The sequence below is a fragment of the Anopheles stephensi genome, chromosome 2 (genome assembly GCF_013141755.1).
Source record: "Anopheles stephensi strain Indian chromosome 2, UCI_ANSTEP_V1.0, whole genome shotgun sequence".
NCBI classification, from domain to species: Eukaryota; Metazoa; Arthropoda; class Insecta; order Diptera; family Culicidae; genus Anopheles; species Anopheles stephensi.
This window is the reverse complement of record NC_050202.1, coordinates 30165319-30305660: the sequence shown is the minus strand read 5'-3', so window position 1 is coordinate 30305660 and position 140342 is coordinate 30165319. Positions and strand designations below refer to the sequence as shown.

At 45.2% G+C, this 140342-nt stretch overlaps 12 protein-coding genes across 20 annotated transcripts; 8 read left to right on the top strand and 4 right to left on the bottom strand.

Moving 5' to 3' along the window:
- Positions 1-82909: 82909 nt before the first annotated feature.
- Positions 82910-90466, bottom strand: LOC118503448 (phospholipase D2). Of its 3 annotated transcripts, none has more exons than XM_036036715.1 (9): positions 90085-90466; positions 88222-88711; positions 87958-88147; positions 87716-87898; positions 86866-87645; positions 85841-86795; positions 84190-84760; positions 83876-84116; positions 82910-83802 (listed from the first exon to the last, which is right to left on the bottom strand). In XM_036036715.1, exons 1-9 carry the CDS (start codon positions 90146-90148, stop codon positions 83362-83364), a joined length of 3915 nt encoding a protein of 1304 aa, XP_035892608.1. In that variant the 5' UTR covers positions 90149-90466; the 3' UTR covers positions 82910-83361. The 3 variants fall into 3 exon arrangements, with proteins under 3 accessions (XP_035892608.1, XP_035892609.1, XP_035892610.1); XM_036036716.1 differs by having other exon boundaries at positions 88222-88706; XM_036036717.1 differs by having other exon boundaries at positions 85883-86795; positions 90085-90464.
- Positions 90467-95748: 5282 nt separating this feature from the next.
- On the top strand, positions 95749-108522 carry LOC118503447. 3 transcript variants are annotated; one of them, XM_036036712.1, is made up of 8 exons: positions 96420-97019; positions 97121-97653; positions 98894-101828; positions 102396-102651; positions 102853-107474; positions 107556-107679; positions 107759-107938; positions 108013-108522. In XM_036036712.1, exons 2-8 carry the CDS (start codon positions 97398-97400, stop codon positions 108220-108222), a joined length of 8583 nt encoding a protein of 2860 aa, XP_035892605.1. In that variant the 5' UTR covers positions 96420-97019; positions 97121-97397; the 3' UTR covers positions 108223-108522. The 3 variants fall into 3 exon arrangements, with proteins under 3 accessions (XP_035892607.1, XP_035892605.1, XP_035892606.1); XM_036036714.1 differs by lacking the exons at positions 96420-97019; positions 97121-97653 and adding an exon at positions 95749-96138; XM_036036713.1 differs by lacking the exon at positions 97121-97653 and having other exon boundaries at positions 96421-97019.
- A 495-nt stretch (positions 108523-109017) lies between these two features.
- On the top strand, positions 109018-110812 carry LOC118503440 (aladin). The gene is made up of 3 exons (XM_036036704.1): positions 109018-109287; positions 109353-110304; positions 110380-110812. The coding sequence occupies exons 1-3, from the start codon at positions 109225-109227 to the stop codon at positions 110718-110720; spliced, it is 1356 nt and encodes a 451-aa protein (XP_035892597.1). The 5' UTR covers positions 109018-109224; the 3' UTR covers positions 110721-110812.
- Positions 110647-114737, top strand: LOC118503439 (zinc finger protein 37). 3 transcript variants are annotated; one of them, XM_036036703.1, is made up of 4 exons: positions 110647-110762; positions 111933-112190; positions 112338-112487; positions 112558-114737. In XM_036036703.1, the coding sequence occupies exons 2-4, from the start codon at positions 111984-111986 to the stop codon at positions 113542-113544; spliced, it is 1344 nt and encodes a 447-aa protein (XP_035892596.1). In that variant the 5' UTR covers positions 110647-110762; positions 111933-111983; the 3' UTR covers positions 113545-114737. The 3 variants fall into 3 exon arrangements, with proteins under 3 accessions (XP_035892596.1, XP_035892595.1, XP_035892593.1); XM_036036702.1 differs by having other exon boundaries at positions 112260-112487; XM_036036700.1 differs by having other exon boundaries at positions 112257-112487.
- A 43-nt stretch (positions 114738-114780) lies between these two features.
- Positions 114781-116080, top strand: LOC118503443 (troponin C-akin-1 protein-like). Its single transcript, XM_036036707.1, has one exon. The coding sequence runs from the start codon at positions 115296-115298 to the stop codon at positions 115773-115775; it is 480 nt and encodes a 159-aa protein (XP_035892600.1). The 5' UTR covers positions 114781-115295; the 3' UTR covers positions 115776-116080.
- LOC118503444 (putative gamma-glutamylcyclotransferase CG2811) lies at positions 115432-116937 on the top strand. Its single transcript, XM_036036708.1, has one exon. The coding sequence runs from the start codon at positions 116289-116291 to the stop codon at positions 116736-116738; it is 450 nt and encodes a 149-aa protein (XP_035892601.1). The 5' UTR covers positions 115432-116288; the 3' UTR covers positions 116739-116937.
- Positions 116938-117398: 461 nt separating this feature from the next.
- LOC118503442 (7-methylguanosine phosphate-specific 5'-nucleotidase) lies at positions 117399-120194 on the top strand. The gene is made up of 4 exons (XM_036036706.1): positions 117399-118538; positions 119010-119202; positions 119305-119538; positions 119599-120194. Exons 1-4 carry the CDS (start codon positions 118174-118176, stop codon positions 119713-119715), a joined length of 909 nt encoding a protein of 302 aa, XP_035892599.1. The 5' UTR covers positions 117399-118173; the 3' UTR covers positions 119716-120194.
- A 623-nt stretch (positions 120195-120817) lies between these two features.
- Positions 120818-124267, top strand: LOC118503437 (nuclear exosome regulator NRDE2). 2 transcript variants are annotated; one of them, XM_036036698.1, is made up of 2 exons: positions 120818-120976; positions 121058-124267. In XM_036036698.1, the coding sequence occupies exons 1-2, from the start codon at positions 120925-120927 to the stop codon at positions 124027-124029; spliced, it is 3024 nt and encodes a 1007-aa protein (XP_035892591.1). In that variant the 5' UTR covers positions 120818-120924; the 3' UTR covers positions 124030-124267. The 2 variants fall into 2 exon arrangements, with proteins under 2 accessions (XP_035892591.1, XP_035892590.1); XM_036036697.1 differs by having other exon boundaries at positions 121055-124267.
- LOC118503445 (mitochondrial import inner membrane translocase subunit Tim10) lies at positions 124041-125255 on the bottom strand. The gene is made up of 3 exons (XM_036036710.1): positions 125081-125255; positions 124538-124991; positions 124041-124466 (listed from the first exon to the last, which is right to left on the bottom strand). Exons 2-3 carry the CDS (start codon positions 124686-124688, stop codon positions 124339-124341), a joined length of 279 nt encoding a protein of 92 aa, XP_035892603.1. The 5' UTR covers positions 124689-124991; positions 125081-125255; the 3' UTR covers positions 124041-124338.
- On the bottom strand, positions 124044-125222 carry LOC118503446. The gene is made up of 3 exons (XM_036036711.1): positions 125081-125222; positions 124538-124991; positions 124044-124466 (listed from the first exon to the last, which is right to left on the bottom strand). The coding sequence occupies exons 1-2, from the start codon at positions 125116-125118 to the stop codon at positions 124838-124840; spliced, it is 192 nt and encodes a 63-aa protein (XP_035892604.1). The 5' UTR covers positions 125119-125222; the 3' UTR covers positions 124044-124466; positions 124538-124837.
- A 434-nt stretch (positions 125256-125689) lies between the features above and the next one.
- Positions 125690-128098, top strand: LOC118503441 (uncharacterized protein DDB_G0271670). The gene is made up of 3 exons (XM_036036705.1): positions 125690-126144; positions 126285-126357; positions 126474-128098. Exons 1-3 carry the CDS (start codon positions 126103-126105, stop codon positions 127589-127591), a joined length of 1233 nt encoding a protein of 410 aa, XP_035892598.1. The 5' UTR covers positions 125690-126102; the 3' UTR covers positions 127592-128098.
- A 168-nt stretch (positions 128099-128266) lies between these two features.
- On the bottom strand, positions 128267-136776 carry LOC118503438 (ankyrin repeat domain-containing protein 13D). Of its 2 annotated transcripts, XR_004905184.1 has the most exons (6): positions 136324-136422; positions 135877-136009; positions 134716-135804; positions 134288-134633; positions 133580-133807; positions 129842-129974 (listed from the first exon to the last, which is right to left on the bottom strand). XR_004905184.1 is itself a non-coding variant. In XM_036036699.1 (5 exons), the coding sequence occupies exons 1-5, from the start codon at positions 136420-136422 to the stop codon at positions 129713-129715; spliced, it is 1929 nt and encodes a 642-aa protein (XP_035892592.1). In that variant the 5' UTR covers positions 136423-136776; the 3' UTR covers positions 128267-129712. The 2 variants fall into 2 exon arrangements, 1 of the variants encoding a protein (XP_035892592.1); XM_036036699.1 differs by lacking the exon at positions 133580-133807 and having other exon boundaries at positions 128267-129974; positions 136324-136776.
- Between the last annotated feature and the right edge of the window lie 3566 nt (positions 136777-140342).

Sequence of the window (140342 nt, the reverse complement as noted above, 5' to 3'; positions counted from 1 at the left end):
CATCTACTACTCCTTCAAATGGCCCATCTTAGATACAGGGATTATCATAGGGCAAACTTGTTCGTTCCTTCACCTCGACGAGACGAGATACACTTAATTTACTTCAGCCTGAAAAGCATCTCGCAGAATGAAAATTGAATCAACTTTTCTCATTCCATTCCCACAAAACCTACCGTGCGCGAAATGGTGCACACAATTTTCCGCCAAACGAACGCAGCGTTTTTTTCTTCGTTCTATCTCGTTGCGTAAGATTTTGCATCCATTTTTAGGAGTTGGAAAAATTCGGGGGATGGTTAAAGTGTTTTTGTGAAAGTTTATTGAACGGAAAGGAAAGTGATGGAGATTTAATAAAACTAATATGAAAAATTCATATCGGCGAGGGAAGAATGTTCATTAGCGTTGAATAAAGTGCGTAAATGAATCATAGAGAATACGGTAATTTTATTAATAAAATAAATTATGTTAAATTTTTTTGCAGACAAGGGTATTCTTCTTTTTCTTCTTTGGCACTACAACAACTCGAGAGGTCTCGGCCTGCCATTTTTGGATTTCTGTGACTTGATTTTACACGTAGCAAAGTAGTCAGCCTTACGTCCGGTCTAGATGGGATTTGAACCCCGGTCCTGCTGTGTGAAGACTGGCGCCGTTATCTCCTCGGTCACCGGACCGCCCCAAGAGTTTTACAAATCCATTTATGTTTTTTTTATAAAAATATGCATTTGATTTTCTGCCTATGTACTTAATCCAACCCTGGCAAACTTTACAGGGTTTCTAATCATAAAATGGCACCGTTGAATTATTCGGAACTTTGTTTCAACTGATTAATTGTGGAATCATACAATGAATGTTCCATTTAGTTAGTAAAAATTTGCGACTGAACTAAATACTTTATCCCACTCTGTCAAACTGAATATTTGTAAAAGGCTTTATGGATTGTTTGATTAAAGTATCTCGCCTTAACATTCACAGTTGAACGACTTTTGACGTGAAAAATAAGCCGGAAATGTTTTATTTGGTACTTCCTTATCCACAGAAAATTTCCTTACAACAGTTTGCAAGATTCCATTGTATGTTTGTAAAATTCCACAGTGCACTTAAATAACCTACTATTTATTTGAAAATCTCCCCTCAATTTCCCCTGAAAAATAGGTAATGGAATTTTAACCCTGTAAAAAACCCTGTAGAATTCAAATAAGTTAAAATTATTTATCTTTGAGTTTGAGTGTTTATTTAATTTTATTTTTTTATTAATTTAATATTTTTATATTTCATAAAATTTGTCTTCTCAGCATATTTGTGCTTTTCGGGATTTTCTTCTTTTTTTCTGAATTTATTTTTATATATTTCCTTTATCTTTTATCCTTTGCTATTGGTTTGCATTTTCTGTTTATATGAATTCTGTTACTATTTTATTGAGATATAAAGAAAAGCTATCTAAATTAAAAATATTTTCAGAGAGAGTTATAGAAAACATTAAATTACGTTTGATGCTATAAATAAACAATTGTTTCTGAATGTCTTTATTTACATTTAATTTACAGGGGGTTATGGTTGATAAGGCAATAGCATCCATTTTCATGGTAGGCTACTTAGATGAAATGGCAAACAAAGCTAGTTGATATGGAAACGGCTTCAGATGACATTTCAGCGCTCGGGTAAGTGCGTGCAAATTCAAAGGCTACTTTGACAATATCATCTGAGGACATTACAATAAAAGGTATTTGATTTCCGTATCACCTGCAGCCGTTTCCATATCAACTAGCTTTGTTTGCCATTTCATCTAAGGAGCCTGTCGTAAAAATGGATGCTATTGCCTTATCAACTGAAGAACCCTGTATTTATTTGCGTTCTTCCAATTCTAATTTCCAAGTTATGAACTTTACATTATGTGCTTTAGTTATTTTCGAAATTTTAACTAAATTTTTCTTGCTTTTTTATTAGTCACAACCTTAAATTGCCCCTACTAAGGTCACGTTAAGGCTTAACAAACTTCCTAATACCATGCAGGGACGGTTCGATGGTAAATGCGACATACGTCAGGGACCGAGGCTCAAATCCCATCTGAGCCGGCAAGAGGTCTCGGTCTGCCACCATTTCTGGCTTTCTGTGACTTAATTTTACGCGAAGTAAAGAAGCCAGTCCTACGTACGGGGTGGCGGATAGGATGGGATTATAGAACCCCGATCCTTCCTTGTGAAAAACGGCACTGTTGTCGTCTCAAGTACCGGGGACCGCTCTATCAGTAAGTCTAGGAAGCCAGGAAAAGCAGGCATGCCCCTAAAGTGGTGGGTTAGGGCAAGAAGAAGGAGAACGCCTCGCTCTGTCTGCACTAGAAAGGTAAAGTCCGGATGAGATTTGAACTCCGGTCCTGCCGTGTGAAGACCGGCGCCGCAATTGCCACTACCACCATTGCCTCTTTTATTATTGAATAGGTCATAACGCGTTACATGAAACAGTTTAAATCATTTCGTTAAAGGAAAATAGCCTTTATTGGCTGGAGAAAATCCTCAAAAACGAACAACCATTCCCTGCTTTGGTCAAGTGACAGCCAAATGTCAGACAATTTCCGCACCCTAACACACAACTCACAACTGTTACATTATTCTAATTCTATCTGTCGCCTGATTGCGAGTAAAAGTATTCCCCTTCCAGGACTCACAGCTTAAGTAAAAAACAAGGGGAACGAACGAAACCATTCCAGGAGGGTTTATCGATTCAAAGGGAACGCTTAGAATTGCGTGTCCGTGCGGTTACTTCCGACACTAAACAAACTCGCTTATCAGTCGTGATTTAATCGCTTCCGGAGATTTCGCTTTCGATTGTAGCTCTAAAAATAGCTTGATAAACGAGTCCTTTTTTAATTGGAGTTTATTTTTAATAGATTTATTGTCCGCTCGATAAAAACCGCTTTATGAATAATTTATTCTACCCCTCATAAGCGGAGTTTTGAAACAGGTAACAGGCACGTAAATATCATTTTTGATATGCATTCTTCCAACAGTGAAATCGACGCAAAGAAACGATCCTGAAGATCAAATTAATTTACACTTTTAAACACTATCAAACCTGTTCGCCTGAGAACTCGCCTTATCGGCGGCTTATTTGGGCGTGTCGGCCCAACGCCAACTTCCTACAAACAAAATGCACCGTAAGACACGCATTAGCGTTTTAATGATGGTAAGCGTAAAATTGAAAGTGAAAATGTAAAACTTCCATGTGCTCCAAAACGCTGATGAAGTCAGGACGTTCTTGCCTGTGGCCGAATCATCCTGCACACGGAACACGGAAGGATGTTCCGGATAGCCGGCCGGGTCGATAAAAGCAAGCAGGCAAGCGGCAGGGAATGGGATGCGAGCCGGGGGTAATTAAGTTTCCTTTAAAACTTTTTCACGCCCCGCAGCAAATAACCAAATTTAAGCGAGTACCAGCGGCGAAATGGCTGTCGTTCGTTCGTAGACACCGAGCGGGAACTGTGGCTTGCGCTGTAGCAACGGATAAAGGTAAGAGTTTAGTGATGGGGAGAGAGAGTGCGTCTGTGTGTGTGTACGTGACTTGTAGATGTCGAGTTTACTGGTGGAAAAGATTGTGCAAATTTGAAACTTAATTAGTCTAGCAGTCACAGCAGAGCTGGGCTGTGGTAAGTCGTGGCGGTACGGGTGTCACAGCTCCATCCCGGTCCGGGACCTGCCAGCAAGTTTTGTGGCGTATCGCGTTGCCACGATGGGAAAACCGCACCGTCAGCAGCATCAAATCACTTTTCCATTTGTTTCGAATTTAGTTGCGCCAAGTAAAACGACGCTGTTGGTTCTTTATGGTGGAGAAGCTCGGTGCATACGTGGCATCTCCAGCATGATGATGACGCTCCAGGTGGCTAGCCTTAACCTCAATCCTCAACGCTGTACACTAAACAACCGATTAGCTAAGCATTCACTCCGGTCCGGGAGCCATGCCTCGCTTCGCTTCGTGTGCAAATCTTACACCGGGCCAAGACCACCTGTGCCAAACATAACCGCTCACGATGGTGCATTAATATCGGACCAATCACTTCAGGCCAATACCACCAACATCGTCGTCGAAACGGTGCGCTCGCAAGATATTGATCCAATTTAATTGCAAATGAAGCCCACCGCCAGGATTGGTCCGGAAGTCGGTGCGTTGCGTCGTGTGCCGCAAGTCCTGCCTGAAATGAAAATTGACGATCGGCGGTGTCTGGCGAGCACGTAGAATTACTAATTATCACCAGCGGAATTAGCAGGCGGTTTGGGAAACCGGTCTGGTAAAGCGGTTGGTACGTTTGGTACCATAAATAAGACCGGTTGCTCCGTACTCATAACAAAGAGGTAAAGAGGTAAGGCATGCTACGAAATGATACGAACTCGAATCGAATTCTCGAAGAGGTACCGCGTGCTAGTTGGGGAAAATGTAGGCCATAGTGTGGGCATTGGCGTGTCTCTTTAAACAGGTTAGAGGGATAGAGGTTAGAATATGGATTGAGCGATTGAACTTGAAGATTTAGAGTTGTAGCAAATAGTTTCAAATAACATTGGATGCAATCGCTTTGCTGTAAAAATGAAATAAATTAACAATTTACAACGTAGCACTGATCTGATCATCAGTCATCAGATTAGGCTTTTCAGTTTTTGAACTGTGCAATAATAAAGTATTACAACGATAATGTACTGTATCTCACTCGAGATAAAGTAGATTTTAAGATGTTTTCTGCGGACATTTGGAAACATTTAACGACAACAGCTTACCGTCTCTTCAGACATTTTCTGAAACTCCAAATTATTACCATCTACTTCTAAAACATTCTTCGGTTCTTCGTAATGAGTAGAATTTATCACTGACCGTGATCGAGAACGGTCTTCTGATAATTTTTCACGTTCACGTTCACCTAAACACGTTCGAGAAGAAGATTAGAAGTAGGGATGGGCAGATCCGACCATTTGCCGGGTCGGATCTGCCCGGGGCGGATCACGATTCCGCGCTCCGTTTTTTTATCCGGGGTTAAGGTGGCGGGAGGGGGAACTTTGAGAAGGAAAGAAGAGGAAACCGTCTGACAATGACAAAAAAGAGAGGAGATAACGCAGAACAATGTGTACGACATACATTTGCGGTAGAACGGGAATCCGGAGCGCGAAATCAAAAACGAGTCCGGAATCGAAAACGAGTCCGGAATCAAAACGAGTTCGGAACTGGTCGGAATCATTCTTTCAGATCGGAACGGACTCATTTATATGCTGGATCGGATCGGAATCGTGATTCCTACGAACTCTACGAGCTATGAGGGAACCGAATTAGACTCACCAGTCTCCATGGTGCGGTACGGTACGTAAGACTGTCTACTTTTCTACGGGTAAAATTGAGTCACAGAAAGCCAGAAATGGGAGGCCGAAACCTCTCGAGGTTGTAGTGCCAAAGAAGAAGAAGAAGAATTCTCCGTTGGGATGGTCATGTAATGGGGACATCACCCGACAACCTATCCTGTAAAGTCTTTTACAGTGTTAGGGTTAGTAATACGGCTTAGTAGGCCCAAACTGAGCTGAAGTGATGATTGATGTTGATGCGTCCGCCAGAGAGTGAGCAGATGACGACAACTGGACCGGCGCGTTGTGGGACTTTGCTCCTGATGTGAAAGTAAATAAGTCATTTTGAAGAATTTCTGTAAAGGTTCAAGTGTCCGTTAGCTTAAGTAAATTACATGAAAATTTGTAGCTTAGAAAGACATTGATGTCTACAATAAACATCGTCGTCAGGAAGCGATTTTCAGAATTCGGAGATCTATAAGTAAAGCAACTGGAGAGTTTGTTGGAACTTTGTTTTGACTCTGGAAATCATTTACAGGATTGACTGTAGGTTCCTCCTTTTCTTCTTCTTTCACACTATACAATAGCTCGAAAGGTCTCGGGGCTGCCATTCCGTGACTTGAGTTTACCCGCATCTAGACAGTCAAGTCTGGCTTGCATATGTGGAGGCGCGGTCTCGACAGGATTTGAGCCTCGGTTCTTGCCGTATGAAGACCTGTGTCGTTAGCGCCCCGGTAAACGCTGATCGCCGCAAGACTAAGGTTAGAATAGGCTAAAGTAAAACGGCCTGAAGCATTTCAAGCAAGGGTAATGGATATCTATATCTACTACTTGAATAAGGTTGTAACAGAATGTTGTTGCTGTTAACTGTTGGTAGAGGAAAAGTTTGAAGTTTTCTTGTACGATTAAGCTCATTTTATTAGAGTTTAAAATTTTTACATGGTCCTGAGGGGTGATTATCAGATCAAGACGCAGGACCGAGGATTAATTTCACAGGGCTGAGTATAAAGCTACAGCTAAAATCAAGTCACAGAAAATCAGAACATATCGAGGACATAGTGCCTAAGAGGACGAACAAGGTAGTCTCGAACCACATTGTTTAAATGAGGAGCTAATATTGCCCTTTCAAGTGCATTTCAGAAAGTTTTTCCCCTCAAGACAATTTCTAAGTTCCAGTCATACAACTTGCACGTCATACACCAAATAGCAAAGATTCATATAACGGCTGTTTCGATTCAGACTTAATAATATTGACGAAAATGAAGACACTTGGCAAAGCATTATTATTTTCATATTGTTAAAGAGCTTAAACTATCTCAAGGCGATCACTCAAAAGTCTTAATAAGTTAAACATATGGAAGCTTAAATCCACGAGCGCCCTATACATTTATTATGTCCAACTACATCCAGTATTCTGTTTGAAGTTATTCGGGAATGAGAAACGCAAATATGCGCAGCAATTATTTGGGCTCATGTTCGAAATTTCCCGAGCCCCTTAAATCATACCTAATTCATGGAATGTATTCTAATAGAGTTCGCATGGTTTCCATCCGTCGTTGATTCTCATCATTGATTAAATTGTAGGAATTTTACTCAAATTCCTAATCATTTAATCTGCCAAGGAATCGTTCGCTTTACACTCCCAAAACATTCTTCGGCCCTAGGCAACTGACTATTCAACAGAAATATTTCACTCTCCGCACACAAGCAGCAAAGTTCAATCGCAAAGCAATTAGACGCGACTTTATCGACTCACACACAGCATACACGGTTGATGTTTGGAGTTTCTGAAAACCATGCATCCACAAACTGCCAAGTGCAAACACAGATTAATACAGCCCGTCGCCTCAACTCCCAGCCAGCTGCACAGTAGACACACATCCTCCAAAATCCATTTACTGCTGATTGCATTCTAATATCCGCAATATTGTGCTGCCCGAGTCCCGCGTCCCGGTTCCGTATCTTTTCCGGCGTTGTAAAGCGCAGACAGACAAAGTGACAAAAGTGCACCTCCAGCGTACGTCCGGCGTTGGCCGGGGTTTTTGCGTGACATGAATTATGGCGTACCGTACCGAATTCTCTCGCTCCTTCTCTCTCTCTGTCTCTGTCTCTCTGTTCCTTTGGATTTAATTTCAGATATTGAAGCGGGGCGGCTTTCCCGAGTTCGGCCATTAATCGGACGTTCGCTGCACGACTGTCAGCACACGGTGCGGACTCGTTGGAAGAGAACGACAATTTATGCTGTGTCGGTCTGCAACGGTGCAGTGTTAGCTTCGGGGCAGCCGGTGAAGGACTTGTTGAATTTATAAATAGCTAATTTGCGAACGAGTCAAACATCCCTCTGTCGATGACCCGACCGGGGGCCTGGATGGTGCCCGACCGGAGGTACCGCTAGTAGCCGTTTCGGGACAAGGGAGCTGTGCGTTGCTCACAATTTGCTCACGAGCCTGACTGATTGTCTACATGCGTGTGAAGTGTCCTGTGCCCTGTGACGGAGCCTCGCTCGAGAAGCTGTGCGTCGCTCGAGAAGCGAGATCCGAGATAATCTGAACAAAACAAAATGGACCCAACCCAAGCTCAGCGAACGAGCCCCAGTTCGAAGGGTCGCCAAGCGTTCCGAACTGGCTGCGGTGCAACTGGATTATGGTAAACAAGTGAAGAACAGGCCAGACAGGGAAGAGCCTATCAGATGCTAATCACAGGAAAAACCGGTCCCAGCGGCAAAAAGTGACAAAGATTGCTCGATACGGGTTGGAAAATTGCACTCCGGCACCGTACCGTACCAGCGGGTAAAGGTTCGGAAGCCTTTGCTGGAACGGAACCTGTGTACTGTACAGTCGGCGAACGTCAGACAGGTCAGGTGCAGTAGGTAAACAGTGCAGGATGGTAAAAGCCACCGCAGCATGACGATGGAGATGCCGACAAGCAGTTCCCCAGTTTTTTTGCTGTTGTTGCTTCCGTCGCTTCTTCATTGCTTGACCGCGTACGAGTACCTTTAGAACTGGGAAGCCGAGCAGGGGTTACGCCGGTTGGAAGCATGCCAAGCCATGCCAGACGTGAACGTGTGTGACAGGGTAACGAAAGCGAACCAAAGCTTACAACGGACGACGAGCCACCTTCCATTCTCTTGCGTTTTCTAAGCCGTAAATTACCATCGTTTTTCCTCATTGCGAGGCCATTTTACACACTCGCTTGGGCACGGCAGTTGTTTAGGCAGCTATTTGTCTCAGCCTGGCTAGATGACCGCTCGTTGGAAGTCAAGTCAACAGCTGTGGTTCACGATGGCTTGAAGATGACACCCCGGAGAAAGCCGCTGACGGGTTCTAGCGTGTGCCAAGAAGCACACACATCATCAGGTAGCTTCCTTCACCAGACAGGCGAATCTGCCGGGAGACAAATTTGAATGCTTATGCTACCAACCGGACTCGAGAGCTCGTGAGTGGAGTTGGAGATCTTCCCAGAAACACGTATTCATTCATTTCGTTTATTATGCATCCGACATTAGGCAATCTGTGCCCTTCAAGGGTTTCCATCTGCTGCTCTTCAAGGGAAGCCGTACCATAGCTTAGAACGCTAGTTAACGGCCGGATTTAGAGATGAGCGATGAAGAAATAGTTGACCTCTGTTGTGATGATTGACTTGGAAAGTGCTGTGAAGTGTATCGTACCGACCAAGAGCCCGTGGTAAGAGAACAAGAACCCCACAGTCTTGTCGGGCAAAGACTAATTGCTACGTCTTGGTACAGCGCACAGACACTCACGCACACACCACACCAAGCAGCCCTAGTACAAACATTTACATTTACCCTTTTGCTCTATAATTTCCAACACAACAACAAGCTACACACGGATGAATACAGAAATGGAGTACTCGTCAGCATAGTTGGAGTTGGATTCCCTGTTCGAAGAATCTGTCGTGATTCATCTGTCGCTCGATGACAGCAAGCTACATCATGCTTACATTACCCTCCGCCGGCACAGTTGGTCTGCTCATCAAATCAAATTACATCAGAAACCACTTCAATGTTTCGGAATGTCCATCGGATCCACACCAGGGTAGCATCGCTTTGGTAAGGAAATTCTAGAACACAGGTGGATGTAATGGCATGTTTAGAAAGGGGAAAGGATGAAGATGTCGGCCATCACAACACGTCGTTTCAATCAATATCTGAGCTGTGAGGGTCTTGTCATATTGATATCAGCCCGTGTGAACAGAATCGTTTTACAATCACAACATTGGATGGGAACTGGCTTTTATATGTTTGATGATGAAATAATCCAACAGATATGTTTTAATTTATATCCTTCCGGGTGTATTGAGCAATTTCTCAAGACTCTTGATGTCACCTTAATGATGTAGTAAACGAGGCCTCCTTTCCATTCTGGTACCGATGCACAAAATAAAAAAACATTGACTAAATGTCAAATTAATGATCCACTCTGAAGACACCACAATTAAAACGGGACCTCATGCTCATGCCCATGCTGCATGATGGATTTATTTGTGACGTTAAACACACACTGATTGAAACCACAGTCAGCAGTTGCCTGGTGCTGGGAATTATCATCCCGACCAGTTCGGCGCTGCCCGCATGGGAGCCGCGCGGTTGTGCGGGCCGTGCACCCATCATTCACTCACTTGTCATGTCACTGGCAGAGCGAGTGACGAGACAGATTGTTGCTCATTCAGACTTACTTACGGTGGCGCTACTATTCTGCTCTGAAGCTAGTAGGGTGGGCGGCGAATGCATACGGACAGATTGCCATCATCGGGGTTCCGTTCGCGGGTGTTACAAATTAGCGATCGTTGTCTGATCGTTGTTTATCGACGCTGGATGCTCTGCGAGTTGTGCTCTGCTTTGGATCAGTTCGAAGGATAGAAGGAAGGATGAGAAGTTTTTTCTTGTGCGCCCTCTCAATATGGTGATGACAGTTTTAATAGGTTGACGGAAGAGATTCCGATTGGATCGGAATATTTTAAGAAGGAAAGAACGAAATTTATGTGAAGAAAAATAAAACTTTCTTTACTATTACCTCGTAAGTGTTACTAATAATTTGAAAGTTTGAACTTAGACCTCACGACCTCGACCGTCTACCGTTGAAACTTTGTGGGACGTTTTAGTGATATAAGCGACAACGGTGGCGGTGTTCACACGGCAGGAGAGGAAATCAAATCCTATACTGTCCTAATCCTGTCCTAATAAGTCGTAAGCTCAAGAAAAGAGAGAGAGAAAGAGAGAGAGAGAGAGAGAGAGAGAGAGAGAGAGAGAGAGAGAGATAAACTTCAACCGACATTGCACTTATTGACTTATTATCTAACTTCTGTAAGCCATGGCAATGGCAGACAATGGCAGCAATGGCAATGGAGTTCGATAGGTCAAGAAGATAAAGAGAGAGATAGAGAGAGAGAGAGAGATAAAGAGAGAGGACCGATATTGCACATTTTAACCACGAACGTTAAGAAAACATCCCAGTCCTAGTAACCAAATATCTGAGGATTTCATATTTTATGTTGTTTATGGAATCTGCAATGCGCCTCAAGGTTTAATTGCACAGGTCTAATTCACAAATTATAAAAATATATTCACAAAAGCCACAGAATACTTACTTACTTACTTACCAGGCGCTACAACCACTTTGCATTCTTGGCCTGCTGCAACAATCCTCGATACCGCTCACGGTTAAGCGCCGTCGTCTGCCAATCCGTTATCCCGGCCGTTCTGGCGGAAGCAGCAACGCCATCACTCCATCTCAATTTTGGGCCTACCACGCCTCCTCCGTGCATGTGGACGGCCTAAAAGGACTTTACGGGCTGGGTCGTCCGGTGTCATTCTTATGACGTGACCAGCCCACCGGAGCCTGGCGAGTCTAATGCGCTGTACGATAGTGAGATCATCGTACAGCTCGTAGAGCTCGTCATTGTAGCGGCTCCTCCATTGTCCTTCCACACATACGGGGCCAAAAATCCTTCTGAGCATCTTCCCCTCGAACGCGGCTAAGAGGGCTTCGTCAGTTTTGGACAAGGTCCATGTCTCAGAGGCGTATGTGAGCACTGAGACTATAAATGTTCTGTACAGTCCCAGCTTCGTCCGTCGCGACAGGTATTTAGAGTGGAGAAGTTTCCTCAGGCTGTAGTATGAACGGTTCGCAGCCAGCACCCTTGCGCGTAACTCAACATCAATGTTGTTGTCGGTGCTGACTTTTGACCCCAGCTAGGTGAAGTTTTGGACGACTGCGAAGGTGCGGTCACCTATCTGTACATCACCCCTGCGTAGATCAGTGTTTGTTAGCAGGGCCGTTGGTGGTGCTACCACCATTTTGGGTTTCGCCTCGTTAATCTCCAGCCCGAGGTTCTGTGCCGCTCGCTCGATCCTTTGATAAGCTTCTGCTACATAGGAGAGCCTCAAACCAATGATGTCTATGTCATCAGCGAATGCCAGGATCTGGATTGACTTATAGAAGATGGTCCACGAAGTTTCCACCTCTGAGTCATGGATGGCTCTCTCTAGCGCCACGTTGAAAAGGAGACAGGTAAGCCCATCTCGCTGGCGCAAGCCGTTGGTGGTAGCAAAGGGCCCTGAGAGTTTTCCATCCACCTTCACCTGGCATGTGATGTTGGCCATTGTCATTCGTACAAGCCTGGTAAACTTGGCCGAGATTCCAAAAGAGCTCATTGCGTCGTAAATTTTTACCCTGGCTATGCTGTCATATGCGGCTTTGAAATCAATGAAGAGATGGTAGGAGTGGAGCTGCTGCTCCGCCATCTGCTCCAAGATTTGCCGCATCGTGAATGCTGTAGTAAAGCATTTTACCCGTAGTAAAGTAGTCAGCCTTACGTACGGGGAGGCGTTCTGGATGGGATTTGAACCCCGGCCCTGGCGTGTGAAGACCGGCGCCGCTGTCGCCTCGGCCACCAGACCGCCCCAACTCACTGTTCAGGTAATTATATTCTGAGCAATAAGTTTATGGATCTGTTTAATTTTTTAAGTAAAATGATACTAAAGGAGATTACTAATCGTCTACTTCTTTTTCACTAGAACCCAGAATGGTTAGGCGTGAACTGTCATGACTTAAGATAATCGCAGCGGAAGACAACTAGGACGGATTTTGGTACTTTTTTGCTGGGTATTTGGCTCTACAAACTCAATAAGTCTTGACCTGTCTTTTCAGGCTTTCGCTGAATTTTATTTTATCTGTAGCTAGATAGTCTGTCCAGCGCATGAGGAAGTGAGATGCATCGTTCCTGTCGTGTAGAGATTAGGACAAGATTTTTCGGACGAGATTTGAAGAATTCTTGGTCTACCTTGTCTGTGACCTCCTGGACCAGTGTTATATATTCCTCAATCTTTTTAGATCTTATTTCAAATCATAGACTTAGTCAACCTCGTTAGGTTCTGACCTACCATCCTGACATCCTTGACCTCTTGGGGTAGTTGGTTGGCAGAGTTGATAGTGGCGCTGGTATAGCAGGACCGGAGGATAAATCCCATCCAATCCGGATCAAGTCAACCCTTAAATAAAGTCAATGATAGCTAGCAATGACAGGCCAATATCGAGAGTATAGAGCGAATGAAGAAGAAGGATAGCTAGTATAGCTAGAAGGATAGGTTTAACTTATAAGTACAACTTGTACAACATCAAACATCACATGGAAGTTAAAACAATATCCCTGAAGCAGGCTTATTGGCAACCGGAACTGCGATCGCAAGGTTTTATCAAATTTCCCTCTCTTAATTTCCTTTTCTTAATAATCACCTCACACGCGTAGCTGGTCCAATTAGAGGTTCTGTCCGAATAAACGCATGTAACGGTCAGAACGCTACACTAATCATCATCTGCAAACGTTACTAATTTATTGTTCCCGCAATTATTGTTACATCCCTACCCTACACCATGTAACGTTTAGCGGTGCGGATATTATAATCCACAGCATGAATGGCAGCCTTTGCCTTCGCCAGCGGTCGTGTGATTGTTTGAGCTTAAGCTTTAAGCCACTTAAGTGCACGATTAATAGTCACACGTTCCAACGCACCTACGAATGCCAACGACCACCACACACACACACAACACACATTTTCTTGCTGTGTCCGATCGTGTTCTGTTCTCAAAGACTGGGGACCAATTTGCAACCTGATGCACATTCACCCACCCCACGCCCTACGTACCGGGTGGTCCACCCCGGTCACCCCGTAGAACAATCGATGCGCATCGTAAAACGGCCCTTTCATCGTGCGTTTTCTTGATGTACCTTTTCTTTTCGTTGGTATGCTGTTGTCTGTATGTATGTACCGTGTGGCGCACATCCATTCGCACATTGATGCCAATTTTTGCTGCCGCATTGCGCAACCGGCCGTTCCGCCGTCAGGTTGATGAATCTGCGGATCGCCCTCCGATCGGCGCACATGACTCAGTGCTGCGGCGAGCGTAACGCGTGACGGGAAGACGGGTACACAGAAATTAACATAAATAATCACTTAAGTACAAGATTCTCCGCTTTTCGTGGGTCGCTCAAGTGCAGGGCGATCCGTCGGTCACGATTACCATTCGTTGCAGGTGAGCGGGCAATCCTTCTGGCTGGCTTAAACCTCTCCGCACGTGATTTGGCTCCATCCCCCCCCCCCCTCCACCTTGTTGGTTGGGCACCATAACCTCGAAATCGGTTTTGCATACATACGGTGTACGGCAGATTCGCTACGATGGCTGTGTGAATGTGCGAGGGAAGGGAAGCGAGTGGAACGGAACGGCAACGGTGCAGAGTGCTATTGAACCTATCCCAAGCTAGGACCGGGTTGAGGTAGGTTCTGCGCTCACCCGCGTACAATGTCGGCTGATGCGTAATTCGTACGTTTATTTGTACGCTTACGCTGCGCATACGTTGTTCCTGGTTGCTTGAAAATCGGGCAAGAAGGAGTTTTTATTAAACGTGTGAAAGTAAAGATAATTCAAAATATAACTTTAAAAAAGAATAGAAAATAAAATAAATCGTATAATAATATCAGTATAAAATATAGTGATAAAAATTTATAAAATAAACTTAAAAATAGAAATAAAAAACTTAAAAAAATCTGTAAACTAAACAACAAGAGAGTAAAACTATAAAACTAAAAGGTAAGTAGGGGTATTAAGGATATAAACAACGTAGCAAGTAGCGAATTGCTTATTACTGAGGGGCAGCAAAGGAAAATTGGTTGATGAAACGAGCTAAAAACAGTGGGAAAGCACTCAAGTACACCTACTAAAAAAAGGAGGAAAAAAAACTGCTCCACTACGTGTAATTTGCGTACTTATTGCCATCACATATGCACCCCACCGGATACCGGCGGGACCCACAGAAGGTCGAACGTAAGCGATGTGTAATGAATGAAGTTTTGCTCTATAAATATTCATAGAAAATAGCCGATAGCCGACAAAACAGGGGCCTCCCTTCGTCCCTTTCCTGCTTTGCCAGGTTGAGACAATTTTTGTTCTATTTTTTTTTCGCAGTGTGGACGTCAATGATGCTTCCGGAATAAATTTGTAAGAGCCGTACCGGCCGCCACTTTTTTGTTGTTGTTGCACGCCCTTCAATACACCCTTTCCGAAGCGATTCTTACTTACAAGTTGAGCAGGTTGGAGTCAGGTGCAAAATTGAACCAATTCAAGTTCATCGGAGGAACGTGTGTGCGTGGAGGACTTGAGCTAGTTTGCCAGTGCATTTGGGGTAGTGTGCAGTGACGGCGTTCTAGCAGGTGTTGCTACATGCGGGGCGGATGTTTTTGAGATGTTTGACATTCAATGACAATGGTGCACGTTCAGCATTTTATCTGTGAGGATGAGCGACGAATATGGAAAATTTTGGAAATTGGAATCAAATGAAATGAACAGAGAATATTTCTGTAAAAATAGAAATCATGATATTTGGAAGATTTTTAACGAATTGATAGAAAAAAAGTATATCTTTTTCTTTTTCCTTCTTGACCCAACGGCCTTTTAGTTCCTGCATGCCCCATTTTCGGTTCACTAGACTGATTGATATTTCGTTCGCGATCGTGTATCGCGATCTGAGTTAATCCCCTCTTTATGGGGGAACGGTCCGGATGAGATTTGAACCCAGGTCCTATCGTGTGAAGATCAGCACCGCTTTCACATGTACTATCGCCGCCCTTAAAACAGTAATTTATTTAACATTATTTGTGTATCTTTTTTTCATGCATTTTTTACTTTAACTTTTATATTTTTTAATGTCGAAGTTTTTAAGTATTTAATTTTCATTTCTATTAATTAAATTTGCTCGAGTTTAAAACTCGACTTAACAAGCTTGTTTGTGTCAAAACCTTTAAGATTTGGTTTTATTAAAACAAAATCTACCATTAAAGGTAGATTTCCCCCGAGACTCAGAGTTGGAAAATTCGTAGACCATCTTCTATAAGTTAATCCAGTCCCTGACATACGCTAATGGCATCGTCATCAAGGGTTTAAGACTCTTCTATGTAGCAAAAAATTACCCAAGAATTGAGCAGAGAGAATAGGGCCTCGAATTGGAGACAACCGAAGCGCTAGGGGCACCTGCGGCTATTCTAAGAAGTCCTGATTTTCGCAGCGGTAACGTACAGAATATTATTAATAATTATTTTAAACTGGTTGCCTCGAGGGCTTTCCAGTAGCGTCAGATACAATAATGTAAACAAAAAATTACTTAAAACGTCATGAGCGGGACGAAACACATTAGGACAAGGAAGACAATACAAGGGAACGGCGCTAAAGATTGAATAGATGCCTCCCCCCCCCCCCCCCCCCCCCTTCACGACACTCACTTTTCGCTACTGAGTTACCTTAAATGTAGGTAAAAGTTAAGCGAAAGTTTGATAATTTTTTGTAATATTAATTTCTAATAATTATAAACTATAAATAAATTAACAATTATAGTAAAAAGTCTGGAAATAGTACCCCTTTGCGTAATTCAGTTGCAAAAATGAGTGCCCGTACGCGGTGGGGGCATCTATTCAGACTTTAGCCGATTCGACAGGGTGGAGCGTCTAGGCATGAACCCATGCTGTGAAGAAGGGATGAGTGGGTGGACGATAGGAAGGATTAAAGAGTGGATAACAGACTCGAGGATTTTAGACGCAGCACCTAGGATAGAGATGCCTCAGTAATTGGATGGGATAGTGCGACATCCTTTCTTGAAGATCGGAATCACAAAAGCTGATTTCCAAAGCGAGGGAAAAACTTCCATACTAACCGACCTCGCGAAAAGGCGCGTCAATATGGGTGTCCATATTGACCAACATTTCTATGAAGAGGGAATGCCGTCGGGACCGGGAGAGAAGCAGCACTTCAGCTGAGCGAGTGCGGAGAGTACCACGGGCTCCTCGATGAGAATGTGGTTCAGGTTTATGACTGAGAGTTTAGGTTTACAGGAGTCCTCTGGGTCTACAAAAAGACCTTCAAAGTGATGAGCGAACAAGTTACTAATTGCCAAGGGAGAGGATATAGAGCAGTCACCCATAGTTATCGTAGATAGAATAGCTCAGCTACCCCTATAGATATATAGGTGCTTGAACCTTCAAAGTTGTCCAAAACTTCAACTATCTTGGGTCAAATCTTCAAAAATCTACAGCTTGAGGAATCTTCCTTAAACATCTATCGCAACGGACAAAGATTTGTCGGTATAGAAGATTCAAAGTTCCAGTACTAACTGGACTAGACTAGACATGGAGACATGGACTTTGCCCAAAACTGACGAAGCCCTCTTAGCCGCGTTCGAAAGGAAGATGCTCAGAGCCGTTATAACGAAGAGAGATATGAGCTGTTCAATGATGTCTTGTTGATCATGTCATGTGAATGGTACCGAACGACCAACCTCTTAAACTCTTTTTAGGCCGTTCTTATCAAAGTTGGTGAAGAGACTAGGTGGGCTGGTCACGAACCTTTTGACAACTTTGGTCCTCATGAACAAAAAGGTCTCTAAAATTCCGGACTTTGTATAAATATTATCAACACCATGCAAAATGGGTCATTTCTATCGTAAATATTCTCCAATGCGTAGTTATACAGCGCACAAGTTTGAGTAAAAAAAGAAACAACGCTTCCGTAAATCAAAACATCCTCTCTCTCTCCGTGTGCATCGTACAAAATCGTTCGTCGCATTTCACCACCGGACAGCGAACAAAGGAACCCAGTTCAATGACCCGAGATGCATTCGCTTCTCATTTGCACATTCCGCTGCCTCGAACGCGATCCGAAATCACGGTCTGACATCATTTTGCACTCTCTGTCTCTGTGTGTCTGGTGTCTGGGTCATAAAACAAATTGTCTTTTAACCGTCGAACGTTTCCTTTTTTTGTTGCCGTCCGCCCGTTTCTCACTTCCTAAATCAATCAACCTGTTGCAACGGCCGATTACGCGCCATACGGATAGGAGAGACGGCGAGCAAACGTTAAACCAAATCACTCACCCTCACCACCCCAGCTTTAAATCGTTATCAAATGAGCATTAACTCTACCGCACCTCACAATAATTAGAAGTTGGTCGAGCATGGTCCCAGCGGCCAGCCCAGCCCGTCTGCCGTCTGGATCGATTAAACAAGCGGACGTTCGAGACGAGTGTCCACTGTGCGTCCGTCCTGAGGTGTTGGGGGGTGAATCGTGAATCGAGCCAGCTAAAGTTTTGTTGCTGTTTTTAAATTAATTTTCACAACCTTCTCGACAACTGGGGGGTTCTATCAGGAGTTCAGGAGAGAATAAAAAAAAACTCAAACACCAGGCCGAGCAAAAGTGTTGAGTTGGAATTAAAACGAAACCGGCTATTTTTCATCCGTCCGACCGTTCGCTCGCTCGTTTTGCGTTCTGTTGTGGGGGATGTTAATTTGAAGTTTTCACGCGCCAGACTGGGGATCCTACACGGTACGGGGGAGTTTTGTCCTGTACGAGCCGTGCTCCTTCTTGTGTGTCGGTTGATAGTAACATGATTTTTATTACATTGGTGTCGTGTTTTTACACTCTGGTGTAGAGTTTTTTTTTGTTTTTTTTTTTTTTGTAAGACTAGCTGATCGTCGACGCAGTTGAGAAAGAATCGTTCATGCTCAGAAGTAAGCAGCCTAAAAATTGGTAGTAGCTTTTTTTACAAGTCAAAAGGATAGGTAAAAGGAGTATATCTCTATCAAGTTTTTAGCTTTTAGTTTAGTTCTCTGCTTTTATTGGGATGTTGCAATTACGTTATGGAAATTTGCAATCATATAATGGAATCTTGCGCATAGTAAGGAGTATTTTGCAATATAATCGGGGCATTTTGCCATTAGCTATTGAGGAAGGCATCATCTATATCTATTTTTCCTACCGATTTACGTGTTTTATCTTGATTTTGAGTGTGAATGATACGGTGTGGCAATGTAAGCAAACGATTGAATGACATTTCCCAATATGAAAGACCTAGCAGGATTCTTCATCTTCCTTGGCACTACAACCTCGAGAGGTCTCGGCCTGCCATTTCTGGCTTTCTGTGACTTAATTTTACCCATACTAAAGTAGTCAGTCAAGTCCATAGCTGATTGCAAAGATCCACAACCGCGTTGAAAATTCCAATTCTCAGTAAGATTATATTATATGACTGCAAAGTTCCACAGCGGGCTTCCAATATTCCATCGTTCATTTGAAAGATTGTCCTAAGTGATTCCACTTCCAAAAGAACACGAGGGATTAATTAATCTTTTCTGATATTTTTAATTTTCTACAGGAGTTTCTCGAAGTAATACAATCGGGTCGTTCCACTACAATAAAAAATAGGAGTTTCTCTATTTTTTTTAAGAAAAGCTATAAGCAGTTTCAGTTGATATTAGAATTACTATTCTTTTTTTCTTGACCTAACGACCTCCCAACGTCATATCTGCCATTACTGGCATACTAGACTTATTGATACCGCATAGTTTGATAGAGGCCTAGATGGGATTTGAAGCTTGGTCCTGCCGCGTGAAGACCGACATCGCTGTCACATCTACCATCGAGATGCCCATTATTATTATATTAGATAAAATGCAACGTTTCCATATTATGTCAATAGTGCTTGTAATAGTTGCAGTACTACTAGAAGAGTAGTTAGTATTGCATCATCGAGGTAGTTCTAATCCAGCTTATATAGATGTTTTCAGTACGAATGACAGTAATACGATGTTTATAATCACTGTGCAATGGTTGTGGAGCTGTGAACGATTTCTTAGTGGGGCGGTCCGGTGGCCGAGGTGACAGCGGTTCCGGTGTTCACTTGACAGGACCCGGGGTTCAAATCTCATCCAAACCGCCTAACCGTACGCAGAACTTGACTAGATTGCTACGGGTAAAATCAAGTCACAGAGAGTCAATAATGATCGACCGAGACGTTTTGAGGTTGTAGAACCGAAGCAGAAGAAGAAGAAGAAGGAACTATTTCTGAGAACAAATATAATATTAATTTATACGTTTCTAACATCTATGCTTAATCGAGCCCGATGTCCGATTATAAGCTGCTATGCTAACCGTGCAGAATTATGCTGCTGCTTATGTGAAATCATCTGAAAATCATACCGTAAGTGTAATAGCATCATTACATCAAACGAACCTGTTGTCTTTTCATCTGCTTCAGTTTCCTTAAAAAAATATTTTAATGAAAGTATCGTATTCATCCTGTATTTCGTATTTAACTAAATATTGTTTTTTATTCTCACTAGTTTAAACCTTTAGTTACATTAAGGGTATCAAAAGGAAGAAGATATAATGTACAGCGAACTATTCTGGGACAAATTTAAAATTTTTGTAGCCAAACTGATTTGACCTAGCCAAGTAGTAGCTTTTGTACTGCTCATTACTATATAAGCAGTTACCTTTGCAGTATTCTTTGCTTACCTTTTTTAATTCCTTTTATTTAAAACCTTAAAAAGAACTCGACTTCAACCTTTTCCATTATTCCTTTTTATATATTTCACTCAGAAACGAAACGCTTTAAAGTCACAAGCTTAGGTTTGAAGAACGTATAGTCAACATTTATGAACGAAGCGTTATTCTCTTCTTTAGCGTCCAACACACATTTCCGAACAAATAATCTTCACACGAGTAGAGCATAAGCGGGCAGAGACTTCGAAAAACGCAGGCGCCATTTATGCAGTCACAAAGTGAAGTGATGATGGTGCATAAAAAAGTCATAAATTGGGCCAAGCTGCCATCAACAAGGCGGTCCAGCCATTGTTACAATTGCTTGGATCGGAGGTAGAACTCTGAGTTTTATTGACCAGCTGTTATCGAACTGCATTTAAAATGGAAGCTTCTGATCAATCTTGAGCGATGACGGTTCGAACGAGTCATAAAACTATTTTAAGTCTAGTTTGAATAATGCTAGATGGTTACGCATTAGCATGTGTTTTGTTATTGATAGACCGAGAATTCATTTCTCGGTTAGATTCTCTACTCAAATCGAGTGTCTGTGTATCATTTATATCCTCCCTCTCTCTCTTTCTCTCTCTCTCTCTCTCTCTCTCTCTCTCTGTCTCGTTACTTGGAACCTTGCTTGAGAACATTTAGAAAATGAAACATTTATTTGTTTGTGCCTCATTTTCTCTTTTTAATATATTTTTTACAATTGCTTCCCCAGAGCTTCCATTACCGCTCATCATCATCTTCTACACCTTCACATTAACGGCAGAGCGTGACAATTCCATTTTTTCTCCAACACTTGCTTAGCAGGGTATGCGTTCCGTTCGGTATCCGTCCATTTGGCAGTGCCCGGGCAATGCCACATCCCCGTATCCCCGATCCGTTCCGTCTGACATTTCATCAATCTTGCTTTGTCCGGATGGACGGACGCTCCTGCACCGCTGCACCGCAAATTCCATTAGGGGAATTAGGCGCAGGACATTTCTCGTCGAGATGAGCGTGCATGAAACCTCCCTTCCTCAGTTCAGTTTCTTTGCTTCTTTTTTCCTTCTCTCTCTCTCTCTCTCTCTCTCTCCCTCGTTCGTTCTCATCTCACCCAACAATCCATAAATAATCCTCCCCGCTTTTCGGAACACAACAACGGGCGGAGAGATTAGACCGACTGTGACCGTACGACACGGAAGTACGTGCAGTTTGCGTCCTGCGGTGCGCGTAGGTAAAAATTGAATGTATCCCGACTCGGCAGCAAGCAAAACAACATCCATTATTTGCACCCTTAATCCAGTGCACGGTGGACAGCCCGAGTGGCTAGGGGTTTGTTGTGTGGCGTTAGATTTAAATTGCAGTCGATGGTAGAGCTTACGTTGCTTAGCGTGCTTCCTTTTTCTCGGTCTCGGTTTTTTTTTTGCTTCGGTCACCACACGAGACGAATAGGAGAACTTCAAGTTGAAGCAAATTGGTTGTATGAAGTGTGTTAGTCCTTTTCATTTGCTCATTTCATGATGGTAGGTAGAAAAACCTTTTTGGGAGGTTTTATCTGGGTCTAAGTTATAGCGGAACGATGGTTTAAATTTGTTTTGGTAATTTGAAGGCATTAAGTGGGAAATAAAAAAATCCTCTCTAACAAAGAAAAAAAGGAATGAATAAAAATTGTAGAAAAAAGGTAGTAGTTCATTAAGTCTACTGACATAGCGGTCTGGTGTTGAGACTATAGGGGTCTCCACACAGGAAGACTAGGCACCGAACCTCGTTCGGACGTCGGACTAACTATCTAGCTAAGGGTAAAAGAAAGTCAGAGAAGCCTGCCAGAATCCTCGATACCGTTCACGGTCTAACGCTGTCGTCAACCAATCCATTATGCGAACGCCATCACTACATCTCAGTTTGCACTTTCCACGCTTCAGCTGTCCATGTGGATGGCTTAAAAGGACTTTGCGGGCTCGGTCGTCCGGTGTCTTTCTCATGATATGACTAGCCCATCGGAGCCTGGCGAGTCTAATGCGCTGCACGATGGTAAGATCATCGTACAGCTCATGAAGTTCGTCATTGCAGCGGATCCTCCATTGTCCTTCCACACATACGGAGTCAAAAATCTGAGCATCTTCCTTTTGAATGCGTCTAGGAGAGTTTCGCCAGTTTTGGACAGAGTCCATGTCTCAGAGGCGTATGTGAGTAGTGGGTCTATAATTGTTCTGTACAGTCCCAGCTTCACCTGTCGCGACAGGTATTTAGAGTGGAGAAGTTTCTTCAGGATGTAGAATCGGGGCGGTAAGGTGGCCGAGCCATACCGACCGCCTCCCTGCACGTAGCACTGACTGCTTTACTACGGGTAAAAATAACAGAAAGCCAGAAATTGCAAGCCGGAACCTCTCGAGGTTGTGGTGCCAAGGAAGAAGAAGAAGAAGAAGTCGTATGGCTTGTTGGCAGCCAGCACCTTTCCGCGTAATTCAATATCAATGTTGTTGTTGGTCAATCTCCAACCCAGTGTTTAGTGCTTTGAAAAACAGCTGCAACATAGGAGAGCCTCAAACCATCTCTATGACCTCAGATCATCTCTGATCTCTATGACCTCAGACTTTGACTTATCGAAGATGGTCTCTGAAGTTGCCACCTCCGAGTCACGGATGGCTCTCTCTAGCGCCAGATTGACAAGACGACGGGCAAGCCCATCTTCCTGGCGTAGGCCCTTGGTGGTAGCAAAGGTCCCTGAGAATTTTCCATCCACCTTCAGCTGGCATGTGATAATGGCTATTGTCATTTAAACAAGCCTGATAAGCTAGGCCAAGATTCCAAAGTAGCTTCCAAAGTAGCTAGAGCATCCTTCGGTTGTATCCTGGCTTTGTTGTTATATACGGTGGAGTGATGCTGCTCCGCCATCTTCTACAAGAGTTGGCGCATGGTAAAGCTTTGTGTATGTGATTATTTTCTTTTGAGATATTATTATAAAGTTGCATCACTGCCATGCAGTTTTGATTGAATAAAAACAAATCTTATGACATTTTCTTATTACTATCGCACAACATTACTAGGTTCCTAGTGACTGTATCGTATACAAGCATATTTGCCGTATTAACCTGACTGCACAACTCATGAGATCTCTTTATGACTTGTATCGCTGTTAAGTCCGTCGATAAGTATAGAGTAATATACTGTTGATTATCCTTGCTCCTTATCTTAATATTCTTAATACCATGACAATTGTCTCATCTAAAATGAGAAACTTCCCATATGAGATCCAGTTGATTATCCTTAGCCCTCATCTTAATATCCCTAGTATCCTAACGATTATCCCACCTGATGTGAGGATTTTACCAAATTAGTCCAGATTTCAAGTCCTTCCATCAGTGCGGGGAGCTATCGTCACTGACATCGAGAAACGCAGTAACTGCATGCAGATTTTTCAATCAATTTGTCCTATTATCCGTTCTTTCACATAATGCTATAACTTTTAATGGACGAATATCCAAACAACGATTACAATACTATTCTTGCGAGACGTGTGGCGCAAGCTTCATGTTGCACACAGCTCCGTTTCAATTTATATTAAAAATTTTCAACTAGAACGCAAACATTCCCTGCAACATCGCCTAACAACAACCACACGCCACCGAAACGGAAGGATTAATTTCAACTGACCATCGAACTGGACCTGAGCGTCCTATCTCCACTGCAAATCGATTTCATGCACCGGACAAAAAAAAACATGGGAAGAAAAAATCAAATAAAAGAAACTCCCCTCCCCTCCCGAAAAGAATCAAAATAAACAAGTCGATGAAAATCTTTTCCCTCGAAACATTGCCTCCACAAACTCCGCCAACAGGGAGCAAAACACGAAGCAAGATGTGTAAAAAAGTATTGGGATAAATCCTTCCCTGCCAGGGGGCCGAAACTAAAATTGGCCAGTGCGCTATCGGTGGTTGGGTCACGTCTGGTCGTGCCGGGCGGAGCCAGTCCAAGGGGCCAAGAAGTGAAGGTACATAAATAAATATATTATTTTCCCGTCTGGTGAGCTTCCACATCCCACAGTGTGTGTGTGTGAGTGTATTCCCGGCCCAAATCGTTCGCCGTGCTGCTCTCACCGTGGGGGGATTTGGAATAGGAGTTTTTTTTTCTCGTCGGAATTCTTGCATGCTTTCAGAATTTTTCCCCCAGACTCTACACCGGGTGGATTTTCTTTAGGTTTCGTGCTGATTTAGAATGGTTTGGTCCCTTCCGTAGCGAGATTATCGCGTGCTCGAAAGGAAACGATATGGCATGATAAACCGATCCAGTAATGATAGTGGGATCCATAATCGCAAACCCCGCTAGACTACTGCAAACATGTATCTTTATTACGGGGGAATGAGAAGCAGCTGAAGCGAGCTGGGATAGCTTTTTGAATGTCGTTTATGGAGAAAGTTGGTAGGGATTTATTTTACACACCAATAATCTTTTATCCTGCAGTTCCAGAACATCGATGAAGTTTAAAGAAAAAAAACTCCGGTTCCCTGCTTGATTGGACCCCCATCTGACAGCTGTCACTACGGCGAACGATTTAAACTGACAGTTGCGAACGACTTGTTTATATCTCATTAGACTTCATTATGATCGTTATTGCAGATGCCCTAGATGCACGATTAGATCCTGATTTACAAACGAGCGGGAATTAGAATAATTTCCCTCATTTTCTCAATCCACTTCCTTCGCCCGTGGTTTTCCTCTGGTGCCGGAATACGGAGCGGGCTTCGGCGCTTCACCCCAGGAGTTTTATTGGTGTTCATTTTCTTTAATATTTTTACAACACCAATCGCTTCCTTCGTGCTGGCTTCGCTGGATGTACGCCCCTAGTTTTCGCCCGGATGATGATGTGAACGTGTCAGCATTAGCGTTGTTTCACCGTGTCAACAGACACCTGCTAAGCGGGCAGAACATGTTGTGTGACTTGGCGTTAATCTTTTCCCCCCTCTAGGATTGTTGTGTCTTCTCCTGTGGAAAAAGTGTGCGTTGTGAAGTGTTTAAGATGCTCATGTTCAAAGGATTGTCCGTTAATTCTTGGCAGTTGCTGCTCGTCTAAACCGCTTGAGTTTGCGCAAGCACGCTGACATACACACGTTATCCGCCGTTCTTTCCACCGTCGGTTTAAAGCTTACTGGTTTATGAATAAATTATGTAAATTAATGGCGCGACTAGCAGTTGGTAGCTGTGGCACATCAAGGGTGGAGCGCCCTAGGAAGCATCCTAGGTCCTGCCCGGAACAAGGACCTCTTCGACAAGGATTGCTTTGGTCGTGCTAGTGCGGCGCTGTTAAATCCCAGCAGGACGCTGGCTGATCCACAGCCCACCGAACGACGGAACGATGGTTATGAATGTGAAATGATGAATTCCATTTTTCCCCACGCGTGTCATTCGGCGTGTTTCTTCGCACCATCGATACCGTCCCAGACACGGTTGTCAATATTGAAGGCGTCCACACTTTATCACCAGCGAGCAATGACGAATGCGAGCGCGCGCGTGAAAGAAGGAAAAAAAACTGCCAAACACATTTGAATAATAATTCCAACCATTCAACAGGACACACATACCAAAAAAAAAGGGGGGAAAACACAGCACTGCAGAATAATGATGAGAATGTGAAAATTCATCCAAATCCTTTCAGCTTTCGGTGGGTGGCCATTTTCCTGTTCCCCTGTCGCCAGCGCCGATCGCGAACCGGAAATTATGAATTCATGAAGCGAATTCGTTCCCGGGTAATGTTTTTAATGCTGGTTTTTGTGTGTGTGTGTGTGTGTGTGTGTGTGTGTGTGTGTGTGTTTGTGAGGTTTTGGTTCCGTGCTCGTAATTGAAAAATTTGCCATTACCCACAGGAACCATTTACTCACCAGAACCTCCGCATTTGGAAGGATCATTCCAATGAATGCATAAAACATAGCGTTAGGCAATTTATTTAATGTTCTTAATTTACAACACGATACCGCGGGCGAGATAAAACGTTGCCGTATTGGGCGTTCGCGTGGTGTTAAGCCTAGGCTCTGGGATAGTGAAATTGGTGATAGCGAAAAAGGTAAAAACAGGAAACATAGTACAGACAGACAGGCTATAAGGGTGAATTTCATCAGTTGTTAGTGTAAAACAAGCTTACCGTTTTAATTGTTATATTCGTATTCATTGCGTTGATAAGATTTAAACTTGTTATCTGTTATGCCTATATCAGCGCATCTCTCGTGTTTAACTCTATCATGACTAATCTGCACTGCTTAGATTTCTTAGACACATTATTTCGATTATAAAAAGGAAGTAATCGTGAGTTGATATTTATGACATCTGGATGGTATGCCAGATCTAGATTGAAATTTTAACCACAACAGGGAGAAACCAGACGATAAACCAAATTTGCCACAACGCCCTCCAGAGGTACCTGGGTGGATGGGTTTAAGTGCATGGCCAATCACTCTGCCTCAAGTACTTAATCATCATCATCATCATGTTGGCCTACCCTAGAGCACGTCGTCGTAGGCACCCAATCTACGACAGGTCTCCGTTCACCTGATCCAGCCAACGAACTCGCTGTGCTCCCCGACGCCTCGTGTCGAACTGAGGGTCGCTGACGAATACCTTCTTGCCGGGGCATGAGTCCGGCACCCTCATAACATGCCCCAGCCATCGTATCCTGCCGGTGTTCGCCACCGTCAGGATGTCCGGTTCGCCGTATAGCTCAGCAAGCTCGTGGTTCATCCTTCTCCTCCACACTCCATGCTCGAACATACCGCCAAAGACGGTTCGGAGGATGTGTCGCTCGAACACGCCCAGAGCGTTTGCATCCTCCGCTCGGATGGTCCAAGAATCTGCGTGCGATAGATCTCAAATTTCGTGCGGTCTCGAAGTCTTCTGGATCTCAGTAGACGGTGAAGGCCGTAGTAGGCACGATTCCAAAGCACAATGCGTCTCCAGATTTCGCTGCTGACATCGTTATCCGAAGAAACGACAGTCCTTAGATAGAAGAACTCCTCTACCACCTCGAGGTTGTCGCCGTCGACTAACACGCTGCTTCCCACTCGTGCTCTATCACGATCAGAGTCTCCAGCAAGCAGGTATCAAGTGCTTAAGCGACTACGGAAAACAGAAACAATCATAGGATACCCGAATTTCACTATAACAGACCCTTGCACCGTCCCCTTACAACTATTTTTATGGGTTTATGGAACGGACGCACATTCTACAGAACCGTAGGCTTGAGGCCCTATGATAACACCCGATCCACACTGAATATGGACCTCATAGCGTGACAGGCGTAGAAGTAACAGCTAAGAAATTTACTACAGGTGCCACAACCGACAACCTATACACGGAACGGGTTTCACCGTCGACCCGCGGCCGAAATCCGGGATCATCGGCTTCAAGGCTATCCCGAGATAGACTATGCAGCCTGCGCATACGAGGCAGTGGAGGAAGTGGGGATGGACCTATTTTTAAGCCGCCTCTCAAAAACCATTGAACAGCGCCCCAGACATGATGTTAAAATCATCCTTGGCTCCGTATGTGTGGAAGGACAATCGAGGAGCCGCTACAATGACGAGCACTATGAGCTGTACGATGGGCTCCGTTGGGCTGGTCATGACAAGAGAATGACACCGGACGACCCAGCCCGTAGAGTCCTTTTAGACCGTCCACACAGACAAAAAAGGACCGGTAGGCCCAAACAAAGATGAAGTAATGGTGTTGTTGCGTCCGCCAAAACAGCCTGGATAATCGATTGGCAAACGGATGCACTGGACGGTGAGCGATATCGAGGATGGTTGCAGCAGGCCAAGATCACGAAGCGATCGTAGCGCCGAAAAAGTTGGTGAGAAAACCCCTTCAAGAGTTGATGGATAACTTCAGGAGGTTCCCAATCACCTGCCCGTATGAGGACAAAATAGGCAAAATAATAGGAATAGGAAGAACAACGCAAAGAAGCATCATAAAAGGCCTGCGATCTATAGCTGCACCTGTCCTGGGATCAATTAGCGATCAGAAAGGAGCCTGAAAAACTGAGCTGGGACTAATTTTGTTTCAGTCGTTTTCAAACAATAAAACTTACCATGTACCAAGCTATTTACCTAGGGGCGGTCCGATTACCGAGGCGACAGCGGCAGCCAGCAATGGCAGACCGAGACCTTTCGAGGTTGCAGTGACTAGGAAGAAGAAGATGAAGTTACCTGGCTATGGCTGAATTTGAATCACACAATTTGCTTGAAATTGTTTCCGTTGGCTTAAGTGGATCAAATCTACAATCCAGATAGATGTGTATTCTACAAGATGCAGTTATCTTATTCAATGTTGTAACCGCTTAGCTGAGGCTCTGGACACTTGTCTCGGTCTGTAGTAAAAGTTCTTTGAGGTGTCCATGAATTCTGTTATCTGATTTATGCCTTCGCATTTATTCTATCTTAAATTGGGCCTGCCACGCTGTCTCAGTTCATGTGATTAAGAGGTAATTCCGCCAACTATATTCTCCAAATGCGAGATTTTGAGGTACGTATCTACACTCATGGCAAAGACTGAATGATGATCGACTCTCACGTTAATTTTGACAGCTATATTTACACAGAGAACCAGACTCAACAACACGGTTGATCTGGATCACAAATCGATTCGGGTAAACCCTTGATATACTGATCTAATTCATCGCCCTGGAGGAGGGATTCAATCAAGGACAGTTCATTTAGAAAGATCTCAACTGACATAAATTTCTGATGCATTATCAAGAAAAATCAGTTAGTTCTAACAGAACCTGTAATGTCCTCTGAGTCTAGGCAAAGCTGTGAAGTTCGATGGTATAACTCTAAAAACCAATAATTATCTCAGGATCCTCAAGTTTCTCTTTCTCTCTCTCTCTCTTTATTGGCCATGAATAAACTTATCGGACTTCTAAATTCCATAAAGCAGAAGAGCCATTCCTTGTAACGTGGAAATGGTCAGATTGGAATATGATACTGTTCCTCAAAATCAACGCCGCCACTACTAAACCACTAGGCTGCTCCATCGAGGACGTATCTGCTGTACAAAGAGTTAGTTGCACAATGATATACCGGAATTAGGGGAGAATTAGAACACATGTTTGCTTAAGAGAATCAGTACATGGTTTAAATATTCATATAGAAAAAGATGGGTTATCTTTTTCAACGCCTATAATAACTACAACCTGTAGCTGAGATGCTTTAATGATGTGGATGTGCCTTCTAGAAAAATTGAGAAAATCGAGACGCAGGCGATAATGTTCAACTACTAAACTACACTCCCTCTCCGGACAAAACTACTCAAGTGCCCAATAACAATCGAGTATACTCGGGAAGGGCTTGACCTGATCACATCAAGAGCGATAAACGCTTTTATCAAACCCAATCGAACTATGTTCCTCCCGTATATAAGATCCTGTTGCTGATAAAACAACGGTTATTGATTTTTTTAGAAAACCCTGTATAAATATTTATTAAATGCCCAGCTACAGCAGTACGAAATACAGCCGGAAGATTGATTCGATCCACATTAAATTCATCGTCCCCTTCAAGCGCACCAGCACCATCGAGAGTGCTTCAACCACTTCTAGCCGGATCGGATCAATCAATACTGCCAACGGGTCCTGTCAGGCTGAGGTAGGTACTCCGGTGTCCGTTTACCCCGACGGACCGTCCGTGCTCCCGGAAGGGAGCAGAAATTCAATTACTCGTAAAAATTAACCCCACGTTACGATGGCAATGGCTGCGTGGACAATGATTGTTTGGGGCAGTTTCAGACTCCCCTCTGTTGTTTGGGCGTTGGAGTTGGGAATGTCTGGAACTCGCTGCGCTACAGGAAGACCCAACAAACCTTAAAAGTACTGCCAAGGGGGAAAAGTCCTGTGTGTGAGTGTTTTTTTTTATGTTGGCTAACCGAGAGAAGAAGAAGAAAGAAAAAAAGGTAAGCAAATACTTGAACAACGCCCCGGATGTGTTGCTCCAGGGTGATGGGATGACAAGGATATGCGTGGCGTATGCGTGAAGGGCGGTAGAATTGATTTTTTTTTCTTGCTTCGGGAGTTGTGCAGACTGAACCCGCCCAGGAAGGATCGATATTCGGCTGCTTACGGACAGATGCTTTATCATTTTCACGAAGGAAGTGTGCAGAGTCGGACAAATCAAATGGTTTAAAGTCATAATGGAAGCTTCATGAAGTGAAAAGATTCACTTCACACGTTCTGAAGATAATTATTCTATAGAATGGTTTCTTCAATTGGCTCGGAATTTATTCCATTTAAATCAACCTTCCTTAGGCGGTGAAAGAAAACTCAACTCTCAGGACAAAACAAAAAATGGCGCCCTTTAAAATCGCTTCTTGCCCTTGTGCCACTTTAAAACATCGTGGCAAGCTCCTACCGTTGCCGAATGGACCGAGAAAGGTACGAAGGAATTCAATTTGCCTCGGTTTGCGAAACGCATTTCACGATTTCTGCGCCACCAAGTACTCCTGAAGGCAAGCAGCAGGACCGTCTGCCTCGGCAGGAACTACACGAGCCGAGAATCTCACTTCCGCTAGCCGATTATTTGACATTCAATATCATCATCACACGCCACCACGCCCTTGTTTCGGTTTGTGTTTGTGTCGGTGGTAAGTGCGAAGCTAACGGGCGTACAGAACCGCGCAGGCAGTGAAGTTTTCCCGAGTCGCTGAAATGGAAAAGTCTTTCACCGGCTGTGTGCTTTGTGCACGATGCGTCTAAACATCGCACAAACGGCGGCTGAAGGAAAACAAGCGAGACAACAAATCATCCGTGTGTAAGAGGCACTTTGCGTGGCGTTTTTCGAGGGACCATGCGAGAGACAGGGAGTAGTAGTGGTAGAGCTCACTTCACTTGCGTAGGGAAAACTTAACAGGATACTCGTACCATCCCGGGGCTGCAAAACAAGAAAACTTCACAGTACGTGCGTCAACCATTTGCGTGAACAAATAAGCGCAAACATTAATTTTGATTCCGAATCGCTAGCAAATAGACACGGTACACCGTCAGGGTCCTATCTACTGCGTCCCTGCCAGCTCAGACATAAGCCTCCCGGGATGTACTGTTCCAGGAAGATTTTCTTCGCCCAACTTACAAACGTCCTGATGTCACCGAGGGGGGCCATTTTTAAATGAGGGCAATTTTTCTTGTAACAGTTCTTCGCACTTCAGATTGACGGAAGAGAAGAGGCAAAAAATAATCGGTGGGAATCTAAACGTAACTGTCGAAATGTATCCAAGGTAATTTCCGTTTAAAATCAAAGTAATGTCTACTCGTTCTTCCGTCGTAGTAAGCTGCGTGAAACCAGGGGAAACCAAATGTCAATCTAGCAAGTCAAAGTGCTTGTGACAAACAAATAGAGCGAAGTGTGTGTCCGTAGGAAGTTAATGTTTTGTCTATCAAGAATTGAGATAATTGACTTTACTTTCAAGTGGCCGGAGTACGGAGTAACGTTTATCAGAAGAATCGATTGTTCAAGGAATGTGGACTGTGTTCTACCAAGACGCCAGGAATGATGGTAATACAAAGACAAGATGGCTGACAGCGTAGCGTCCTCCCGGTACGTATAATAGCTCTATAAACACTAAGCTTCCTACCAACAAGCAGACCAGTAATCGAACCCGCTTTCTTATGCATTCGGATTTATTCCAGGATCTGCATCACTTCTGCCACTATCAAGCAAACAGAAAAAGGATAAGATATCATCAGCACAGGAGAGCAGAACCAGCTTTTCCAGCTAATTAGTACGACAAATGATTTATTTTCCCGTGTTTTCTCGGATGGATTGCACCGCCCCGGTACCGGCCATTGGTTCGTGCCAAGATGTCTACCACTCATTCCATCCAGTGGCGCATTACCAGGTCCAGCATACAGCAACTCGGTAGCGCAATCAAACAAGCTGCTTGATTCGCAACAAGTAAACGCAAACGACGCTACACCGGGCGGAAGGTAATTTGATACACTCACAATTTAATTACGGTGGCCGTTCAAGATACGGTACACGAGTCCCGGGAATCATTACCGTGTAATTACGTGCGTTCCGCGAGAATCTACCTTTTCTTATCGGCCGGTGGGACGCTTCCTACTGATCCAATCAGTAGGGCTTGACCTGGCGGCAAGCTTTCTTTTTTCTTTCGCAACCGGAGGTGGAATTTTATCAGCCTTCATTAGATTAGCAAAGCAATGAGTTTTAAGCGCTAAACCGTGGGCTAAGGTAGGACGAGATATGGAGATAGTTTCGGCGAATCTTCAACCGACGTCTTATGACGTTTAGGTGGCACCGGTCGAGTGGATTGGATTAGGAGTCATTAAAGATATGTTGCCAAGGCTTTGCCCACACGGGTAGTAAATGATAGTAGAGCCTCTTCAATGATTTACGCTGACGCTGACGAAGTAATCAGCTGGTGGATGCCAGCTGCTGACGTTGGAATTGCTTCCGGTTTTTGGCACGGCACGTCTCAAACGGGTTACGTCATAATTCTGCCATGAAGCGATCGGGGTTACGTTATCGAGCCGGCGCTTTGCTCAATCGAGAGCGTTCAAGCTGAAGTTGCTTAAGCCGCTCCGGAAAGGTCCGGCCCGTGGAAGACTGATAAGTCGTGGAATCTGATAAGCCGATATTGACGTAAGGCAAGCGATACAGGAACCTGATTGTGGGGTTCCGCTTTTTTTAATGGATTCCGTTTTGTTATTTAGAATCGGTTCGAGGCTTGGTGGGAACTACTGCTGCAAGCGATTACAATTTTCCTGGAAAGCATTCCCTAATACCGGGCTTCAGAGCTGCCAGTGCTGAGATGCGGGTTTTGTGACTTTGGGTACGGGAACCGGTTTTGTTCGATCGAGCGTTCGAGGTTCACATCTTTTCCTAACCGTTCCGGTGGTGAGATTGGGTAGAGTCCGGTCAGGAGAGGTCATGGAGGATTGGTTCTTTGTATCTGTCCCATCCGTCCGTTACAACCGTCGACCCCTCTCAACCGGGTCAGTATTTGAACGTTTTGTACCTTTAGGGAGCCAAAAGGTTCTCCCTTGGCTAAGGCTATCACTTCCTGTCCCAAAAGTTCACGGCGAGGTCAGACTAACGGGTGAGTCCTGTTCGAGACGATGAGATTCCTCTTTGGATATTATTTTTTTCCCTATATATTATGCAGCAAGTTCGTTGTAACACCGTTCAATCTTGCCATGGATGAAGATTTTTTTCATGAGGAACGCTAGGTGTCCCTCGCCGATTCTTGCAGCCTTTAAAGCACCCAATAGGCAAATAATGGTTCCCGGTTGCTTAGGAAGATCCAGCGGCAAAAAAGCGTAGGGATGCACACAAACGAACCGTGACTTTTCAATCATAAGCAGAATAACTCCCGAACTACAGGCACTCCTTGTGCCGTGTACGACTTCATGTGCCCGCCGAGTTCTTCGCCGACTTACATCCTGCACTCTTTTCTCTGGAATGCTTATATCCTCCCAACTCCCGCTTGCAAAACTGTAAGCCGCTGATTCGTTTTGGCACAAGGAAAGGATTTATCAGGATACAGAGACTACAGAAACCAGCACCGGTTGGACGACCTCCACAGGATGGATGCTCTCTAGTCTCACTCGCTTTCGGCTCAAACTTTCAACGCGCAGTCAGCAAACGGGTACAGAAACAGAATGGTGGTTGTTTGGAAGAATTTAAATAGAAACGAGCTGCGGCCCGTTTTCGGTTGGATTTGCGGAATTTCGTATAACCGCAGGGCATGGGAGCAACATGAGCGCTCGGTGGAAGGCTTTTTTCGGGCAGGAATGTTTTCCTTTTTTTTTGTGCTGTATAATAAACATATATACACGCCGACACACACACGCATCTTGCTTACCTTCATAAAATGGTTGCCTCCATAAAACAATTCCGGGATTCGCGCCCCGGTTGATAAGGGCGGAAGTGCGAAGGACAAAAGGGATGTCGGGGATTATTTGTTTATTTTTTTTTTCGGGGATAGCTTTCGCGCACAAAATCACTCTAAACACCAGCAATGTTTGGGGTTTTTTGTTGGTTTATGCTTACGCACACGGGTGAGTAAACATGGCGTACAAATAGACGCCCGGCGTGGTTCGCTGAGGGAAGGTGGAGAGCACACAGGGAAAGCGGGTTCCCGGTTGATGTAAGTTGCCAAAACATAATGCCACAATTGTTGTGATGTTTTTGTAATTTAATAAACATTCGGCAGTGGCGTAGTAATGTGGGGTGTGGGTCTTGCCAATGATGTACTTGCTTACTTGGAGGCAAAATGCTCCATCGTTTCGGGCTTGAATATAACATACACTAAATATTATCTGAAGGATGAAGTTTGACGTCTACAACTCCTGAGGGTATATAAATGGTAATTCGTTCACTTTTTTGAGATTTTAAGGCAGAGTCAACGTCTTGATTTCACATCAGGAGTAGAGATGTGCTCACTGAACAAGAGTGAATGGGTAAGATTAATCCTGCAATCGAGATTATGGAGTTTTTATGAATCTCAATGTCTGTGCGCACTAGTGATTCACTCCTTTTGGTAACGAATCTCTCTCTCTCTCTGTGTGGACTAGTGATCCTTTACTTTTGGGATCAACTCACTCTCACTGTGTATGACGAGTAGTGGTTCACTCCTTTTGGATTCAGCTCAGTCTAACTGTCTATGCTGACTATTGACTCACTCCTTTTGGATTCAACTCACTCTCTCTGTCTACGCGGCTTTGTGACCTACTCCTTTTGGATTCAACTCATTCAAAAAGAGTGTATAAGTGTATTGTTACTGTTTGGATTTCTTATATTGACGCATATTGCGATGAGGGAGACAGAATGATAAAGAATTTAGCCTGTTGATGCGTTGGGGCGGTTCGGTGGCCGAGGCGACAGCGGCGCCGGTCTTCACACGGCAGGACCGGGGTTCAAATCCCATCCAGACCGCCTCCCCGTACGCAGGGCTGACTACTTTGCTATGGGTAAAACCAGTCACAGAAAGCCAGAAATGGCAGGCCAAAACCTTTCGAGGTTGTAGTGCCACCGAAGAAGAAGAAGATGCGTTTCCCTAAATTTGGCTGACTAATTGGGAGTGGGTCACTAGTCAGCACAGAGAGTGTGAGCAAGTTGAAACCCAAAGGAGTTACTGAAGGATTAGTTTAGAGTAATATTCTTCTTTCTTGGTTGAACGACCTCTTAAGGTCATGGGTCATGATTGCCATTTCTGTCTCAATAGACTTATTGATATTGCATAGTTTGATTAGTCAGTCTTCACAACCGGGGAACGGCCCAGATGAGACTTGAATCCCGGTCCTGCCGTGTGAAGACCGACGCCATTATCACATCTACCACTGGCTCACCCCGGAAATAGATGTTTAGAGTAATATTTTTCATGAATTTCTAAAGAGTGAGTCAAAGATTTAAATCCCTATAACCACTCTTTCACTCTGTTTCAGCTCTTAGAAAAGATTTTTTATTCCCATCTCTTGTCGGGAGTTCTTTTTAAGACAACGATAGATTAGAATTTAATAACCTATTTTTGACGTTTTGGTTGCTTCATTTCATAAATTTGAGTAAGTTAAAGTAGTCCAATTGCAGCTTGTTTACAGTACATTTATACTATTTTTGAGATATCTCTTCATGCATCAAGCCAACAGAACACTTAAGCTTACTCAGGTTTACAATTCCAGCGACATACATGATAAAAAGTAGCAACACAATGGACTGATTGATATGATTATTTACAACAAATTACTGCTCTTTTCGACGGTGAACCATCGAAAAAAAATCCATACAAAGTAAAAACCGATTCCTTTCCAACGCACATCACAAACGTCAGGTGCTTAATCGCATTTGTATTGCCATCACGATGAATTATTGGAAGTAACAGCATAAATTAATGAAGTCAATTTGAGCACATGGAAACATGTTTTCACCCCAATCAAACGAACTTATTGAACCGAAGTGCTTGTCTGAGTTGATGTATTTCTTTTTTTCGTTTTCGGGAAACTCTTCCAGCAAAAGTAGAAAAAAAACCCCTCTCCTTACACACAAATACGCGTACGCGTCCTCGGCTGATTGGACGGCCCGCGAATGCGTGAGTGGGCACCGATCATGGCAGGTTTCATTCATCCCGTACCGCGGATGCTGCTCCTTCAGCTGCCAGGAGCAATAATGCTCACGTACCTCGACAAAAGGCGCACTGATGGAGCCAAGATATCGATGAACGGAACGGGCATTAAACGGAGGAGCAAGCGTGAGAAGCAGAAGCGGAAGCCGAAACGTATCCTCCCGATTCATTCCGGTTCATAAATAGGCCCCGTAACAGCTGTCAGTGCTCTCGCTACCGAGTTGCTTTCATTCGCAGTTCCCCGCCGAGATGGGATGGTGTGTGAATGTGTGTGTGTGTTTTTTTTCTTCGGTTTGGTTTGTTTCATGGCAGAATTGCTCGGAAGTCTGGTTGTAGGGGTGAGCCGAAGGGACAGGCACGACGGTGCTACCGTTTTCCGTTACACCGTGCCCGGCCGGGTTTGGCGGGATCGGTTCGCTAAATTCTAGTCCGCACCCCGGGTGGTTAAATTGTTGATGATGGGTTCTTCATTCTTGTTCTTTTCGCTTATTATGACACAGCATATTAAGATGGAATGGTGATTTTTTTGTAGTTGTTGTTGCTTCTGAGTTTGCTGGGGAATGGTTCTTTGGTTGGCCAGGGAATGTCCCTTTTCAGGTTGATGGTAACGGGTGGTAACGCTCACACTAGGGATGATGTTGGGCATGATGGGAAGTTGTTTTGTTTTACTAAAAGAAAGTTTATTGAGAGGTAAAATTATACAAACATATTTTAGCTTCAAAAGTATATTCTTGTAATATTAAAAAATAAAAATAAGGTGTAAGAGGATGTCAACTAGAATTATACTTGCTTTAAGGGCAATTTGGCATTTTGATTGCAACAATTAATTTAATCGAGTGTGGAGTATTTTCAATTCTACGAACAATGGTTTAAAACTATTTATAGAAACTAACCAAGTTTTGTTATCTTATCGATCTGCTGTTTTCATCGCGCGTTAATTCTTCCTCGATTTCTGAGATACATAACAGAGCTTTAATTATCAAATCATTTTGCGACAAATCAAAGGTCAAATGAAAGTCAAGTTTGACGTTAGTGTATCTGCATTGGGGCAATGTAAATTCTAAATAACATTATCTTTTCCGTGGCAATTGACATGACCAAACTTATTGCGTGAACTGAACAATTTATAGACACAACTGGACAGTTTTAAGAGAATATCAGAACAGTAATAGGAGCAATAGTTGTAATATTTCTGCCAAATTCTAGCAGTAAATTTTCCAGCACATGTTGAGTGGTGTGCAGAAAGTGTGACAGAGCTCGCGAAGACCCGGGGATTGTCCATTGCAACCTAAGCAGTAGCAATTAAGATTAGCAGTTCATTTAAAAATGACAGTTCATCAACATGGAAATAGAATGAGACAGCTCCCTTGAAGGTTCTTCCATAAGGTTTCTTGTTACTACTTAATTGTCGATTTATTTAGTTATTGCTCCGTTCAAACAATGTTTTCTATTAAAGCTGTAACAGTTCCAGATTGCAACCACATTAACTATATTAGCTTTATTACATGAAACTATTACGAAGCCGAGGCGACAGCGGTTCTGGTCTTCACACGGTAGTCCGGACTATCTCCCCGTACGCAAGACTTGAATACTGGATATTCTATGGATAAAATAAAGTCACAAAAAGCAAGAAATGGCAGTTCGAGACCCCTCGACGTTATAGAGCCAAAGAAAGGGAAGAATATTTTTCTGTGCATATCTATTTTTAGGAATAATTTTAAAAATGAGCTATATATTTTTTATTACTTTCATTTTTTTACTTTATTTTATACATGATATATTAACTAGATCTCACCACAAATCTACGACAAATGAGAATTAATAAGTTAAAACCATTTTATCGCCCTCTTTGCTATTTCCTAACCCATAGTGTAGCGATGGGAAAGCCTCGGGCAGTCGGTAACATTCCGTACCATTTGCTCTCGCGCATCAAAATACGTGTTCGACTTCGTGTGTAGTAGTAGATTTTTTTTCCGTTCTCTTATTACTTCCCTCATTCGCCCGCAACCATCCGATCCGATAAACGAGGTGTAGTAGAATGGGCACATAAAACCATTCAAGATTTGAGGGAGCGTTTTGGTTGATGGATGCCACGATAAGGCGACGGAGATACCGATATGACGAGAATGGTTCGCATCGAGCGCATGGTCGACATTCTCGTTCGAAATGGTGACGATACAAGCGATGGTTATGGGCTGCAAACGCGAAAGAATTGTTCTGCCCTGAACGAAAAGGGACCAGGAACAGTCCAATCCATCTGCAGGAAGACGAGAAGCAAAGCATAGGGCCGCGAGGTAGGGCTTATGTAGTATTAGGGCCACAGAATTGTGATGGAAAGCTCTCATCTTCCGTTGGGTGTTTTCTTATCCGTTCGATAGATTCCAAGATGTGGGCTCCTTCCCGGGAGTTCCCTTTCGGTGGCGAAGGGCAAAAAGGGAAATGATTTTTTCTCAATCCTCTTCATGTCGATCCCTGTTTTTTGCCTCTACTGCTGCCCGAACCGTTCGACTCCCGCTCCTTGGAGACCATCGAACTCAGTCCCAAGCATGAAGCCACAATACCACACGGAAAACACGCAGAAAAACGAACTTTGCTTCCCCTTGGCCTTTTTTTTGTTGCTGTTGTCTTGCCTCCAGTGATGGACCGTGATGCCCTTCAAACGGGGAGAAGGAGTATATTAACAACAAAAAATATTTGTATGAAACGACCTGCCGGAGTTCATCGTCTCGGGCCGATCGAACGGAAGATAGCGAACAAAAGGGAACGTAACGCGTTTAAAGCAAAATAATAACACACACACATAAAAAAGGGAGAAAAAACCTCCCTCAGCTCGCAAACTATCAGAATTCCCAGTAGCAAATTATCGTATAATTGAGCGTGGTAAAAAGAGTTATAAAAAGTAGCAAAACAACAGTAACGCAACGAAAGGAAGACACATGCTAAAAGCAAATTTTCAAACAGCAAAAAAAAGCACCGATTTAAAGAAAAGTGAACAAAACCCCCCCCCCAAAAAAACTCACTGCAAAACAAAGAATCACTTCGTATCAAAGCGTATTGCATACATGCAACGATGCAAGCAGTAAAACCAGTGGAAGAAGTACTCACACAAGCAAACAAAAAACTACTCCCACCGCAGGAGGGTTTGGCGCACAAGGGTTACGGGTTGCCTCCACCTTCTCGCTTTGGTTATCATAATTTGAAGTGCTTCCTTAGTGATGTTACTGACCGTCTACAGAAGCTCGTGTTCTGTTGGCGAGGGGTTTGTTTTTTTGTCCCTTCTTTCTGCGCCGAAAGCTATTAAGCGATACAATCTCCTGGGTAAAATGTTATCAATGCCAAGGGTATTATCGATGAACAAAAAAAAAGGAATGCATATTTTAACGCATCGTCGAAAAGGGAAGAGAGATGGGCATAATTGGCAAAAAAGCGGAACTAGTTCCGGACGATTCCAACAAAAAATCGGAACCAGTTCCGGTACCGTCAGGACCAACCAGAGCCGTCGGAATCAGCGGAACCGTTAAAAGCGCTGAGAATCGTCGGAACCATCCAAATCATCCGGAACCGTCGTAACCGCCAGGAACAGTCCCGAATCTGCGGAATTGTTCGGAACCCTCTTCCGTCTACGCGATAAATAACCATTTATGTTTTATCCTTAAATTCTTCGGCATTTTAATACTTCGCGCAAGCAATGCAGTTCTGCATCGTCCTCAGCGTCAACATTAAGTGTCATTTAATTTATCAACCCATAGAAAAAATTAAAACTCGTTGGACCATTCACCAAAGGGTGAAACTTGTTCACAAATTCTGGTCGACAACGACTTCGTTTTACGGTTCCGGACAGTTTCGCCGATTCTGAACGATTCCGAAGATTCCAATGGTTACGACAGTTCCGACGGTTCCTGACGATTCCGGACGGTTCCGATGATTCCAGACGGTTCCGAAGAATTCCGAACTCGGAATCGATACCGGAATCAAACCGGCCGGATCCGGATAGTGGGTGCATTCTAAAGAACCCATCACTAACAAAGAGCTAGATTTCTTATCTTTGGTGATCCGGATGGTTTCGACGGTTCCAACGATACCAAGGGTTCTGGATGGCTCCAACATTTCCGAAGGTTCCGGGCTGTCCCGACAGTTCCAATGGTTCCGACTGCACATACTCGCTAATTCTGGCCAACGAAGATTCTGTTTAACGGTTCAGGACGGTAACGCCGATCCCAACGATTCCAATGGTTCCGACGATTCCAATGGTTCCGACGATTCCAATGGTTCCGAACGGTTCCGACAATTCCGACGATTTCGGACGATTCCAAACTGTTCGGATGATTCCAAACGGTTCTGCATGGAACCTACAATTCCATTTCCTCCAAATCGAAATTGATCCGAATTCTAAACGGTTGTGCATTCCAAAGAGCCCATCACTACCCAAGAGCTCGCGTGAGGATGCGGTGAAGAAGTATTAAATTTCCTTAGAATTTATAATGATTTTTGAGAAATTGTACTCACTCACTCAGTTTGATTTAGATGTAGTAGCTCTTGTAGCGCGGGTAGGATATTTGATACACCGTCAGCAGTAGCTGTATATGACATGATTAATAGACACTTGAGTTTGGATTTTTTGTTTTTATTGAGTGGAATGCAATATCGTTTAAAAGAATGTCCAACCCACCTAACCTTAGACTGCATCCACCATACACCTTGAACGTGTGTTGTGTAAAGCCATCTAAAATCTTTTCAGCTCACGTTTTCGTCTCTTGCCTAACTGCCCAGCTCAGCAATGCAGTTTACTGTGTCAAGAGTCGCGTCGCGCTAGTGAGTGGGACTGACTGGCAACCCTCTGCAGCCTTTTCCTGCAATCTCCAATCTCTCAACTGCACCACGTATGCAGCTTCATAGCGAAATTCCACACGTGTGTGTGTGTGTGATTTTGCGCGAAAGCGAAAGGCTGCCCTGACACGCTAATACTGGTTAGAAGAGTTGAGATCGATGGTGTTGTTGTTGGGCCTTGTAGTTTCTGCACAACGGTTGTAAATTAACAATTCACCCGCTTTAGGGCAACACGGGGACCCATCATAAGCGGTGAGTTTCTCCCAGTGTCCAGCTATCCTGACTGAGAGACTCATGCATGCGTAATAGGATACATAGCCTCCGAGCACCGGCAATCATAAATAATGCTCAACAAACGTGAGAGTGAGAAGTTTCGTTTTTTCTTTTGGAAGGTACCCCGTTTTCTGGAGGTCCGGGAATGGTCCAATCCCCCACCGGTGGAGTTCAGGGATCCTTTGTGTGTTCACAGCGCAGCGGGAACTACTCCGCGTAATGGATCTCGTGCGCAACGAGCCGGGCCCCGGTTGTGCAACTGCAAACCCCCGTCGTATTCGTTCATGGTTCGTGCCATTGATTCGGCCAAATCTCGGCTCTTGGCTTGGCTTGCGGCACTGAAAACCTTCGAACCACAGCTGCCAACGGTGTAATTTGATCTGCCCCCTCCGGACGACAGTTCGCTTAGGCCGTGAAGTTCTTTTCGACCGGGTGGTCGTCGTCGTGGTGGACGTGCGAGTGTTTTTTTTTTGTCGGTGAACTCCGCTAATCCGCTCGGTGCGATGAAACGGTCGCTAGAGCATAATTTGCACGATATGATAGGAAGGAAGCGGAATTGATGGCTTCTTAGTGTAGTAACATCACCGGGGGTAAAAAACCGCCTGACTAAGCCAATTGGGCGATCGGCCAACTAATTATAATCTAAATCCACGCACACACAGACTGTTTGCTCTGGTGCAATATCCCTTGGGAATCTGTTTCACCTCACCATGAGTAACTCCCGGTTACCGCACGTCAGGTCCTAGAGGGGTCGGCACGGATGGCACACGTGCATCACTTACCCTTTTTCCTTTAGGGGCAACACCCAGCATTTCCCCTTGTTGTGTGTGTACGTACAGTTGTTAATCTTCCCACAGTGAAGACCACGCTCAAGGCATAACAACGGCGCTGCAGGTTTAGCTGCAGGAAGCCCTACAGGGAACGCCGCGTTGTCCGCGGGTCCCCGAGTACTCAGTGCAGGAGGGATGCTGGCACCATATAATTACAGCGTGTGCGAAATCTGTGGATATCTGGATATCTGAAGTACGACACGATAGGGGTGTCCAGGTGGGCTGTACACTGGATCGGATCGGAACTCGGGCTGAAAGCAACGAGGTGGATAAGCAAGCTGTTAGACAAATTACGACTCCCGTTATTGCCATCGAAATCCTCCCAACCAAACACACACAAACTCACACCCATGAACCACGGTAAGGCGGCATGTAGGACATTGGGTGGGATCTCGGCAGGGCATCCTCCTGCAGTAAACCAGTAAAACCCGGAGGGCATGCGTGTCTCAAACGGGACCGGTTCGTACGAAACGGAACCGGGTGCGTCCCTGGCAGCGGGTCATGTGTCCCGTACAGCCATAACCTTGAACGAAGTCGCAAAAAAGTTTTTTTTTGTGTTCCGCCTTTACGGAGAGTGCGTCGCCGTGCTGGTGTGAGTGTTTTCGGGGCAATCTGACGTCCGTGCATCTCATCGGAGGCTGCAATAATTGGAACGAATTTTAAAAGGCACTAACCTGCACACACACGCTCACACGCGTGCACGAAGCCAAAAGTCTCCCCTGGTTGGCAAAATGCAACCGAACCCAGCGAAGGTCACAACCGGGACGTCTAATTGGACTGCTACCACACTCACAGACTCGTTCTCGTGTCGGAGGCTTTTTTCCCTTGTGGCGATCAAGCCCGCTTCATATTGGGCGAATTTTTAAAGCCGAAGTAAACGATTAATTCGCCCGATGCTGCCTAATGCTTTGGCTCGGCCCGGTGCGGATACTGCGATGCGTAGGCTATCATTTGCTTCGACCAGCACCAGGCCGGACGGATACGTTTGATTGATGGGCGAAGGTTCGAGGGCGGATCGTCCGATCGAGTTGATAATCGAGCTGCGTTCTGATTTTGGGATGAATGCGCTTCCAGACTAGGTTCCACCGACTTTCGGGGTGGAATTAAGAATGAGTTTTGGATGGATGATAAGAATCGCCCTGTGGAACTGATGATAAATCAAATGGAGTAAAGTAGTAGGTAGCGTGGGGTGGTATCGATTAACCTGATACAAATAGTAGTTTCCGAATTGTATACATATTGCAAAGACCTTAGCTCCTTAGACACCCAATAAGGACAACCAGATCTGCACGGCACGCATATTATATGCACCTCGCAACCCGGATGCAGACGAACTAATTGCTTTCGATCCCACCAACCATCCTTGACATCAGATCGTGCCTTAAATTAACGTTTAGTTGCAGCTTTGTTGGTCGAAATACGGTGGCCCCGTAAAAAAGCGCGAGAGTAGACAAAAAAAGCGTCAGACTGCCAAATCTGAGCGTCATACCCTTCAAAGCCAATAATGGATTGTCGGCGGAATGCAATCAACCTTGCAAATGCGCCTGCAGTGCTGAGTAGCGTGTAATTAAAGCGCTTACGTTGCAACAGTGGTGCACTTTTTGTGTGAGTGTGTCTGTGTGAATGTTTCTACTGCATCTCCCTTTGTGTATTGAACATTACAAAAATGGGGCTTTTTTTTGTGGCATTTTGATGGCAAGTCTGGTTTAGGTATGATTTATCCTTGGCATAAGACTGTTTCTCACTAACAATCGGAAGTACAGTGACGGACAATAGAATAAGACAGCATAGTTTTGAAGTATCGTAAAAATTATTTCCATCTTGGCTTAACGACCTGTTAGTTCATGCCAAAATGGTTAACCAGACTTATTACAGGGTTTGCTCAGGATCTACCGTCTCTTTGATACCGTAAGTGCGCAATCCTACATAGTTAATCACAAAATGGCATTATTCTTTTTCTTCTTTGGCCTAACGGCCTCTTAAAGTCATGCCTGCCATTTCTGGTTTACTAGACCTAATGATACCACGTACTTTGATCATCAGTACTCACTACGGGGGAACGGTCCGGACGGGATTTGAACCCCGTACATGCCGTATGAGGTTTTCGTTATTTTTAAATTTAGCAATAGTTTGTTTTTATCTTCAGTTAAAACTATGGCTTTTTAACTAGGTATGTTTTTTTTATTTTTCTCTATTTCTACAATTTATTCTCTATCTCTGTAATCTAGTCTATTTTACAATCTGTTTTAAAAAGCAATATTTGGCGTTGAGTGAAAAATAATCGTTATCTGTTAAAGTAAACTTATGGATCTAAGGGCCAAATTTTATTTTCCCGTCTATTTTCAAGGATAGTTAAGAAATTAAATTAAATTGAGATTTATTTCACAAAAAATTTACCCTAAAACCTTCAAAACTTTGAGCGAATAATCATTTTGAATTTTTTTTTTTTTTTTTTTTTTTTTTTATTCATAAAGAACGGCCTGGCCGTATTGCTTAATCATTTTGAAATTCACGCTGCCGAATTATGGGTTTGCGATGGCAAAGTGACAAGGCGCGAAAACATTCTGGCGCTTTAATAGGACTGCTTGACTGTGTAGCTATGAGAAGTCAGAAAACTACAGACAGATTTTCAACGGATAAACAAATCTCATTGATCATTTGATCAATCCAGAAATCGAGTTTGAGAATCTTTTTAACCTTTTGAGGAAATTATGTCCTGCATATATTGTACAACAAAATAAAACTTTATGCCAAATTTTAAATGGGAACAAAAATTATGCTCATACATCTTTAACACAGTCCAGATTCTTTTTAAAAAGGTAGATTTGTTTTTACTTTATTCTTGTTTTAGTTTTTATTCTTACCCAATGTTTTGTTATTCCTTGAACAAAACTCAAATTTTATTTAGAAAGTGAAGATTTCAATAATGGTTCTTCAAATGCTGTTTTGGTTATATCTGGTAGAAGCATCAAAAGCACTAGTTTGAAAATCGGTTATAAAAGTGGTCTTAATCTATTGTCCATCACTGTAAATTTCTCCCCCTTTAGCCTTCCCTTTGATAGACTTGACTGCAGGATTAAATAATAATTTTGAAGAAGCTCCAGTGCCAAAACAATTTCATACCTTAGCTGACTCTGATTGTTTAAAGTATTACTTTAAAATCCTGAACGATAAGGTGGTATTAAAAGTATTTATTTAAATAATTACCAATAAGTATTGTACATGAGACACACAGAACCTTCTTGATGGGGTTATCACACTTAAAGGATCACCATTATTTTAAGGCTTACCAAATGACATTTATTAAAAACGTTATACATTAAAATTGACTTAAAATATTCGCATTCAAAAAACAAAATATAAAAATATGCAACCTGAATCTTCCCCAAAACACTTCTAACCACGTTTGCATGCAGAAAGACAGGGTAACAAACTACACCAGAAACCAGAAAAACCAAACCACAACGCAAGACACGGTCGTCATCGGCACCGCCATCACCATCATCGGCTCGACGATGCTTTTACCGCCGATGCCGACGGCACCGCGTATGTATTTATGATTATTACATCATTATACATTCCGGTTGCATTGGTTGCATTTTCAATAGCAGCAATTATGGGCGACTCTGCTCTGCTTGCCGGTTCTCCCCCGTTTTTTTGCTGTGCCAGTCCGGCTCGGCTCCATTACGACACACCATGTTCCAGTGCACGCCGTAAGCCCGAAGAAAATGTGTGACAGGAACAAAATAACGAGCCTCGGTCTGGAAATGGCGAAAAGCAGGGCCGGTTAAGTCACATTCTCCCAACGCGGTTTGTGTTGGAAAGTATCTCCACGATCAGGAGAAATATCTATCAATTGGTTTTTTCGTTAGATTATAACAAAAACATGCTGCCATTACTGAGGTTAGATTTCGTTGTAACATGAAGTGCACCTTGGAGACTGCAAACTTCCTGCAAAATTGATATGCTTTTCGCGTAACTAGGCCAAACAGCCATATTGCGACCTTCGAACAACAGGAAGACAAACAATACCTGATAAGACAACGTGCGTGTTTTGTTGTTTTTTCTTCCTGGCCTGGCACACACACACACACACACCTTTTTGTCACCTTTGTCACCACCAGACATAACGCACCGGCGGCGGGTTAAACGAGCGAATTTTGACACACTTTCTCGGCCATTTTGAGCACACGCTGAACGTCGCTGGATATCGGATACTGGTCTGATGAGGTGATAACGACAGTCATGAATTTTAACCACAGTTTGAAGTGACTGATAAGGGACCGGTTATGTGTTTAGCACGGGTTGGAGAGCTATTGAGTCATCGAGGGTACATTTTCGATTGTTTACTTGTTGACATCATAAAGCCAGGGTTGGAAGAGGTTTCGAAGTGTTGCGAACTTTATCCATCGTCACGGCAGGAGATGGTGTACTGTACGCCTCTTTAGCTGGATTAGTCATTTGAGGGACAAGAGTTGTTGTGCTCTACGATAAATTAAGATGGCGGCTATTGATTCTAATTCGGCTCTAATTCGACTAAACTAAAATTTCTTAGGTTACGCTGAAGCACCTACTTTTATAAACACTTTAATCAGACTTTATCAAAGATAAGTCAAGCATATATATTCCTAACAGCATCTGAACTCCAACATTCGCTTCATATGGTAGCAGCTCGTTCTCTCGGATGGAATCCAAAATAACATTCCACCACAAACAGAGACGCATCGCCGTCTGTCGGACTATTTTGATGAGTCCACGATGTTTGATGATGATCTGTTGCTCCATGCACTTCTCATGCTGCTCCCATCCTCTAGCCTCTGGTCCCTCCACCGAAGAACTTTCCCTTCTTGCCTCATTTATTCCCTGCTTGAGCTCCTCCGACAATGGCGGCAACACTTCCTGCTTCTGTGGAAGTCTCAACATGCTGTACAGTCTCCGGGTCACGTCACGCTCGTCGTCGACGGCCGGCACGGATGAAGTCGTTGTTGTTGCTGTTGTTGATGCTGTTTGGAGTACTGCAACTTGCAGAAACGATGCAAGCGCACAAACACAAACACATCCATAAGCAAACTCTTCTCGCTCTCTCTACCGAATAGTCTCCGCCTGTCTCCAGACGACGACGAAGGGCATCGTAGGGAAGACGTCGTCCAGCACTGCGTTGCTCCTGTCACCCTTTCACCGTCGGAAGGTGCAGCACACTACCAATGCTAGCGGTCGCCAGTCAGTGCATACAATATTGCCATTAGCGGTGTCCATGAAATGAGGTCAAATTACCGCGACAGACGCGCGGACGGACTATTGAGCAGAAGGGTGAAAACCACGGGAAGGCTTGCACGCTTCTGCCAAACGGTCGAAGCAACGCCTGTCTGCGAAAAGAGAAACAGGAAAAAGTGTCTCCACGGTGCAATTCCGGCGAGCGATCCGTTGTGTACATGTGCCTTCGGGGCTCCGAGCGAGACGCTGTTACACCTCGCCAAGGCGCGGATCAGCATCCTCCACAGTGCACCATTAGGAGATTGTTCGTGCGGTAGGAGAACAACGAAAGGAGGGTGGGGGGGAGGAAAGCTGTTTGAAACGTTTATCCTCGGGCATCGATCGATTTGGCAAAACCGGACGGGCATGGCTGCACAAACCGCCCGCGAATGGGACGCTCCAAACCGGGTAGATTGTGATGCACTTTTGGACGTACTTTGAAGGGCTTAAACGAATGCATACTTGACTTTTGAAAAAGAAATGTAGCCTGAATTACCTCAACTTGCTTTATTGACGTCACACAAGGCTAAATTTTGATCACCTTCGTTATGTACTAAAGTGGGCGATATTCGTGACAGAGTTTGGTGGCCGTTTGTTCCCCCGCACCAGGAATAATTAATCTGTATTCGACAATACTCTTAAAGTAATAAGACTTTGATGATTAAATCGTAGAGTTGAGCGTGTCACAAGATCTTTCAAATTATAATGCCAATTTGGCGTAAAATAGTCGGTGAGTTGATTGTGATGCCCTTTAGACTTCATTGAAGAGTTTGTACGGCTACGTAGTTGACGTGACTACAAAGTACTATAAAATTTATCTACTAAAATAAGGATTGCTGGAACTTGAAGAAATAAAGCCTTATGACATTCGAGAGAATCTTTATTTTACCACACAGAATTCCTGGTGGAGTTATTCGACCGTTTGTGATATCAGGATGAATAAGCAATGCATTTGAAAATATTAATAATTCGCAATATTTTTTTTGTAGTAGAAACCTTACCACTTTTAAACTATAATGGGTAGAAAAATCATGACCAATTTGCAACAACAAAATTGTTGAAATTTGAACATGTTTTTGATATTAATTTGAATTTTATACCATCGTAAGAAACCTCATAAAAGGTCATGAATGATAAAATGAACTCAGACGAATGAATTGTAAATGGACAATGAATCACACAGTAACTAACAAGTTTGGCTAAACCAGCGCAAATATCACATGTATCTGCCCGTTCGTGATCAGTGAAAATCCTACAATAATTTATTGGATAACACAAGTACAAATATTTATTGAAACCTAAACTTCTTTTTGCCCTATAATTGTACTATAATTGTATTGCTAGCTAAACCTCATTTCATATAAATCTTGATAAAAAACCATAAGTTCATATTGAATCTTGAGCGAAGAAAAGAAAAGGTTTGTATAAATCTTGATAAACTCCAAACACCAAATAATATTTTTGACTCAGAAAGCAACTGAAATCTCGGTCTCATTTTCTGAGCAGAGCATGCCTTCCAAAGCGTTTCTTTACAGTTCCTGCGATTCTTTGATAGAAAGTACATTGATAGTACTCCCAACAAAATATGCTTGACTAAAGTTTTTTGAATAACAAAAACCCCTGATCTATTTTTCAGGGCACAGCAAAAACTTTTCAACGTTTTTTTTCCAATTAGTAATTTTATTACAGTTGATTTTATAAGTCAAATTCGGGGAGCTTGCGATGGTATTATTTTCCCGTTTTATTTAACGTTTAATTTAACTACTTCGTCATATATCAGATACTGCTAAAGTTAGCTTAATTATGAGTCTAGCTATTGTACAGCCCATGCGACGCACAAGAACATGAATTAAGGAACGTGATGATTCGTTTTTAATAATATTTATTTAGATTAACATTTTTTTAACCGTTTTCTCCTCCGTTGGCACTATAAGCTGGGTAGCCAATCCTACGTCCGAGTGAGACGTACTGGATGAGATTTGAGTCCCGATCCTCCCGTGTGGAGACCGGCACAGCTATCGAATTTGCTACTAGTCCGACAGTATTTCAAATCTACTTGTTTTATTCTGGAAGAGCGGACTGGCCGTATTGCTAAATTTACTTTTATAAAACTAAAACTAATAATTATGTACAACCTATGCTATTCATATCTTCCCTCGAATTCGTATGCAATTAAAGTTGAACCTTTTTCTTCCTCCTCCAGCGATAATGGTTTGCTCGATTTATATGCTTAAATCATATTTATCCTACCAACCTTATGCTAATCCGTATCATCATTAAAGTCGTACAACAACGCAAAACCGTATCATTACAATAAATTTAAAGCTTCTAAAATCGCAACGCACAAACCCATCGTCCGACGAACCTTTTTTGCTGGTTTTGGTCGAAAACTTCACGCCAAGCCTTTCTACGCCTTTTCTGCAAAATCTATCAATCTTTCAAGTTCCCCTGCCCGGCTGGCTCCTTCTCCTTCTTCCCGTCAGCAACCAGCAGCGTGTGCAACATGTACCTTTAGCGTTGTGTGCCCACGGCTGTGCACGGGTCCATCATCGTCATTGCAGAATTAGAAAGGAACCGCTTAGCGTCGAAGAGACCACCCCTGCTGCTGCTGACACACCCACAGCCCTGGCCAAACGTGCCCTCGACTTCGACGCAGCGAAACGAACCCCGGCCAGAAGAACGAACCATTGCAGTCTCGGGCGACTGCGATTGCAATCTGTTTGCCACCGAATGATCGCGGACCGCGGTCTTCGCGCAACAGCAAACGCAACAGCAACGAAAACCTCCGCTACACGCACGCTCGAGTGCAGGACGGAGGTTGTTCGCGTGCTTGTGCTAAGAAAAACAGGTTCCGAATAACCAAACCCAGCCGCTGGTGTCTGGACATGGAACAAACCGTCTCGCGTCTTGTCGCGGGCCGTCGCGGAACGGGAGGAAGGAATGAACGCGCGCGGCAAGAACGAGATATGTTTAGATAGATTTCGAACGCGCAAGAGACTCGGGCCGTGCCGGGTACGGGCGTCCCTTATGCAACTGGCGGATGGAAAACCGTGCTGCCACGACGTACAGTAATTAAAACGCAAGGCTTGTTGCACTCCCGGGAGGGTTTTTTTTTCTTTTGGGCCGTTCCTCTCTTTCGGAGTCTGTAGATGCTCAGTTCCGAAATAGGAGACCCGTCGGCCAACGTAGGCCTGAAGCTGCTGACGAGCTGTAGTCTCGCCAACCTGGCTACGGGAATTTGCAGCACCTACCCAGCATGTCGCGCGTGCAGGCAACGTCCCCGACCCGACCTACCAACGCCATCAACGTCTGAGTCACGAATAGTTGTGTCGTCGTTTGGACAGGCTACTACGTCAAGGAAACCGGGGTTCACGCCGCGACACACTGAACCACTTCAGCACGTGTTAGATGCTCGACGCCTCGTTTTTTCGCCTTTTTGCTCTTGCAAGTATCTTCCTATAGCCGCTCCGAATGGGGTTCGCCATTCTTCAGGCTCTTTTCAGATCAGACTGTTCTGAGCACTTGCTAAGAGTTGCGAGTCACCCATCACCAGCCATTCTCTTGCCTTACCCGTCCGAAAATAGAAGCTTTCTAGTAGAATCGTGACGAGCTGCGAGTGTTCCAACTGTATGTCAGAGTTGAAGATCTTAGAATGTAACAAATGGAGAGGAAGAAAAACCGGGGCCAGCCACCACCCTTCACATACGCCATCCTCTCGCACGGTCCCGATCCACCGTAAATATGGGGTTGACAGTGAAGAACGAATGGCATAATGCTACGAAATTACCGTTTTGAGTCAAGTGTCTGTACCGATGTCAATTGTCTGCGGCATGTACCTTCTGCGTAGTCGTGGACGTGGAAGGATTGGGACGCGTGTGTGCGAGACGCGAGCTCGTAATTTATGCAAAGTGAAACAACGGCACAAACGGCACCGAAACGGAAACGCCGACACGCGGGAAAAGGAAATCGTGGTTCGGGTTTGTTTGCGCGCGATCTGACGAACGGACCCGGCCCCGGCACACACACACAATTGCCAACCAAATTGCACTTCCTGGTATGAAGGGGGGAAAGGGGAGAGAGGTTTTTAGGGGGACTTACGGGCTGCGTGGGTGCCTTATGTGTGCATTTGTTGAATGAATTTAAACCGAAACTTGGAGACCTGTCAATGATAAAAGGTACATGATGGGAAGAGATGAAAAGCAAAAAAAAAAGGAAAATCCTTTTTATCATTATTTGCTTACAACTTTTTGGATGTTTGGAGCAGAATGGAACGCGTTGGGGAATAAAAACTCACACGAGAACAATTTAATTGTTTGGCAGCTTTTGAATTGAAATTAGCTCGAGTTAAGGCGTGCCTTGCGAATGACTTCAAACGAAGAACAAGTTTTAGCTGCAAACTGTAGGAAAAGCATGAGCAGCAATATAAGATTCTAATGGTGTCTTCATTACAAGAGTTTCAGAACTGTTTGCAAAGTTGGGTTCATTACTGGATTCTGTTCCTGATGAATTGGAACATTTTAGGGAAGAATCTGCTTGCTTTATAAGGTGAAATTGATACAGAAATTTATAGACTGACACGATTTCATAGCTCAAATGTATCAGTCCAACTCTGAAGGTAGAGAAGGGTGTAGTCCGGCCGGGTCGGTAGAGGCGATACTGGCGTCGATCCTCACATGTCAGGACCGGGGTTCAAATTCCATCCGGGCCATCTCGCCGAAGTGAGGACTGACTTTCAACTACATGGTATCATTAAGTCTAGAGAAAGAGAGAGAGAGAGAGAGAGAGAGAGAGAGAGCGAATCCAGTTCTACCTGTGTAATATATCACTTGAGCTTAAGCAGAGGGTTTTTAACTCAAGCAAGTTCTTAAATGAAGTTGAACAGCATCCAGAAATGTCTCGAACATGAATGGTTAGTCTCTGATCTTTGTAACTAAGCTGATTACTCTGCATCAACTTGAACAGAGTCATGAAACTCTGTCATGAATCGCGGTATCCCTTTAACTGTATTCAACTGTATTCATAGTGACCAGAGTCGTTGGTTATGGATTTTCATTAAACATTCCTTTGAAGTCTTCCAAAACTTCACCTGTCTGCGATGAAAAGTCAGCACCGATAACAAGATTGATGTTGAGCTATCCGCAAAAGTACTGACTGCCAACTGGTCATACTACAGCCTCAGGAAACTCTAAATACCTGTCGCGACAGACGAAGCTGGGACTGTACAGAACATTTATAGTCCCAGTAACCACATACGCCTCTGAGACATGAGACGAAACCCTCCTAGACGCGTTCGAAAGCAAGATGCTCAGAAGGATTTTTATGTGGAAGGATAATGGAGGGCCTATTCAATGACGAGCTCTACGAGCTGTACTCTATCTTATCATCGTGCAGCGAATTTGACTCGCCAGGGTGGGATGGTCTTGTCATGAGAATGACACAGGACGACTGGCCCGCAAAGTTCTTTTGGACCTTAAAAACGGACAGAGGAGGCGTGATAGGCCCAAATTGAGATGTAGTGATAATGTGTATGCGTCAGCCTGTATGGCCAGGACATTGGATTATGCAGACGACGTCGCTAGACCATGAACCAAGACCGCACAGCCGTTGTAACGCCTGGTAAGTAAGTACGGAAGTCATGAAAGTACGGAACTCCATGAGGATCTTATCTCATCGAGGAAGGAGGCATTTTGATCGCAGATGGACCTTTTTAAAATTCATTTAAATTCAAAATCAGTCGGGGTTGTAGGACTGGAAAAGGATAAAAACAATTGCTTTTGTTATAATGAATACATACTTAATTACTAACACTCGATATTATTTTAAGCTGTAAGGCTTACACCACATCCTCTTTACTTAGTGCTTTACTGTTGTTATAGTTTTACAGCTCATTTAATAATTATAGTTTATGACACATTAACAACAGTCTCAGCGTCGTGCTGAGAATTTGACTCGCCAGGGTGGGCTGGTAACGTCACGAGAATGAAACCGGATGACCCAGTCCGTGAAGCCCTTTTAGGCCATCCTCACGGATAGAGGAGGCGTGATAGATTCAAATTGAGATAGAGATGACGTTGATGCGTCAGCCTGACTGGCCGGGACATTGGATTGTGCAGACGACGTTACTACAACATCAATTTAAGTTAACTCTTCTAGTTCTTCTTTTATTCTTAACAAACAGATGTTCGTATAGTTGTGTTGAGGACTGTACTTCTTCTTCTTTTTCTTTCTTGGCCTAAAAACCTCTTAGGTCATGCCTGCCATTGCTAGCTTACTATTCCGCTTAGTTGGATAGTCATTCCACACTATGGAGAAACGGCACAGATTAGACTTGAACCCGACTCCTGCCGTGTGAAGATCGGCGCCGCTGTAGCATCTACTACCGAGCCGCCCAACTGTATGTCAAGGACTGTACTGGATATTATTTTAAGCTGTGAGTCTTGCCCAACATCCTCTTTACGTGGTGCTTTACTGATGGTATAGCATTACAGTATTACATTATTTGGTTATTATAGTTTATGACATATTTTCAAATATTTAAACTCCGTCAGGTTTTTAATATTGAGAAATAAGTTTTGAGATTGTTTTTAAGGTGACTCAGGGTACTCCACGCTGACAGTATTTACAGGGAAGAATAGGAAAATTTAAATGAATTACATAGAATGAACTTATGAATGAATAAAATTAGGCAATATGTACGACTGTAATAAATTAGAAGCTATCGTGTAAAGCTACTTTTGGGAAATTCAAAATTAAATTACATTAAGCAGCTGCAATTAAAGTAACGTATTACTTTTCATACTTTTCTACAGTCGGGGATCTAAATCCCTTGTGTTTTTGGCAAATTTATGTTATCAAAGATTCACTATCATCAGCCACTGTCAACGTACGCTTTCGTTATGTACACCGTTGAAATTTAAACCATTTTTCATCAACTTATGTACAGCCGTGGTACATGGCGACATGGAACACGGAACTTGCAATTCACCCCTTTCCCCAGGGCACAGTCGTCGTCGAAAAGTCGTCGAACGGAAGCATACATCTCGCACCCGATCACCCATTCACCGTGTCTCGGTGTCGCGTCTCGCACGTTCTGGTAACAGCGCCGGTGAACTTCCTGTGCCCCGTCCTGAGAGAGGCACGAGCGGTGGTTGCATAGCCCGCGGTACAACCATGCACCCATCCACCCACTTTCCACCCACGGGGGCACACCTCCCCCCGGCCCCTGTTACGGGAACAATCTATTCACAATCAACCAAACACAGAACTTGAGCGTTCGTGGCGAGGACCCAAACCGAAAGGCGTCAACCGTACGGACCCTACCACTTCTACACAGCCCTTCCGATGCCCCCCCCCCTCCCTCCCTTCTCCACCGGACCAAAACCCGTGTGGCACCAGCACCGGGAAAGACGGGGACTATTTACACTGGGAAAGTTAAACATTTGATCTGTCTGGGAAGCTCGCGGTGAAAAGGCGGCGTCGCCAGCGCTGCTAACGACGATTCATTAAACGATTCGTTGGCGGCAAGTGCGTGCCTGGTCGTTTGGTTTTTTTCTTTACTCTCGTTCTTGCTTCCTTTCTCTCTCCATCTCCTTTCTTGATGTTGGACGATGCCGCAGAAGGAAAGTCGCTGCACGTCGCCCCAATAAAGTTGTAATAGTCGTTGGTCGTTAGAGCGAAGAGTTCTTGTGAGAGTAAGCGATCCCCACGCTTTTGATGTTATACAACTGTTTAGGAACTTGGCTGGTTTGTTCTCTTGTTCGTCCAGCGAATATAATTTGACTGTAAAACCCCCCATCACAAATAAAAACCACTTTAGAATGTTAGAATTTCGATATAAAAAAGAGCTCAAAATGGATAAGTGATGAACAGGAAATGACTTTATGACAGCGAGACAATTAACTCCATACTGTGAGGGCCAAACGATCATGCTCATGGAGGTCTTCCTTAGAGCCTCGTTGAGAAAAAAAAACTCAATATAAAGGCGAATGAACAGCTTTAATTTATAATTTGATTATTTATTATGTTTTTGAGTATGTGCCAATCTTGCTATTAGATTACACTTAAAGAGTTCTTTCGTCTTATTATGTTACAGGGTTTCGAATCATACGATGGAACATTTGAATCAATAGATGCAATGTTTTAATTGGGTTGGGGCATGAATATTGGAGTCCCATTGTGGAAAGTTGCAATCATACAATGGAATGTTGCATTTAGTTAGTTTATTGAAATTTGCACCTTGGTTGAGGAACTTTGTAATTAGTCGTAGAATTTCTGCCGAACGTTTGCTGAAAATCTGACTGAACTTTAAAGTAGTAAAATGTCATTGTAACGCTAGTTTACGCCACTATCACACCTCAAATTGCACGTTTAAACTGGTTTTACGTGAAGTTTTGTGGGAAATCTTGTTTTAATTATTACTTCCGTAATCCATAGCTACTTGCGAGTTTCAAATTTCTCCTAATTGAATGCAAAATTCCATTGTTTGATTGCAACTTTACACAAATGGATTGCAATATTTTACCATCGCGTTGAAACATTCCGCCAAGTGATTCAAAAATTCCTTTCTATGATTTGAAGCCCTGTATCAAAAAGGTTTAACTTATAACATATTCGGTAACCCAATAGACATTTTGCATTGACCAAAAGCAGTAATAACAGGACTGAAATATATTTCTGTCCAGTTCGAACCATTTGTCCATTTCAGTTCTAAATTGTTCAATTTTATCTGCAACAGAGTTAAGAAACTGATCGAATATGATTTTTTCTTATTCATAAAGGACGACCTATCGAACATGATTAAATTGTCTTGAAAACCCTGTAAAATATTCGATTTAACCGTTGTGTCAATGGCCAAATTAACACCTTCATCTCTATGACCGGTATACCCGTGTATTCCATGCATTTTGTACAGGAATAAAACATTTCCATTTTAAAGTTTTAACAACTTTTTTCTTTTGGTAATTTGTTCACGAAATTTTGAAATAAAGTGCATATAATAATATATCTCTCAGATTGAACAGATTGACGAATTTTGTATTTAACCTTTAGCTTATGATTACCCATAGTTTCATCAATTACCATCAATTACCAATCAATACTGCATGTTTTGTGGACCAAACTTATTATTTTTCATGCATCGCGTTGTCTCTTATATAATGTATCATTTAAATTATTCTTCCTCTTTATTGGCCAAACGACCTGTTAGGTCATGCGTGCCATTTCTGGCTTACTAAACTTTATGATACCGCATAGTTGGGGGAACGTCCCAGATGAGACTTGAACCCCGGTCCTGCCGTGTGAATCATTCAAAACCTCAAACTCCAACTTTTACGAACATAATCACCGTTTTGAAAGTCCATTAATTGGAAAGGAATTGTACCTCGCGACCGATAGAGACGCATCGAGCGAGCCGCCCGATTGAAACCCTCCAAATACATCGATCGTGAACCATCCGCCGGATTCGATACGGTCATTCGCTCCTTCGTTCAGTCATTTATTCATTCATTCCGGTCATAAATGTTACGAGCCGATAAAGCCATAAAACTTGCGCACCGCTACTGCACTTTTCTGCTGCACCGATGGTGAACGGTGATGGGGCACACGAACCATACCCGCGCGCCGGCTGGAATTAACAATCCAGCCAGCATTTGCCTTTATGCCGTGATCGTGTGGCCAAAAAGTTCGAACTTTCCATCTTCGGTGACCACCGATTGGCAGATTGGCACACCGATTGACAGCAAACAATCGACACTCGGTGGAACAGGAAAAGACATCTCCGAGCTCCACTTCCTGAGACGAATCGTGCAGCTCGGTCGGTGCTATCAATTTGCTCGACGGGAACGAATTTTCGACTTTTTCCTATGCCCGGCTGCGATGGTGCAATGCCTTTCACTGACGGGTTGTCGATTTACGATTTAATTTTGTGATTGTGTGTCGAGAGACTTTCGGGTGTGTGGGGGGGCCTAGATGTATCGCGAAACTGTCAGAATATTCAGGAGACACAAATTGAAGATGAAATATCGAAAAGTCAATTTAACAGGAGTCGCTACCGTTTTTGATTGAAAGGTAGCAGAACTTTAATCCGGAAAAAGCTGAATATTTTGTCCAAGCCGCCCTCCTGGCATTGATTTAATTATATTCTTCCAATCCGCTTTACAAGTATAATTAAAACACGATTGTAAACCAATCAACACCAGCATGGTTATTAGCAGAACCATATCGAATTTATTGTGCTATTGGAATGTTTATCCCTCTTGCCAGAAGCCCACATGCCGGGAGGCGAGAAGAAGCTCAACAAAAACCCAACCGAAAAAAAAACCCACACACACGCGCACACAGCTCTGTCGTTCATATTTCAACTTTCGACAAATAAGCACTCAAAACAAATGCCAAACAAATGTGGTCTGTTGCCCACAGCGGTGCGTGTCCCCCGGACGGTAAACCTGAGCCGGGTACAGCGCATCTCAGAGTTCTAATTTAAGCCGTCGTCACCCTGTGGGCATTCTTTAGAGGGGAAAAAAGGCCATAAAATTGAGAAAAGAAAGAATTCGATCGCCGTTAAAAAACTAAACATAAATAGCAGAAGAGCATCGAGCGATCGAGATAGAAAAAAAACGCACAAAACCCATAAGGAACAACGGATCGACCATCGATGCATGCTGTAGCCTGTAGCCAGCCGTCGACGTAAATCATGCATCCGATCTGTTTGGAGATATCGATCGAACGGGCAAGTGACTCAATTCGGGGATTCGGAAACACAGCTCGCGTGCGAAGAGTGGGAAGCAATGGTTGCAGTCAGAAAATGCATTGGATCGTGTTTTTTTTTATTCGCCTTCAGTTCTATTTCCAAACGGTCTCACTCTAAGGCGGATCTTCCACAACAAAAAATGAAACTACTGAGCAACATTAATCCAGAGATTAGACACAATCCTCTGTAACGTTCGCTGCAAATGCACTCCGTTTGTATGTCCAACCGACAGTCCAACCGACCGGGCGGCTGGTCGGTCCAAGAGGCGTGCAGGGGAAAAGATTGATCTTCAACGCAGACATGAAAGCGAAATAGAACGAAAACACCAACACTCGCAGGCGAAATGCATCCAACCGGCATAATCGTAACATTAGAAAGGAAATAGACAGCAAAAGCAGTGTGTTGGTGTGTTGGTGTGTACGCGTGCAAGGTACACCACAGTCAAACCAATACGAAAGTAAAAGGGCTCTCGAAACGGTGGAAGAAGATGCAGCTGATGTTGGCGATGACGATGATGGGACTGATGATGGTGGGAAAGCGAACAAGAAGGAGACAAAAAAAGAACGATCACAACAACAACATCAAACAAAAAAACGACATCAAATCCATAAACCGGTTTTTCGATCTTTGGGGGAAGATTTAGATGCAGAATGAACGTGGATGATGTCCGCTGGGAAGTGGGTGAAACCGTGTTTACAGCAGCAGCTACAGTTGGTGCGCTTGAAGGGATGGAAACAGTGCAGCAACAACAACAACAACATCCAGAATATTCGAGGACCTGCATCCTACCATGGTGAGGGCTTTGAATGACGAGAGCTGTACACAATAGCATGCCATGGTGTAGGATAGATGGGTCTAGACAACGTTAAGCGAGGCGTTGATGTATAACTGGCTTAATTTTTATCATGTATTTTTATCCATAAAAATAAGTCCCACAGGCAGGTAAGTTGGATTAGAAGATGAGTCAAAAGTAGCGGAGTTTAGAAGAATATTTACGTTTTAATTTTGATTCGTCTACAAGCTCGTTGGTGGGTTTAGGTTAGGTAGTTTAATAGTATGCGACTTGAATGATCCATATCTTCAACTTACCTTAGTAACTTGCCTTGCCAATATTGGGAGGCAGAAGGGGACCAAGATCCCTAAGCAGGTTCCCTAAGCAGCAAGAAAGTTGGAGGTCTCTAGTCCCTAATGCATCGGACTCTGCTATCTGAACCAAGCGAAGACATTACACGAGGCCCCCTTATGGAGTTTGGAATAGTTCTCTAAATGATCGATGTACTCAGGGTCATGAAGTTTGCTTATAAGATCTGCGACCTGCTGATAAGAGTGCTGATGAATGAAGACCCTTGAAAGCTCGGGGTCTCAAGAATCTCCTTAGTTTGCACATACTATGACCTGCCGCTATCGGGAGCCCGATTTGAGCCGAATCTGGAGGGCATTTTGGATGAATTAATTGGAGGACATAAAGAGGCGACCACGGCTTCAGTCTTCATACGGCAGAACCGGGTTTCAAATCCAATCCGGACCGTTCCCCCGTAATGGGAACTGAATATCCAACTACGTGGTATCATTAAGTCTATTAAGCCAGAAATATCACAGGCATGATCTTAAAGGTCGTTACACCAAAAAGAGAGAGAGAGAGAGAGAGAGAGAGAGAATTTTGCACCACCCTAATGCAGAAATTGCACAGATTCTTCGAGGAACTCTGTTTGAAGATATCATAGAATGCCTTAGCGTGTTTTTTTCTTTTTCGAGAACCTGTGAAGCCTGACGACACCTTTTCTGAGTAACTTTGAGGACGTGCTTTGCGATCAAACTTTAGCCATTCTAACACCATCTTATAAAACATATGATCAGTTGATGTATTACAGTACTACTAAGACATCATCGCTGGAAAAGCTCACTTGTTAGGGCTTGTTCTTACCGTAATGGCGCAGTAAAGGCCTCAAGCTTCTTCTTCATTGGCATTACAATCTCGAGAGGTCTCGCGGCCTTCCATTTCTGGCTTTCTGTGACTTCTATTCTACCCGCAGCAAAGCCCTGCGTATGGGGAGGCGGCCTGGTTGCGATTTGAACCCCGGTCCTGCCGTGTGAATACCGGCGCCTCAGCCACCGGACCACCCCCAAAGCAACCAGGATCAGCATATTTGATGTGACGGGGGTCTTAATCCGCTACTGGCTTACCGAGAAGACAGCTCAGAAATATTTTCCTAAAGAAGTTTTCTTTTAAACGGTATTGAAATTATTTATCAATGGGAATCACTTATATTCTGACTTATATATTACATTTTATACACATTGGCAGTCATGAAGTGTTCCTTGGTGGTAATCTAACCCAACTTATATATTTGTATTGTGTTTGAAGAATTGACCCATGATCCATCGGACTCGAATGTTCCGTCCCGAAACGAAACATTCCCAACTGGACAGAAAATCCGTCGAATTTAATGATGTTTCACACATTTCCCTCATTTAGATCGCAAAATGATTCAACTAATTGCACCCAAAAATAGCTGCACAAACGTTTTTATCCCGCTGCTGGCTGGGCTTGGTGGGCATACACGGGACAAGCAGCTAACACACGGCAAGGCTTGTACTTCAACCTACGTCAAGATGACGGGCGGCCCACAATAAATACAGCTCCAAGCAAAACCGTTCGATTTACTTGCCATTGCACATCGCTTCAATAGTGCGGCACATGCTGTGAGTGCAGGAACGGTACGGTTGAACGCCGGGCCTTAGATCGTCGAATAAAGCAGTCTTTTATTCCGCAATCCGGAATGAGACGGATAGTTTCGCGGTACGCTTTATGCAATGCGGTTCGGATTTGTCGGACGAAAAAGATAGACTAGCAGCTTTTGGCGAGATGCATCGCTGCACGGTCGATTGCATCACCAGACAGAAACAAACCATCACCACGACGAACGGCAACAAATGATCCGTGCCGAGTGATTCATCTCATCCGGGTGAATGGTTCTTCAAAGGAGAGGAACCATTGAACGCATGGAGATTGAGATATTTTTAAACGGTACTCTTTTTTATTTGAGGTGAGATTTTCTTTCCGGGAAAAGAAAACTAACCTAAACAGATGTGTCTGTAAAAATATATTGTCCCTATGATGGTTGAGGATGTCTTCAAAGGAGTGATGTTTGCATCGATTGTCTGCACATCTTGCAAAACAGATTGCACGTGCGTCCTGAAAACAGATTCACCGCTGTTTGATGCTGACGGATTTTCCGATTTTTCCGTAGCAAATGGTTTATTGTTTTGTTTTTTTCCCCCATACATTTCCGCGATGGAACTATGTATCAAACGAACATTTTCTCTTTTATCTATGCGCATCAAACGACTCGTATTGACATGCTTGCATATTGCATATGATTGTCAGGGTGAAGGATGTATCATCGAAGATATTTCGCTTTTCATCTTCACTATTTTGTGGAATTTTATATTGCTGGGTAGGTCCATGGGTATGAATGTGTTGTTCCACATGGAGGATTTGGAACAGTGTAAGATTGGATATAAATTAAATTAGATTAAGAGACATCTCTAAGACTCTTCGGATAGTATTAAACTACTGTAGACTATTAGACAAGCAACAGATAGCCCGATCAGATGCAGTTTACTATTTTGCAGCACTTCGTTCCATATTAAAGAATTTTTAATGACTTTGGGGAATATTTGGAAATTACTAATTTATGTTGCATACAGTTAGGTGAGAAGTGACTTTGGAACTTTGCAATTTGTTGTGGTTTTTCTGCCAATTGTTTGGTCCAATTCTATCAAGCTGTTAAATTGCAAAAATGTCATTGAAACGTTTGTTCACAACGCCAAACTACACCATTCACATACGTTCAGGTTTAACGCAGAAAATGGACGCAATTGATGTTTTAATTACCAGTAAATACTTCTCCTCATCTTCTTCTTTCTTGGCGCTACAACCTCGAGAGGTCTCGGCCTGCCATTTCTAGCTTTCTGTGAGCTAAGTAGTCAGCCCTACGTACGGGGAGGTGGTCTGGATGAGGTTTTAGCCCCGGTCCGGTGCCGTGTGAAGACCGGCGCCGCTGTCATCTCTGCCACCGGACCGCCCCTCATAGTATGCAATATTCCATTAAATGAATGAAAATTTCAACAATGGACCAGCAATGTTCCACCACAAATTAGGAACATTCCCCAAAGTGACTGATTTTTTTATATAAATCGAAACCCTGCACTGTACGATAATAGAAGATCTTTACACGGTATGGCGTTTTCATCCCAAATATATAAAATATTAAAGATTTTAAAGCAAAAACATTGCAGGGAAGGTACAAAAACTTAAATTTTCAAATAAGTAACCATCCGGAATTCTGGGAAAAGTAGGCTAAATGACTAAATGAATGGGAAAAAAGAATTTGAAAATGAAATAAAAAAGATAGGAAACAAAGAAAACTTTGGTAATAAACTAATAAGTTAAAAGAAGTAAGTAAGTAAGCAAGTAAGTAAGTAAGCAAGTAAGCAAGTAAGAAAGTAAGTAAGCAAGTAAGTAAGTAAGTAAGTAAGTAAGTAAGTAAGTATGTAAGTAAGTAAGTAAGTAAGTAAGTAAGTTCAGAGAGTAACAGATGGCAAATTGTTTTATTTTTTTACAGGTTCATATTTGACTCTGCTTCGACAAGCAAGTGACTCTGTTAAATTTAATAATTTCCATGATCCTTACAGCGATCTTCCTCGCAGCGCATCTTCCAGACCAGACAGTCCAAAACAATGCGTAAAGGGTTTCGTCTGAGATTGAAGAATTGTGAAGAACATTAAACAGGCGCTGTCTTCCGCAAGAAATTCGGAGGCGTCTTGTGGTGACTCAAAATGTCTATCGTGATGATGAACCCCTACCTCGCCTTCCCATTCCCACTCGCTCCTCCCTTGCTTTTGAAACAAAACACTGGTGCTTTGCTTTTGTCATCCTAGAAGCCCAGGCCTGTGTCCTGCCGTTTGAGCCGGGTCTTGTAAGCGCAGGGAATTTATGACGATTAGATCGGTTCCATCCGATAACTCCGATTGACAGAGAGAACGAGAGGGAGAGAGTTGGTGAGCTGTCAAGAGGGTTGATCATTTGTGTCTTTGTTTTTTATATGTTTTTCCTCTCATTTTCCATTTCATTCCACTCCCGAGACGTGTCTCGAGTCGGTAAGCAAGACCATGCTTGTGTTTTTTGTTTGTTTTTTTATGTCGCATTGTGTTAGTTATTCATGCTGCTCACGGATGAACTGCATTTGATAAAGGATTAGTTGTAGTAGAGGACCAAATTAAATCAGATCAAATCTGTCTCCAAACGTTCTGGACCAAGCGGGTCAGACGTTAAAGCATAACCTCAATTTCTGCGGGCCTTCTACTTTAACCGTGGCAAAACGTTCTTGCCGTTTGTTGGGGACGATATTCTTCGTGGTTTCTTACTGGCATTCGTAGCCAGCGAGTGTGGTTTATGTAAATCCATTAGCACGAATCCCTTAAAGCGGTAAGGAAAATATTACGCTTGCCCCCGAGTTCAAATGTCCGACGTGAGGTGCGCTTGGAAGGTTTGTTTTCTTCTTACTTCTCGTTCTTGTGTTGCTCTCTTCTGCCCGTTATTATTGCTATTGATGAAGGGAAGCAGCTGTTTTTTTTTTTTGGGAGGGAGATTCGGGAGCATTGGCCTCTCTCTCTCTTCGGGTGATGGTAGCAGAAGTCAGCAGAAGGCACTAAATCCCAGGCAGTATATAATTTGCTTTTATTACACACACTTTACACGCAACGCTTCGGGGCATGTTACGCCGTCTGTACTGCAGGGGAGAACGTGTCCACAAGCTGGGATCGAGCTGGTCTACCGGATTGCAAATGCAAAAGAACAACGAGAAAGTGGGCACATTCCTTAGGTTTTAGAAGGGCCAAAGATTCACAGCCCGCGTTTATACCTGCACGTTACGCACTTACCCGAGCGCTGACAGGCCGTTTACAATATCATCGGCTACAATTACAATATCATCTGGTAGCTTCACAATAACAGGTAATTGATTCCCTTTGTCATCTCGAGCCCTTCGAATGTTTTCTAGCTTTGTTTACCATATCATGTAAAGAGTTTACAAAAACGATCGATGCTTTTACAGTATCAACTGGACACCCTGTAACTATATTGCCTTACTTATCCTTTCTGGAGTCAATCATTTCAAAGGAGGTATTCTATCGTGAGCTATCATAGACGCGATCAAGTCCAATTATTATAATGAAAGCACTATCACTTGATACTCCCAATTGATGCCCCACGTAATTGTAAGCACACAAGCTAAAAAACACGCAAAATGTCGCCAATTCATTCCTTCATCGACATTATACCCTGTAACTGTAAGCTAAGCAGACGCAGCTGATTTGTCACGATTTTCCCACGCTACTCACCACCGATGCAGATTAGCAAGTATTGGATTTCCCTTCATCATTTGAATGAACCATGAATGAACGGTACTTGTGTTTACCCACACAAGCCCAGACTGTGTTGGGTGACACGTAAATTTGCCTACGTAGGAAACACCGCTTGGAAAATGGTGTGCCCGGTTTTGGGAAAGAAAGAGTAAACGGTTGAATAAAGTTATGAATCGAACGGACGCTTATTGATGCCGTCGGCATGGTTGTGATTTATTTCATTAACTTCTTGCACACACCCGTTCTTTCACAGCGGATGCAAACCCCCACGCTAGGTTCATTTTGTTCGAAGGTGCGAGCTTTATCGTCCTACGCGCAAGATAAACGGCAGGTGGAAAGAAAAGTCGTCGGGTCGTGAAATCATTCACCGGTTGGTTGTTCTGTAACCGCTTTGGGTTAGTATGTGGGATGCTGATATTAAGTGAATTGAGAATAGTACGATGGATACGATTCGTATGCCTTAAAGCTCGTAGCCCAAACCTTAAACGATGAACAAAAAATAGAAAGCCAACATTTGGCAGGCCGAGACATCTCGAGGTTGTTGTGCCAGCATGGAAGGAAGGAAAGTAGTACGTGTTTGCTAATTAAACTGGATGAAGCAACTCGCCTGTGAGTGAGTCATACTACTAGTTTTACAAATGTTCAAATAAAAAAAATATGTAGAATTTTTATTCTGAATGAATTCATATAAGTGTACGCAGTGGCGGATGAACGTCTTTGGAGGCTGCGAAGGTGCCGAGTGGCAACTGAGGCCTCCCTCTAATTGAGACTCGTTTGTGAGTAACACCAACAAGGATTTTCCCTCGTCGACTAGGCCCCTAGAAACGTATCGAGTTTATGAAAATCAGGTCTGTAGGGTAAAAGACTCGAGAAGGCCCCCCCCTGACAAAATTTGTAAGGCGCTGTAGGATTTACGCCTAAAGGTATGCAATCCGCAGTACACGTTGCGACAGCTTCACAGTGACCTTTCAGTGTGCTTTCAGTGTGGTCAAAATTGGTTGAAGAAAGTCGAATAAAATATTGTTATTATTTGATTAACATCCCCTCTCCGCTAACCCTACCATTCATTTTGGGTTACAGGGGCTTCGTACTAGTTTTCAGTCGCACTAGGGGTGAACAATCGGGCCTAAAACATGCACGGCGTTCTCGGACGGTAACGGAACAGTAATTCGATGAAAACTTGTTACCTTGCATTGATATTCAGCAAAGGAGGAAACATAAGAATATCATAATCTCAAACCACTTGTTACAATGTATTGCATCAAGTTCTACTCGCTGTCTATTAACAGTATTAAGGAACAATGGACAATGTTTACATCAAATGGGTTTTGACCATACAGAAATCCCACTGTACAACAAACATGACAGGCCACAGTGCTGCACACAAAAGATTCTAGGGGGGGCCTTCTCGAGTCTTTTACCATACATTCTATAGATTTAATTTGTTCTCAAAGTTCAACTAAAATACATTCTTCTTGATTTAGCTATTTTATAAAACCCTTAAAAGTACACGTCTTCACAAATCTTTTTCAAAATAATTAAAAAACAATATTAGGAGTATTCATTTGTCTAGCCCAAAACACGCGCACTACAGCAGACTATTAACAACGTGCAAGTGATGTGTTCGCTCATGGCACAATCAGTACGGTCATCCACATACTACCCCGAACAAAATGCCAAAAAAAAGCCAACTATTTCCGGACGAACTCGCAGCTTAGGCGATGCGAATGCGACGGTGTTAATTGAGCTGAACGTAGTAAAACCGTTCGGATAGTTAACGAATTTCAACGCTCCATTAGGACGAGCAGGACAGAAGAAACCCGACAATGACGCGGATGACGACGATGACGATAATGAGCCGTTCGACAACGGTGATCACCAAATTATGCTCGCGGGTAATGTTTCGAGGATTAAACGGTTCGTTTGCTCGTGACAGCATCCGATGGCGGACACGCCAGCTGTTGGTTGGTGCTAGCAGCGCACATGAAGTGAAGATTTTTTAGGATTTTTTTCCTAAACTCCATTTTGTTTAAGTTATGTAAATAAAACCTCCCCAACAAGCAGCATGGAATTAAGACATCTTCCAACCCTTTGCTCACCAAACCCGACATCTATTAGCAAAATCACGCACACATTGTCCCGCGGTGATTTATTGGGTTGCCCATTAAAATCAAACCCGTCAAGAAGTTGCTGACAGGTCGGGTCGCTTACACTGACAGCTGCTCGTAAAACTAGACTCCCCTTCCAGAGTTCCGACCATGCCGCGAATTCCAGCAGCCATGTTAAACGTTTTGTGTCGTAAAGTTTTATTTATCTCGTCTCGAGCCACGCTGACCAAACGGTCTTGAGCCAAAGTATTGGGGCGGACAAGATGGGTTCGGGTTACTGCATTCATGATTCATTGATTCCCAGATCGGAATTTCGTATTCCTCCCACCAAACGCGTCCAAACGTGCCAACCTTTGTGACTTTCATTCTCAAGATCGACACAAAATTGCAACTGAACGGTTCCCCAATGTTTGCGTCCCCCAACTAAACAGCATCCGGAAATGACACACGTTCCGGTGTATCTCATCCCTTAATGCTTCATGAAGAGTGCCGACCAACCCGCAACACACACACAATAGTATCGAAGCAAAACAAAAGGATCATGAGCGGAACGGAATTTACGCGGTACGAAGCAGAAAATAAGCATTCAAAGTCATTACGGGAAAAAACGAATGAGCAAACGTAAGGATGTAAATAAGGCCGAGAACGAGATGTAAACGGTGAGATTCTTTTCTTGGGAAGCCAAACGTACGGCAGGATCTGCTAGGCATCTTTGGAATGAACAGGGGTTTGCGGGGGGTTTTCCGATTAATTGCCTAACATTTGTGCGCTGTTTAATGCAGCTGGAATTTTCATTCAGAGCTTTTGGATCTTCCTTTTAATTTTAACTGATTTATATAATAGAAAATGTTTTAAACATGTTTTTCTCGCTGATGTTTTCAAATAAAGTGAAGTATGATGATAATAAATACCATCTTCACATAAAATTTTGAGCCGTATGAACATTCTTACCAAATAAAAAAAAATCTTAAAATGTATCTTACCAGTGACTCGCAATTTTGTTTTTGTTGAGAAATTATAGAATCTTTGCTTTGCAATCTGGAAAAAAAACGTATCGGATGCTAAAAAGTTATTCAAAGACTACATCTCTAATAGCCGAGCATGCCCGGGATATGAAAGAAAAGGAAGAGGATCGTTCGAACCGTAGCGGGTGTGGCGGGATGGGGTACAGAGAGGGGGGGGGGGGCTATCGCGGAAGCGACCGGAAGGAGCATAAAGAGAGATGGCAGACAAGAGAAAAGGGACATCAAGTTCGTTTAACAGGAGGCGTGCAATGAAGCTTGCTCGGATTTGGAAATGCCTTTCCTCCATGTCCTCTAGCTCAAGGAGGCGACAACGGACTGGGTATGGAGGAAAAGCTAGATGATAACCGGTAAGGAAGCGCCGAACAGTTACACGAGTGAATTTGCGCTGAGCACTCTCAAGTCCGGCCATCGCATTCAAGCCAGGGAGCGATCCGACCACAGCCGCGTTAGAAAAAAATTGTACATTTGGAAATGAAACCATGTTGGTGCTGGGATAGGTGAACAACAATGATAAGAAGGATGAAGGTGAGAATAATCGATCACCCAAAAGTTTGCTAATTTTTCCAAAACCTCCTACTTTTTCTTGTTCCTCTTGGCTTAACGACCTCTTAGGTCACGCCTGCCAAATATGGCCTACTAGACTTAATGATACCGCATAGTTGTTGGATAGTCAGTCCTCTCTATTAGGGGAACGGCTCAGAGTGCATGCCATGTGTCTACAGGGCCACCAAAACCTTCTACTAAAATTTACTTCATCATTTCGAAACATTTCGAGTCGTTAAACATTGGCACTTAAATGTCACTTTAAAATTTTCATAAATTAGTTGTTGGTTGTGTGCAGAGGCCGATCATCAGAAAAGCCAACTAAGCAGATCCTTAGAGCCTAAGCTTTCAAGGAGCCTCAAGGGGTATCTTTCTGTGAGCTGGCTATGACGGAGCCTCGTAACTTAGCCTCTGACTCCGGCCCAGGTTGGATAGGTTGGACGTGTTACGATCGTCCTGCTTTGTTTAAGGCCTCATTAAGGTGCTTAATCCTCCGCTGGTTGAGTGTCACATCGTTGACTTCGCCGATGCGTGAGGACCGATTATTCGCCCATAGTGAGGACTGACTATCCAACTATGCGGTATCAATAAGCCTAGTAAACCGGAAATGGCAGACATGCCCTAAGAGTTTCGTTAGGCCAAGAAAGAGAAAGAAGAAGGATGGCGTGTGAACTGTGAGCTATGCTGACACTGTTTAACATATGTTTCTAATGTGTTTGATTGTTGTGTAGAGTTGAAAGGAAATTTACTAAGCTAAGTTTCAAATTTCAAAACAGAGAGCTTAATACAGATATAGACAAATAGAACATTGTAAGAGCACTTTTTAAATGAAGCTAGGATTAAGATTTAACTACTAATTACTAGAAAAAAAAACACATGAATTTTGTGATAAATATAACACTATGTTAAACTGTATGTATTAAAACAAAATCTTTGTTATCAGTATTTAAACAAAAATTGAGCAAAAATGAGTTTCAAGTAAAGTAGTTGTATAATTAAAAACCCCAACAAACGTGCTAAGCAACGTGCAAAAAGAATATTGATTATCGGGTTTTTTCATTACATTAAATTTAAGCTGTTTGAACTGCATCAATCGTAATTGTTAAGAGTTGTTGAATCGTTTAGTTGCAGGCATAATAATGATTTATAGACAGTCATGTTGACAAATATAATCTGCAACTCTTTTATACGCTGCCGTGAAGTCATCTGCGTCTTCACTTCATCTCAATTTGGCCTCTACGAGGCATCCTCTGTCCATGTGGACGGCCTAAAAGGACTTTACGGGACTGAGTCGTCCGGTGCCATTCTCATGACATGACCAGACTACCGGAGGCTAGAGATTCTTATTCCTTGAAGATTCTGAGAACACCGCTCATAGACTTGGTCATCGTAGCAGATCCTTCAGAGTCCTTCCATACACACGAGGCCCAAGAAGTAGAAGTAGAAGTAGAAGTTTTATTGGGAACAAGTGTATAATGTTATTGAACAATGCATACTTAAATAATAATGGGTTCGCTAAACTTGCACTCCACATTGATAATTGAATTTTTAGATTAGTGATTGCTGTGATAAAATCTTTTGATTTGAATGAACTTATTTAGTTGCGGAAAAAATGCAAAAAAAAAACCACGATTGAGAAAAAAAAAATATTTAAACACTAAGCTAACCTTAAATACAGAACTAACCTAAACTTAATCCTAAAGAGAAACTATAGAATATAATCCGTTCAACCTAACGTTATTTGAAGATTTTGTAGACTTATTCTACTAATTGTTGAATAATCCGACTGGAGTTTTGAATACATCTGCTAAGGTAATTTATACTATTTTTTAATAAATAATCATCAATTTTCAAAATTTTAAGCTTATTATGCAAATTATTAGTTCTGTACCACGGTGGTACATTTAGAATCATTTTAAGTATTTTGTTTTGCTTGATTTGAATTTTTTTGCGATGGACCAACGCGCAGCTACTCCAAACAGGGGCTGCGTATGTGATAATAGGCCGAACATATACTTTATAAATGAGCAATTTATTTTTTTGATTTAATTTTGATTTTCTGTTTAGGAAAGGGTAAAGTATTTTAATCAGTTTGTCGGCTCTTTCCAATATGTTTTCTATGTGATTTTTGAATGTCATGTGTCTTTCCAATTGAACTCCCAGATACTTTATATTGTCTTTCCATTGTATGGTACCATGATTAAATCTTAACTCGCTTTGAGGTAATTTGCGAAAACTCGTGTTTCTCGTGAAGTATATAGCTTCTGATTTGTTGTAATTTGATTTTAGTTTCCAGTACATACAGAATTTTTCATACGCTTTAAGTGCCTTATTTAATGGATTGATGATAGATCTAGGATTTTTAGCAGCAGCTGTAATTGCCAAATCATCTGCATAAAGGTAATTTGAGGTTCTTGGGGAAGTTGGAACATCGGCTACATAGATATTAAAAAGAAATGGTGACAGTATACTACCCTGGGGAACACCAGCTAGAGGTTCATATGGATCTGATATAGTTAGTCCTATATGAACTCTATTTTCTCTGTTGTAGAGGAATGAACTAATTAATTTAATAACGTGAATCGGAAATTTGAACCTGATTAACTTGAACAACAATCCGTTATGCCAAATAGAATCAAATGCTTTTTCATTGTCCAACAAAACTAAACCCGTCGATTTTTTTCTAGATCTGTTCTCTATTATTTCTTTTTTCAGTCTATGTATTTGGTGAGTTGTTGATCTATTGGGTTGGAATCCAAATTGAGTATCAGGTATAATATTGTTGTCTTCTATATGGGTCCGTAAATGTATAGAGATTATTTTCTCTAATATCTTTCCAAGGCAGCTCAAAAGGGAAATAGGTCTGTAATTTTCGGGCTTTGAGTGGTCTTTTCCGGGTTTAGGAATGGCAATAATTTTAGAAATTTTCCATTGGGTGGGAAAATAGCCAATGTTAAGACAACCGTTACAAATTTTAGCTAGAAACACTATTGCTTTTATGGGAAGATGTTTAATTAGTTTGTTATTAATTCCATCGACTCCACAGGATTTTTTGTTTTTAAGATTTTTTATAAGCTCCAATAGAGTTTTAGGTTTGATCAATTGTTGTGAGCTTAATGAGTGTGTGCGATTCGATGCAAAGAAAACCCTATTAGAGTTAATAATTTTTCTCTCTATTGGGCTTATTTTATCGAAAGTTAATCCGTGGGCCTTTTGGAAGTGTTCTTTAAGAGCGTTGCTTTTCTCAGACGCTGTAAGTAACTTTTGGCTCTCGATGTTTAAGGTTGGGATGGTTCTTTGTTTATTTTTTATAATATTAACAAAATTGTATAATCTATTGTTATTATTATGCTGCATGTTAATATTGATAAGTGCGTTAGACCAAGCAGCGTTCCGTACCATAGACATTTTTGAATCAATCTCATGTTTAAGATAGTAATAAGTGTTTCTATAGTTTAAATTTAATCGGTGTCTTTGCCATTTCTTCCTGTATTTGTTTCTTAGTTTGATGAGTGATATTATGTGGTCAGGAATTATGATTTTGTATTTTCCTGGAATTACTATTGGGATAGCTCTATTTTTTGCTGTCGATATGGTCGTGGTAAGAGTATGGATCATATTATCAATTTGTTCGGGAGTTCTTATGGCGTTTATGTGTGTAGTGGACAAGTCAATTGAATTATTTATTATATTTTTATACAGATTCCAGTCTGCTTTACTGTAGTCGGGAATTCCTTTATCAGGAATGGTATTTGTAGAAGATCTTTTTAAGCTAAATATAACTGGTAGGTGATCGGACGTGAGAGCAGTGATTGTTTCTAGTTGGGTAAACGATCTGAGATTATTAGTCAGTGTTAAATCAAGTGTGGACGGATTTCTATTTGGATCTTTTGGTATGTATGTGGGTTTGTCAGGGTGATAAATAGAAAATTGTCCTTTTTGTGATTCCTCAAAAAGAAGTTTTCCTGCAGAGTTTGATGAAAGACAGTTCCAAGACTTGTGACGAGCATTAAAATCGCCACAGATGAAAAAGCTTTCATTAGAAGCAGTAATTCGCTGAATATCCTGCTTGAAAATAGAAAAATTGGTGTTTTTCCCCGGGTGATATGCTGCAACCAAATTCAAAGTACCTTGAACTGTAAATATTTTAATGCCAATGGTTTCTAAAATCGAAAGTTTTAGGTGTTTTGTTTGTTGATGTTTTAAATTGTTTTTAATTAGTATAAGTACTCCTCCCTTTGGGCCTGTTGTTCTGTCTACTCTGTATGTTTTGTAACTTGGGATGGAAAATGTATTAACTGGTTTTAGAAATGTTTCTACTATCAGCATGGCATGGATATCTTGGTGATTTAGGTAATGAGCCAAATCATAACGTTTATTGGCAATGCCATTGGCATTCCAGTAGGAAATTTTTAAGCTATCATTGCTAGTATCCATCACGGGAAACAGAATTTAGCTATTACTTCTATGATCACTGTGATCTGATCTTGTTTGGTTTTGCATTTTTTTAGTTTTTGAAAAACTACTCCTACGATTGGAACAATTTCCTCTGCATTAAAAAGTTCCTGATCTCCAGGCGTGGTGTTTTGGGTTTCAAGATTTTCAAATCTTGTAGTTTTTGTGTTTATTTGCTTCCAACCTGGAATTGGAGCGGAAAGAGGAAGTGCTGGGAAGTTATTACTAACCATGTTGAATCCACTTGATGGCCTAGTTAGCGTTTTGGTAGTCTTAGGTGCAGGTCGCTTTGGACACCCGCTGTAACTGGCGGTATGGTTTCCACCACAGTTAGCGCACTTTAATTTGTGCTCTGGTACTTTCCCGTCGCCTTTTGATGGCCCTGCTGTGAGAGGACATAGATTGGAGCTGTGTTCTTCCGCACACTTGTTACATCTGGCGATGCGATTGCAATTGTTCGCACCGTGGCCGTAAAGTTGGCATCGTTTGCATTGCATTGGACCTGACCTTTTGGAGAAAAAACTCCATTTCACTACACAGTGGTCCAGGGCCGGGATTGTTCGTAGTAGCTGCATGCTAGTGGTACCCGCACGAAAATGCACTAAATATACGGCTTGATCGTCGTATCGTTTTTGCTTTATAGCTAGTTTTTTGACACTAGTTGGAGCTAGATTTTCTTGTTGAAGAATTTGCATTACGTCTTCAGTAGGAAGTTCATGTAGACCGTATAACACAACTTTCGTTGATTTGTCTTCCTCTAACTGGAAGGTGTGGAACGCAATATTGTTTTGTTCTAAATGCTTTTTCAATTTGTGGAAGTCGTTTGTATTGGTTACTAGAACATTAGTACCGTTATTTGTCTGTTTCGTAGTATAACGCACTACGCCAGCTGCTGTTACACACTTGTGCACGAATTGTACCGATGAACTTTTCACTACTACTGGTGGAACTTTGTTATTGCACGACGCACTGATGTTAGTGGCATTGGGGGTTTTTGATTTGTTCGGGGCACTAGCCTGGAGTTTGGTAACATCTGCTTCGCACTCGCTCAGCAACGCAAAACTGTTTTCGGAGCGATCGGATCTGCATTGTTGATCGTCCGATGCGTCAGTCTGTGTACTCAGTGGTACGATTCTGGGCCTCTTGCCCCTGGGTCTTCCTTTCCCTGCCATCGTGATGGCAGGCGTGTGTGCTATTTACTACTGATTCAGGTGTGTGTATTTGTATTTAACGACCCAAGAGATAGGCGAAATTACGTCTGTTCTTGATCAGGTCTGGATCTAGACTCCACGAGGCCCAAGATCCTTCAGAGAATCTTCCTCTCGATCACGACTAGTAGGGTCGACTATGGACAGAGTCCTTGTCGCAGAATACCAGGTGCCAGGTTCTATTGCTACCAAACATGGTTGGTGGATTGTTGAATCCCTCCAAGTCACTTGGAACTACCGTTTACCCTGGCGTATATTTTTTCAAACTCTTAAAGGTGTTGTATCTACCTACTGCAGTTAGATACTTCTACGAGACCAAATTGTGCTTTCACTTCACCCCACCATATACTCTTCCTCATCCCGAATCCATTTCTAATACTTTTATTCCCCCCATCCCATCCCAGCATTACCGGACGGAAGCGAAACATCGATCGATCCCCACTTCCCGAACCATTAAGAAAATACTTTACTCCCAATAATGAACGCTTATCTAATTATCTTATTTAATACCCTGCTCTTCAGCAAACCCGGCCACGTACTTGCGCAACGTTCGACCAACATCTGACGCCAAACACAATAAGTTATTTCATCTTCCTGCATTAACATCGACCAAAGCCGGACTGGGCGGGAAGACTTAGCACACGGAACCATCTGAGTGATACTAATCCCCACCAGGAAAAAATAAACCTTCCTCCCCAAACCCTCACGCGCGCAGTACGCAAAAAGTTCACCGACAGATTCGGAGTTCACCGAAGGTACGCCTAAAGTCACTGACCGTTGTGGTTGTGCTGAGTCCGGGCCGGTGCAACATATGTATGCATGTCGTGCCGTGTCCGCCTAGCGTCACGCACGAAAGCGAAAACATGCCGCCACAACAGTAGGCACACACACATACTGGCACGAGGACCGCAGCGACAGGACGGATGGAAGACATAAAACCGGGGAACGTGGCCAGCATAACTATGGTTCGGTGCGACCGAGTCGAACAAACACTAATGGCACATGATGATGCCCGTGCTAGGTGTGAAACAATTTTCCACACGATCATAAGAAGCAAACAAACAGAGTACAAATGTATAGGAAAATTGTTGGAACACCGTGGTTTGAACATGTCCGATTACCTACTGCTGCTGCTTTCTTCATTTGTTCCAGCCTTTTTTTATATGTTTCTTTATCATTTTTTTTTTGGTTTTTTGCGATGTTTTTTACACTTAAAAGTATTACTTTGAATTGTTCTCAAACTTATTTTCATTTATAAAACATTTCTAAATTTTACTCGTTACTTGTCTTAGTTTATCGTGTTTTTGTTTCATCTTTGAAGCTCTCTAAATCCTTGGAACTTTTAAATCTCATTTGCAAAGTTGAACAAATTCAACGTAAGCTAAAGCGAGCACAACAACTCCACGAACGATGTAATTTCGTGATAACATTAATTAAGCATCAGACTTTCTTTTTTTCCAGTAACTAAATCCGATAGTTTCCTTCACTCCCCTAGCTTATTCTGCCGAACAGTAGTGCCGTGATTCACTTCGTTTCTCCAAGTAATCGAAGTCAATGTTTACCGATAAAGCTTCCAGTTAACGCCATTCAAACCGTCTAGCCTCATCAGCGTTAGCCACACACACACACACACACACACACACACACACACACACACACACAGTGTTTTCCTACCCAAGTGCACCTTTTCTCCAAATTTTGCATCGATGGGCGCCCTGCCCCACGGACCTCGCGACAGTTTGTTCAGGAAACAGCGTTCGAGCATGAAAGGTGAGTAAACTAATAAAATTTCACCCAAATGGGTTCTGTCTGGGCTACTGAACCGGGTGCCGGTTCACTGTCACTTCGAGCCATCTCATGAGGGAAATGGAGAGAGAGAAGAAGAGAGCAAAAGGTGTGAGAGTTAGTGAGAAAGTCTGCTCGCTTCATCCAGCTATTAGGATGCCGTTGCTACTTTAGCGTGTAGCCCGGCACGTGTCCTGATTGTCCTGACGTCACATTGCTAGCAAGACACTGGCTGTCGCGGGAATTAAGGATTTCATAATCAAAGCTTAAATTGAATGTGAGAATCGTTCTAAAAACTAGCTTTTCTTAAATGGACTGGAAATACATCGGGAAAAAGGGATGCAGAATGTAATAGAGAAGTATCTGCTTGATAGTGTCATTTATGGATCAAAATATTTGAAAACAAAAATACAGGGTTTTTCAGTTGGTAAGGCAATAGCATCCATTTGTATGGCAGGCTTCTTAGATCGAATGGCAAACAAAGCTAGTTGATATGGAAACGGCTTCAGATGACAGGGAAATCAAATACCTTTTATTGTGATGTCCTTAGATGATATTGTCATAGTAGCCGTTGATATTGTATACGTCCTTTCAGCGCTCGGGTAAGTGCGGCAATATCAACGGCTAAAAAAACGGATAAAAGGTATAACACTCACAGTTTAAAAAAAAAACACACACACACAATAAAAGCTAAAATAACATAGTTTAGACAAAATGTAATGCATAAGACAATACTTTTTTTACGCTATGCTTTTTACTATGGTCGTCCTGAGGTTCCTATTTACATTTTCTTATTTTTTTTTTATTCATAAAGAACGGCCTGGCCGTATTGCTCTATTAACATTTTCTTATTTTAAATATTTTTAGTTTTCAGCTTACAGTTTTTCTTAACACCTGTTTTATATTAAGATTTCTTTTTTGTGCATAAAAATACCATTTTATTTTAAATACTCATTCAAAGTTATCATACAAGCAGGGACTTTGGTAACAATGTTTATTATTTACCTCATTAGTCATCCGACGTTATTTACCTACATAAATAATTTGAAAAGTAAATCTTTAAATACACGAACATAAAAATTGAAAGTGGAAGTAAATAAATGAAAAGCTACAACGAACAAGAAATGTTCGTCAAACAAGCTGTCTTAAAATATTTTTGATGGAGTTTACTGTCGAATGCAAATCGGCCGCCAATCCTAGAGCATTATTGCAATTCTCCATTTGTGTAATTGGGTCGCTAATACATCAAATAATTAAATCTGATCCTAACAATTGCCTACCCTACGAAAGATCTAACAGGCGCCAGGAAGTATAGACAGAGCGTCAAAGTTCCCAGTAATAGTCTCATGAAGGAATAAACGCTATGCCGACACTTGTACAACGTTGTAACGATTCTAGTCCATAGAGTAATCCTAATCCTAGTAAATCTGATCCTCTGAAAAGGATGGGAAGCATAATTTGACTATGGTAGCCAAAAGGTGGCTTAGACAAATGTTGGCTTAGACAAAGATGTTGGTCTTCACACAGCAGGGCCGAGGTTCAAATCCGAACTGTCTCACCATGGTGAGGACTATCCAACTACGTGGTATCATTAAGTCTAGTAAGCCAGGCAATATGCGTAAACACAAACCGAAGGCCCTTTTGTAAATTTATAAACAAATTTTATTTTAGTCAAAACTCTGATACATCTCATTGAAACCTTTAGGCACAGCCGGTTGGTATAGGTTCGTTAGTTATGTAGCGATCGCTCATAATTTCATTTGCTGAAGCCTGATGAAGTTGAGACACGAGGTGCATGAAAATGAGGTGGTGTAGAAATCAGATCAATGCTCCATACTTCTTCATCTTGCTTGGCACTACACAACCTCGGCAAGGTCTCGGCCTGCCATTTTTGGCTTTCTGTGACTTAATTTTACCCGTAGTTAAGCAGTCAGCTCTGCGTACGGGGTAGGCGTTCTGAAAGGGGATTTGAACCCCTGTCCTGCCGTGTGAAGACCGGCACCGCTATCACCTCGGCCACCAGACCGCCCCATAATTGAGAGCTACAAATTTGTCTACTCTGGACCTCCGCTTCAGGATGTCCCGGTCTACAACTTCCTTGATTTACCAGTAGCTGAATCAAGTGGCGGATCATGCCTCATCTTGGATGCTTTTAAAGGAATGGATTTTAAAGGGCCCAAACAACTCGAGCTTCGAGATTCTGGGAGTGATAGACCTTTGAGGACCTGCGATGTACCATATGGATACGGCTGAGGATGAGCTTAAACATTCGTTTAATTTCGTCAAAATGTTCAAAAACCAGCCATTGGATTGCTTGATGGTAGTGACTTAAATCAACAAGCCTTATGAAGCATCTAGAGATTTAATTGTTTTTTGTTCCAGGTTCCAAATATTATGAAAATCGAAAGCGAAAGCTTGTTGCTACTTTTCTTTATTAAAAAATCCCTTCCTATCATCTTCCTTGCAACCTATCGTTCCCATTTTCTTCCTGCCATCCATTTCCCTTCCCCACTGCCGGGAATTCGTTAACTCCACACCTTCCTTCACAGTGCTGCAACGAATGCATAATAATAAGCCAAAATCGCTCACAACACAAAATGCTAATCTCGTGCCCCGTTTTTTCGAGCTGAGCTTTTGATTTTTTGACCATTCTGCCTTCCACGCTTTTTCTCTTGCCCGTCCGCAACGAAGCACACAAAAAAAATCAAAACAAACCGAACAAAAAATAAAACTGCCAAGCGCCACCACACAATGTGCCGCCTGCCTCCCTCCGCAGTCTCCCGCCCTCTGTCTGGTGGCCTTTGTCTGGTGGTTGTCGCGGCTGGCTGACATAATGCGCGAAACATGCACCCACCTTCCCACCGTCCACCAGGGCGTTTGTTTTGGTCGTTTTTGCCTGGGCACCGGGCCAACGGGGCCAACAAACTGATGAACCGGTGCTCAACACCAACCCTACCCAACACCAAACCCGACCCACCCCACCCGTGGGATCAATACCGGTAAGCTGACCGTGAAAAAAATTGCTCACTTACTTACCCCCCCCCCCCTTCAACCCCCCATCTGCACCGTCAGTCATCGTTGCCAAAAAAATAAAGCTCCCCGCCAAGTCTATGGGAAGGAGGCACACCGAGACCGTGCAAATCCAGGCCGGGTTGCTGGGGCACAGTGGAGGTGGAAAACATTAACCTTTGCCTTGGCTCGAATTTCGGAACGTTCGTTTTTCGGTGTCGGTTCGTAGCCGATTTTTTTTTGCTGGCGTTGTCGGCTACTTGTCCCGTAATAGCCCCCTTCATCACTTCATTCAATTTTTTTATGTTGTCTGTGCGCACATGAATCTGATCGTATTGCGTACGGGGTGATGATACTGCAGTGCATAAATTTGTGATGTACTGATTTGTGATATTTCCTGCCGAGATTTCTTATCGTTTAATGGGCGATTTTTTTAAACTACTTTGCTCAAACACTTGACGTCTGGTGAGAGCAATAGAGGAAAAGTAGGGAGTGCTTCTATTCAAATTCTTTAGTTGAGGTTTGATATTTGATTCAAGACTTGAGTACAATTTACCACACTAAGAGCTACTCTCAATTTTCCGCTTTCAGCAGTTTAAAGCATTAAAAACAGGCTGTTGATCATGCGGCATGATCAAGAGCAATCTCAATACAGTCTTCAATCCGGGGCAGGGGCGGATCATTGCATAGTCCTTAACAGAACTATACGAACACTTGTTTGCACACATGTTTTGCACATGCAAAATCCCTCCTTATAGCCTTACCGACGTATGCATCTAAGGAAAATATTGTTCTCTGCTACTAGAGTAACTGCTCCAGTTTTCGGCAGTGTCTATTGGCTGGCTATTTTGGACAGGTATGTAAAAAAAAAATAGCAAACTATAGGTAAAAAAATAGCAAGCAATAGGTATGTATGTAAAAATAGCAAACTTATGGAAACAAAAAACTTTTAAAGGTTAACATCATTGTTTATTCTTTAAATACGAAGCTTTGGCGCATTTAGATTGATATTTACCGAAATATCGAAATATTGGTGCCGAGCTCAAAACATTTCGTCCGATTTGCTTTGTGTCGATAGTTCGGCAGTATTGAAATTTAGCAAACTAGAGCTTAAAAAAATTGTTAAAATTTTTAAAATTGGTTTAAAATTTATTCAAAGCTCATTAAGATTTTACAAATCCGATAAATGATTAATTTTTCACTTTAAAGGCTGCCGGTTAACGTGGTTATCAGCTCAATCCCGCGTCCCTCAATCCTCAATCCGAGCGTTTTTCGAGAGACGTCAAACTCGGACAGTTTGATATCCACAACAGGCAACATAAAATCAATCATTTAACTACTTTTTATCAAGACTTTGCCTTCAGTGTTTTTTTTTTTTTTTTTTTTTGTAGTGCCACGGGTGACCCGCTGACGAAGCAAGAGCATCCGAGGTCAATACTGACACTGTAGTAAAAAGGGAGTCAGACTTTTTTGAGTAACAGTGTTCCTCTTCTCTGTCTAGCCTTGATGGGGCGAGCCCGGCCTGGCTGGCGTTGGGTTCGAAGGTGGTCGGCGAGTGCAGCCTCGTGATTAGCAGAGACCCTGCTGTTACGGGATGGAACTTGCCGATATTTTCTGGATTCGGTGCTGGCCTGGTAGAGTTTGGGCTATCACTGCTGGGCAGTTTGAGGAGCGCTTTACGCAGGCAAATGTACAAACTGTCCAGATTGCTGTTCTCTTTTTTTTTTTTTTTTGTCAGACCAAACTCGGAAGGATGTTGTATGTTTCATACACACCACCATCACACCCACAGACAGCAATAGAACTGGACCAAAATATCGGACATCCAATAGAGCACTTCAATACTACCACCAAAATAGACCTGGACTATCACGCCACAATAGCCACACATCCACAGCCGAGTATGCCCGGGATAAGGCAAATGACAGGGAGGAAATTCCTTGTCAACTGTTGTATTTTGTTATATTTGTGAAATAGTAATTCGTCAACACACGCGGTGTTGACTATACGGCGTCTAGCCGTCACACTTTAAATAAATAAATACTTTTTATCGAGAATTTTGTGGAAATGGAAAGTGGAAAATTGTTTAAAATATTTTTATTTGGTCAATTACACCTTTTCGAGTGTTTTAAATCGTGTATTCGCGATGCCGAAAATAGGAACACAGCCTGCCCAAAATGGGGGGGAGTTCTGCCGAAAACAGGAGCAAAACCAATGTTTGCATTTTTGCTAATATTTATTAAAAACTGATTTAAATCAATAAATTATGTATGCTAAAACATTCTTTGACAGTTTTAAAACCAAAATAATACCACCTTCAATCAAAATTATTCAGTTCAATAATTGTATTTGTATTTTTTTCTGACCAGCTGCACTAACATGCCGAAAACTGGTACAGTTACACAGTAACAGAATTGTCCAACAATTCTAGTAACTTGACACAACTGTTATCGATGTAAATATATTTTTGAATAATTTTATTACATGTTTTTGGGCTACCCGAAAAGATATTTATTTTTCATATTTTTTTGTAAAACATGTATACATTTCAGTATTTTAAAGGATTTAAAGCATTTTTAATATTGTTTAAAAAAAGCAATATCTACAAGCAGTGCAAGAAATGGATAAGGAAAGCGAAAATTGGCCAAATATTGAACATACTTTGCTTTACATAATGTACAGCAATCTCAGAAAAAGTCTAGAGTAAAAATAAGGCAGTCTATTTTACAGGTAAGTAAAATGTTACAAAATATTGGAAAAATAAAGCAAAATTTATCGCAATGTAAAGTTCGGCTAGGAGCTCCTCTTGCAAAACAGCTACAAATGCGTGTTTTGTTCTTCTCCGCAACTTACTATAATATCAGCATAAGCTATCTCGTCTAGTTCTTTTTTTCATTCTTAAAAAAAATTATGTTCGTATAATTGTGTTAAGGACTGTATAAGCAAACTTAGCACATGCTTAGGCCCCGGGGCTTCAAAAAGACCCGGTTTGTATCGACGGAGGTGTATCTTCCTTTGAACTGGTGGTGGGGTTTTACAGAGCCACTAACTCCCTTAGGGGACTTTGCCTATGGCTCTGGGATAGTCATCAGATTCGATGCGTTAGAGGCCTTCCATTGCATTCCTGCACTGATCCTGGGAGTAACTTCAGTGGTTGCATTGCAAGATGGGCTTGCCTTTTTACTCTTCAACCTAGTCCCAACACTTCTGAGGCGCGGAATATTACTTCTATCAGACAATTCAGATACAGGCAAACATTGAAGACATAGTCATTAGCCATAGACATTAGATTGAGGCACTTCTAAGTAGTAGAAGTTTGCCAAAAAAAAAAATAAGCAAGCGGTCTAAACCCTTAGATAAGGAGGAGATCAATCTCTAGGACAATAGGACAATTAAAGGTTCGCTACAATGGCCAGGGCAATTCCATGGCCTAAACATAAATCTCACTATTGGGCTGACCGTACTCAACAGGCACTGGAATGACATCGTCTTTAGCATAAGTATCTTGCTCTCTTGAATGCTCTTATAATCGGGATACTTTGCAAACAAGTAACTTTTTAAATAAATACTGTATTATTTTATTTATTTTCTTTACCTATTACATCTTTCCACAAATTTCTATTTTTAAAACAAATTCAAGAAAAAACAAGCTCGATCGCGCAAGAGCCGCATGCACCACGATCACAGCACTAAAGCTTTTCCCCCACGATGACGGTCATAACAGAAGTGCGAAAGAGAGAAAGGGACCGATCAACAGAGAGAATGAAACAAAACACCTTCCATAGCTTTGCTCAGAATTTGTGTGTAAATGTGTGGGTCGGTATGGGTTGATACAAAACGGAACAGTTTTCCGTTTTCGCCGCCCACTGCGTTGTGATGAAAATTAACAAACGACAACAGATGGCGACGGTGTAGCGCTTACACTTCACATATAGGTGGCGCTACTGTTCTTACTTTTAAAATGTTCCTTTTTCCGTTGGCATTCAAATGCCAAGAGTAATCGTTCTGTACTTCATGTAGCAATATTGTGGCACTTTATTGTTATAATATCACTAAACAAAAATAAGCAAAGTTCTCACACTCCCTTTTAACACCAAATCTACCTTGCTCGAGTAAATAAAACATCACATTTTTTGTGTAAAAATTCTATATTTTCTTTTCGGTTTTGAACCTTGTACTGCTTCTGCTCAGAGCTTTGCAAATTGCTTTAATCTCTTCATCATGGTTTCACAATTGCACCCGAACATAGTTTGAGCCAAAATGGTGGTACATGGAAGACCAGAACAGACAAACAACAACAGAAAAACATTTAACGTGTATACTGTACCGGCGCGGCAGAATACACGCTTCGTGATGTACCGTAAGTACTGGACTAACGCGTCAAGGAATTGTTTGCTTACACAAAAGTGCACTCGATAGGTTAAAAAATGGTCCTTTGTTCACATAGCTTGTTATACGTAAGACGAGAGCAAATAAATACCGATATAAAAAAAAAACACACACACATTACAAACATATAACACGTAACGATTGACGGCTTGGTTGGAATGCACAGTAACAGCACGAAAGCCGGGCACGATCCCTCGGTTAGGTCCACATGTAGGTCGGCATAAAACCTTCCTTGCTCGTGTTGGGCGGAGTAAGTATTTCGTTGCACAGAAACTTTAGCGGCAGATCGACCAGATAGCCCTCGATCCTTGCCACGGCCTGCTGAATGCCGTCCGGGTTAGACTGTAGCAAACTCTTGTCCTCCAGGAACCGCTTCATCATGGCGAACGATTGCACATTGTCGGACGGAATGCAGCGGAACACTTCGTCGTAGATAAGCGTATTGCGGCGGGACGTCCGTCGCCAAACGTCGTTCCAGAACGTGTGAATTACCGGATCGGTTACATCGATCGGGTCCCGCTTTGGGTCCGGTTCCAGCAAACCGAGATGCTCGCGGAACAGAAACTTCCGCAGCTTGCCCGCATACACGCCACACGGGTACGATTCACCGTTCATACGACCCTCCTCGAACGATTCGTCCTGCAATAGATGAGGATGAGATGCAGCTACGAACCGCTTTTTTTTTTTTTGTTGAGTTGGATATTTAGCTTACCGTTATCATAACGCAAACTTCCGAGTCTCGCTTGCCCAGCAGCGAGCGGTCGTTGATGTTGGCCGAACCACAGATCACAACCTTGTCGTCTGCGATCAGCAGCTTCGAATGGACGTAAATCAGCTCCGTCACCGGCATGCCGTTGAGCGTCGAGTTCGTGCGCAGACTGTGGAACGATATGTAGTCACAAGGTTTTTGAATACCGGCCGCTCGTAACCGCTCGAGCAGTGATGATTTACCCCTGAAGACAAAAAAACCCAAAAAAACGTTTATTAGTGATCGATACAGCAATGAATTCCTGTCCGTAAACGTACCTCGAAATAGACGCATAGTTCCAGTGGGTAATAGCACGCAGCGAGATTCCGGACGACCCACCGACATCTCCCTCGAACCCGGGCAGCAGTGGCATCACGACGTACACCCGAAACACTTTCTTCTCCCGATGCGCGCGCACGATCCGCTTGAACAGATACTCCGATATTTGGTTCTTCACCACACTGTTGCCGAGCTCCATGCTGATGAAGAACTGGTTCTCGATGTAGATGTAATGCTGTGCCTTGGAAATCGTCTGCACGTACGCCTCGTGGATGCTCTGCTCCACGTAGTCCGGTTCGATGAAACCACAGTTCCAGCTGGACGCGCTGCGCAACACCTGGCAGGTGACGTGGTGGAGCGGCACATTCAGGAACTTACTGTCTACGCGGATGTCATTGTAGCTCTTTGGCAGCAGGTACGGGTAGTTGGCATTTTCGCGGCACTTCTCCAGCTTGACCGCGTTCCACCGTTCGATGAAGTGGCGAGCCACGTCCCGGGCAGCTTGCCCCAGCACGACCGTTGCTACGTCATGCCACGGCATGCGCACCGTCGTCGATCGGTCGACCAAGTCTGGTGGGGAGATAGGGAAGAGGGGCCCATTTAGACGAGTGGCGTCAAATTATAGTTTGCATGGAATTCAGATGCGTCTTGATGATAGAATCAAGCTTCCCAGACTGTCAAGAACTCTATCGTAAGCATATTCTATCCTTTGAGTCCAAATATTGTTCGTGTAGCTGTGCATCGAACATCCAAAATTACATTTATACAGATCTAACTGAAGTAGAAAGACAAGGAAACGAGAAGAAAGGATACTGATTCTGCTACTAATGATCATGAATCATCATGCAACTTAAAGACAAGCCTAGTTCTATTGATTGTAATTAATGGTTGATTTCCTCTATCAAGAACTGAAGAATTCCTCCTAGTCGTGTTCGAAAGGAAGATGATCAGAAGGATGTTTGGCTCTGTATGTGGAGACGGGTCGGGGGCCGTCTTCACACAACAGGACCGGGGTTCAAATCCAATCCAGACCGTCTCTCCATACCCAAGACTGAGTATCCAGCTACGGGTAAAAAACCATAAATGGCAGGCCCGAGACCTATGGTGGTTGTAGTGCCAGCGAAGAAGAATATGTGTGGCCGATAGCTCTAGAAATCTGTACGATGATCTCACCATAACGCCCATTATAGACCCTCCAGATTCCGAGTCCGTAAAGTTTTTCTTGACCTTCCACATCGACATACTTTGTAGGCATAAAAGGAGATAGAGTGATGGCGTCTCTAGACCTTGAGTGGTATCGGAGGCTTCGGCAACAGGCCAAGAACGCGAAGCGGTTTGGGCGCCTGATAGTTAGGTGGAAATCTTCTCTCAGTCGCAAGATCATAGAGGGCCAACGGTAACCATTCATTGGGACTTCATGACGATCAATTATCTTGTCAATAACCTATTTTGACTTAGGTTCCTTGGAGACCCTGGCCGGAATGGATAATGTCAAAAACGTGCTCATGAAACCTTAGGTCCTTTCGATTGCGATATACCAGACTCCTTTTAAGAGGTCCTTTCAACGAGGTTCAAATTCAAGGCTTAATTATACGAGGACGTCTCTGAGGACACCTAAAAAATGTCTCTGTATACCATCATAGAAATTACCTATATCTCTCTTAACGCCTTTAGCCCCACCGGCATACTTACCCACATACGGCATGTCGAGGTTTGTGAAATCTTTCACGATAAAGTTAATGTAGTCCTTGCCGATCCACAGCTTCGCCTGCCCGTCCAGCTCAAAGATGGCCGCATTTTTGAACGGTTGCGGACTGACCATATCCTTCACGGGCGTACCCTTATCGCCACCGTACAGCTGCTTCTTGCGCCGTTCCTCCTCCGACAGATAGACCGGGCTGCCGATGTTGCTCTTCGGTCCACCACCCATCACGATTGTTCCGCCGGCAGTGAGCACATCCGTGCCGGGCGGATGCTCCGGCTGCTCGGACAGTGTGATGCGATTCTTCAGATCGCGGCCCATATCCTTGATCATACCCATTATGTTTCGCCGCTCCATCTCGGGAGTGTTCTGCTTGATGTTCTCGGGCAGTTCGTCCCTTTCCTCCGCCGGTAGCTGCTGATCGCCGAGTGCTTGGGCGGCTGCCTGCAGCAACTTGTCCGGTGGTTCGCCCATCGCAGCCGGCGCGTCCGGGTTGTGGTGTGCGAGCTTCTGCTTGCCATTAGACGTACCATCTTTGGTGGATTTGGTGGAGGTGGCGTTGTCGGATTGCTGGGCGGCCGCTGCCACGGATCCGGTAGACTGACGATCGACTGCCGTTGCAATGGCTATATTTTTGCTAGATTTGAGCAGATTCGCCACCGAACCATTCTCGTCCAGTTCGACCACGGTCGACGGTTTGCGGGTGGTAGTATTGTTCGCGGAGCTGTTCGCTGACGAGGAAATGCTTCCGAGATCGGTCAGTCTATGCTGGTAGTCATCCCAGCGGCCGTAGCACAAATCGATTCCCCCCACGAACGCGTACGTTTGATCGATGATGACGAGCTTCTCGTGGTGAGCCCAGAACAGTATCCCGGCTCGGGCATGATCCGGGTGTCGAAGTACCTGTGGAGGAGGAAACCATCATCAGATCAGATCAAACGACATTCCGACGAAAAAAAAAAAAACAGCCTACCTTTATGTTCTCATGCTGCTCCACCAATTTCGCCTTGCTGTAGTAGCTGTTAATGCCGAGCGCAAAGTCCAGCTCCTTGAACAGCAGCACAAAGATCTTGATACCTTGCTCCGCCTTGCGCTTCAGAATCTTATCCAGCCGCCAGTAATCCCCATCGATCGCCGGCCGCTTCATGTAGATCTCCGGGCTGAGCATCCAGTCGGTGATGAAAATCTCTTCCGTCGCACCCTCCAGTGCATCGGCCACCGCACTCATATACCCTGCCCCATCCACAAACCACCCGGCCTGAACCCCGGGCCTGGACGGCGCAAACGACTGGTGCGGGTTGGGCAGCGTAAAATCGCGTGCACTTTCGTTCGCCACCCGCTTCATGTGCGTCATCCACTCTTTGGCCATCCGGCGCGTGGGATACTTGATTACGAGATACCGCGAGTTGGTCGCTATCTGCAATCCATTGCGCATGCCCGTACTGTACATGCCGGACGAGATGTCGAACCCCTGATCGAACAGTACGACACACCGCAGCACACCGTCCTTCGGCCGATAGTACCCAAAGCATGTTTCCTTCACGAAGAACCACCGGTTGCGCCACTTGCTCCAGAGCACATCGGTACAAAAGTAGCTGCACCGCACACAGCACCCACCGGCAAGGCAACCGCAAAAGTTGCACCCCGACTGGCCGGGCCGGGTCGACCCGGTACGCTTCTTGATCGGTCCTTCCTTTCCCTTTTCGCCCAGCGCCGAAATGAACGAAATGTGGGACACTTCCAGAAAGTTGATCTGAAATGGAGCGATGGTTAGAAAGCTTTCAAGCCAGTACTGCTTGAACACACATAGCAGCGATCCTTACCGTGCCGTGGAAGTTACGGTACAGTGAGATGTTCAGCAGATTGTACAGATACTCCTCCAGCTGCTTGATCCGCTGCGGGATAGCATCGAACGAAACGAGCGAGTCCGGCTTGAGCGGGAACCGTGGCAGCGCATTTTTCTTGATCTTCTTCAACGGTTTCCCAAGCTTCTGCTGCATGGCGGGCTGCAAGTGAAGGTGTGCGCATTAGTTGATCAGTCCAGCTCTTCAAGACCGCTTCTTACCGATGCCGTCGCCTGATGCACGGTATGCATGTTCCGAAAGCTATCCCTCCGCTCCTTGTGACTTTTGGTCGGAAACGGTATGTGCAGCGAGGCCCTATACGTTGTCAGTTGCTGATGCAGATTCCTGAAGTGGTTGTATCGCTTCTGAATGGTCCACGAAAATGGGCCGTGCGTGAGCTTCACCGTATATCTGGAACAGCAGCAAAAAAAAACCGGGATCCCTCTTGAACTGCACCATACACACAGCGTACGCGAATCACTTACAGATTAGGATTAAGTACGTGCGACGTTAGGCTACGCTCGTAGTCAACGATTTCCACGATGATCTCCAGGCCCGGAATAAAAATGTGGCGACGCATGGAATCGAACTTGACCGGCGCATTGTACACGTAGCTGTACGGGATCTCCGATGCCGGGCTGACACTGTCCGCATCGCTTTCCCGTATCACCAGCACCGGATTGTTGCCACCGATCGATAGGTACGTCACCGAATCTGGGGCGTCCAAATTTTCGTCGTACTCCTCCGGCTCGCTACGGATCGAGTAGCAGGCCAGGCTGGCATCATGGTGATGTCCCGTTGCTCCTCCACCACCTCCAGGGCCTGCCCCATCACCGCTCTCGCCATACGCATTCCGGTCGGCCGGATGGCACCCGGTGGCATGATCGATGCGTGCAGTCGAATCGGATGCCGCACCGGTATCGTCGCAGTTCAGTGCCGGATTGGAGGTGCCGATTTCGCTCAGCGACATCTGATCTATCCAACAAAGAGGGAAAAAGGGTTTGCGTGGGTGTGTGTGTGTGTGTGTGTGGGTGAAAAAGAGATGAAAGCGAGGTTTGTTAAAATTCATGCAAACATCCATTATTGGACGTGTACCACACGATACGTTATCGCAACGAAGGAAAAAAAAGCCCCCCTGATAAGCCCTCAATCGGTGGAATGAAAGTGATAAATGAACGGCACCCGTTTCTCGAAATAACCATCGCCAAGTCGGGCTCAGAAATTAGTGCAAACTTAGGCAAAATCCATCACACGCGCCCTAAACTGATTGTCGATCGCTCGATGATCTTTTAAGGTCAAGTTTACGTCACTGAACACTATCACTAGCATTGGAGCGAATTAAACTAACAATTGACTCTTCGCTCCGTAACCGATAACATAGGGCACACTTGAACCTCTTAACTCCGGATCGCTACCCTTCAGTTAGCCCCACGTACTAACTGTCTGCGATCACTCATAGCACACAGGGAGAATTACTACTCTATGCCACCATTCATTAATGTTGCACTGGCACACCACTCTTACCACCAACAAGAAGCTCAAATTCGTCAGCCATAGTTGCGGAATTCACTTTTCTTTCCCACCGAACACACAAAAACGTAGCGTCACACCCGCTTCACATCGTTACAGAATGATTTTGGGTAAGGCACTAACTCGCTCGATCACGATGAGACCCGCACTTGGTTCCCCCGTTTGGCCGGTGCCGAACAATGAATCAGCGTCGATTTTCAAATCTTATCGTAGATTACGACCACATTATCGGCACACACACACACTTGCAAGCACACACACTACGCTTCGAACCCATTTGCCAACTCGAAACGGGAGCGGTGTCTCCGATACCTGGAGCTCCGAACTAGATTGAAGCTGGAAATGTTGCATAAACGAACGGAACGGGGCATAAACATTATCACATCCGGTACATAGACCGACACGCACACACTTTTACGCTTGTTTATCACCTGTGCCACTATTTCTCTTTTGGCAAATTGCGGACCTTTTGGGTTTTAGTACAACCGACTCACTTCAGCTGGGGTGGGCCCTGATAAGCGGTGCTGATAGTAGGTGTGAAGTACAGTACGATACCATCACAGGCCCAGCAATCGCAATCGAAATCTCCGGCGAAGGAGGGGTGTCCGGAACCAGAAACGGGTGGAGTTGGGTTGATGATAGCATGCCGATTAGATATCGGAGGCCCTTTTGCAGACACAACCATTGCTAAGTGGACAGCACAAATAAAACCTCCTCCGGAAGGGGGTTTTGAGGCGTTCGGGCCAACCTTTGTAGGCCATTATCGATGCACGAAACGTGTCGATCGATCCGGGTACGATCAGATTCTCAGCACCTACCGATGTCACGCAACAGCAGCGAGATGCTGCGATGGATCGTTTTTCGCTTGAAGTTGGCATCCATCTTGATCCCCGATTGATCCTGCCCGGGTATTGAAGAGCTGCAACACAACACTACCCACTAATGCACACTGCAGCGCACGGCTGATTGATGAGCGGCCGGTACCAGCCCCGGTCGGTGAAAGGCGCGAACTGACCAGAGGCACGTACGATCGTACCGGCAGCCAAAATAATACTACACACCCATGAAAACAAACGCAAGGGCCCGCAGGTATCACCGGTGTACGGAGTGTGCGCTGATAAGACCTACCTGAGGACACACACCGTTCGGTGAGCGTCCCCGCGCAGTTACGCTTATCATAATGACGACCATTTTCCACGCGTTGCAGGTTAGCGCAGAACAGGCAGAGCGGCGGCAGCGTAGAATGCACGTGCGCGACTGTTGACTTTATGGTTAAAAACAGTCAAATTAGCACTCCCCAAAATTTAGATACCATCCATCCAGTTGGATGCTCCACAAAACGGACGGAACGATCCATGGGTTCCGCGATGGTGGTAAGTGAAGCGGGCTGCTGCTGGTGGGGCGCGAATTTTCGGATAACAGTTTCACCGATCGTACAGAGCACTCGACCCCCCACCCTGCCATATGATACGGGATGTGAATTCAGTTCAAGGATAGCGTGCGTGCGATGAATCATCATTCTGGTGCGCGGTGAAGTAAAAATTGGTAGCTCACTGTCACTGAATTTATTGAAGTCCGTAAGGCGTTTGCTTGACTTTGCTTTTCCTATCGTAAACCGGTTCGCATTCGCAAGTGGTTGAGGGCAATCGTATGGGGTGTGGAAAAATGTACATCCCCCATCGTACTTACAGGCTCAATAAGTATTTGAACCCGTTATCATCCGCAAGCCTTCAAGTGTTAGGGCAAGCAGGCACGTTGAAGACTCGTTAGAAGGTTAGAAGAACGTTGTGTCCCGAGAAAGTGGTGTCTACTAGGAATTTAAAAACTAATTTAATCTTCTTCTTCTTCCCTGGCACAACAGCCTCTAGAGGTTCCCGGATTTCCGGCTTTCTGTGACATAGTTTTACCCGCAGCAAAGTAGTCAGCCCTACGTACGGGAAGGCGGTCTGGATGGGATTTGAACCCCGGTCCTGCCATGTGAAGACCGATCGCCTCGGTCACCAGACCGCCCCAAACTAATTTAATAGTTTTGAAGAATTTGATAATTTCTTTACAGCAATAATGGGGCAGCCCGGTGGAACAGGCGACAACGGCGCCGGTCTCTATACGGCAGAGCCGGGTTTCAAATCCTATCCTACGTGGTACCATTAAGTCTAGTAAGCCAGAGATGGCAGGCATAACCTAAGTAAGAGGTATTTAGGCCAATAAGAGAGAGAGAAAGAGAGAGAGAGAGAGAAAGGGTCTCGAGATCTAAAATTTATTAAAATACGTTGAACAAGTACAAGAACCTCAGAGACCTCCATCTCATTAGCGTAGAATATTATCGCGGAATTTAAGCTAGCGGAGATAGAACGCACCGTACGCTCCATTAACAAGTGTCACGCTCGAGAACATTGACGTTACTCATCACAGGCGTAATTTACTAATTCAAGAATGACTTCATTCCAACCCTTGACAGCCGTTACTTATGGCGGCCATTTATTTCGAGAGATAACGAGCGTATGATACGGTGCACAGTTGTTTCTTTTTTGTTCGTGTCGCGGTTTAGCATACAATGTTGGTGACATCTGATAGGTATGATTCACCTTCGATCGCCGGCAATCTCTAGCAGTGATCTTGCTTATTACAAACCTTATATAACTTTATGCACTAATAATTCCTACCAACTGCTCACAAAGCACTTAAACACACACACACACCAGTTCAGCTCGCAAGTCGACACACAAATGAGACAGCTCGCCATTGATCTAACTGCCTGTCTCTGGCCGTAGATTGATACTGATGCGCATTTTTTATTATCTTGTCTGTCCATTTTTCCTAAACATCGGAGCGCCTTCTTCTCGTATCTCGCGGTACGGGCGTACAGATGAACAAAAGGAATGGCCAAATCTGTTGTTGGGAGCAGTAACCGCAACACTACCGGCTGTATATTTAAAGCCAATAAGATTGTTTTCGATGTGGCACTAAGATTGGTGGCTTTGCAAAACGAATTTTGAAAGCAATTGCCACGCAAGTTGTAAAACAGTTCTTGTCTGTTGTTTCAATTAGCCATTCCGCCTTTCAGTTGCATTTAGCCAAGATAGTACCAAAAAGTAACGGGTTTGAATGGGTTCTGGGCTTGCAGTTCTGACGAAATGCAATTAAAAAAATATTAAGATTCCCGAAATTGCTGTTTAGGTACCTAAACAGCACCTAAACAGCGTCTAATCAGCGTAGATGCTGCATCTTCTATAGACGCGATGAAATATAGTATTAATGTGATCCAGCGTGCGGCTTCAGATCACGTTGAAGCCAAACCGGTTTTCTAAACAGCTGTGTGGTTCCATCAAGGATGGAGGACGTCAATTAACAAGCTATGAAGTTCTACCAAGGACTGTGCTTTCTTTAGATCACCTTAAATCAGCTTTAGTCCGCCATCGTCACAAGGTGTTTAAATAACATTAAATTTTTAAATCATATTCCTTTTAACATGTTTTACGCAGCGCTAGCGAACGTCAAAAAATGATTACATTCCGACAGAAAAAAAACCAATCTTATTTACGCTTGAATAAAACAAAATTCACCATAAAACTATTTTAGACCAGCGTCCGAAGGTTGTAACCATTTGTTTTGAACACTTTCAAGGTGATGCGCGCGCGTCGTCATGACGACGAAGGGCAGCGCACAATCTACCGAAGGAATGTCAACAAAACGCTGTCAGCTCGAACGCGTGGTACCACTTTGAACTGGTTGTTCAAACAGGTGATCGATAAATGCTGCCAATTTGATTCGAATTCTATAATTTTATATCGTATTTTACTCATAAAATTACTCTGTTTGTAAGCCTCAATCATGAAGCCGCTATTACGGCCATGATTAAGCGAGATCAGATGACAAGCGTAAAGTAGCGGTGGAATTGTTGAACTCACTGGCGGAGAAGCGTACACTGCGAGCACGTGCACAGTGTTAATTATCTAATACGAGCACAAGCCCCCTACAGGTAGTACCTGTCGGTGTGCATAAAGCACACACCGCTGCATTCCAACCGAAAGCACCCCTTTAATAGCGATTTGAATTATTTTTGCAATGTTTCCTACAATCGCGCCACAGGGCAGGAAACACGGACCCTTTATTACTCGATCACAAGGGTAGCTGAATATCAATCCCCACTACACGAGACTCACCACAAAACAGGCTCTCTACACCGTTCGCTTGTCGGGGACAGCGGCAACAACGAAAAAACACACAGACGCCCTTTACAACGGTTTTCTGATCGGGAGCTGACGTAAGAAACCGGAAAAAAACTTATACGCGCTTACGTACAGAGAACGAGGTACGTGCCATTCTTCACTTTAGCAACTGCTGTACGGTGTCACATCACAGCTAAGCAGCACACAAGACCCTTCGAGAGAAACAATCACTTCAAAGTGCGTTTGTTACTGGCCTACGAGTCACGAACAATCACATACAACCCTTACACTATGCAAAAGGCGTACCAGAGCGACTCAATTACTGGAGGAAAGTGAAAAGAGATAAAGTAAACAGTCGCCACGAACGACACGATAACACTGTGCTCAAGATCTTCAGCCTGAATTTGTCCCGTGCTGTGTGCGATCTAGATTTGTTGGCACGAGGTCTATCAGTAACGGCCTGTGGTAGGAAAAGGAGAACCAAAGGTCATTAGCAAAGATCACTGGGTAATGCACATGATTAATATTAGTTTTCAGTTGCCCTCGTTTTGCGTGTTGCCTTTTTGCTTCTCTTTCCAAGGGAATCATTGTACGTGCCACTTCCTCTAAATAAAACTACAAAATACCCAACAAGAGACTTAGAGATGCGTCGTAGATGGTTCTTCACGCAAATATTGATGGTACACTAAAGATAACTTCTGCGAGAGGATGGCACAGATCACGGCACGCCACTCAGTGGTGGGTTTCCATATTCCTCCAACATCGCCAATCGACACGTTTCACATCACCATTGCGCAAAGATCGCTTTGCAACTTCGCGCTGGACAATCTCCAAGGTGGATTTCGTATAAATATCTGGATCGTTCCCAACTTACTGCTTGCTGTTACTGCTCTGCTTTGGGGCACAGACTCTGGCACGAATCGCCACTTTTGCACATCACGAACCAAGGGATCCCGGTAGCGTAACTCCCGTAAACGAAGCTGTACGCGAAAGCTCCAACGTGCGGACGTCCGAAAAACTCCACAGCCAGGTACCGTTTAACTGGGCGAAAGAGAGTAACGCGACCAGCAACCACCCTCTCGCACAAAAGCAGGAGGGGGTTGCGTTGCGTTGGGCGTTCGCGATCGATGGGGGTGATGTTTCTCTGCTCGCGCTTTTTCGACCGCCGAGCCGCCGTGTCTTGGGGTGGCGCGTTGACGACGTTCGCGCTCTCGCAAAATCGTGCGTCTGCAATTTACCTCACAATCTCTCTCTCATCATTGTGAGCAATTTTCTCTGTGCTGCTGCGATCGTCACGACGCACGGACACGCAGCAGCAGCTGGTTTAGGTTTGTTTGTGTGTGTGTGTGTGTGTGTGTGTGTGTGTTTTTTTGCTTCTTCGTGTGTCATTCCTTCCATCACCCATCAGACGGAAATGGATAAAATAAGAAGAGTAGCAAGAAGCTCGATCTTTCATTCCATGAATCATTCATCTGGTTTTGTTGTCCTTCTTGCAAGGATCATGAATGCAAGCATGACAGTGAAGAGTGGTGGTGTTTTCAACCGGATGAACTTTCATCGCATCGCAGGATGAATGGAAAATCTTGTATTTATCACCTCACTGCGATATGTAACTGCTTATCCTTATGGCTTTTTTATACGAAAAAGCCAAATGGTTGTGAAAAAGCATTTCTTCTTTTACCTCAAACGGACTTGGCCCGCCATTTTTGGCTTCCTTACCAGCATTACGAACCTACTTCAGCTGGACACCGACCACATAGTTCGTTAAACTTTAGTTTCAAACCAAAACAAGTGATGTAAACATTGGTCGAAAAACGTGCGCTGGAGAAAAGCAAGTCGGGTGGAGAAATTTAACTCCCGTTTTTCTCTCTACTTACTTTTTAGTACGTGTTCCAAATGGTTGGCAGAAAGTAAAGTTGTGAACATTTGACCATAAAACATAAGCGGCTTCCAATTTTTTCACCTCCTGCCTTGGATCGCATCGACTTCATGCGCTTGCAATGGCGTCTCATTTCAAGCCGGCTTCAGTTCAATCCAGCAGCCCGTTTCTATGCTTCCTATCAGTTGTACCCGTGATCGGACCGGCTGTTTCGTACCTGGAATCACGCATAGCCATTATTGGAATGAGTGGGTCACCCTTGCTGTTAAAAATATTACTTACATTGTCCCGAAAGTCGTCCAACATGTTCGGACCGCAAAATACCGTACGAGTTTTGTAAACGTCACAAATTTGTCTCACTTCACGTACACACACACACATACACACGCGGGCGCGAAATCTGACGAGCATCAACAAAAGCGCTGAACCCGGGTTTGACAGTTCGGTGGATGTGTTTTTTTTTCTCGCTTTACTGCAACAGCAAAAATAGGATTTTTTCTACAACGAAACCCGGCCCGCGGACGATATGGCAGCTAGCTTGGTGGAAGTTGTGCTGCTGAAGTAGTGATTTTGAGGTGTGCACAGTGTTAATGCGGTAAAGATTCGTCTGGCCCACTTCCAAACGTCTAGCCAGCGCCCGTACCGAACGGATTCTGCTTCCCGGATCCAGCGACGACGACGACGACGGCGAGCGGGTACCGATTGCTCGTTTCGCTGCTGCGGGCCGCCATTTTTAAAAAGATGCCACACTACGCGCTCTGTGGATGCCACCGTTGGGGAGCTATCGGATGTAGCAGCTGAACGGTCTGCGGACAGCTAGTAAGGTGAGCATTTTTGCGGCAAGTGTTAACGTTACTGTGTCCATTGTGGTGAAGTTGATCAGGGCCCAGTAGGTGTGGAATGAGTCCGATTTCGAAAAGGGGTTCGTGAGTTTTCGTGAGGTGAGTTTTTGTTTTCGTTCTGCCCGTAAAGCTTATTCCTGGCCCAAACGTTGGTGTCTCTAGATCGGAAGTGCAGCTTGACGGGCTGTACGAGCTATGAAGTAGCCAATGCCCTGATACGGTGTTTGGAGTCGTTCGTCGACTTGCTGCTGTCATCTGTTTTACGACGTAACCTCAATCACTGCACGTCCGCTTCCGGAACCGGAAGCAGTCATCCAAGCCCTCGTCTTGCACGGTTCCTGGTGAGATCAGGCTGCAGTTGTAATAATAAATAACGCCAGCATAATCGCCGTGAATCGTGGTTCACCATTTGTGGTGTAAAGCATGAAAAAGGGTGAAATGTTTGTGTCGGTCGGTAGCCGATTGTAGTACCTAATCCAGGCAAACGCGTCGCCTTAGCGCGATCGCCATTTTAGTGTTGCCCGATGGAGCAAACAAAAACAAGATGGCGGATGTGCGAAGGAAATGGTTAAGTTCTAGATCCAGCGAGCTCGCGTCAGTCAGCCATTCGGTAGGAAGTAGTCGAGCGGTGCAGTAGTGGAAAAGTGTGACGTCGTGTGCGATGCTAGTTATGGACGATTAACAACTGGAAAACTGAAAAAGACTCTTTGGTGGAGTGTGTGCTATTACCAACAATCGATCGGATCGATTTATTATTGCGAAAATGTAAAGCTGCTGTAAAGTAGAGCTGAGCGCGTGTGTGTGTATGTGTGAGTGTGTGAAAACATTTCGTTCGGAAGGAAGAATACTCTTGCATAACAAAGGTACATAGATTATCATAAGTTTTCTTCTTCTTTTTATGTTGATCTATTTTACCTGTCACTCTTTTACGTTCGCTCACACACATACACACACACACATACAGACGCACACCCTTCTTCTCCTTTCGGATTGTTCGGTGTAGAAATGCGTGTTTCAGAGCAGTATCGATTGCCCTGTGCAAGCGCGGACGGGGCGGGTAGGAAGCGGCAGCAGCGACGGCACCATGGCCAGAACCGTACAACACTTCCTTCGGAAAGCAAAGCTCGATTGATGGTTTTTTCGCTGGCTGGTTCTTGTGATTAATATTGTCAAGTTATCTCTCGCTCTCTTTTGATGGCGAGACTTTTGTTTTGCCGTGCGTCGTCGTGATGGTGTGACACATGAACGTTTTCGTCAATTGCTCTCGGTCCAGCCATCGCGGGGAGTGTTGTGTGTTTTCTGCTGCTGCTGCTGCTGTGGGAAGGAAAACAACACATTCGTTTTCACTTCTCGCTGGACGGAGCGGGGCGACAGAAATGTTTGAACCATTGTTGTGGAATGGTAAGCAAATGAAGCGTACGGTGGCGTGCGTGCTGCAGGGTTGCTGCTGTCCGATTTCTGCTGCTGCTGCTGCTGCTGCTGCTGCTGTCCCGTTCGGTAAGGGCGGATGGGCTTCGGTAAAGGATTGATGTGCAAATGGCGGAATGGAAAGCAGAGGGGGTGGGGGGTGGGTCATGATTTCGGTGGCGAATGGTAAAGGGTGTAATAGAAAAGCACACGGAGTTCCCATTCACAGTGTTGGTGGTGATGATGATGATGATGCACCGCGTCGGTAGGTTCGTGCATCATGTGTGTGACAATGTTCCTATTCAATGGTCGCGTACGGGTCGCGCTTACAGCACACCACCACTGTACCGTGTAGGTAGGAGATGGATTTTTCGAAACTATTTTGTGGATCCGTCTAGCTTCGATTCCTCCAGTGCTAGGGAGTCGTCATTCAGAATGATTTTCAGCTCATTCTTTTCTCTCTGCTGCACCGTAGTAATAATTTATGCTTCTATTTTCATTTGCAATAAGACGTGTGTCAGTGCTTACGGTCGAGACGGATGACCGATTAATCGTGCTAGGAGGCGTTTTTTTTATTCGCTTGCGGTTAATCTTGCTTTTCTATCCCATTCATCTAATTGCTAGTCAGCCATTTTATCTTTACGACAGTTGTGCTGCGTGTTTCCTTTCCATGACGCACCTTTATCCATTTGACACGGGATATGGTGGAGTGTGAAAAATTGTTGGCCAAAAGCAGGGAATATTTTTGCTCTAGAGCAGGATTTTAGGTGGATTTTTTTTTTGTTTTGTTTAATTTGGTTTGCTGAAGGTCAATTATTACCGTCTTTCCGTATTGCTCGGTAAGGGTATGCATTAGAATATGACTTTTTGTCTCCAAAAGAAGATTTTTTTTTTCTGTTCTTACACAAAAACAAAACAGTTTATTAAGTCGGGTATCAGTTTACGTCACACAGAACCATCGCCGAGAAGGATGTGAGAATTTGCGTCGTTATATTGCACAGGGTCAAAGTGAAGTATTAGCTGCCGTATAAGCATTGCAAATTGATTATTAGTTCACTCTTTATTTATTTTAATGAAAAAAATAGCTAATAAGCGGATTTTTAGCAAACATTGCTAACAAAAGCACGATCATGTAGTGCTGCTTCGGGTGGTAAAAAAAAAAACTTGTGCGGCCATCTTGATTTCATAGTTTATCGATTTAGTTAAATTACCATAACACCAGCATATAAAATTTGCTGACGTGTAACTAACGATGACGGGTTGCTCGCGATAAAAAGCCACCTTCTAAATATAGCCTTTTCTAATGCTGTATCCTTCCGCTTCGTTACAGACTCAGATTCTACTGCGGATTTTGCAAAGCCACACAAACCCTGTGGGCGGAAGTGCTGTCCACATCACATCAGCCGGACGTCGTCCGCATTAGAACCGATAGCGCGGGTCGTTGGTGCATCACCACCGGTTCGCCGTACATCTTTTGCCCACGGCGCAAAGGACGATCGTCCAGTTGCGTTTCCGAATCGGTTGCGTATTTGCCGTTTGATGTATAAGCCACTGCCACACGGTAGTTGCAAATTGGATCCGCGCCACTATCGGAACCGTCGGCTGGCGCTGATCAAAAAGCGGGCCATAAAAGTCACACAAGCGTGTGCTGCACGCCGTGCCATACCACACTACTTCCAGAAGCGCATAAAGCACCGTTTGCTTGTGAAGAAAAGTGCTTCACAGCAGGAGGAACGTGATCCTACCGATTGTGAACGGTCCACCGCAAACGGAACGCAGGTTAGCGACAATTCACCCACTACTGCTGAAGCACCACCACATATCGATGCCGATAGCGTAGAAAGTACGGCTGGTACTGTTCCACCCACCAAAACGACAGTGTTGGAACGTACAGACGCACTCAACACCTTCAAGGAGTACTACTCGATCCAGTCCGCCATTAGACTGCTTCTTTCGATGTTGCAAGAACGGATGGAAGAGGTTGAAACGATGCAAAAGAAGCGGATCCTTCCGGATCCGAAGGATGAAGCAATGGAGACAGCTGCAACCGTGCTTGCCAATGCTGATGCTGTCGAACCGACGGAAAACGATTCGAAGGAATCGTTGGTTAAAATAGAACCTACCAATAGAACGCCGGAGCACGGTACCACGGTGAAGAATTTCGATCCCGACAAAGAAAATAATGTTCCTTTAGCAAGTGCGCTCGAGTCGTTGTCCCCCGTAACGGTTGCCTTGAACCGCGTCAACAGCACTCCTGCCAAGGAGGATTCCAAAGAAGACGCAAGACCAACGTACAGCTTTCTCGAAACATCCAAATCCGACATACTCGACCCATCGTACACCTGTGACATTGAGCTGGAACCGTTGGAAGATCGCAAAAATCGCTCCATCGTAGATTCGTTGCTGAACAAATTCAATCTGTCGCCCCCGGTGAAGGCCACGGTACCGGTCGCATTTGCCGACGGCGCCATGGACGGTGCGGACGGGCGGCGTAGCTTGCGCGATCGTACAAAAATTGCTGCCCGGGCACGGTACAGCGAGATACCGGAGGAACCGCGCAAGGCGCGCGTCTCGAAGGTGTTCGGCAAGCTGCACAAAACGCTCAACATTGAGTTCGACTGCACCAACTCCAACTCGTCGACCGAGTTTTATGGGTTCGATGATGGCGAAATGGTTAAGCTGGACAAGCCGAGCCTGCCCGGGCTGTTGCCCACGCCGATTGTGAAGAAACCGCAACCATTTGCCCCGTTCCTCACCTACGGAAGCTGCATGGAGGCACAGCAGGCGAAAAGCGAAAACGAAACCGAAAAACGTAGCGATCTGTTCCGCGAGGAAGGTTTAATATCGTTCGGTTCGGTGCCGCCGCGTCTCGAGTGTCCGCAGCGCCCCACCGACATGGTGAGGCCCCGGACGGTCGCCCAGAAGCGTATTCTTGTACAGCGGGAAAACGATATCCGGTACGTGATGATCGACAATGAGTCGAAAATTTTCCAGTTTCTGAAGAAGCGCAGCCGAAACATTGATGCCGCGCTCGACTTTTGCCGCATGAAAGAGCTGCAGGATCAGCAGATTCCGTTCACACGCTCTACGTGGCGCGCATTGGCGTGGTTGCGATCGGAGAAAGGACGCTACTTTTTCCAAAAAATGACCATCGACAATCGAACGATTAAGCTGTCCGGGTGCCGAGGCAACCATAGGCTCCAGTATGTTACCAGGAATACGCTCTACTCCAGTCCAGTGATTGCGTCCCGTGGGCATCGCTATCATTACGTCAGCAATTGCCGTTGCCCTGAGTATCCCGAAGGGGTTACCATCAACGTCTCGCAGGACAGTGCCGTAGCGAGGCGTAATTGTGAATCGCGCGCTCTGCCCGCCGACAACAGCAAATATCTGTTTCATGGTTCATCAAACAATGCCGACTACCAAAGCAAACGTTCCTATCCGGGCACCAAGCCCGGCCCATTGTCTTCAAAATGTCTGCAACCGTCCCCCGATGAGGACCCGTGCCTGGGACCGTTGGAAATTTTCAAAATGCCCAAGGTGGAGCTGGAAGTATTTCCGAAACTGAATCGTCCGCTCGATGGGTTCGTCAAGCCGTACCTGAAGATGATCCTGCCCCATGACGATATTACGGAGAACTGGGCTCGCTTTGCCGTCTCCACCTTAACTGCCCCGCGGGCGGAAGCGGAGGAACAGGATAGCAAGCCGGCAGCCGATCACGAGGAGCGATCGTTTGTGTTTGAGTTGCCGTATCAAAATGATCAGCGCCGGATATTGATAAGACGCCGGGTGCTGGCGTGCCCCGGCGCACCGATGAACGTCGACGTCGTACGCTTCACGAAACTGATGGACGAAAAGCTAACGTTTCGGAAAGCGATCGATGAAGCCTTGGCACGCGGTGAGCGGGATCAAATTGATGCGGATGAGCTGGTTTGTGCCGATGTGCTTAGCGCGCTTACGGATTCGGTAGCTATCTCACTTGCAGAAGATGTGTTCGTGAGGGACGATGAGTCGGATACTGAAAACGGAAAAAAGAAAGGGGGGGATATTAGGGCGTTACCGAACGAACCGAAAATTGTACCGCTCAAAGTGGACACCTCGGAACTTGCAGCAGCGGCTGTGAAGACGACGACGACGACGACAACGACCCCCACTCCGTCCCCTTCATTAGCCGCGCCAAACGATGCCGATGGCGATGCGGCGAGTCTCAATGGTGCTGGATCGGAGTGCAGCAAAACGACCGACCCAGCCAAGTTGAAGCTGCTGTAAGTATAAGCTACATTTAAGTCACAATAGTCGGTTTCAATCGTACAAACATGTTGTGTGCTATCATCACTAACCACTGACTCTATGCTCTAAGTCTAATAAGCCATAAGATGGCCGGCATGACTTCGGCAGGTCGTTAAACGAATAAGACGAAAAAGAATCCCTTTTTGATCAGCATCCATGAGCATCCAATATTTATCAATATTTTGAATTCCTAATCCTGGTGCAGGATGAGCATACAGGAATTGGGTTCTACGATCCCTTACGATGAAAATTTTTAAATTGTTGTTTTATGATTAAAAAAACCCTTAAAGTATTATAGACCTCATTCATTAGGAAGATGTCTGTCACAGGTTGAGCCTAGTTAATCGATATTTTTTAAAGCAAAAGCTACACCTAGAATCGCCCAAAGACTCTGCAAGGCGAAATGCAAACTTACATAAAAGTATTCCTCTGTTCAAATGAGAAATAATCCCTAATAATCCGCTATCATCCCCCGTAACTTCGCATCTCATCTCTGAACTGGTGTAATGACGAAATCAATCTTTTTTCCCCTTCCTCACTAGCCGAGAAATGAAACGTCTCAACGCTACCATCATCGAAGGCCCCAGTGAACCTGCACCCAGCCCTACCGAACCCGGTCGGCAACAGCGGTGCGATCTACAGTACTGCGCGAAGGGCTGCATTTGCGACGTTCTGTCCAGTACGCAAGCCGTTTCGGTGGCCAACATTCATCGGAAGCAACACTGCGGACAAATCGATTGCGTGTTTGGGTGCATCTGTGGTTTCGCCGAAAACTCAACCCGGACAGTTCCAGCCAAGGTAGCGTACGCGTGCGTTGTGGCTGTTATCGTAATAACAGTACACTCATTAATCCATTCAACGGGAATGAGAAATCTTAAACTAGCTTTTAACTCCAAATAGCTTCATTACATTTTTTTAAAATCCTTATTAGTAAGCTCTTGCTGGGAGAAATTTGAAATAACTTAAGATTTACCATACCATCTTGCTCTCGCTGCTCAGGTGGACCATGCGGAAGAGGACGAAGGTGAGACGGCACTGTCGATTGAGGAGCAACGATACCTGCGGGAGAAAGCGACCGCCCGTTTGGCGAAGGAAGAGCGCGAATTTACCCCGACCGTCATACTGACCAAGAACACGACGGTGCTGGTGCAAAACAAGGAATCGGAATGTCGACGGCTGAAGAAAAAGCCCAAAAAGTACGACGATTACTACAACGATCAGAGTGTCCAGTGTCTGCTGAACGGGGGCAGCGTAAAGGATGTGTCCGCATACATCAGCAAACCACCGCCAAACGCAAAACCATTGACGGAGCTGGAAAGAATGCGCCATGCACACGTCCTGCTGACCAAGCTTACCCAGCTGGAGGACATCGAGCCGCTCTGCATGGTGCACGATCTGTATCGATGCTTCTGCAACGGTAAAGCTACCCACGGCAAACCGTTTTCGTTTACCGAGGAAAACTGCATCCCGATACCACCGAAAACGTCCGCCGCAGCAGTGGTGACCGCAGCAACGTCCGTCGTGCCGGATGCGGCAGGTGGTCGTACGATGACGAAAGGCGATGGCGGTCAAACATCGACCAAAAAGCGTACCAAAGACCAGGAAGTGGTAGAGTATGGTATTGTCGACCCGGCAAGCTCCTCGCTGGCTAATGCCAGGAAGCGGTTGTACTACTTTGAAAAGCCTCACAGCGAATGCAGCGACAGCGTTGAGGAGAGGTCAGGGAGAGCTTCCCAGGTGGCGGGGCAACGTAGACGGCGGGATAGTTCGGAAGAATCGTACAAACCACCGAACGAGCGTAAAGTGGCGAAAAAGAACCCCAAACCGGCGGCAACGAACCACGATAATGCTACGCCGGACCCTTTCAGCGGCGCTATACGTGCTCGGCGTGCATCGGTCGCACCCGGCCATGTATTTGCACGGGGTGAATCGACCCTTCGAAAGCCCTCGACACAACCAACGGCCCTTCCGAGCAAACGACTTTCGCTAATAAATGCACGACGTTCGTCGGTAGCATCGGCTCAGCTCCCACTGCAGAAGAAGGATGCGGGGAAACCGGTAAAATCTACCCACGCAACAGCTAGTCGAAGCGAAGAGTTGGAACGAAGCACTGTGGACAACTCTCATTACACCATTATCAAACCAACGATCGCTTCCGGTTCGTCCAAGATCAATAGCCTCATCTTGAAGCGCGTGCCATCGCAAGCTACGGACTCGGAAACACCGGCCGCCACTCAATCGGCCCCTGTGCCTGGGAAGAGTTCAGCTGTCTGTCGCCAGATGTCGGTTCGTGAGCTAAAGCAGCTAATGCTGAGGGAATGCAAGAGCGCGGTGGATGAAACGGAACGATCGCTGCCTGCCGACAGCGAGCAGAAGCCACCGGTCGTCAAGATTGCGCTTGTCGACAGTGAAGAAAACATTGACAATGAACCTCGCTTTAACATCCTTTCCGAGGGTACGAAAAAGCTAGTCATCAGCGGCAAACGCCGATCGTTCGTGGAGAACACCGAGTTTAGAAATGGTTATCCACCCGCACGCACCATCCAAAGCCGGTCTCGCACAGTTTATGTAGTTGAAATGGCGACGGACGCATCTACGGTGGATGGGCCACCGAAGGCGGTCGAACCACCGGCAAAAAAGGCATCGAATCAAACCCCACCAGAGCTGCCGAGCGGTAGTACGTTCGGTGCTGACGCATCCCGAAACCATCCGGTGCAGAACGGTGATGGACCGACGGAAAAAACCGACCGCCTGCTTAGCTCGCTAATGTCGCACATTAACGAGATGCTGCGGCGCAACAGCCTCGACATAAGCCCGGGCAAGAAGGGCATCCTGCACATCTGCCGCTGGAAGCAGCTGCTCAGCTCATTCGCGCTCGGGGAGATCGATGTGCTCGATCTAACGCTTACCAACGGCACGGAGATGACGGTCATCACGAGGACACCGTCCGTGCCGCAGCTGCTGCCGAACGTACAGTGTCAGATCAGCGCGAACCGGCTCACGATCGACAAGCTGAGTGCGGCCGAGCGGCCATCGCTGCTGATGAAGATGATCGTCGCCCAGGTGGACAACGTGAAGATGAACAATCTGGCGCTGGTGCTGTATGGTAATAAAAATTTCTGGCACTTTTGCGGTTTTCTGAAGGTGAGCGAAAAGTGCTTCAAGACTGATTCCAACGTACTGAGCACGCCTTCGACCGAAGCGAATGCAAAGATCAAGGCAAGGTTGCGGGAGTACTACCAGAAAACGTTCCCCCGCACGAATGCGAGCCAGACAACGGTCGCGAAAGTGGGCACAGCGACCGAACCCCAGCAGCAGCAGCAGCAGCAGCAGCAGCAGCAGAGCAGCAGTAAGCCGGGAGGAGGGCCGGCGACAATCTCGCTCAGTACGCAGTCTAATATTGAAATCCTGCGCAAAGGCGGCCAACAGGTGCACTACCCGTTGGGCTTGCTGCCGGGCTTGGCGGGCAGCTCGAATGGTGGCAGTGCGGACTGCCGCTGGATGCGGCTCAAAATCGAGAACGACTTTAGCCATATGTACATACAGAGCTGGCAGTGCTGCCTAACGTACGGTACGATCAAGAAGGCAATCTACGATGCAAATCGGACGAAGAAATCGGTCTGCCTGGAAACGCCAATCCCGAGGGAACAGCTTAAGACGCAGATGCTGCCGTACGTGTACGCACTGCCCAAGGAGGGCCATTCGCTGTTCCTCGGTCCGTACCCGTGCTCCGAGTCGAAGGTGGACGTGATACTTTGCCAGAGTGTGAACGGTAGCTTGTACGAGCGGGAAGTTTACGAACGGTTGCACGACATTCCGATGAATGGTTCCGCGAAAAGAACCACCGGCACGTGGGTCGATGCGGTTACGTCCCGCGTAGCGTCCGTGGACATACTGCCCAAACGCAGCCAAATGGGAGCGGAAACGAAAAATGCGTGTGCTCCGGTTCCGGTGGGTTCAACTAACCAACGGTCTCTGCTCAAGCGGAATAATATCGTATCGGTGAGCAGGGCTGGCGCGGGTAGCGTTACAGCTGCCGTTGCTGAGCCGGACCAGAGCAGGAAGGTGGTGTTGAGTCCGTGCGATTCAGACAACGATGACGACGATGTGGTTGTTCTGGAAACGAACCAAGAGGATGATAGCGGCGCTACCATCCGGTCGGTCAATGTCGGCGCAGTGCAGCCCTTGCGCAAAGAGTTGACCGGTGGGTGTAGTGCAGTCGATCTGCTAAAGCTGGTACAAGGGACCATGAAGCAGAATCAGCAAAGCAAGCGCGAAATTGCCCTGGGCCTGGAGCAGCACCGGTCCTCGTCGAGCAAAGCTCACCAAACGCCAACAGCCGCCGCTGCCCGTGAGGCCAACGCCAACAGGAAGCGCATCGCACCCGAACCGCTGACCGAAAGCTTTACGGCTCCCAAAGTTCCTCGTCGATCGGATCCTTCCTTCGAAGGTCCGATTACCAGCAACCTTGGGGCTAGAGCAGCGCCACCATCCGGTACGGTCCCGAGCATTGGCTTCCGGCGACTGTCGTTGTCGGGTGCGCCGCAATTGATGGCCGCTCCAACCGTCATCCGCAACAGTGGTGGTGGCACCGTCACGATCACCCCTTTCAAACAAAACGAACGACCAATTTCGGTAAGAATTAGTCAAAGCTCGGACCGGCCCGCTCCCCAAACGGCAAGGAACGTGCCGGAGCCGGTAGAACGGCGAAGCCTTGGTACAATGAAAGTTCCACCATTGGTACCGAGAGCGAGACTAAATTCTGTCGCAGTTGAACGTTTCAACCGATCGTCGCCGCCACTGCTTCCGGTTGCTGCTGACGACGACGTCGTTTTGGTTGATGACGATGACGAGATGGAGATGGTGAACAAAGCATCTTCGTCCAGCGCATCAAATCTACCGCGTGTCACGGCAGCACCCGCCTCCATCGCCGGCTCGAAAGGAGACACCACAGGCACTCCTCCAGCAGGCGTGCAGAAAAAGTTCCTAAGCAGAGAGGAATTTGATAAAATATCCCACAAGGTGGACCTCAGCAAAACGGGACAACAGAACGGTTACAACTACGACCGTGCGACGGGTGTGCTGAAGATTAATCGCTCGTTGCTAAACTCTCTGCAAAGGGATGGAGTGATGTTGCCGCAATCCGTCGGCGGTAGTAACACGCCCGCACCGAAGCCCGGAAGCGGTGTGGCCACCAACGGCACCAACGCTACCGTTCCTTCCAGTGTGCGACCGGTTGGTGTAGCTGCTGCTTCGCCTTCAACCACAAAAACGATGCCCCGAATGAAGGTCGTTCCACGCGTGACGGCGACACCGTGTGGTGACGAGCAAAACTCGTCCGACAGTGGTGCGGCCGATACGAGCGTTGCACCACCCCGAACCAACGGCAAGACGGCCAACCCGGCAATCAACCTGAAGTACCTGAACGAAGCACAAAAGGATAGGCGAATGTTGATGCAGCCGCACACGAAGGGTGTGCTGGAGTCGAAAATACCCGGCCTCGGGCTGGTGGAAGCGGTGCGGTTCAGCCAGGAGGTGATCATAAACCTGAAGGAGCTTACCGTATCGAAGCAGCTGGTGAGCGTGGCCAATCTGGAGGCCGCCGTCACGCTGCTAAATCAGTAAGTATTGGACTGTGCTTGCTTAGCGGAAGCGGAAGCGGAACTTATTAACGAACAAATGTCCCTTCCTTCGGTTTGTAGGTTCATCCAGCGCAACACGTACACCTTTAAGCCGCAAAATCTCGTGATACAGTGGCAGTTTAAGGAACGGACAGTCCCGCTGACGACGGCTGAAAAGCTGACCAGCCTCATCAGCCAGTGTTGTGTAAGTGTTTTTTTTTGATTCCACCATCGTTTACAGACTGAAGCAACGCATTATTAATTAACGTGTTTTTTTTCCACAGGTTGTCACCCCGTACGGATTGATGAACCTATTCAAACAGGAACAGATAGAAACGGTCAAAACGACGGTCCCCACGCTGTACGAAGACATGCTGATGATGAAGCTGTCCATGCTGTGCTTCGACAAGAAACGCTACGAGGAGGAGAAGTGTTACGAGCACGAGGACAAAATATACGACCGGGTAAGTCGTTACTCCCGCCCGCCACTTTCCCACCGAGTTCACTGATTCACTGTCATTCTTTATCACGCAAACAGGCCCGCGAAACTATTAGCACGGTGGAACGGAAGGAAAAACAATTGAGGCGGCAGATCTTTAGCATGGAACAGACTGTCAAAAGGAACGAAGCGAAGCTGAAGAAATTAAAACAGGAAACGGGGACATTGTCGAAGGAAGCGAGTAGTAGTGTGCCGGCGCCGGCGAGCAGCAGTCGGGGGGAATCGGTGATCGTAATCGATGACGATTAATCATCATCATCCCGGTGCAGGTTCTGAGTTCTGTTTCTTTTTCTTTTTTTTTGTACTGCACAAGTAACAAGCTACACACAAACACACACAGACGGAGATGCATCTAGGTACACTAGTCATACTAGTACAATCAAGCGTATAAAGAAAAGCAGTATAGTACGGCTTGTGTGAGTGGCCCAGCATCATTATTATTTTGTGTGTAAATTAGCTAATGTTGCGACTGTTCATAGTTCCTTCTAATGTAGCTAAACTAAAAATAAACTAATTCTAAAATGATAGCTTAACACTATTTGTAACGAAGATCGCGAAAAGCTCCTCAACCACCTCAACAATTGGCTAATAAGCGGACCAGGGTTCTACCGACCCACCTTGCTAAGGGTGCAATCAAGTCACAGAAAGCCAGAAATGGGCTTTCGGGGTTGTAGTGCCAAAGGAAGGAGATCTGGACATGGCATGATGGTGTAAATGTTAGTACCGAAAATTCACTCATCTTTGAGCTCTATCGAGGACTGGCTTTTAGCACTTTTATCTTCTTTCGTGTGGATGATACTCAGAAGGATGATTTGGACTCAAATATGCTTCTGAGGCATGTGTACGTTTTGAATGGATATTGGAGGAGTCGCTTCAATGAAGAATGATATCCAGCCCGCATAGTGTTTTTAGGCCAGAGTAAGTATGGGAGGCTCAATTCGAGATGGACTGATGACGTTTATGTGTTTCCTTTCCGGAAAGGTTGATTTTTTTTTTATTTTACGAATATTCGTCAAAATTCAGTGAAATATTGTAAAAAAATAACGGAAGATTCGAAAAATATCCTGTTGCTATCAAATTGACAGCGGCTGTCAATTGAGCGCTGCAGTTTGACAGCTCCGAAAGAGCGCCATCGGAAACGGTTTCACACATAAACAACACCCGGCGTTTGTGTGTGATCGTTTCGTAAACAGATCCTTGTTCATCGTTCTCCCCAGCAGCCCTTTGGTAGAAGGCAAAGAGCTAACAAAGATGAGTCGCTCGCTAAATCTTAGCAATTTTCCGCCCAGCGCGGACACCATCGGATTCTCGGCGGTAGGTGTATTTGCTTCCTTTTCTTTGTGGCCCGTTAGTCAAGTTTGGTGTTTTTTGTCCTGTAGCGCGATCACTATCCGGATATAGTGTTCATGCGAGAAATGTTGCACCCTCCAGGGCACAGCCGACGGACGGACAGTACGCGGGATGTAATGGTGCCGGTAACGGAATCACTGCCCAAGCGCATTCTGAGCATCTTCATGGAAATCGGTTTCCTGGAAGCGCTCGGCGAGGCGGCACAATCCGAATCACGGATCATTTCCCGGGCTGCCACCTACCTGCAGCTGATCGGCCGGCGGTTCAAGCAGTACTGGCAGTCGTACCCGTGCGACCAATCGATGGACCTCGTGGCGAAACACTCGCAAACGCGCAACTGGCACAAAAGCACGGTGCGCTGTATGTGCTGGCATCCGCAGTGCTTTAAGCTCGCCGTTGCCACCATCGACGACACGGTTCGCATCTACACGCGCAAACCGGGCGTAACGCCCATTCTTCGCAGCAGTCTGCAGAAGGCAATCACCTGTCTGGCGTGGAGACCGCACACGGGTGGCGAACTGGCCGTCGGTTGTCAGACGGGCGTGCTGATCTGGAGCGTCGATCCGACGAGCCAAATCACGAGACCCCTGTCCCAGGCGGTACATTTACAGCACGGACGCCATCAACCGGTCACAGCGGTCAGCTGGAGCAGTACTGGTGAGTTGCTGGTGACTGCCAGCATCAACGACACGCATCTGCTCGTGTGGAACGTAGATCAACAGCGGTGCGTTCCGATGCATCGCGTAAAGTTGCCCTGTGCGCTCGTTAGCTATGCACCCCTCGGCTACAACATGATCGCCAGTACCATCGGGAGAGATTTCTACCTGTGTACCGTGCCACCGGAACGGGTTACGCGGGTAGGTTGGAGTACGGCCAACGGGTCGTTGCAATCGTTCGCTTGGTCCCGGGACGAAAGGCATCTACTGTTTGTCACAACGGACGATATGCAGCTGTTCTACATGCGGCTATCCGGTTTAAAAAGTAAGAAAATCATGTCCCCAACATCGATAGTGGATAGAAATTAACGCTAAGCCCTTAACAATCTTCCGCAAACAGGCGCATCGTACGAGCTGGCCTTTCCGCTGGTGGATCTGGACCAAAAAACCACCGACGACGGGCTAACGATCGGTGGCAAAGCGCAGTCGATCGCGTGGTGCCCCCAGGATCGCTTCTTGGCCATCTCCTTCAAAACCACGTCGGCCATAGCCATCTTCTTTACGAACCTGACAGGGCTGCAGATCAACATTGACCCGTACTGTCTTATATTCGGTGCCGGTGTCGAGTATCCGTCGTGCATGTGCTACCAGGAAAACTACCAGCAAGAATACAACACGGACGCACAGTCCGTGCTAACGATCGGCTGGTCCTCCGGTCGCATCGAGTACTATCCTTTGTAGTGTACGCGCCTGGCATGACGAAGGGAAGGAAAGTTATACTAAGTAAGTCCCAATGAATTGTTAAATATATGAGCGAGAAGCATTTTTTCTATTCTAACGATCGTTACCTCTAGTCGAATGTCTGCTGCAGGTGTGTATCGAAAGAAAGACTAAGTTGTTTGGTTGTCATTGCGGGACGTACTCAGAAGATTGTGTCCAAAGAGCTAAAGAGAATGTCGACATATCTTGGTTGCAAATTAAGCGGAATTAATATGTAGCTTCCCTTGAAACAATAGATATCACCTGTGGTTGCACCGTATAGCAACCCATTTCATGCATGATCCTGCGAGGATCATACGATGATTCATGGTAGGATGTGAAAAGGAAGCAAAGCCACACCGCCATCTTTTTCCGTATTTTACCGAGGATTGCAATTCGTTCTGTTTAATGGTTGATTTTATATTTTGGGATTCTCTTGAAATAATCACTAACTTATGTGAGTGAGAATATTGCATACATTGGAAGAATTTGTTCACTTCCTTGGAAATGCCTCTAACATCGTTGCATTCTCGTAAAGAGAGCTCAACAAATCGCACATCTTCATGCAGCTATCAGGATATTCTTTACCTACATAATTTATATCGTTTGCGTACAATGCTCCTTTGGATTTGACGAACTCGTCCATTATCGCTTCCGGCTGGGATCTTTGTAGTTTTTAACATGGCGGCGGTCAATTCTCTTCGGTGTTTAGCATTACCGCGGTTTTCCAAATCAATTATATTAAGGACGGAAAGCACACAAAAATGACTCCTCATCGATGTTGAAAATGGAAACGAGCGTGCATTTATCAAATCGTACCTGCTAAAGATCATCGGTCAGACCTTGGCAATGAACCCTGGGCAATGAACGAAAAAGTGTTCAATAACTTCCTTATGCTAACACACCCTTGTGTTTTTGAACTCTACAATTACCTCTTTTAACGCTTTATAATCAAAGAAACCCCTATTAAACTGTAACAACATACAAATCAACCAGATGAACAAATTTAAAAATTTGAATTTGTTGCCCGCTCACACATGTCTAGTGGTATTGGTGGACGCCTCTCGTCTTACGATCTAACTCCAAGTGAACTGCGGAGTATAAACACCAACCCAGCTTTTCAAATGACAGCACGATTCGTTTGTTTGGTCGTTGATGTTTTGTTTACATTTTGAACTTGATCCTGTTTTGCAGTGTGTGCTGATGAAAAGTCTGGCGGCTTGAAGAAAACTCATCGTTGCCCCAATGGATGCGGACGTTTTATCTGCGCCGCAAGCTTCCGAAGAACGCCAGAAAGGCAAATGGAAGTACTATGCCGACAATTTTAACCACTTGTGCCGGCTCTGTTTGTCCCAGGAAAGGTTGGTCGCCATCTACTACAATGTGCAGGGACGGAATGCATACTACATACGAAATTTCGTAAAACTGGCCCTTGATTTGCTTAAGATAAAGGTAAGCTTAACGTTTTGCTGCGTAAACGCTCACTCTACGGGTGCTCTAATGTATTCAACCCCCAAGCAGATCAATAAGCACGATGCGCTGCCGAACTTTCTGTGTGAAAAGTGCGAAAGAAATCTGAACATTATAACAAATTTTAAGCGAAAATGTGACGAATCGATGAAGCTGTTGAATGGAATTCGCGAAAGCCGATCGAGGCGAGATCAGCTTGATACACCAGCGAAGGCCAAACGAAGAAGGAAGGCTCCTACCAAACGAGTCAAACAGGATTGTGCTGATATTTTAAAGAAGGTACCGAGGAAGTCTAGCATTTGTGTGGTTATTGCATTGATTAAACTAATCCGTCTATATTCGTTTGCAGCTACCGCAGGAAATTCACGTCGAAAAAAAGGCTGTGAGTCAAAATCGGGAAGTTGGCCACGATAGTACCGATATTGCAGCCAGCAGGGAGCTTACAGAAGAACTGCAAAATGATAGGCTTTTGGGAAGTACGAAGGAAGACGAACTACTAAAAGAAACCCAACCTCCAGAACAATTGAGCAACAACCTACAAGCTGCTCACTCGGACGAGGAAATAGAATTCATCACGATGGACGATTATTTCGAAGTACAGGAAGAAACGGAGTACGTCATAGACACCACCCATATCATCCAGCGCAAAGGTGACCCATCCGGCGATGGTGCAACAGCCAAAGAAACGAAAAAACCACTCCCGAAAGAGAAGATCGTGTGTTCCGTGTGTGGCACGAAAGTGAACAACATCAAATCGCACATGGTCATCCATTCGGCTCGGGCACACAAATGTGACCAGTGTCCGAAAAGTTTCACCTCACGCAACAAGCTACAATCGCACATCAACGGTGTACATCTGCGAAAGCGTGACTTTAAGTGCGACATTTGCAACAAAGCGTTCCTGGAGAAGAACAATTTGAAAGGCCACTTGCGGATACACAGCGGCGAACGGAAGTACGCGTGCAATCTGTGCCCGAAAACGTTCCTGTTTGCGGGGACGTTACGCTGCCACATGCTAACCCATACGCAGGAGAAACGGCACGAATGTGAGGTGTGTGGCAAGCTGTTCCTGTTGCGCACGACGCTTAACAAACATTTGCGGGTACATTCCGATGAAAAGCCACACAGCTGCAGCGTGTGCGCTAAGCGGTTCCGGACGACGACCCATATGGTGGTCCACATGCGTACGCACACGGGCGAGAAGCCGCTCAGCTGTCGCATCTGTGGCATGAGCTTTGCGCATCACAAGGGCCGAAGTGTGCACATGAAGACAAAGCACGCACAGGAGCTGGTTGAGCAGGGATTGATCGACGATAAGGGTCATTTGAAGTGTTAGCCAATATCAGCTACGGAATAGTTTTACAAACCAATCCCAAATCTGAGTAGATGTGGGCACCATTGATCTGAAAGGCTGCTATCTTTTCACGGGTCAAACGAGCTTCTACTTCCCAAGTAAGTAAGTGTGAAGTGTGAGAAAGGTTTACTAAGCGGGATCTCAGCAAATATAGGACAATGTCCCTCTATGAGAATAGGGATCTCCCTTTAATTCTCGAATGAACTATATGAGAATCAATGGGACGTGTCCTGAGAAGTAGAGGAGTGCTGCTACCTTGCCACGATCGTGGCTTAGGATAACAAGTTAAATAGCAAACTCCTTCTCTTGGCTTGTACAGCAGATAGTCGAATAGTCGGTTCTTCATACTGGTAAACTTTGGAATTGGTTAACTCCTGTGGACCATGTCGAATCCCGGTCCGGATCATCCCTGAAATACCTGAGTATCCAGCTACGGGAAAAATCAAGTCAAGGAAGCTAGATATGGCAGGCCAAAACCTCCAGAGCTTGAAAAGTGGCAATGTAGAAGTAGTAGATGATGAAGAAGAAAATCGGACGCCATCTTTGAGCGTCGAGTGCTAAGGACTTCCCGCATCGTCAGAATGTGTGTGTGTGTGTGTGTGTGTGTGTGTGTGTGTGTGTGTGTATGGTGTGTACCTTCCATGTTGGTAGCTGGAAAGTCACTAGGATGTGAATTATGAGGCAAAAGGTGCACATCGAGCTAGCTAGCTGAATCTATTGAAGGGCTATGGCCTCCATGGGCCTAGGTTTCCTGTAAGCGGATCGCGGAAGAAGAGTGGACCAAGACAAAGAAAATTCATCGTAGGATAGCAATTAATGGCCAGAAGAGTAATTGTTTCGAGTCCTTGACGAATATCCCTTAACCCTGCCATAGACAGAACAACATTCAAGTTAAAACTGCCGTGCGATATTCCAGCCAGACAACTTGTTCCCTTTCCGCATCTCTCTTGCCACACAAAGAACCGTTTGTGGTAATTAAAAAGTTACACACCTATTAGAAATAAAAGAAGAAGCGCAAGAAGCTAAGCTTGCATGCAGAATTGGATGAATAAAATCCATTTCGGCGAGCAAGAAAAAAAAAAGACACGGTCCACTTGCACCTACCAATACGACGACGGTAGTAAAGAAAAGAGCAAAACAAACATAGAAATAACACAATACGCACACAACCACAACCAACTGTCATCTGCGGAGCACGATTCGAAAGAACCGAAAGAAGAGCATGATGACTGCGGCGAAGCAGAAGAAGCATCGCAGCGCTCAACCGGTTTACGGCGACGACGGAAAAGAAAAACCGGTGTGTGTCCTTTTCAGTTCTCCCACTGCCCGGCTGCCACGAGAACGTCCTTCCCGTTTTTTCCTCGGCACAGGCACTTCCAACAGCTCTGTTCGTCCGTGCAGTGATTTTAAAGTTTGAATTGAAAGAGACGCACGACTGTTTGAAGGCCTCATTGCGCGGTTACCAGCTCTCCTATCTTGAGCATATCTTGCGTCTTGTGATTTTTGGTGGAACGTTCGGGAGTGGTCCGAACCGATTGTGAAAGAGCATCGAACTCGAGGGACGAACCAAGCAAACCAACTACCTCCAGATACTGTGGCACCTCGCCGTGATAGAGATAGTGCTGCTAGTCACAACAACGGTCTTCCGCTTTGTCGCGAAGTAGTGGACCATCGGCAGGTTAAGGTCACAGCACACCGGTAAGCCACATTACCACCGAAACAAGCGGAACAGAATGGCCCAACGAGCCCTGAGGCGTGTGTTTGTGTACGGGACGTTGAAGCGCGGCGAACCGAACCACCATTTGCTGGCGAATGCCGACAACGGGTATGCCAAGTTCATCTGCAAAGGGTCGACGAATCGGCGGTTTCCGCTGGTGGTCGCCACCCGGTACAACATACCGTTCCTGCTGGACAAACCGGGCACCGGCAGTTACGTAACGGGCGAGATCTACGAGGTGGACGATCCGCTGTTCGAGCAGCTGGACGTGCTGGAGGACTACCGGAAGCTGTACGATCGGCAGATCGAGGACATTAACGTCGGTATCGAGGGTGGCAATGTGCCGTGCTGGCTGTACCTGCTGCGCAACTGCCCGGACCGGTTGCTGAAGCTGCCGATGCTGACCGAGTACCGGAATACGCTCGAGCAGCCGTACTCGCGCCGTCCCCCCGGGAAGGTGAACATCTTCGAGGAGTTGCTTAAGGGCGATGAGTAAGGGTGGGAACGACGGTGGTTGTGTGGTTGGTGTGGTGATAGTGGTTGGTGTGGTGAGCGGCCTGTGGATAAATATCCCTGTTTTTTTAACCTGTTGCATCCTATGAGGATGCAAAAGTTACTTTTTTTTTTTGGTACTTAATGTTAGGTGGCGAAATGTTATGCAGATGATAATAAAACAAATGTCAATTGATTCCGAAGTTCCAAAAGCCAACGTCAATGTATGGCCATACACGTAGGCCCCGGAAGGAGCCCGGTCTGTGGTTGCTGTTTGCCAACAATAAAAAAAATCTAATTGTTCCCGTACGTTGCAAAGCTTTCGCGTTTCAAGGCGTGCTTAGATTGTAAAGCGCCGAACACAAAATTATCTGTTTCGGTCACATCGTCTCAGTTGATAATGCGATTCGTCTCGTGAACACGGTTAGTGTCGTTTCGCAAACTTATCACCATTGCGGGTCAGTGCGGTGCGGTCCTCTCTTTCTGTGTTTCACTCAACGTTTAACTTGCGCCCAGAATGTCCACCACGTTGCGACGCGTGTTCGTGTATGGAACGCTCAAAAAGGGTGAACCCAACCATCACTGGCTAACGGATGTGACGAACGGGCAGGCACGGTTCATCGCCAAAGGTCGTACGACCGAGCGGTACCCGCTCATCATCGCCACCCGGTACAACATTCCCTTCCTGCTGGATGTGCCCGGTAAGGGTCACTTTGTGGCGGGTGAAATTTACGAAGTAGACGACCGCATGCTCGGCCGGCTCGATGTCCTGGAGGACTATCCCAAGCTGTACGATCGCCGACCGGAAATGATACGCAACGAGCAGACCGATACCGCGGAAAGTTGTTTGATCTATCTGATGCGAAGCTTTCCCAAGCGTTTGCTGGAAAAGCCCCTGCTGGAGGAGTATCGGAACAGTCCCGAGAAACCGTACGTGGAGGCGGATGATATCGTGTTCGACGAGTGAGAGAGGATCGACGAGGCGGAAGAATCTATGGCTGGAGTTCTAATTAACCGTTCGACCCGGCAACAGCAAAGACGCAGAGAAAACGTGAGAAAGAAACGTCCCGGAAGGCGATCACAGCCATGCAAGTCGTTAAACGTTGCCGAAGGTCATACGTGTGTACTTTTGAGACGTTGTAAAATACATTTACTACGATAAACCACTTCCGCTGTACGAGTGTTTGTAAATAGAACGAGAACGAGATCTAACTGCTTGGATGAAGCTCGGAAAGCTTAATGAGATTGAAATAACTGGGACTATATTTAAATGTGCCCTCGTTTGATGGCAGCAGTAGCCGGAATTTAGCCACTTTTGTATGAGTAAATTAAGCAATTTACCCCGATTCGTTTTGATCTTTCCTGATAAATGATCAAAATATTTCACATTTTAGATCACATTCGAAGGGATGTAACACTATGGAACGAAATGCAGGATATAGTAATATGTTATTAAAATTTTAAAAAAATGCGAGAAGGATAAATGGCGATCCGTCTCGAAATAATGCCAAACTTCTCCAGTTGGATTATTCCAGTTGGAAAATAGGAAATATCTAGTCTAGTTGGAGCAAGCGATTGTTCGATCGATCAATAACGTTTCCAAGCAACAACTCTCGCCCATAGTCCGGGTTTGACAGTTCGTGTTGAATGTTTACTTGTTTACATCTTTGTTTTCCTCCGTGCGGGCGCTTGCAAATTTCGGAAGAAAGTGAAATTCTATGCACTTGAGAACTGTTCCGCTGTGTGCTTGAACCGAAAATCCGCAACATAATTGCTTGGTAATAGTAACATCAATTGCAAAACTGTGTTCACATCGAGACGAAGCGGCGTACTGTTCCGTTGTGCAAAAGTTGCCACGAAAGCTACCACAGCGCGTTGCATTTGTGTACGCAGAGTGTTTGTTTATCCCTTGCTGCGATACACACTTGCGTCGTGTGCGTTGTCTAAACAATCGAGAGCGTCGTGTTTCATCAACCGGCCCTGCCTCCCCCAACCAGTCCACCACCCATCGACCACTCCCCGGCCAAGTGCAACAAGTAGCCAAAAGGGAGCCGTGGTACAAGAAGCGGTGGGCCCCCTATCTTCGGGAGCTGGCGTAAAAATAGCATTTTCCGTTCGTTCGCTTCGTTCGGGACGGGGGTTTCGTGAGCAACGACGCAGGCAGTGACAAGGTCTTTCTGACTGCATTCCCATCTTGCTGAACCACCACAACACAGGCACAACACACGCTAAGCATCGCATCGGAACATCCCCCCCTCTGCCGCTGCTGCACCAAAACACGCTGCTGTGTGGGGAAGCGAGGACGGTACGGACGTGTCGTCGCGTAGGTTTTCGGTTCGTGCGTACACACAGCACCAGTCGGGAAAATTACGCTGTGGCAAGTGGTTCTGCGGCGCACGATTATGGTGGGACAGCGAAAGTTTCAGCTGAGCGAGGTTGCCGCCCTCCAGCGGGACCATGTGAAGATCCGCGATCCGGCCCGCGTCGAGCTGATGCTGAACGAGCTGGTAGTGGGCGGCACAGAGAAGCTGCAGGTGGTGACCGATTTCGATTACACAATCACCAAGCAGCGTCTCAGCAACGGCGAGAAGGTGCTGACAAGCTTCGGCATGTTCAACGAGTGCAAATCGATCCCGCAGGACGTGATACTGGAGCAGCGCAACCTGTACCACAAGTACCGCCCGATCGAGATCGATCCGCACATGGAGCACGAGGAGAAGGTGGGCTACATGATCGAATGGTGGGCCAAAACGGGCGATCTGCTAAAGTAAGTTCTGTTGCCGTTATTGACCAAACATACGCGAAGGGGGGGGGGGGGGGGGAAGATTGCTTCCAAACAGGCAAACGACAGCGAAGCTTATCAGAGCCGGGGCTTAATTTCAGGCTCTGGGCTGGTTATCTGCAGCATCAATCACACATATGCAATGATTGTTTTGGTTATGCTCAGGGAACGGCGTGGCCATTGGTCGCGCTATCGATTATAAGCAAAGGTTGACAGACTTCTTTGTCCGATTGTTGATAACGAGGTCGAACAAACTGCGAGACACCGTACAGTTGTTGCCGTTGCTATAGTAATGCCGATTGCTTGATTTCCAGTTTAATAACATTTTATAATACTATACAATGGCTGTCTTCAGACAAATCGACGTGCATTATTTTGGAAAGGCTTAACTGCCTTCAAATAACAATATATACTATTGTTTTAAATAAAACACTAAACTGGCGTGTCCTATTTCAGAGGCTTCAAGCTACCCCAGGAAGACATCGACGAGGTGGCCAAACGGTACAAAGACGGGCTGCGCGATGGAACGCACGATATGTTCAAGGAGCTGCACGAGCTAAACGTACCGTGTCTCGTCTTTTCCGCCGGACTCGGCAACTGTGTATCGTCGGTGTTGAAGCACGCCAACGTCATGTACCCCAATGTAAAGGTAAGCAATGCGCTGGTGATCAAGTTACAAGCGTTGATAATAGTAAACGAGATCACTTCGTTATGCTCATCCCCCCCCTTTTTTTCTTCGCTTATTTTACAGCTAGTGTCTAATTTCCTGCAATTCAGCGAAAATGGGCTGCTAAACGGTTTGCAGGACCCAATGATTCACACCTTCAACAAAAATGAAACCGTCCTCGACGGTACCGAGTACTACGAAATCGTGCACTCGCGGGACCACGTTATAGTGATGGGCGATTCGTTGGGAGATGCCGGAATGGCTAGCGGTGTGCCATCATCGTCACACATCCTAAAGATAGGCTTTCTTTTCGATCACGTACGTTCTGCAAGACGGGTAACGCTGGTGCTTGTTTTAATATTATTCATTTCTGTTTAGCCGGAACTTAATCTACCTCGATACATGGATGCGTTCGACATTGTGCTGGTGGACGATCAAACGATGGACATCCCGAGAGCCATCGTGGACATGGTGAGGAAGCAATCGCACGAGTAGTGAACGCCGCAGAACGAGAAAGCACGAAATTGCATTCGAATGGTTGGTTGCATAGTTTCGGTGGTTCCCTTTTCGTTGAAACGCGACCATCATCATCACAACGCCATTGTCGCTGGAGCGACCGGCACCGACATCCGGCCTTGGTTGACTTAATTACACAACAACGTTACTCCACTGCCGAGCATACGTCTTACATTAATGTGTTTTTATTTTTTACTTTTTTGCGAAGGACAAACGTTCCTTTTGTTTCACTAGAGTGATTGTGATCCGTTTTTGCCAGGGAGAAGAGTTTGGTGTGTATCGATAAACTTAACCGTTGTTGCTTTGGTTCCGTTTTGTTAACGACCCCGTACTTTACTGGCATCTTGCATTAGCATATTCGAGTGTTACAGCTGCAGATAGAACTTCCGCTCGGAGTAACATTCGAATTTAAGCAAAGAAATATAAACTTCCCGGACAAACATTGTGCGTGTGCGTTACGACGTGTGTTGTGTGCATTATTCAAAAGGCAGTTTGCGGAGTAGCAAAAGCGGCTTAAACACGGTGCCTACTTTCTCCTGAGTGCGTTGTCACAGTTCGTCGCTAACGGTCCGAAATACCTGCACGCGTGGTCGAAGGCTTCAAGAAAAGCTATTGTATGATAATGTGTTGGATTGGGCTATTACCTCACGTTTTGTAGCCAAAACAAGTGAAGGTGGTGTACGTGAAAAAAGGTAAAATATTACTACTGAACACGGCTGAAGACCTCGTACACAAGATTAAGAAGTGTATGCTTAACTTAAAGTGACTATTTTCTTTTTGAGCTTAATTTGTCAACCCTTCACTCATCTTCCATCAATTTTCACTTTTTCCATAATCGGTTCATCCAAAAGGTGTTTTGGTTTTGCTGCATCGTTAAATAGGAACATAATATGTGTGGTGTTGGTACTCTCCGCTCCCTTTTGGGTCTGTCCAGTATCACTTCCGTTTGCTTTCCGTGGTTTTTACTGCTGCTTCAAACGCAGAAGGAAGTTCGACACACTTGACCCTGTTTGTTTACAAATCGCGAATCGATCTTCGTTTATGTCAAAATCATCTAGGGCACGGAAAATCGAATCCCGGATAATCGAGCACAAGCGGCTTTTGTAAACAAACAACAAACACGTTCTGCCGCTGCAGTGTACTTTCGATTCTTGTGATTTTAACGATATTATATCACTTATCTTTTAAATGTCGTTATTTCCCGCGTACAACACCGCCCCGCAGGCATCAAAGAGCGAATGTAAGTTTAGTGAAATGTTTAAACTTTTAAGCGAACGACATCCCCAGTTCACACAGCCATTCTTCTCTTCAATAATAGCAGCTATTAACAGCAGCGCACCATCCGAACTCGCCTGGCTTACGAATCAAAGCTTCATTCCTTTTGGAGCGTCGATTGAACATGACGAAACGGAATCCGAACAGTCCGCGCTAGAGGACAATCAATCGGGCAAAGTCGATACCGAAAGGCACGACGATACGGAAGCCAAACCAGACCGAACTGAACCTCATTCATCGAAGCGTCACAAAAGCAAACACAAAAAGAAACACAAGAAAAAACAATCTAAACGAAAGCGCAGCTCTTCTTCCTCGTCTGACGGTACGGCCGAAGAGCATGCAAATGCAGCTTTAGCACTTCCGGCAGCTGGTTCCACCCATGTTTCCGAAGCGGAATACTACACCGATGTGGACCCGCTGAAGATTTATCTCACCGTTGAGAAGCTGCACCGACCCGCCTGCCCCCGGTATCGTTTGGGAACGCTAAAAGCACTCGGAGCACGTACCAGCAATTCGGATGGCGGAAAAGACCGTTACAAGCGTTACTTTAGAGCGGTGAAAGCGAAAGAACGTGACCATAGCAACGCAAGTAAGGTGGTGCAGGAAGAAATATTTGCCCGAGAAGCGGAATTGGAACGTTCCATCCGGGTGGAAGAAACGGTGGACAGGTGGATTGAGCTGGTGCGTTTTCGACAGGATCATCCGATCCATTTCGATAGCTACCAGAACCACAAGCGGGAGCTTTCGCTGATCGAACGAGCGCGCCGTCATTTTCCGTTCGACGAGCGGCTTTTGCGGCTGTACCTGGAAGCGATTGTGCGCGTACATCCGACCGATACGGTGCTCGACCTAATACGACGCGCCATCACGAAAGACGAAACGAACGTAACGCTCTGGAGGGCGCTGATACGCAACAAGCAGTGTGCGATGGCGCAGTGCATCGTGCCGGATGTGCTGAAACTGTACGAGCGGAGCACACGCTCCCTGTTTATGGCACGGCGTAGCGACGAAACGATGCTGCAACTGTTTCGGAACTGTGCCACGTTCTGTCGACAGGCGGGCCTCTGCGAGCTGATGTTCGGAATGCTGCAGCATGCACTGGGGATGAACGTTAGCGGACAGCGGTTCGGCGGAACGGATGGTTTGTTTGCTTCGCCCGAGCATTCCCAGCAGCTGATCGAGTACGAGGAACTTATCCTGAGGTCGGGCCTACCGATGAATGAAATATGGTTGCGGGTGGAGCTGCTGCGCAGTGCCTTCCACTACCTTCCCTTCGAGGGTGGACGGTTGGCCAGCGATCCACAGCGCATGGTGCTGACGGACGACGTTGTAGGATACGTCTATCCGCTCATAAACAAGGCGTACGCGTTCGAGCTAATGCTTGCAGCGCTAAAGTTGATGAAATTCCCGTTCCCACGGCAGTACGACGAGGAGGAAGCGTATGAGGTGGATTACTCGGAACAGCTGTTGCCACTGTTTTTGCACGTGTTTCGGGATCGATCGTTAGACGGCGAACTGTACGCGTTCGTAAAGCAGCTCAGCGTCGCACCTTCGTACATAAGAGCGAACATTGCCCACGAATCGTACCTGGAGCTGGTACGCAAATGTCTGGCTCTAGCTATTGACCACTTCGAGGGACCGCAGAGTGCAACGTTGCTTACGCTCTACCTACAGCTCGAACGAATACTGGTCTGTGAGGAAAAAGCAACATCATCTGGCTCCGCGGAGAAAACAATCCTCGAGGAAGGAAAAGCGAAACCGGTACGGACGAGGGTGAAAAACCTGCTAAAGCACACGCACAGCTCAAATCAGAACAGTCTTCTCGTGTACGCAGAATACGGACTGTTGGAATACGAAATGTCCGGGCTTAGTGGAGCGTGTAGGAAAATATTTTCCACCTCGGTGCAGGTGTACTGTGCCAGTGAGCAATCCGACCCATCCGAACCCGAGGCGGATAACGATCTGTTCCATCTCGTGCTAACGATGGTTGAACTGTTACTCGCGAATGGGCTTAAGGATGAAGCGATTCGAGCTCTAACGAATCTGGCGCTGAAGAAAGATGATCTTACCTTCGATAGCAATGCGCCACCGACGACAGTCCCTGACACGATTAAGCTTTCCGCACTGCAGAAATTTAGCGATCGAGTTAATCGAGCGGTGCGATACGAATCGCAGCCAGATTTGGTTACCGTCACAACCGTAACCGAGCTTCATTTCAGTCGCAATGCGATGATAAACTCCATCAAAGCGTACGTTACGTATCTCGCGCTCATACGATCAAATCTGTCCGAAGCAACGAAGCAGCTGGAAACGTTCCTGTACCTCTTTAACGATCCCTCCAATCCGCGGCAAACGTTTCTCCGGCAGCAACTGTTCGAGATCTACATTCAACTGTACGAGATCGCGCGACTGGGCAGGAAACAGGCCCATTGCCCACCGACGGAAAACCTTCGCACCTTTCTCGACATCATCGACCGTACGCTGAACGAGTTCCCTTCCAATCTGTACGCCCTGCGCGCGGTGGTGTTTAACGACAATCTTCCCTGGCTACGGTTGCGAGGCGTGCTCGGCAAACATCTCACACCGAAGGCGGTGCTGTTGCTGGTCATTGCTGCCCGGTACCGGGAATCATGTACGGCAAATGGCTCGCTGCTGGAAGAATTCATCCCCACGGAAGCATCACCTTACAAGCAGCGGATACTGAACCTGCTCGGAGGTGTACTGAAATGTTCCAAGACGGACAGTGATTCGGTGCTGTATCGAAACGCACTGCTGTGGAGGCTGTATCTGCGGGAACTGTTCGATCAACCGAACGCACCACCGGGCTACAGTGTGCTGGAACAGTGCCGCAGAACGTTGTACGCCGCGCTCGAGGCATGCCCGTGGAACAAAGCACTCTATCTGGATGGGGCTTCCTGTGCACCGCAGGAACTGTCGGCGCTGCTTGACCTGATGGTGGAAAAGCAGCTAAGAGTGCACGCAATCCCGGAAGAGTTGGAAATTTTGCGCGAAGGCTGAACCAAATCCCATTCTGACGATTACAATCAAGCCGCCCCGTTTATTAACCCCATTTCGTCGATCGGTTTTCGAGCATATGTAATGTAATCTACGCTGAATGGTGTACACTGACGAGTGGTACGGCGAATAGATTTAGGGGGGGGGCCGCCTGACTGAAAACTAGCGTGTGTAGTAGTATCTCATCTTGGCCTGCTACTGTTACGAACCGGTGAATGAGAAAACGTTAAAACAAACAACACATGAGGTGTAAACCAGACATAATTCTAAAAGCGAAGGAAACGCGTGGCTCGCCCAGCGTGCGTTCCCTCTCTACGCGCCCATCTTCTTCTTCAGGTCCTCGTCCTGCGCCGACATGGCGGTAAGCTTTTTGCCGATCCGTTCGTGCACCTCTAGATACTTTGCCACACATCGGTCGATGCACACCGACTCGCCTTTCCCTGTGGAGAGGTGTTGAGAATCGTGACACAAATCCTCCTTTTTTGGACGTTTTTTTTTTTAGATTTCTTACCCAGCTCCGAATCGGCATACTTCGGCGGGATGCACTTTTTATGGCAGGCCTGTGTCATGCGGCTGTACAAATCCGACATCATTTCTATTTCCATCTCCTGCATCAGCTGCAGCTTGGCTTGCTGCGCCGCATTCATCTCGGGCATGTTCATGGTGGGGCTCGTTTAGGTTTTAAATTCACCTGCTTCACTTAACAATCCAGGAAATGGCGTATTGTACTTTTAAATATTGCTTTTGCTGCCTCTGGTCAAGCTTTACCGAACCGAGGTAGATTGTGAACGCGTTTTTTTTCCCGTTCCCACTAAACGTCGAATCGTCGTGCTTCCTTTACTTCGTATTGTCCAACGTTCGATTGACGCATTCGTTCCCGAATTTTCATATTCTCATACCGATTCTTGTCTACCGATTGTTTCGATGCGACGAATGCGCCAATGCCCAGAACACTGATGATGCCCCTGGAACATGGGAAAGGGGAGAAACACATCGTGTTCGTGCGTTGTAAACAACTTTTCTACGCAAACCAACCGCTTTCCAGTGCACTTACCAGCCGATTCCAATCTTTCCCAGATGTCCGAGGCGCATAATCGTGTGAAGCTGGTCGAAATGTATCCGCTACATCAATTAAATGCGTTGAGAGTGAATCTTTGCGTCCGATTTTAACCCGGTATGTGACGAAAGTTCTTACGAAACACTGTAGGCTGAAGCACACGGTTTTGCTCGTATCGTGCAATGACAGATGAGCACATAAATTGTAAACATTTGATCAAGGACATTTAAAATGACAGTTGGCGAAATAAAACAATTCAAAATGCACAAATTTTCGAGAAAAAAATACGATTTTGGGCGGTCATAGAAGTTTAATAACGTTTGAAACAAAACTCAAATTATTTAAAGAAAAAATTTTTATAAATGTAAGAATAAAAATCTAAATTAATAAATAAATGCCGAGCAGGACGAAACAAAAAAAATGCATAAAACAATAAAAAATCGTATTAAAATTAGGAAAACTCAAATAAAATGTACACAATGAAACAGCCCAAACAAAGTTTAGCTGCGAATTGACTCCATTCTCTGTTTCGCCCCATGTTTGTGTTCGAACCACCCTGTGCCGAAAAGCCCTTCCACCAGTGACAGCGCATCTGCTTGTCAAATTGATATTTTTGGACAACATTTTGCTTCTTGCAAAGATTGTGGTGTTGTGTGGTCGTGAAGAACGCCAAAAAATTTTAAGCGCTCATATCGCACCCTCGGAGTGTTTTGTTTTTGTTGTTTCCGGATTGTAGGATCGCCAGCCAGCAAATAACCACAGCCAACCCGGGATCACGTCTCTCCATCAGCAAGCGTGTGGCATCGGCTATAGTTTCCCCCCCAAAGAAAGAAACGGTCTGCCACCAGTTGTGGAACCCTCAAAAATTCAGCGGAAAATTGATAAATAATCTTTCCCCGGACGCCCGCCTCGGAGATAAGCGTACGGGAACGGGTCGGCTGCTGGTGGTCGTTCGACCGGTACAGGGTTGTTTGCGACGAACGTACGCGCGTTGTTTACGCACCACCGTCTGCCGCAGGATGCCTTCTAAGAAGAAAAAATATAATGCACGCTTTCCGGCGGTAAGTATATGGCGGCGGCAGGTGATGCGTCCACGCCGGCTTACCGTTTTGCCGCACAAGCGCCTGCTGGTTGTGTATTGGTGTGTATGCTAATGCGTTTTGTTTCTTCTCTCCCCCCTCTGTTGCTGCTTCTGCTGTAGGGTCGCATCAAAAAGATCATGCAAACGGACGAGGAGGTTGGCAAGGTGGCCCAGGCCGTTCCTGTGATAATCTATATCCTTTTTCAAATTGTTTTGTTATGAACGTTTTGTAACCATTGTTACGCCCATTGTTGCCACCCTTCTCTTTTCCTTAACCCGTGACCATTGTTTTTTGTTCCGCTAGCGCACCTAGAACATTGGAATTGTTTGTGGAATCGCTGTTGACCAAAACGCTCAAAATCACCAACGCCCGAAACGCGAAAACGCTCTCCCCGTCTCACATGAAGCAGTGCATCATATCGGAGAGTCGGTTCGATTTTTTGCGCGATCTGGTGAAAAACATCCCCGATATGGGGATTAACGAGGAGCTTTCCGGGTCGGAGGCGGGCTACGGTAATGAAGGCACCTCACCGGCATCTACCTCGACCTCATCGTCCTCCGTATCGTACTCGAACGGGGCAGCGGCAGCCGCCGCAGCTGCTGCCTCCCTCGGCAGTCACCATCCGTACGAGACATCCGCGCATCCCGCATCGTACCAGCGTTCCGAATCGTACTCGCCGGCGACGGCGACCATCTCGCTGCTATCACACCACAGTCAGCCACACAGTCACAAACGTGGCCTCAGTCAGGGTGGCAGCTTAAACTTCTACAAGGAAATACAGCTCGAAGGGACGGAGAGTCCGCCGCCGCCGCCACCGAAGCTGAACCGCCTTAACTCGGCCCCGGCCGGTGGTGCGCCGACCGCTGCTTTGCCATTTAAGATCGACATACTACCAAACCTCCCGACAGCCGCCGGTATCACCTCACCACCTACCAGTAGTAGTAGTAGTAGTAGTAGTAGTAGCAGCTCGCTAGCCAAAGGTACTACCGCCCAAACGCCCGTTGCCATAACGCCACAGATAACGTACAACTTTGACCGACTCGCCGCCACATCACCATCTTCGGCGACGCCGAAGACGATGGTAATGCCCGCATCGGCGGTATCCCTCGAACCAGTCATCAAGCTGGACTATTCGAACCTAAGATTACCGGCCACGTCCGCCTCACCGCACGGCAGCTCGGCACGCTCGACGGCAGCGCAGCAGCCCACGATCAAAATTGATCTCAGCAGCATAGCAACCCGGGGCAGTCCCGCCGCCACACCGGACAGTGGAACACCGAAAAAGCAGCCGACCACCAGTACCACCGTATCGTCGTTGAATCCCGCGACGGTGCAAAGCCCGGTCGCCGCAGCCGCCGCACCACCGCTCTTCGCAACCCTATCCTCCACCATCCCGGGCATGGACGAGGATTACGACGATATTTAAAAACTGACCGTGTGCGGATGTTGCGTTGTAGTTGCATTTAACCGAAAATTGTCTTTTTCTTTTCCCCTCGTTTTTTCCTCCGCTATACCCGTGACCGCGGGCGGGCTTTTGCACGCAAACGTGCGCCCACCTTACAACGAGATCACAAGTAAAACAAACAATCACAGCCGTTGCTATGATGTGATTGGGTGGTGTGTGTGTGTGTGTTCAACAGCTGAGCAGATGGTGTTCCATTGTGACTCATCCCGGTGTCACAGCCTACTAACATATAGGCATATGTTTTTACCAAACATCTTCATAGGTTTCAGTGCAAAAAAACATAATCGACGGGCCTAAACGCTGGCAAAGGCGCGTTTGACACGTGGACGGAATTGACCAGGCGCTGGTTCTGGTTGTAATGGCTTTTTTTTTGCGTTGCCACTAGCTAAAGCTAAACACAGCTGTGTAACTGTGAGAAGAAAATGATTGTATTAAAGCGTAAATTAAAGAAAAGAAAAACGAAATTAACCAACAGCTAGTAGAAATTGATGCGTACCAAGTAGAAAGAAGGAAAGAAAGAAGCTACGGAATGGAATACTCGAACAAACAGTGCTGTTTAGAAATGAACTGTACGCCGTAGCACCGTTTAATATAAATAGATAAAATTTATTGACTGTAATTATGAAGCGATTAGTATAAAATAGTTTTGCATTTCACTTTAGTTTGCTCCTTCTTTATCCTGCTCCTAATGTACTTGCCTTTCAGGTAGTAGTGTGTGTGTGTGTGTGTTTGCGTACAAACGGGTTTGTTAATAGCTATCCGCAATCCGATCAGCTTTGGCGCAACGCAGCTCACCCTTCATTACAGGTAGGAAACATGCTTATTACTTCTTTGCAGACCTTAGCTTAATATGCCGGCTGTTAGCAAAACCCTTCCCCCGTCGATGTCTAGTGATGGGAATAACCACTCAGCAGTGTGATTTAAATCAGAGTGAATGAGTGAGGTAAATCTTATACTCACTCTTTAATGAGTTAAATCTCGAGGAATGATTTAACGCTCCGCGCCGACTAACTACTCACTCACTGTGTTTTAATTCACTCATGAGTTAAGTATCTCATTGGTGAGCTGAACTCTCCGTGTCGACTAACCATTCACTCGCTGTGCTTAAACTCACTCACTACGATTTAACTCACTCGTTTTATTAAAACACGCTGGCAAGATGATTTCAGTCAAAACAATTTGAGTGTTTGAAATAAAAATAATGTAATGCGATGTTAAACTCACGAGTGAGTTCAAACGTACTTCTTCTTCTTCTTCTTCTTCCTTGGCACTACAACCACGACAGGTCTCAGGCCTGCCATTTCTGGCTTTCTGTGGCTTGATTTTACCCGTAGCAAAGTAGTCAGCCCTGCGTACGTGGAGTCGGTCTAGAAGGGGTTTTTATCCCGGTCCTGTCGTGTGAAGACCGGCACCGCTATCGCCTTGGCCACCGGAACGCCCCTTAAACGTACTCAGTGAGTTAAACCGTAGTGCGTGAATGCTTAATCGGCACGGGGAAATTAACTCACATTACTCTTAGTGATGATTTAAATCATCTCACTCATTGTTAAGATTTAACTCATTCGCTCATTCTGACTCACTTTGTACACGGGGTAGTAGGCTTAGTTCCAACAGCGCGGCAAAATGGAATTTCTGTTCCGGGATGCTTGCGTCGAACGGTTGGAGGAAGTGGGAATATTGGGAGGGGCATACGCGCATTGATGTCTGCGACATGATGCGATTCGGTACTGATAAATAAGAAGCTACTGGACGTTTAGACGGGACGGGTCGGGGCAGCCGTCCCGAGCACCTACCGGAGGGTAGCGTAACCAATTGGTTTCAAGTGGGATGATGAGGCTGGACAACTTCCGCGCACAGCCGTAGCAGAGTAGCCGCGTGGATAACTTAAATAATACGCATTTCGCCCACCCCACGCCTTAAATGCTAAATACACATGCCTTTCACGTAGCACCCTTCGGGGGGAAATTGGACAGGTTCGCGGCACGGCTCACTCTCGCCACTCTCGACTTTCTGGGGGTAACCTTCTGTTTTTCTGTTTTGTAGTGCCACGCTAGTCAGGCAATTCCCGACTGCGTGTGCCCCCTACTTCTCCTGCAAGCTAAGCCGCAACACTTCGGCCAACATTTCCTCCTCGCGCCTCCGTTCCTCCTCGCGGCGTGTTTCCTCCTCCTGGCTAAGCTTTATCGCCAGCTCCAGGTTCGGGTCCAGATAGTCCGGCACGGTGTCGGCTGCGTCCGCTTGGTGGTCGAGCGCTAGGGCGGGTGGTAGGGGTGGTGATGGGTGGCCGGTCGCTGTGCTACTGCTACTGCTTTGAAATCCGGTTATCAGTGATTCTTGCAAAGCTCTGTGAATTACACAACATAGAGAAGCGAACCATGGTGTGGGTTTTTTGAATCTGTACTAGCGATACGGTACGGTTTTTGGGGGGGGGGGGGGGGGGGGAGGGGGGTTTCTTGGGAGGTGGAACTCAACATGGACAAAAAGGGGGAGCAGCTAGAAGATGCGATTGCTTTTGGGTCATACATGGGTGGTTTACAGGAAATGTATATACTTAAGTTATATAGCATTTTTACAATGGTGCACAATTGCTGTAAGGGAAGGTGTAATATTATTTATCTAATAAAGGATATTAAATTAAGATGGCATAAGCATGACATATAAGGCATTTAGTTTTTAAGTGTTAAGACACAATTAATCTCACTGCAAAGAACTACACAAACTAAAAAAGTGGACATTTTAAAATTTTACTGGCATGAGCCGTGCACGATCACGATCCCCACAATGCAACACAATCGGACATAGAAAGACATCCGTCCTGTGATGATGATCATTTATGTACAAATGGCGATTTTCAGGTAGTAACAGCTCATTGACGAACGCCGAGGGAAGAGATCTCAAACTTCCCACAGCGACAATCTAAAGACCTATTGAGTAGTGTCCAATTATTCTGCCACTTAGACGAAGTAGTAACTGATCCTAAAAGTCCAGAAAGGGTTGCAAAGAAATTCTTCTTCGTTGGCTCTACAACCACACAAGAGGCCTTTTCCTGCCATTACAGGCTTCCATGACTTCATCACGGATTCATAGTTGGATAGTCCTGGAACGCGTATGGTTCTAACGTGTGAAGATTGGCTATCGTTTCTGCCACCGGAGCGCTCTAGGTCTTCTTCTGCTTCCTTGGCGCTTCAACCACAACAGGACTTGGTCTGCCTTTGCAGGCTTCCATGACTTGATCTCACACATAGCCGTGTGAAGACCGGCTATCATTTCTGCCAACGGACCGGGCCAGATAGTACACTGACATTGTAGCAAATCTGAAGCCTCCCGCATGGATAGCTTAGATTATCCATGCTCTACCTCTACTAAATAATTCGACATCTTCCCGAATATCTGTGCTTGAGAATCTGAAGAAAGGTTGTAGTACTGAGCTACAAAAACTACACAAGGATTTGCGACGATAATTGTGAGGAGAGTGACTGAGTGTTTGAGGTCGAGAGTCTTTTCTATCTTTGCTGTCTAGAGAACTTTATGCAATGCGTAGGACAATTCCTCTGACTGGACAGGATGCCTTGGAGACTTATGCTGCCTGTGGTAGAATATCCTGAAAACGAATAGGATGCTTCGTAATGCCTCACCAAGGTACTCAACCTTAAACGCATAGAAAAAGAGATAAAGGTCCCTCAATTTCTAGAAAAACTTAAGAAGTTTCGAAGCTTCCGCAAAGGATGGACAGTGAATATTAATCCTTACATCTGCCAAGGAATTAAAACATCCTTGGCTGACAAGAAACATCAAGGTTTTGTTGGCTTGGCAGCTTCTGGATTTTCTTAACCATGTGTCAGTACTGCTTACGGGAGAAAGGAATTCGAGTGAAAAATCAGTATCGCTACCATTAAACCGCAAGACATTTAAATGCTTCTCAGAACTCTAAATTACCAAAGAAATTATTTAGATAAGTATTTCATGATTCATTATTTTTAAATAACTCTGGACAAACAAAAAACGCCTCTCCATTATTCAATCCAGACCTAACTCGGACTTTGAGGAGAGTTTTAAAGTATATCTCGGCCTGGGTTGTTCGGTGTCATTCTACTGACATGACTAACACTAAGAAACTAGGGCTTCTCAAGAGGTTTTGTTGCCTACAACAGACTTTTGGTCATACTGTGTAACTGTAATACTTGGCATAGTATGGAATGGTAACGGTGAGATTGAATACCCGTCCTGTAATATACAGCGCCCCTATTCCCCGCCAAAAAGTTTGAACCTCAACAATGTACTACTTGAAACACACATCCTGAAAACCCGGCGATTTTTCTAGAGTTGTGTAAAATTAGACTTAATACACCACCGAGTATTTTAAAGATGGTGTATTTATCTATCGTAGGGCCCGTACGTAGGGCCGACTACTTTACTACGGGTAAAATTAAGTCACAGAAAGCCAGAAAAGGCAGGCCGAGACCTCTCGAGGTTGTAGTGCCTAGGAAGATATTTATCTGTCAGCGTGGCCAGAATAAAATTATACGACGCAATGAGCTTTTTTGGAATTCCGGCTTACAAGCTTCCCAGGCTTGTAAGAATGAAAATGGCCAACATCACATGCCAGGTGAAGGTGGATGGACAACTCTCAGGGCCCTTTGCTACCACCAACGGACTGCGTCAGGGAGATGGGCTTGCCTGTCTTTTTTTTTCAATACGACGCTAGAGAGAGAGAGAGCCAACCGTGACTCGGAGTTGGAGGGGGACCATCTTCTATAAGTCATTCCAGTCCCTGGTATGCACTGATGAAATATTCATCATTGGTTTGAGGCTCTCTTATGTAGCAGAAGCTTACTACAGGCTCGAGCGAGCGGCACTAAACCTGAGGTTGAGCGGCTCTGCTAATAGGCACTCTAAATACCTGTCGCGACGGACGAAGCTGTGACTGTATAGAACATTTATAGTCCCAGTACTCACATACGCCACTGAGACATGAACTCTGTCCAAAACTGACGAAGCCCTCTTAGCCGCGTTCGAGAGGAAGATGCTCAGAAGGATTTTTGACCCCGTATGTGTGGAAGGACAATTGAGGAGCCGCTAAAACGACGAGCTCTACGAGCTGTACGATGGTCTCCATCGTGCTGCGAATTAGACTCACGTCATGAGAATGACACCGGAGGACTCAGTCCATAAAGTTCTTTTAGACCATCCACACGGACAGAGGGCGCGTGGTAGGCCCAAATTGAGATGGAGTGAAGGCGTTGATGCGTCCGCCAGAACGGCCGGGATAACGGATTGGCAGACGACGGCGCTAAACCGTGAGCGGTATCGAGGATTGTTGCAGCAGGCCAAGACCGCAAAGCGGTTGTAGCGCCTAATAAGTAAGTAAGTACTCACATACGCCCCTGAGACATGAAATCTGTCCAAAACTATGGAAACCCTCTTAGCCGCGTTCGAGCGGAAGATGCTCAGAAGGATTTTTTGCCCCGTATGTGTGGAAGGACAATGGAGGAGACGCTACAATGACGAGCTTTACGAGCTGTACGGTGCTCGTATGCAGCGGAATTAGACTCGCCAAGCTCCGGTGGGTTGGTGTCATGAGAATAACACCGGACGACCCAGCCTAGACTGGTAACTTAGCCTGAACTTAGCCTGGTAGGCCTAAACTGAGATGGTGCTGCCAGAACGCGAGGAATAATCGATTGGTAGAAAACGTCGCTTAGCGTGCAAAGTACAGAGAAGGGTGTTAAGATTGCTTCAATAAGGAAGAGGAACAAATAGTCAGGGAAGAATAAAAAGTGCAGTAATATCCCTTAAAGTTGATGAGATTGTAGCTTATTCGCCAACGTTAAAACGCAAAGGAATAAATTAAATATTACAAGCATATCTCGAGGTTACACATGTTTGGGAATGCATTGTCCGGCAGGTAAAGAGAAAAAAGATGTCCAACCCAAATGCGACACACCGTACCGTATTCCTTCCCTCCGATCGTCCCTATACACAGGAGCAGTTGGAAAAGTTGCTTATCATAACAATAGCATAAGGCAGACACTGAAACGCAGAGCGGACGAAGCGGACGATGATTAGCTTTTGGAAAACAGTTTCTTCAGCGGGCTCCTGGCGATGGAAGCCGGTAGCATGCCACCCATCAGGGAGCTCGACTTTTTCGCCTCGGGCGAAGTGGCCCGGCTCGAGGAACTACAGCGTGGCGTACGGAAGCGATGGGGAAAGCGATAAGCACATTCAACGTAGGAAAGATAATTGCGCACGTTTGTGTGACACCACGGTGATAATTGTGTGTGGTTAACGCCGAACGAACCGAGCACAAGGGGTATTACAGTGCACCAAGCGCGCGTTTAAATAAACAACCAACATAACACACACACAGAATGCGAATGCAGGTGGACATGGAGGCGGTGAAAACAAAGGAACGAAATGTTTTGTTTGTTTGTGGTACAAATAGAAGGAAGAGAAAAGAACAGAAACGAAGAGTATTAAAAATTAAAATTTTAGTTTCCAGGTTAGAATTGTATGGGGAGCAGAAATGAAGGACTGATGAAACGAAAACCTTTCAAAGAAAACGAGGAAACGCTGTCGCATCACGTGAAAGCTTCTGCCAGCTGCCAGATGCTGATAACATGGGCCCCGTTTTTCCCCTTTCCCCCTTTTTTGGCATACCTCTGCAGCTGCTCGTCCTCGTAGTACTGCGGCGTCAGTGGTCTCGGCGCCTTGAGCGCCTCCCAGATGTCGACCTTATCGTTCTCGCTGCCCGAATCCACCAGACTCTGCTGAATGGCGAACTGCATCAGCTCGTCCTCATCCTCGAACGTGAGCTGCTGCCGGAAGTCGGCAATACCACGACGGACACCGTACCCGCTCGGTGCCTCGAAACACGCATCGTCGATGACGCACGTTACCCGGTCGTCACTCTCGCGGATGTGACTGACATGCGGGACCGGATTCTCGATCGCAAACACGTTCCCGAACGTAACAACCGCGTTCAGCACATGGAAGAGTGGAATTTCTAAAATCAGAGAGAGGGAGAGAGGGAGGACAGTTTAAAAACGACACTTCCGGGCCGAGCGAATCTTGGGTCAAAGGGGTACCAATTTTAACAGGGAATCCTGCGGGAAGCTGCATCGTTATAAAGTCCTTCAGCTTGGAAACGTGCGGGCTGGCCATGGTAGACATAAGATCCAGTATGGGTAACACCTGCTCCTGCAGCCTGATCGGAAACTCCTCGCTCAGCCAAATGTTTGCCTTAAACATTTGCTCTTTGGCAGTGATTCGCTTTGGTTTGCCCACGTCCCGCCCGTTCAGGTCGACGTCGGAAAAGTACTCCTCGGCCGTGGGTGCTGCCGTATCCTGCTGCCCACTGCCGCCGCTACTTTCGCCCTCCGCCCCATCCGGCGACCGATCGTCCTCGCTGCTGTAGGGCGGCACGAGCGGCTGCTGCTGCTCCCTAAGTGCACTTGTACTCGATCCTGCCACCGCGGCATGATCGTAATCTTCCTCCGTCATGCCCAGGAAGTGTTGCAGGGGTGTGCGCGAATTTTTCACGCGCGACTGCTCGCTCCCGAGATGCTCGTTGCGGGTGCGCGTAATGAACTTGACGTTGCTGGCCCCGAACACCTTACACTCGTACCCGTTGATCGATTCGACCTTCTCGCTGCGCCAGCCCCAGAAGCCGGATTTGTTGCGCTCGAAGCTGATCTTGTCCATGTCGATGTGGTTGCAGATGACCGGCGCCTGCAGCCGCAGGTTGACCGCCTCCCGGCTCGGCCGAATGCCGTCGATGTTTTCCTCCTCGATGTTGCGCATGTGCTCGACCGACACCTCGCCCGTGTCGTGATCGATCTCGATCATGCTGGCCGTCTTCGATTGGCCCTTGTAGATGTAGCTGCGGTTGCCCCGCTGCCACGTGTTGTTGTCGAACCCGAGCAGCGTCGTGTCGATGCGCACGTTCGAGCCGCGCTTGTACACTTTGTACGTGTCGCTGGGGCAGACGCGCGACATCAGCGGTACCCAGCTGGTGAACTCCCACTTCATTTCGATGTAAAAGTCCGGCGTGTCCTGCAGGTGCTGCAGCAGCTGCGGCACGTGCGAGACGCGCTTGATGTGGCGCTGCAAATCACGCACCTCGAGGATTGCGGTCAGTATGTTGGCATCGCCGGAGCAGACCGCTTCCTGGACGACTGTGGGAAGGAGAATGGGATTCTTATTAGAATGCCGATGTCTCATCATTCAATGCCCGGCTGATAGCTTACCTGACCATCCATCGCATTCGACATTGGCATTGCATTTGGCGGCTAGCAGCGCTTTAACACACTCCAGGTGACACAGTTTCACCGCAAGCATTAGCGGTGTTCGACCCCGGGAATCTAGCTTTTCTAGGTCATGCTGAAGGAAACGGGAAGCCGGAAGAAGATTAGAACACAACCGTTGTAAAACTTACTTGAGAACCGATCGACGTTTCCGCCCTCGAGGGAAATCAGTTGAATGATTCATTAATTTTCCCTCCTGCCTGCCTGCGTGTATGGCGTGATTATTTGTTTTCTCACACAATGTTGCCCGTTGTTGTTGCCGGTCTAATCGAATTAGACCGCGACCGGGGACACTAATTAGATTAATCACTTTTTTTTTTCGCTCCATCTCTTCGTACGTGCAGACGGAACCCTCTTCCTCTCCCGGATGGCCTTTTAGTCAAAACGTACCGTTTTCTCGCTGATGGCTTGCTGCAGCTCCTGATAATCGTTGTTCCATACGTGCCAATGGATGGGGAAGCTTTCCTTGATCTTATCAATGCTAATCATTTTCGACCGATCCTGCTACACGCCCGGTTCACACTATCGCACCCGCACTAGTAAATCACGGTGGGGTAGAATAAATGCATGCAAACGCGGTGCAGTGTACGGCCAAGCGGGCACAATAACAATGCGGAGCAGCAGCACTTGCGATGGGGCACTCCTGTACGAATCTGCACTACTTCGATTCACTTTCCTTCCGGTTGCTTGAAGGTGGAGCTTGGCAGGATTTGCACTTGCGGTTCTGTGGCCGTGGCCGTCGTTCGGGAAGTGTGGAAAGAATAGTCGTGGAAAACAGGATAGATTTTTGCGTCCGAGGAAAGTTTTTTGTGCAAGGAATACCCAACTACCAAAATGGTTCGGTGCAGCGATGACAGCCGTACGTTGGTGGGTAGCTGTCAAACTTTTCGTCCGGATAAGGTTGACGTCGAACGTGAGCTAGTTGGGAGCTAGTACAGGGTGGGACGGTGTCGTTGCAATTCGATTTGAAATGAAATATAAAATTGTGATTTTTTTTTAACAAAAGCACTAAAGTTTTTGCTGACTGGCACTACTAGATAAATTGCACGGTACTATCAATATGCAATACATATAGTAAAATCGATTGCTTGCTCGATTAATTTATACCATGAAGCCGGATGGGATTCGATATCCAATTCTCCTAGGTGACGACCGCTATAGTTTCGAACTAAAAAAGTCTACTAAAAAGCCTGGGGCTGACCGGAGGCCGAGGCGATAGCATCGCCGCTCTTCACACGGCAGACTTCGGGTTCGAATTTGGTCCGCACAGCCTCCTCGTTCGCAGATCTGGCTATCCAGCAACGGTTAACATTAAGTAAAGGGCAACCACATGTGGGGCAGGCCTTACCAGGTAGTTGTGCCACAGAAGAAGAAGCAGAAAAAGGAAGAAAAAGAAGAAGAAGAAGAAAACATGTAATCGGGAGCATGATTTAAAGGAGCAAAATTCAGGAGCACTGAAATAGTTATGGAGTTTATGTAATAACACAGATGTTTTTATACATTCAATTGATCAAAACTGCAATCTGCTTGAAGTTATAGATAAAACATCTCTGAAATGGCTTTAAAAAAATGAAAATCGCCTCTGCCACATGGTTTAATTCTAAATTTATTATTTTTTATTTTTTTTTATTCATGAGGAACGGCCTGGCCGTATTGCTCTAAATTTATTTCAACGTCGCAAAATATTCTTTTATAGTTTTCACTTCTTCGATTTGGTGTCTAATCAACCGGTGATCTAATAGCGGTGCCAGCTGTAAACACTGACTATTCAACAACAGGTATAATTAGAAGCCCAAAAATTGTCTTCACACGCCAGGACCGGGGTTCAAACCCAACCAGACCGTTTCCTCGTAGGGAGGACTGACTATCCAAAAACGTGGTTTAAGTCTAGTTTATGTGGTTTAAAAACGTGGTTTTAAGTCTAGCAAGCCATCGTAATTACGCAGAGCGTGAAGAAAAGGAAGCCTAGAAGATAAACCCCAATATTTTACTCTCAAAATTGTAGTTCTATCTCGGCTATTTTGTGTTCTAGATGTTGCGGCGTAACATGTTAGTGGTAATGATTACTTTTTTATTAATTTATCACATTAGAAGATCAAAAGGCCCTGTTCCCATTCAGAAGAAGAAGTCTTACTTATGCCACTTTATTTACATTTATTACTTACTTATATACACTTATTGAAGAAGATTTATGATGATCATTAATGCCTTCATTCGACCAGGTTTCAAATCCCACCTGGGCCGATCCCCCATAGTGAGGACTGAAGTAAGTATGAAAGTAGGTAGGTGAAATAATTTATAAATGCGGCTTATTTATTTATTTGCATGGTATCTAATTTGAATAAAGCGAAGGTGTTGATAAAATACCTCGTTTTTGAATATTTCTTTGGCTAACTATTCTACCAAATGTGAATCAGATGCCTGCACAGTTCGATTACAGCGCGATACGCATTCATTTTTATAATTGACTCGCGATCATCATCATCATCGTCGTTGTGGTTAGAATGACATCGCACCATGTGCCCATGTATGGATGTGTTCGGATGAATGAATTCAAAGACAACGGAGACCGTTGGGATTCAAAATTCAATCATTCAATTTAGACAGCGTGTTTTGTTGGACACAATCGGCCACAGCGCGAGGGCTGATAAAAGCGGTTCCGCGACTGATGATGCGCTGTCGGCTCACAGAAACAGGTTCAGTATGTTTAATCTGCTTTCGTTTTCCGTCGAGCTGTTTTGCTTTTGTCTTTCCTACCTCATCCGTTTTAGCATTTCAGCGGGAATTGTTTTCTAAACGTCGATATCACAAATGAACCGTCTATTTTAATTGAAAGTTAAATTGTTTTCTACACCTTTCACCTGCCCATCTCTCGGCGGGAATGCTTATTTAGGATAACTGAGCTTAATGTTAACACGATCGGTAGCAATCAATCGAGGCAGCGAACATGTGTTTGTTGGAAAACCATTTGGCACACAATCTTCGTTGCAGAACCTTTCGATCGTACTCGCTTTCTCTATCAGTTCCCGTCGGTCGGAGGAACTATCGCGGTCGCGGACGTGAGCAGATTTCAGTAAGCCTTTTAATGAGTTGTTTTTTTTCTGTCTTTTTTACTGTTTGTCTGTTTTGTATGCTGCATTGAAGATCGCACGAGAAGTTTCTTCATGCGCTCATCACTTTTCTTGGCCGCTGAATACATTTACAAGTGGAAATCGATAAACCGGCCGTTTCGATGAATTGGCCGAAGAATTGAAGGGTCCTTTTATAGTTATATTTATAGTAAATTGCCAAATTTTGAACCTAAAACAAATAAGAAAAGGGATCGCCAACAAAGCTTAGCGATTAGCGCAAAGGAATCATTCAGGAGGATAAAATTTACTATTTTTAAATATAATTACAGCGGTAAATACGATCTTTCGATCGAAATACATTCTAATATGATGTATAATTCTGTCAGTTTTGTGCTGGAATTTTAAAACGAACGCAACACTACGCATTAATTAGATAGGATAGATTGTAGCAGCTGAAACAAGCAAACACGTTCTCTCTTTTTAAATTTTTTATACCGAGAGAGAGTTATGCTCCCGCGAGTTGCGTATCTCTTTTTATTTTAAAATCTCAACGCATCGCAAGAGATATTGATGATGACGATGTATACTGTTCGTCGGTTGGTTGGAAAGTATCCAGCTACGAGTGCAAACCAGTCAAGCAGTGCAACCAGTTTACTGAAGGTACTTGAGTCAAGGATCTTGAGGATTTTGAGGACTAATTTTAATGTTAAGATAGATAAGCTTTTTTTCCATCATGCCTGAGATGTGAGGAAATGATGAAAGATCACATTGCTAAACTTGGCATGAAATAATTTATCTGAGACTAGCTAAGCCGTGTTGTAAGTTGCATGGACAATTTCTGTAACCTACTATTTTTTAAAGTAAAAAATTGGAGATCTTCAGGTGTATGATCAGTACGTAATTATTACTCAAGCTGATCACGTAATTCGAACAAATAAAGGGGTTTCCGAAGTCCGATCAGCGGGACAAATTCGATCAGCCGACTGATTTTATCCGGCGTGAAAGAAACTATTGGCAGGATTTCAAAAAGAACACAAGAGCTCGACCAATGTCGGAGATGACTTCGTGTATATTTTATTATTTTTTCGAACATTTCTAAGTAACACAGCATTGAAGCGAGAAGCAAGTATAAGTTGTTTTACTTTTTATGAAGGTCGCAGCTATGTAGTCGCAGCAAAGTTTGCTCGATCATTTCTCTCGCTACGAACATTTAAGTCATAGCAAGACGGCCAGGCCATATTTTATGAATAAAATAATAATAAAAAAACCATTTAAGTCTTGCAGATCATAAATGAAACAAGTATACGAACTCAATCGGCACTTTCGTGTCAAACGAGA

What these genes read in the sequence shown, in the direction of transcription:
- LOC118503448 (XM_036036715.1), bottom strand. Translation starts at nt 90,148, where the DNA reads ATGGATGCCAACTTCAAGCGAAAAACGATCCATCGCAGCATCTCGCTG. An exon ending in CACGTACTTAATCCTAATCT is followed by an intron (nt 88,148 to 88,221) that starts GTAAGTGATTCG and finishes CTGCTGTTCCAG; the next exon opens with ATATACGGTGAAGCTCACGC. An exon ending in AAGTTTGCGTTATGATAACG is followed by an intron (nt 83,803 to 83,875) that starts GTAAGCTAAATA and finishes CATCTATTGCAG; the next exon opens with GACGAATCGTTCGAGGAGGG.
- LOC118503447 (XM_036036712.1), top strand. Translation starts at nt 97,398, where the DNA reads ATGAACGTTTTCGTCAATTGCTCTCGGTCCAGCCATCGCGGGGAGTGT. An exon ending in GCCGTCACGCTGCTAAATCA is followed by an intron (nt 107,475 to 107,555) that starts GTAAGTATTGGA and finishes TTCGGTTTGTAG; the next exon opens with GTTCATCCAGCGCAACACGT. An exon ending in AGGACAAAATATACGACCGG is followed by an intron (nt 107,939 to 108,012) that starts GTAAGTCGTTAC and finishes TCACGCAAACAG; the next exon opens with GCCCGCGAAACTATTAGCAC.
- LOC118503440 (XM_036036704.1), top strand. Translation starts at nt 109,225, where the DNA reads ATGAGTCGCTCGCTAAATCTTAGCAATTTTCCGCCCAGCGCGGACACC. An exon ending in ACACCATCGGATTCTCGGCG is followed by an intron (nt 109,288 to 109,352) that starts GTAGGTGTATTT and finishes TTTGTCCTGTAG; the next exon opens with CGCGATCACTATCCGGATAT. An exon ending in GCGGCTATCCGGTTTAAAAA is followed by an intron (nt 110,305 to 110,379) that starts GTAAGAAAATCA and finishes TTCCGCAAACAG; the next exon opens with GCGCATCGTACGAGCTGGCC.
- LOC118503439 (XM_036036700.1), top strand. Translation starts at nt 111,984, where the DNA reads ATGGATGCGGACGTTTTATCTGCGCCGCAAGCTTCCGAAGAACGCCAG. An exon ending in TTGATTTGCTTAAGATAAAG is followed by an intron (nt 112,191 to 112,256) that starts GTAAGCTTAACG and finishes TCAACCCCCAAG; the next exon opens with CAGATCAATAAGCACGATGC. An exon ending in GTGCTGATATTTTAAAGAAG is followed by an intron (nt 112,488 to 112,557) that starts GTACCGAGGAAG and finishes ATTCGTTTGCAG; the next exon opens with CTACCGCAGGAAATTCACGT.
- LOC118503443 (XM_036036707.1), top strand. Translation starts at nt 115,296, where the DNA reads ATGGCCCAACGAGCCCTGAGGCGTGTGTTTGTGTACGGGACGTTGAAG.
- LOC118503444 (XM_036036708.1), top strand. Translation starts at nt 116,289, where the DNA reads ATGTCCACCACGTTGCGACGCGTGTTCGTGTATGGAACGCTCAAAAAG.
- LOC118503442 (XM_036036706.1), top strand. Translation starts at nt 118,174, where the DNA reads ATGGTGGGACAGCGAAAGTTTCAGCTGAGCGAGGTTGCCGCCCTCCAG. An exon ending in AAAACGGGCGATCTGCTAAA is followed by an intron (nt 118,539 to 119,009) that starts GTAAGTTCTGTT and finishes GTCCTATTTCAG; the next exon opens with AGGCTTCAAGCTACCCCAGG. An exon ending in TAGGCTTTCTTTTCGATCAC is followed by an intron (nt 119,539 to 119,598) that starts GTACGTTCTGCA and finishes ATTTCTGTTTAG; the next exon opens with CCGGAACTTAATCTACCTCG.
- LOC118503437 (XM_036036697.1), top strand. Translation starts at nt 120,925, where the DNA reads ATGTCGTTATTTCCCGCGTACAACACCGCCCCGCAGGCATCAAAGAGC. An exon ending in GCAGGCATCAAAGAGCGAAT is followed by an intron (nt 120,977 to 121,054) that starts GTAAGTTTAGTG and finishes CTTCAATAATAG; the next exon opens with CAGCTATTAACAGCAGCGCA.
- LOC118503445 (XM_036036710.1), bottom strand. Translation starts at nt 124,688, where the DNA reads ATGAACATGCCCGAGATGAATGCGGCGCAGCAAGCCAAGCTGCAGCTG. An exon ending in GTATGCCGATTCGGAGCTGG is followed by an intron (nt 124,467 to 124,537) that starts GTAAGAAATCTA and finishes ACCTCTCCACAG; the next exon opens with GGAAAGGCGAGTCGGTGTGC.
- LOC118503446 (XM_036036711.1), bottom strand. Translation starts at nt 125,118, where the DNA reads ATGCGCCTCGGACATCTGGGAAAGATTGGAATCGGCTG. An exon ending in GGAAAGATTGGAATCGGCTG is followed by an intron (nt 124,992 to 125,080) that starts GTAAGTGCACTG and finishes CCCATGTTCCAG; the next exon opens with GGGCATCATCAGTGTTCTGG.
- LOC118503441 (XM_036036705.1), top strand. Translation starts at nt 126,103, where the DNA reads ATGCCTTCTAAGAAGAAAAAATATAATGCACGCTTTCCGGCG. An exon ending in ATAATGCACGCTTTCCGGCG is followed by an intron (nt 126,145 to 126,284) that starts GTAAGTATATGG and finishes CTTCTGCTGTAG; the next exon opens with GGTCGCATCAAAAAGATCAT. An exon ending in GGCCGTTCCTGTGATAATCT is followed by an intron (nt 126,358 to 126,473) that starts ATATCCTTTTTC and finishes CCGCTAGCGCAC; the next exon opens with CTAGAACATTGGAATTGTTT.
- LOC118503438 (XM_036036699.1), bottom strand. Translation starts at nt 136,422, where the DNA reads ATGATTAGCATTGATAAGATCAAGGAAAGCTTCCCCATCCATTGGCAC. An exon ending in AGGATTCCCTGTTAAAATTG is followed by an intron (nt 134,634 to 134,715) that starts GTACCCCTTTGA and finishes CTCTGATTTTAG; the next exon opens with AAATTCCACTCTTCCATGTG. An exon ending in GAGGACGAGCAGCTGCAGAG is followed by an intron (nt 129,975 to 134,287) that starts GTATGCCAAAAA and finishes TGTAATTCACAG; the next exon opens with AGCTTTGCAAGAATCACTGA.